Raw genomic sequence first — 144,179 nt, 5'->3', positions numbered from 1 at the left:
ACCCACTGACATGGGGAGCAGAGCAACCTGGAATGGGACCTTTCTCTTTAGGGACCCTATGATGTCATGTGACCTTAAAGAGACAGACTTTTTTTTAAAGTAGAGTCTGTGTTACGTGCCCTAATAACACTAGTATACATAAGATATACCAGTGCCAATAAACTGCCCTTTACATTCGTCAGTAGTACGAGAATAATAAGGGTTAATCGGGCGCAACATCTTCCTTTAGGGGAATTGTGGGCAATTCCTATTATACGTGGAAAATTCCTAAGGTTTTTGTATGAATGGCTTCCTTATAAAGGAAGGATATTGGGGGTTTTTTATTGTTTTTTTTTCTACATCTGGTTACTGGATAGATCCTCATGTAAGCACAACATCTCCTCCAATGCACTACAGCAGAGCATGCTCCGTAAAGACACTGAGCAAGCAGTGGATGCAATTATGTGAGATCTTGCCATCATTAGAGAATTTGCAGAATTCTGAATGCCGCTTTGGATGTGACTGGAGTATAAGCCCCTGCTTTAAAGCCAGGCTACACAGCAATATTTGATTGTGTAACTTGTAGTAAAATGACGTGTTTACCGCGAACCGACCATCATGATTCTCATGAGGTTGCAGGTAACTTTGTGATGTGTTTTTATCCTGAACTTGCTGGTTAAGAAAAAAAAGACAATTTAGCAGCCAGAGAAATTGGTAACGTCGAAGCAGCAGAACAATGCAGATATACATGCCAACCAGGGTGTGTAGGAATTTGGGTGCTGACCCCAGAACTGCTTTGATCCATAAGTGACCGAGATCACACAAAATTGTAAAAGATTTAATTCAAGGAAGACAATAATGTGTCGCTATCGAGTCTTACATCCTCACCACTGATTGGACATGGTAGAGATCGTCCACAATGAGAAGGGGAATGCCAATATCTAGTTGTCAAATTATTCATGCATTTCCAGGAGGAATAATAGAGGAAAGGCATAACAAATAGTGGTAAGAAAAGATGCTCCAGAATTGTTTTTTCACAGGGAGAAAGGAGAGCTGTCAGGAGAGCTGAGAAATCCTCTATACTACACCACACAGGAGAACTGACAGCTCCTCTATACTACACCACACAGGAGAGCTGACAGATCATCTATACTACACCACACAGGAGAGCTGACAGCTCCTCTATACTACACCACACAGGAAAGCTGACAGATCCTCTATACTACACCACACAGGAGAGCTGACAGATCCTCTATACTACACCACACAGGAGAGCTGACCGCTCCTCTAGACTACACCACACAGGAGAGCTGACAGCTCCTCTATACTACACCACACAGGAGAGCTGACAGCTCCTCTATACTACACCACACATGAGAGCTGACAGATCCTCTATACTACACCACACAGGAGAGCTGACCGCTCCTCTATACTACACCACACAGGAGAGCTGACAGATCCTTTATACTACACCACACAGGAGAGCTGGCAGATCTTCTATACTACACCACACAGGAGAGCTGGCAGATCTTCTATACTACACCACACAGGAGAGCTGACAGATCCTCTATACTACACCACACAGGAGAACTGACAGATCCTCTATACTACACCACACAGGAGAGCTGGCAGATCTTCTATACTACACCACACAGGAGAGCTGGCAGATCTTCTATACTACACCACACAGGAGAGCTGACAGATCCTCTATACTACACCACACAGGAGAACTGACAGATCCTCTATACTACACCACACAGGAGAGCTGACAGATCCTCTATACTACACCACACCACACCACACCACACAGGAGAGCTGGCAGATCCTCTATACTACACCACACAGGAGAGCTGACAGCTCCTCTATACTACACCACACAGGAGAGCTGACAGCTCCTCTATACTACACCACACAGGAGAGCTGACAGCTCCTCTATACTACACCACACAGGAGAGCTGACAGCTCCTCTATACTACACCACACAGGAGAGCTGACAGCTCCTCTATACTACACCACACAGGAGAGCTGACAGATCCTCTATACTACACCACACAGGAGAGCTGACAGCTCCTCTATACTACACCACACAGGAGAGCTGACAGCTCCTCTATACTACACCACACAGGAGAGCTGACAGATCCTCTATACTACACCACACAGGAGAGCTGACAGATCCTCTATACTACACAACACAGGAGAGCTGACAGATCCTCTATACTACACCACACAGGAGAGCTGACAGCTCCTCTATACTACACCACACAGGAGAGCTGACAGCTCCTCTATACTACACCACACAGGAGAGCTGACAGATCCTCTACTACACCACACAGGAGAGCTGACAGCTCCTCTATACTACACCACACAGGAGAACTGACAGCTCCTCTATACTACACCACACAGGAGAGCTGACAGATCCTTTATACTACACCACACAGGAGAGCTGACAGCTCCTCTATACTACACCACACAGGAGAGCTGACAGATCCTCTATACTACAAAACACAGGAGAGCTGACAGATCCTCTATACTACACCACACAGGAGAGCTGACAGATCCTCTATACTACACCACACAGGAGAGCTGACAGATCCTCTATACTACACCACACAGGAGAGCTGACAGCTCCACTATACTACACCACACAGGAGAGCTGACAGATCCTCTATACTACACCACACAGGAGAACTGACAGCTCCTCTATACTACACCACACAGCAGAGCTGACAGTTCCTCTATACTACACCACGCAGGAGAGCTGCACAGCTCCTCTATACTACACCACGCAGGAGAGCTGACAGATCATCTATACTACACCACACAGGAGAGCTGACAGATCCTCTATACTACACCACACAGGAGAGCTGACCGCTCCTCTAGACTACACCACACAGGAGAGCTGACCGCTCCTCTATACTACACCACACAGGAGAGCTGACAGATCCTCTATACTACACCACACAGGAGAGCTGACCGCTCCTCTATACTACACCACGCAGGAGAGCCGACAGATCCTCTATACTACACCAAGCAGGAGAGCTGACAGATCCTCTATACTACACCACACAGGAGAGCTGACAGATCCTTTATACTACACCACACAGGAGAACTGACAGCTCCTCTATACTACACCACGCAGGAGAACTGACAGCTCCTCTATACTATACCACACAGGAGAACTGACAGCTCCTCTATACTATACCACACAGGAGAGCTGACAGATCCTCTATACTACACCACACAGGAGAGCTGGCAGCTCCTCTGTACTACACCACACAGGAGAGCTGACAGATCCTCTATACTACACCACACAGGAGAGCTGGCAGCTCCTCTATACTACACCACACAGGAGAGCTGACAGCTCCTCTATACTACACCACACAGGAGATCTGACAGCTCCTCTATACTACACCACACAGGAGAGCTGGCAGCTCCTCTATACTATACCACACAGGAGATCTGACAGCTCCTCTATACTACACCACACAGGAGAGCTGGCAGCTCCTCTATACTACACCACACAGGAGAGCTGACAGCTCCTCTATACTACACCACACAGGAGATCTGACAGCTCCTCTTTACTACACCACACAGGAGAGCTGACAGCTCCTCTATACTACACCACACAGGAGAGCTGACAGATCCTCTATACTACACCACACAGGAGAGCTGACAGATCCTCTATACTACACCACACAGGAGAGCTGACAGCTCCTCTATACTACACCACACAGGAGAGCTGACAGCTCCTCTATACTACACCACACAGGAGATCTGACAGCTCCTCTATACTACACCACGCAGGAGAGCTGACAGCTCCTCTATACTACACCACACAGGAGAGCTGACAGATCCTCTATACTACTCCACACAGGAGAGCTGACAGCTCCTCTATACTACACCACACAGGAGAGCTGACAGATCCTCTATACTACACCACACAGGAGAACGGACAGTTCCTCTATACTACACCACACAGGAGAACTGACAGATCCTCTATACTACACCACACAGAAGAACTGACAGATCTGCTATACTACACCACACAGGAGAAATGACAGATCTGCTATACTACACCACACAGGAGAGCTGACAGCTCCTCTATACTACACCACACAGGAGAACTGACATATCCTCTATACTACACCACACAGGAGAGCTGACAGCTCCTCTATACTACACCACACAGGAAAACTGACAGCTCCTCTATACTACACCACACAGGAGAGCTGACAGATCCTCTATACTGCACCACACAGGAGAGTTGACAGCTCCTCTATACTACACCACACAAGAGAGCTGACAGCTCCTCTATACTACACCACACAGGAGAGCTGACAGATCCTATATATTACACCACACAGGAGAGCTGACAGATCCTCTATACTACAACACACAGGAGAGCTGACAGACCCTCTATACTACACCACACAGGAGAGCTGACAGATCCTCTATACTACACCACACAGGAGAACGGACAGCTCCTCTATACTACACCACACCACACAGGAGAGCTGACAGATCCTCTATACTGCACCACACAGGAGAGTTGACAGCTCCTCTATACTACACCACACAAGAGAGCTGACAGCTCCTCTATACTACACCACACAGGAGAGCTGACAGATCCTATATATTACACCACACAGGAGAGCTGACAGATCCTCTATACTACAACACACAGGAGAGCTGACAGACCCTCTATACTACACCACACAGGAGAGCTGACAGATCCTCTATACTACACCACACAGGAGAGCTGACAGATCCTCTATACTACACCACACAGGAGAGCTGACAGCCCCTCTATACTACACCACACAGGAGAGCCGACAGCTCCCCTATACTACACCACACAGGAGAGCTGACAGCTCCTCTATACTACACCACACAGGAGAGCTGACAGATCCTCTATACTACACCACACAGGAGAGCTGACAGATCCTCTATACTACACCACACAGGAGAGCTGACAGCTCCTCTATACTACACCACACAGGAGAGCTCACAGCTCCTCTATACTACACCACACAGGAGAGCTGACAGCTGCTCTATACTACACCACACAGGAGAGCTGACAGCTCCTCTATACTACACCACACAGGAGAACTGATAGATCCTCTATACTACACCACACAGGAGAGCTGACAGCTCCTCTATACTACACCACACAGGAGAACTGACAGCTCCTCTATACTACACCACACAGGAGAGCTGACAGCTGCTCTATACTACACCACACAGGAGAGCTGACAGCTCCTCTATACTACACCACACAGGAGAACTGATAGATCCTCTATACTACACCACACAGGAGAGCTGACAGCTCCTCTATACTACACCACACAGGAGAACTGACAGCTCCTCTATACTACACCACACAGGAGAGCTGACAGCTCCTCTATACTACACCACACAGGAGAGCTGACAGCTCCTCTATACTACACCACACAGGAGAGCGGACAGGTCTTTAGTTATTGATTAAAATGATTTTTTTGTTACTTTAAAAAAAGTTTTACCAACAAAAGTTCTAAGCCGTTAGTGCTTATTCATACTCATACTTTGGAGTCCCAAAACTGAAGCTACAAAGGATTAAATGTATGAATCCTAAAACCACCTCAGCTGCTTTATGGAGCATGCAGGGATTTCATTTTAAATTACAACAGAAAGAAACGATGCTGCCGTTTGTGCATTTCTGTTATTCTTCTCCCCCTGGGGCATTTAATGGGATCCACACTTAATATTATAACCTGAAAAATTGATTATTTTTTTCTTTTCATTATGGTGATATAATATAACTGTGCAGTAATTCAGCTATTTCTGCCTCACAGCACACAGGTTTAATTGGCGATTCTTCCAGCTTACTCCACTATTATGTGTGAACAGAAAACGATATAACCGGAATTAGACTTGAGTGCAAAAAACAATTCTGAGTCACACACAAGGCAAAAGAAAGAAAAAAGAGTGTAATGTTTTTGAAATCTTTGAATCGTATTCTTCTACTCTCCTGTATTATCAGACAGAACAGGTTATTCTGCCACAAAATGCTGCTGGCAGCCATCACTAGGGGGAGCTAGATGCATATGTATTTATATTCCTCTTATTCGCTTTTATGGGAGCTGCATACATATGAATGCAGTGAGCTCCCCCTAGTGGCGACTGGAGATAGCTAGAATGTTTGTGAGTTCCATGGCTTTGTGAATGGTGGCAGTCTGCCAGTGTTTTGTTTATGGGGGTTAATCTGCTGGCACTATTAATGGGTGGCACTCTGCTGGCAGTATTAATGGGTGGCACTCTGCTGGCAGTATTAATGGGTGGCACTCTGCTGGCAGTATTAATGGGTGGCACTCTGATGGCAGTATTAATGGGTGGCACTCTGCTGACAGTACTGTTTATCAGGGGCACTCTGCTGAGTGTTTTCATGGGGTCCCTCTGATGTCACTACTGAGGCACTCTAGTTGATGTTTTGTGGGCATGGCCTGTTTTCATGGGGTCCCTCTGATGTCACTGCTGAGGCACTCTAGTTGATGTTTTGTGGGCATGGCCTGTTTTCATGGGGTCCCTCTGATGTCACTGCTGAGGCACTCTAGTTGATGTTTTGTGGGCGTGGTCTGTTTTCATGGGCAGGGTTAAGATTGGAAAAAACGATGTGAGGAGCGACGCCTCTCAGGTTTCTTTTACATTTATCTATAAGTCGGCATGTAAAGGGGGTCTAAACTTTTTTTTATGAATAAAGCTACTTAATCATAAAATGAGAAAATAAATCAATTTGAAATCCAATCCTCATGTCTATCGCGCTCCAGTATTCTGAACGCAGTCAGCAGTGTAAACATTGGAGGGTTTCATGCTGGTTGCCATGACTCCATGTCTATACATATACCTATAGAAGGATCATTTATTTTCATGTCAATACTGTATCTACTACAGAAACCATTGATTTAGGCCAGCAGTGCCCAGAGACATTGTAGGTGTGCTCCCCACAATATTACCTAATAGTGTCCCCCACATTGGTGCATACCTTGCAGAATTTTCTCCATTAGTTCAGGAGTTTCCTAGTCATTATAGGAAAGAAAACAAGTAATGGATACCCCCATTCTATCCCCTTAACAACAGCCAGTTTCCCCATAACAGATCTAGTCATCGTTCCCCCATAACAGAACCAGCACAATGCCTTAATAACAATGACAGCCATAGTGTCAACTACAGATAGATAGATAGATAGATAGATAGATAGATAGATAGATAGATAGATAGATAGATAGATAGATAGATAGATAGATAGATAGATAGATAGATAGATAGATAGAGATATGAGGATAGATATGTAGATAGATAGAGATATGAGGATAGATAGATAGATAGATAGATAGATAGATAGATAGATAGATAGATAGATAGATAGATAGATAGATAGATAGATAGATAGATAGATAGATAGATAGATATTAGATAGATAGATAGATAGATAGATAGATAGATAGATAGATAGATAGATAGATAGATAGATAGATAGATAGATAGATAGATATGAGATAGATAGATATGAGATAGATAGATAGATAGATAGATAGATAGATAGATAGATAGATAGATAGATAGATAGATAGATAGATATGAGATAGATAGATAGATAGATAGATAGATAGATAGATAGATAGATAGATAGATAGATAGATAGATAGATAGATAGATAGATAGATAGATAGATAGATAGATATGAGATAGATAGATATGAGATAGATAGATAGATAGATAGATAGATAGATAGATAGATAGATAGATAGATAGATAGATAGATAGATAGATAGATAGATAGATAGATAGATAGATATGAGATAGATAGATATGAGATAGATAGATAGATAGATAGATAGATAGATAGATAGATAGATAGATAGATAGATAGATAGATAGATAGATAGATTTCTGCAGGGAAAATTATTTAGTATTTTTTTTAAGACTACTTTTTCTTCTATCTTTTCTTGGAATTTTCCCCACCCATAAAACATTTATTAGTAGAACAATCTCTGGTACATTATGCTTAAAACTTATCTATGAGGGAAGCATTTTGGACAATCAGAAACGTCACAGTCGGCATCTCCTTTATTGGAGGGACAATCGGGAGAAGTGATGGACAACTTTTATGTAATGAGGGTGGATGGCAGATCAAAACAGATTAGCAGAATACATAAACAGTCAGCTATATAATTGGTGCGTGAGCTATTTCCAGTGTGAGCTCTCTAGGGGCCTACTTAGAAAAATTGCAAACCCTTGTAGATGAGGAGGATGACGTCAAATTAGAAATTTCCATATCATGCACTAAAACAATCAAATAGACGCACAACTAATCCAAAATGTGACATTTCCATACATAAAATATGGCATTAAGAAAAGATGATCCGGTTAGAAATAAAGGAAAAGTTAAAATATACCATAAAACGTCAAATTTAACAAAAGACAATTTCCCCTTGAATTAGAAAAATATATATATACAAAAATATGGGAATAAATATGAGCATTGACCTCACAACCTTGGCTTCCTTCCTTCAAAAAGACCTGGATGAAGACCATCTATCCTTTCAGACTCAACATCTCAAGAGAAGCCATGCCTAAAATGGGCTAACATACCGGCTAGAGGTTAGATAAGTGGGCACCTATATTTTTCTATCGTGCTCTCGTCTGGACTGAAGTTTCCACTGTGGAAAAATAGGTCTAAAACTATTACCCATCTCCTTCCTTTTTGTTTGTGGCTCCTACCACCCAAGGTAGACCTTGGCCTCCTTGTTCTATCGTGCTCTAGTCTGGACTGAAGGTTCCACTATGACGAAAAAAAAAGTCTAAAAACTATTACCCATCTTCTTTTTTGTTCTGTGGCTGCTACCACCCAATTTAGATCTTGGCCTCCTTAATCAGATCTTTTTTGGTCTGGTAATCTAGAAGGTCCCCACTCATGGTTACTCTTCGATGTTATCTTCTGTCTCAACGATGTAACCATAAGGGAGAAACCTCATTAAAGGGTTTGTCCCATAAATACAATCCCTCTCCATAAGTCCTACTGATTAATTTATAATTTTTTATTAAAAAATTACCATCTTGGAGTTAATTTGCTTTCGAGATCTCAAGTTCCTTCCAATGAATTGGTTATTTTTGTAAATTGTATAATTGGAGTCATTTCCTACCAAGACTGATTGCATTGTAATGAATAGCACGGTACATATCAGCATAATTACTGCGCCTGTTTTCTTCATAATAGCATTTAATAGAGTCCTGCCATCCAAATTAACGAAGAGACTCCTCGATATCTATTGGAATATAACACTTCTTTGTATTTTTATTACTCCTGACAATGGGAAATTGTTATATTACTTTGTAAGCTCATGATATGTAAATTCAATTCCAGGAGGGTTTGTCTTTTGCTTACATGGATTCACGAAAAATAAATTTGGCATTTTCTTGTACGTTTTCTGACTCGAAGATCTTTTATATATGTCAATTTTCACATTTCATACTTTGTAAAAAAAAAAATAACAAAAAATGTTTTGCCTTTTTTTTAATGATCTTGTGTAAAGGATCTGCCAGACACAGCTTCTGTGTCGACGCCCATGGTTAATCAGTCTGCACCTGTTCCTAAGTCTGATAGAGTGATTCGATCTTCTACCACTCAGGCTGGTAGACTGAGGAGTGGGAGAACCTATCACAGCCTGGCCAGACGGTTCGAGCTCCCGCCCTCGGTCTATTTATACCTTCATTTGCTTCTTGTCTCTGCCTGTGATTCTTTCCTGTTTCCTGGCTCTGCTGCTCCTGCTATTATTATTGGCCTTGCTTCATTCTGACCCTGGCTTTACTGACTACTCTCCTTCTCTGCGTTTGGTACCTCATACACTCCTGGTTTGACTCGGCTCGTTCACTACTCCTGTTGCTCACGATGTTGCCATGGGCAACTGCCCCATTTCCCTTAGCTTCTGTGTACCCTTGTCTGTTTGTCTGTCGTGCACATATTGAGCGTAGGGACCGTCGCCCAGTTGTACGCCGTCGCCTAGGATGAGCCGGGCAAGTAGGCAGGGACTGAGTGGCGGGTAGATTAGGGCTCACCTGTCTGTCTCCCTACCCCGTCATTACATCTTGTATGTCAATGGCCCATCCTATTGAAATGAAAAGAGGATGAGTTTGCAAGCCTGCCCTAAACAGAGAATATGGACTGTCATGTAGGCATTCTTACCTCAGTGTAGGACTAAGCTAGGCTTTCTTTATCCTTGGGCAAAAGAATCAGCATGGTGCTCTTCCTCCAAATCCCGGTTTGCTAACTTACGGTATACAGGGATTTGTACTTAGCGATCCTATGTTCGGTCTGCCATGCCCCACCCCTGCTCTCCTTCCCCATGCAAAAATTGTATATATCCCACTTATTATTAAAACTGTATTATTAACCTTTTGCTGCTGGTGCCAGTGGCATCCCACACCAGACACTCGGGGGCCCATAGCTGCCAGCCCCCCCTTTAGCTACATCGGTGCATAAAGCACATAAGTGTGAATATAGAAGTAACATACAAGGTATAGACAGACATGGAAGGAAGAGAAGGGAAGGAGGTCAGAGGAGGTGTCTGTGTATATTTGTAGGCAGGTCGTGCGACTTGTTGACCAAAGATAGCTCTCTATAATCTCCAAAATGGCTGACTATTGTTAGCACTTCCTGTTGCCAACTTACAATATAAAGAGCAGCTCTGGAGCACAAACTGCTGCTCTAACAAGTGACAAAACTGTACTAAATTAAGGGAAGGACAGCTGCATGATTGTAACGTTAAATTCTAAGTCATACCACTAACTGTACACATTGTATATAAAATATTTTTGCTTCCTAGTCTGCATAATGTTTATGTTTTTACAGGAGCACTTCTAAAGTTTCTGTTCCTATAGTTATATGGGGACAGGTTGCTGAAACCGGAACCTGCAACCAGGTCTGGTGTCAGCACCCGCCAAACCTGGGCAAGTGCCAGGGCCCACTGCACTTGGGGGGGGGCCCACTCGGTCGCCGGGTGCTTTACGCAGCTGCAAATTCAACCTAATGATGGCGGGCGCTGCGGCGGACTGGCCCACTGGAGGACCGGAGGATCCTCCATTGGGTCCAGGAACCAAACTGCATCGGTAAGCGTCGCTTTCTAATTCAGAGCAGAGAGCCATTGGCTCCGTGGCCCGCCGTTCACGAACACAAGGGACATTGGCGCAGGTGATGCGATTATGTCACTGAGCTGGGTCACAGAAAGGAGGCACAGGAGTGACAGGACCCATCAGCTCATCGTGGGAATGCGTAAGGTTACTTTTTTTTCATTTATTTTTATTGGCGCAAAGGGGACCTCACAAATATATAGGGGCACAAAGGGGGCTTAACTTCTACATGGGGGCACAAAGGGGGCCTAACTACTATATGGGGGCATAAAGGGGGTGCGTGAGCTGCACTGCAAAGGGGCCCACTAAGGCTCTGTCGCCCGAGGGTCCACTTAAACCTGGAGCCGGCCCTGGCTGCAACCATAGTCAGCCATCTTGGAGTTATGGAGCTGCGTTTTACCGTCATCCAGTCACCAACCTACATAGAAGTATACACAGACTTTTCTCTCCACCCAACACCATATCTCTCAGTCTTGTGACTCCCATAGTTGCATCCCTGTCCCTTCTCTACCTATTGGATTAGTAGGGGCAGTGTGGCAGGAACACCCACATGACAGCCCACATGTTGCCTGGTAGCTAGTAATAGAAATTCCCGCTTTTGGTTCTTGCTTTTATTTCAATGGGCGGTACAGTCTAAAGGACAACAGCCAAGAAAAAGATATCGAGACATTTTAGTGAACCTTGAGACCCAACTCCACAAGAAACCTTGACCAAATGCTGGACTGAACCACCCATGAATCTTTCGTGGAAAATAAATTGTGCACGACTGATTTCACATTTCAATCTTCTCATGAGACTCTCAGAAGAACCTGAATGGAAACTGAAACATCAATATATATATAAATATTTTCCTTTATACAAGGTCGGCTCGTTCTTGGCACGCAGCACATTCATCAAAATACTCAATTAAGCAGCTGAATAGCAGTCGTGCCTCCATAATGGGATTCACAGAAGGTTAATTAATTGTCCATTTACCTGCGTCAAAGAGTGGCTTGTATGGAGGTCCTTTAATGTATACAAGTCAGTCATAGGCACCTCCTACAGTAGGAAGAATCCACCAAACAGGACCTAGTATCTCAGCTTTCCCATACGTAAAAGTGCAGTCGATAGAAGACTTCATTTTAATGTATAAAACTGAACAACTTAGATCTGCGGTTCGACACATAATGCATCTGAGCAAATAGTGGAAAGAGGACAAAGTAGTCAGGCTGCAGGAAGAAGACAGATCTCCGGAATGAGGCCAATGATAAGGTGCGTGGAGTGGGGTGCAGAGGCATAACTTGACCCTTTAGGGCCCCAATGCAAAACTTTTAATAAGATCACCAGCCCCAATGCAAAACTTTTAATGGGGTCCTGCCCAACAATGACTTGTCAGTGACAGTGCTGGTGTCCTCTTATGCGGCGGAGGGGCAATTGGGCCCCTGAGGCACCAGGGCCCATTTGAAACTGCAACTTCGTTATACCCTTGTTGAGGTGGGGTTTGGTCAATCCACTATTCCTGACAACACTCATTTTTTACTTTTGGAATAAGGTATCACACTATGGTATAGGGTTGCACCATATTTGCGAACAAGTGCATTTCTTGATGGCGGAGGATTGATGTTGCTCTGCACTAGTCTATCTTAGGCTTTGGGGTGCTGCTTTTCAACCGCACAAATCGTACAACTAAATGTTAATCTGTGGTCTGTCGCTTATCAATGTATGCCCCAAGCAGTCCAAACAGGGGCATACACATAAAACATTGGTCCCCGTAGCAAAACTCACAATGGGCCCCACTCTTCACTAAGAGCTCCCCTAAATAAACAATGTCTTTATTACAGGTCACGTCCACCATAACTTCATAATATATCTGTAGAGGGGAGCTCTGTGTTTATGACTTGATAAATGAAATCATTTTGGCTGCATGCACCTGCCACTAGAGGGAGCTCACACATTTCCTCTGCAGTGGCCACTACAGGAGGTATGTAGCATTACATGCTGGCTATTCAAATGATGGCTGACCTTGTAATGCATGGTTGTGCTCGATCTGCCAGAGCAGTGGGACCACTCCCTGTGACATCCATATGCCCTAATCGAACATATAGATGGGGGCTTGTGGTGAGACAACCCCTTTAAACCTAATGGGAGCTGTATAAATCTGTATAAATTGTGCTCCCCTAGTGGTGGCTGCAGTTAGCTGTTGTGTCTCATGGCAAGTAGGGTAAGCAGTTCAGTGCTGGGCTGGCTCATACCTTGTCTCTATGATAGGTATGCCAGGTGTATGCAAGGTTCGTTACAGTACAGTTATCAGAGCTGTGTCTTGTAACGAGCCATGCACCCGTGTGTCCATCACATGACCAAAACATATTTTTATCCTTTGGAAATACACAAAGGTAGGTTTCTATTGAATGCCAGCAAACAGAGATCTTTAAACCCTGAGTAATTGATACAGAAAATATAGTGGAAAGTTTTAGAATATTTTTAATATATAAAGAATATTTTTTTTTTGCTAAAACTGGAGTACCCCTTTAACGTTCTTTGATGCAGTTATGTCCCAGGGTGCAGCTCTTTTCATTTCTAATCAATCCCAAGTAGAAGGAGAAGCTAGCTACTTCCTCCCTCACAATGTAATTTAGCTACTTCCTCCCTCACGATGTAATTTAGCTACTTCCTCCCTCACGATGTAATTTAGATACTTCCTCCCTCACTATGTCATTTAGCTACTTCCTCCTTCACAATGTCATTACTATATATCCCAGCATTCCTTACCAAGAAAAACAGAAGTAAAACATTGTAGCCTTATAGATTATATTTTAGGGTGAAGCCTATCGTCTGTCTGACACATCCTAGATGGATGGACAAATAAACATTTGGTCACTGATATCAGATCAGAATAAGAAAAAATATTTGTAATTAGTTTTAATTACTTTTTTTACATACTATAATATTACAGCAGTAAAATAGACGACAGTTATAAACATCGATTATAGGCATCAATGTAAGAATCCTTCATTACACCACTGTCCTTATAGATAGCGCCACACAGACCCCTGTAGATAGCGCCACATCCCCTCCCTGTAGATAGTGTCACACCCCCTCCCTGTAGATAGTGTCACACACAGCCCCCCTTTCCCCTTATATATACTTCCACACAGCCATTCCCCCTTGTATATTACCACACAGCCCCCTCAAAAAACAAAAGATTGTACTTTCCTTGCCCCGCTCCCGCTCTACATTGCCTCTCGGGTGGGATGCATGCGCAGACCGGCATGATGATGTGACGTCATCACGCCGGCCTGCGCAGGGAGTCTTCCCGATGCCTTGTAGGCTGCAGGTCTAACGTGGCCTGCAGCCTATAGTATTCATTTGTATCTACGTCCTGAGGACGAACATACAAGTGAATGTGGCTGCTGCTAGCATCGGAGCCCCCTGCAGTGCTAGCGACGCCACTGCATCCGCCCGCTGCCCGTGACAGTGCGCAGGCTTTAAACTTTAGTGAGCGGGCGGACTGTGGAAGGTGCGCGGACGCGCAGTCGCGCACCTTATAAGGAACACTGATTGGAGGTACACTTCAATCTAACTTTGGTCCTTTCTTGACATGTTCATTAAGACGTCACTGTTAACAACCTGTAACATATATTTTAGGATGTTTGTTTACCGGGGAGCGAAAAATTATTCTTCTCCTTCCAATTTCTTAATGGCTTGTATCTATAAACAAAATGTAATCTAGACGAAGGAAACCTGAATAAACACATAAAGTTCATTAGAGGTGAGCCAAGTAGAAAATTCAGCTCTGCTACATTTGTAAATGTTTTTGTCGACAGCCCAATACAAAAAAATAAAATTTTAGCTACCTTTTTATTGTCACCAGAACTTTTCCCCAAACTCAGAAAGTCAAGCACTACAGCGAGAGGGTTTACGGGGACATCGTGCTCCAGATATCAGCTCATAAATATGGACACGGATGGACTCAATTTTATTCACTTAAAACCTCTTTGAAAAGCCCCCGGATGACTTTAATCCATAACAATGTGGCCCGGGCTCTTGATAAGATGTAATTGCACTGGTTTTGGTTTACAATGAACTTCAGTAGGCTGCTCATTTATACATAATAAAGTAGATAGGTATCAGATTGGGGGATTTATTTGTGGTGTTTGGTACATTGTGATCCGGGAGCAAAGATACATTGATTCCCTGCCTTAATGATCTCGTGAAAAACCACCGGCTTTGCAAATGCATCACTATGGCCGTTATCCTCACAATCCCAGGATGCACTCATAAAACCTACTGCACTTATCAGGGAGTGATGTTCTGCAGCAGATACAAGTCCGACCTATAACACAATTTTAGCTCCATTGTATTTAAGGAATATTCCAGAAAAAATAGATTTGAGTATCACTAAAATGGCTGTCATATTTTTAAAGAAAATTCAGCCGTTGCCTTAATAAACTACATATCAAATCATTAAGACACTAGGAATAATTACGCTAATACTGCCTCCTATGTACAAGTAGATACCTACTATAATACTGTCCCCTATATACAAGAATATAACTACTATAATACTGACCCCTATATACAAGAATATAACTACTATAATACTGTCCCCTATATACAAGAATATAACTACTATAATACTGCCCCCTATATACAAGAATATAACTACTATAATACTGCCCCTATATACAAGAATATAACTACTATAATACTGCTCCTATATACAAGAATATAACTACTATAATACTACCCCCATATACAAGAATATAACTACTATAATACTGACCCCTATATACAAGAATATAACTACTATAATACTGCTCCTATATACAAGAATATAACTACTATAATACTGCTCCATTATACAAGAATATAACTACTATAATACTGCCCCTATATACAAGAATATAACTACTATAATACTGCTCCTATATACAAGAATATAACTACTATAATACTGTCTCTATATACAAGAATATAACTACTATAATACTGCTCCTATATACAAGAATATAACTACTATAATACTGCCTCTATATACAAGAATATAACTACTATAATACTGCCCCTATATACAAGAATATAACTACTATAATACTGTCCCCTATATACAAGAATATAACTACTATAATACTGCCTCCTATATACAAGAATATAACTACTATAATACTGCCCCTATATACAAGAATATAACTACTATAGTACTGCTCCCTATATACAAGAATATAACTACTATAATACTGCTCCTATATACAAGAATATAACTACTATAATACTGACCCCTATATACAAGAATATAACTACTATAATACTGCCCCTCTATACAAGAATATAACTACTATAATACTGCCCCTATATACAAGAATATAACTACTATAATACTGCTCCTATATACAAGAATATAACTACTATAATACAGCCCCCTATGTACAAGAATATAACTACTATAATACTGCCCCTATATACAAGAATATAAGTACTATAATACTGCCCCCTATATACAAGAATATAACTACTATAATACTGCCCCCTATATACAAGAATATAACTACTATAATACTGCTCCTATATACAAGAATATAACTACTATAATACTGCCCCTATATACAAGAATATAACTACTATAATACTGCTCCTATATACAAGAATATAACTACTATAATACTGCCCCCTATATACAAGAATATAACTACTATACTACTGTCCCTATATACAAGAATATAACTACTATAATACTACCCCTATGTACAAGAATATAACTACTATAATACTGCCCCTATATACAAGAATATAACTACTATAATACTGCCTCCTATATACAAGAATATAACTACTATAATACTGCCCCCTATATACAAGAATATAACTACTATACTACTGTCCCCTATATACAAGAATATAACTACTATAATACTGCCCCTATATACAAGAATATAACTACTATAATACTGCACCTATATACAAGAATATAACTACTATAATACTACCCCTATGTACAAGAATATAACTACTATAATACTGCCCCTATATACAAGAATATAACTACTATAATACTGCCTCCTATATACAAGAATATAACTACTATAATACTGCCCCCTATATACAAGAATATAACTACTATACTACTGTCCCTATATACAAGAATATAACTACTATAATACTACCCCTATGTACAAGAATATAACTACTATAATACTGCCCCCTATATACAAGAATAAAACTACTATAATACTGCCTCCTATATACAAGAATATAACTACTATAATACTGCCCCTATATACAAGAATATAACTACTATAATACTACCCCTATATACAAGAATATAACTACTATAATACTACCCCTATATACAAGAATATAACTACTATAATACTGCCCCCTATATACAAGAATATGACTACTATAATACTGCCACCTATATACAAGAATATAACTAATATAATACTGCCCCTATATACAAGAATATAACTACTATAATACTACCCCTATATACAAGAATATAACTACTATAATACTGCCCCCTATATACAAGAATATGACTACTATAATACTGCCTCCTATGTACAAGTAGATACCTACTATAATACTGTCCCCTATATACAAGAATATAACTACTATAATACTGTCCCCTATATACAAGAATATAACTACTATAATACTGACCCCTATATACAAGAATATAACTACTATAATACTGCCCCTATATACAAGAATATAACTACTATAATACTGCTCCATTATACAAGAATATAACTACTATAATACTGCCCCTTATATACAAGAATATAACTACTATAATACTGACCCCTATATACAAGAATATAACTACTATAATACTGCCCCTATATACAAGAATATAACTACTATAATACTGCTCCATTATACAAGAATATATCTACTATAATACTGCCCCTATATACAAGAATATAACTACTATAATACTGCTCCTATATACAAGAATATAACTACTATAATACTGTCTCTATATACAAGAATATAACTACTATAATACTGCTCCTATATACAAGAATATAACTACTATAATACTGCCTCTATATACAAGAATATAACTACTATAATACTGCCCCTATATACAAGAATATAACTACTATAATACTGTCCCCTATATACAAGAATATAACTACTATAATACTGCCTCCTATATACAAGAATATAACTACTATAATACTGCCCCTATATACAAGAATATAACTACTATAGTACTGCTCCCTATATACAAGAATATAACTACTATAATACTGCTCCTATATACAAGAATATAACTACTATAATACTGCCCCCTATATACAAGAATATAACTACTATAATACTGCCCCTCTATACAAGAATATAACTACTATAATACTGCCCCTATATACAAGAATATAACTACTATAATACTGCTCCTATATACAAGAATATAACTACTATAATACAGCCCCCTATGTACAAGAATATAACTACTATAATACTGCCCCTATATACAAGAATATAAGTACTATAATACTGCCCCCTATATACAAGAATATAACTACTATAATACTGCCCCCTATATACAAGAATATAACTACTATAATACTGCTCCTATATACAAGAATATAACTACTATAATACTGCCCCTATATACAAGAATATAACTACTATAATACTGCTCCTATATACAAGAATATAACTACTATAATACTGCCCCCTATATACAAGAATATAACTACTATACTACTGTCCCTATATACAAGAATATAACTACTATAATACTACCCCTATGTACAAGAATATAACTACTATAATACTGCCCCTATATACAAGAATATAAGTACTATAATACTGCCCCCTATATACAAGAATATAACTACTATAATACTGCCCCCTATATACAAGAATATAACTACTATAATACTGCTCCTATATACAAGAATATAACTACTATAATACTGCCCCTATATACAAGAATATAACTACTATAATACTGCTCCTATATACAAGAATATAACTACTATAATACTGCCCCCTATATACAAGAATATAACTACTATACTACTGTCCCTATATACAAGAATATAACTACTATAATACTACCCCTATGTACAAGAATATAACTACTATAATACTGCCCCTATATACAAGAATATAACTACTATAATACTGCCTCCTATATACAAGAATATAACTGCTATAATACTGCCCCCTATATACAAGAATATAACTACTATACTACTGTCCCTATATACAAGAATATAACTACTATAATACTACCCCTAAGTACAAGAATATAACTACTAGAATACTGCCCCTATATACAAGAATATAACTACTATAATACTGCCTCCTATATACAAGAATATAACTACTATAATACTGCCCCCTATATACAAGAATATAACTACTATACTACTGTCCCTATATACAAGAATATAACTACTATAATACTACCCCTATGTACAAGAATATAACTACTATAATACTGCCCCCTATATACAAGAATAAAACTACTATAATACTGCCTCCTATATACAAGAATATAACTACTATAATACTGCCCCTCTATACAAGAATATAACTACTATAATACTGCCCCTATATACAAGAATATAACTACTATAATACTGCCCCTATATACAAGAATATAACTACTATAATACAGCCCCCTATGTACAAGAATATAACTACTATAATACTGCCCCTATATACAAGAATATAAGTACTATAATACTGCCCCCTATATACAAGAATATAACTACTATAATACTGCCCCCTATATACAAGAATATAACTACTATAATACTGTCCCTATATACAAGAATATAACTACTATAATACTGCTCCTATATACAAGAATATAACTACTATAATACTGCCTCCTATATACAAGAATATAACTACTATAATACTGCCCCCTATATACAAGAATATAACTACTATAATACTGCCCCCTATATACAAGAATAAAACTACTATAATACTGCCTCCTATATACAAGAATATAACTACTATAATACTGCCCCTATATACACGAATATAACTACTATAATACTGCCCCTATATACAAGAATATAACTACTATAATACTGCCTCCTATATACAAGAATATAACTACTATAATACTGCCCCCTATATACAAGAATATAACTACTATAATACTGCCCCCTATGTACAAGAATATAACTACTATAATACTGCCCCCTATATACAAGAATATAACTACTATAATACTGCCCCTATATACAGGAATATAACTACTATAATACTGCTCCCTATATACAAGAATATAACTACTATAATACTGCTCCTATATACAAGAATATAACTACTATAATACTGCCCTCTATATACAAGAATATAACTACTATAATACTGTCCCTATATACAAGAATCTAACTACTATAATACTGCCCCCTATATACAAGAATATAACTACTATAATACTGCCTCCTATGTACAATAAATCCTATATACAGGGCATGCATGCTGCATCATCTGGCAAAATATATATGTATATTCCCTTATGACTTGCGACTGTACTCCCAAAATATATTAAACCGAGCAAAGAAAGAACCAAGGAGTCTTTAAGTCAAAAAATACATGTAGTCTTTTTATTAAACAGTATTACACTATTTATACAATATGAATTTCTAAAAATGAATCACAAATAAAAGCATGGCCGCCACATGAGTCAAATATTGGTCAAAATATACTCATGTGAGTAGGTATACACCTCAAGACAAAAATGTAAACTAACATAATGAAAATGAGGTGAGATGTACAAGCTACAGGTAATGTGTTAAACTGCTTAAAAAGTGGGTGAAAGGGATGTAACTCACAAACATGCAAAGTACAATTGAGACAGGACTAATACACCAAATCATATAGTGTCCACAAAAGACTGATGCATGTATGAATACTGGGATGATACCCATATGCGTATTAGAACCCAGACAGCAACCAGCAGCAAGTAGTAAAAGACGAAGTACTAACAGAGTACTAACCCATGTAGCTAAGACTCTACGAATGGAGGCCGGCCCCAACGCGTTTCGGCTTCCGCCTTCGTCCGGGGGTGGCATCTACAAGTATAACACTCCTATTAATCTAAGATGTACAAGTAGATACCTACTATAATACTGTCCCCTATATACAAGAATATAACTACTATAATACTGACCCCTATATACAAGAATATAACTACTATAATACTGCCCCCTATATACAAGAATATAACTACTATAATACTGCCCCCTATATACAAGAATATAACTACTATAATACTGCTCTTATATACAAGAATATAACTACTATAATACTGCCCCTATATACAAGAATATAACTACTATAATACTGCCACTATATACAAGAATATAACTACTATAATACTGCCACTATATACAAGAATATAACTACTATAATACTGCCCCCTATATACAAGAATATAAATACTATAAGGGCGGGTTCACACATGGCGGAATTTCACTTAAATTCCGCTGCGGACACTCCGCAGCGTTATTCCGCAGCGGAGCCGTTTCTCCATTGACTTTCACTTTAAATTAGCAGTGTTCGTTTACACGATGCGTACAATTCCGCTGCGGAGCATAGGCTGCGGAGCGGAATTTGGTGTCCGCAGCATGCTCTGTCTGTTGCGGAGCAGTGGCGGACTCATGGCGGAATTTCTCCATTGACTTCAATGGAGATTCAAAGTTCCGCAATGAAGTCCGCAGCTGTCATGCACATGTCATGTGTGCTGCGGATGCGTCTTGCTTTTTTAACTTGACATTTCTTCATTCTGGCTGGACCTATGTATTTCTAGGTCTACAGCCAGACTGAGGAAGTCAATGGGGCTCCCGTAATGACGGGAGCGTTGCTAGGAGACGTCAGTAAATAGTCACTGTCCAGGGTGCTGAAAGAGTTAAGCGATCGGCAGTAACTGTTTCTGCACCCGGGACAGTGACTACCGATCCCAATATACATGTATCTGTAAAAAAAAATGAAGTTCGTACTTACCGAGAACTCCCTGCTTCTGTCTCCAGTCCGGCCTCCCAGGATGACGTTTCAGTGTAAGTGACGGCTGCAGCCAATCACAGGCCAAGCACAGGCTGCAGCGGTCACATGGACTGGCGCGTCATCCAGGGAGGTCGGGCTGGATGCCGAAGGAGGGACGCGTCATAAAGACAACGGGCGGTAAGTATGAATTTCTTTTACTATCACTAGGGAAAGTGCTGTCCCTTCTCTCTATCCTGCACTGATAGGGAGAAGGGAAGCACTTTTCCCGCAGTCCGCAGCAGCTAGTCCGCATCAATTTTCTGCACATTTTGTGCAGATCCGCAGCCGTAATCCGCAACCCGGATTAGGTGCGGCATTGATGCGGACAGTTGCGGAGGAATTCCGCCATGTGTGGTCATGCCCTAATACTGCCCCTATATACAAGAATATAACTACTATAATACTGCTCATACATACAAGAATATAACTACTATAATACTGCCCCTATATACAAGAATATATCACTACTATAATACTGCTCCTATATACAAGAATATAACTACTATAATACTGCCCCTATATACACGAATATAACTACTATAATACTGCCCCTATATACAAGAATATAACTACTATAATACTGCCCCTATATACAAGAATATAACTACTATAATACTGCCCCTATATACAAGAATATAACTACTATAATACTGCCTCCTATATACAAGAATATAACTACTATAATACTGCTCCTATATACAAGAATATAACTACTATAATACTGCCTCCTATATACAAGAATATAGCTACTATAATACTGCCCCTATATACAAGAATATAACTACTATAATACTGCCCCCTATATACAAGAATATAACTACTATAATACTGCCCCTATATACAAGAATATAACTACTATAATACTGACCCCTATATACAAGAATATAACTACTATAATACTGCCCCCTATATACAAGAATATAACTACTATAATACTGACCCCTATGTCCAGGAATATGTAATGACTTGTTTTTAGGGACTTCTTATCTTACAGTTTAGTTCTTATTAATGATACTGTTTCCTCTAACGCTCAGTCCCCTGTGGATGGATTTGGTATAAAATCAATAGATTGTAAAGCTGCAGAGTAAAAAAATAAAACAGAGCACATTTTAAAGAAAACAAAAGTGTGTGCGCCCCTGGAGGTTTCCGTGTTTACTTTTCCATATTCCGTGTCTTTGGGTTTGATGTAAGATTTATAAGGATGGGTTTGGGGTCAGGGGTGGTGGACACTGGGATTTGGGAATCAGTCGTGTTCTGTCTTAAATAACATTGTAGAAGCAAACAGAAAATTAATTGTCTCTATCGGAAGTCGCACCCAAGGAGAGCAGGAAAGTGACGGGAATTTCCACATAAACCCCCAGTCACATTATACAAAGAATAACCCCCCCCCCCCCCCTGTCAATTCTAAAAATATTCTGTGTTCTTGGCCATATAAAATCATGACCATTCAAACAGGACACAAACCCTGCTGTTTATCATGATGTTTTGCAGCAGCTGAGGCGTATATTATAATGTTCTGCAGCAGCTGAGGTATATATTATAATGTTCTGCAGTAGCTGAGGTGTATATTATGATGTTCTGCAGCAGCTGAGATATATATTATGATATTCTGCAGCAGCTGAGGTATATATTATGATGTTCTGCAGCAGCTGAGGTGTATATTATGATGTTCTGCAGCAGCTGAGATGTGTATTATGATGTTCTGCAGCAGCTGAGGTGTATATTATGATGTTCTGCAGCAGCTGAGGTGTATATTATGATGTTCTGCAGCAGCTGAGATGTGTATTATGATGTTCTGCAGCAGCTGAGGTGTATATTATGATGTTCTGCAGCAGCTGAGGTGTATATTATGATGTTCTGCAGCAGCTGAGGTGTATATTATGATGTTCTGCAGCAGCTGAGGTTTGTATTGTGATGTTCTGCAGCAGCTGTGATGTGTATTATGATGTTCTGCAGCAGCTGAGGTATATATTATGATATTCTGCAGCAGCTGAGGTGTGTATTATGATATTCTGCAGCAGCTGAGGTATATATTATGATATTCTGCAGCAGCTGAGGTATATATTATGATGTTCTGCAGTAGTTGAGATGTGTATTATGATGTTCTGCAGCAGCTGAGGTATATATTATGAAGTTCTGCAGCAGCTGAGGTGTGTATTATGATGTTCTGCAGCAGCTGAGGTATATATTATGATGTTTTGCAGCCGCTGAGCTATATATTATGATGTTCTGCATCAGCTGAGTTATATATTATGATGTTCTGCAGCAGCTGAGGTGAATATTATAATGTTCTGCAGTAGCTGAGATGTGTATTATGATGTTCTGCAGCAGCTGAGGTATATATTATGATGTTCTGCAGCAGCTGAGGTATATATTATGATGTTCTGCAGCAGCTGAGGTATATATTATGATGTTCTGCATCAGCTGAGTTATATATTATGATGTTCTGCAGCAGCTGAGGTGAATATTATAATGTTCTGCAGTAGCTGAGATGTGTATTATGATGTTCTGCAGCAGCTGAGGTATATATTATGATGTTCTGCAGCAGCTGAGGTATATATTATGATGATCTGCAGCAGCTGAGGTATATATTATGATGTTCTGCAGCAGCTGAGTTATATATTATGATGTTTTGCAGCAGCTGAGGTATATATTATGACGTTCTGCAGCAGCTGAGGTGTGTATTATGATGTTCTGCAGCAGCTGAGGTGTATATTATGATGTTCTGCAGCAGCTGAGGTGTATATTATGATGTTCTGCAGCAGCTGAGGTATATATTATGATGTTCTGCAGCAGCTGAGGTGTGTATTATGATGTTCTGCAGCAGCTGAGGTGTATATTATGATGTTCTGCAGCAGCTGAGGTGTATATTATGATGTTCTGCAGCAGCTGAGTTATATATTATGATGTTCTGCAGCAGCTGACGTGTATATATTATGATGTTCTGCAGCAGCTGAGATGTGTATTATGATGTTCTGCAGCAGCTGAGTTATATATTATGATGTTTTGCAGCAGCTGAGGTATATATTATGATGTTCTGCAGTAGTTGAGATGTGTATTATGATGTTCTGCAGCAGCTGAGGTATATATTATGAAGTTCTGCAGCAGCTGAGGTGTGTATTATGATGTTCTGCAGCAGCTGAGGTATATATTATGATGTTCTGCAGCAGCTGAGATATATATTATGATATTCTGCAGCAGCTGAGGTATATATTATGATGTTCTGCAGTAGTTGAGATGTGTATTATGATGTTCTGCAGCAGCTGAGGTATATATTATGAAGTTCTGCAGCAGCTGAGGTGTGTATTATGATGTTCTGCAGCAGCTGAGGTATATATTATGATGTTCTGCAGCAGCTGTGGTATATATTATGATGTTTTGCAGCCGCTGAGCTATATATTATGATGTTCTGCATCAGCTGAGTTATATATTATGATGTTCTGCAGCAGCTGAGGTGAATATTATAATGTTCTGCAGTAGCTGAGATGTGTATTATGATGTTCTGCAGCAGCTGAGGTATATATTATGATGTTCTGCAGCAGCTGAGGTATATATTATGATGTTCTGCAGCAGCTGAGGTATATATTATGATGTTCTGCATCAGCTGAGTTATATATTATGATGTTCTGCAGCAGCTGAGGTGAATATTATAATGTTCTGCAGTAGCTGAGATGTGTATTATGATGTTCTGCAGCAGCTGAGGTATATATTATGATGTTCTGCAGCAGCTGAGGTATATATTATGATGATCTGCAGCAGCTGAGGTATATATTATGATGTTCTGCAGCAGCTGAGTTATATATTATGATGTTTTGCAGCAGCTGAGGTATATATTATGACGTTCTGCAGCAGCTGAGGTGTGTATTATGATGTTCTGCAGCAGCTGAGGTGTATATTATGATGTTCTGCAGCAGCTGAGGTGTATATTATGATGTTCTGCAGCAGCTGAGGTATATATTATGATGTTCTGCAGCAGCTGAGGTGTGTATTATGATGTTCTGCAGCAGCTGAGGTGTATATTATGATGTTCTGCAGCAGCTGAGGTGTATATTATGATGTTCTGCAGCAGCTGAGTTATATATTATGATGTTCTGCAGCAGCTGACGTGTATATATTATGATGTTCTGCAGCAGCTGAGATGTGTATTATGATGTTCTGCAGCAGCTGAGATGTATATTATGATGTTCTGCAGCAGCTGAGGTGTATATTATGATGTTCTGCAGCAGCTGACATGTATATATTATGATGTTCTGCAGCAGCTGAGGTATATATCTTATAATGTTCTGCAGCATGTCTAGTGTGACCCTGTTACAGACTGCTTTTGCAGGAAGAGATAAGCAGTGCCTATGTAAACACCGCTTATCATTATTAGGTGTCTTTTTTTTTATCCTTGGTCTCCAACCTGCAGTCTTCCAACTGTAGCAAAACTACAACTCTCAGCCACAAGCTGGGAGCTGTAGTTTTGCTACGGCTTGAGAGGCACCAGTCAGATCTATAGAATCAGACAGACAGAGAGTACCCCAATGCCAGCAGGGTGCAGCCGCTTACATTTAAATCAATTGATTCTGCGCCCCTCCCCCGAGAGCGACACATTCGCTGCACAGCAGAACAGTTTTTCACCTTAACTGCCTTGTCGTGCAATTTCTTTTTTCCAACATGATTCACACCACGCAAATAACATGCACGATAAATGAATCCGTACAAAGAAATATCATTTTGGCCCCTGCAGCGTTTCGTGAATTACCAGCCAGGAGGGGAGCGGGGGAAGGGAGAGACCTGCAAGTCTTGGTCAATTGGAAAACCAGCATTGAGGGCCGGGTATAGGAGATGTAAAAGGTTAAAGTAATTCAATTTCTTCATCCGAATCCCACCAGGAAGTGTTGACCGCTGTTAACCCCTGAGATGCCGGATAGCCACTAATTCATGGAGAGATAGTAAGATGAAATGTTAATGTATTAAACTCCAGAGCGATTTATAGGAATTGTTATCCACCAATTAAAGGGGTTTTCCCGATTAATAACTGCGATCAATGGGAGTCCGACTACTGGGACCCTCACTTGAGAATGGGCGGACCCTAGTCCTGAAATGTGGACGGACCCCCAAAACCCTGTCCGATTAACATGCAATGAAAGTTTGTGGAAAAATTCAGTTAAAAGTGCTCCTAAGTTTCATTCAGCATTCTGCAACCTTCAGAGAGGAAATCAGCCAGCACCACCTGCTTGTTCAGTGTCTGCTGGTTCAGTGTCTGCTGGTTCAGTGTCTGCTTGTTCTGGTGATTTGAATACTGGGAAGTGTAGTCCTCACACCAGGCACTGGACAGCAATATGATGTAGGAACAACTAACTGCCCCTGCAGTATAGATTGGTCCTGGCCCGATGATCAGACGATCACTGAAGGTCCAGTTTCCCACACCCATTGTGATCAACTGTTATCACTGGGGGAAGCGGCAACTGGCCATACACTCACACAAGTCACTATTACATATCAAATTAATAGGCAACCTAATATATAGACGGGCCAGGCGCACCAGGGTGAGCTTCTCTGGCTAATGTAAGTGTGTCCCGAGCATGGGGATTTCCATCTATGGCATCCACATCAAAAAGGGGTTACCTACATGAGGCAACCCATTTAGTGTTTCCATGTAGGTAGTAATAATAAGAATTGTTAACAATTGGGCCATGATGGCAAGGCCAAGATTTTCTTGGATGTTACTGATAGAAAGTAATTTCCATTTTTCTTTATCCTTTCATGTATGGCCCTTTGAAGACCAGCCATGGGTGGCCCTAAGTTATAGGAGGACCTTAATCATAGGAGGACCTAAGCCATAGAAAGACCTCAGTCATAGGAGGACCTAAGTCATAGGAGGACCTAAGCCATAGAAAGACCTAAGTCATAGGAGGACCTAAGCCATAGAAAGACCTAAGTCATAGGAGGACCCAAGCCATAGAAATACCTAAGTCAAAGAAGGACCTTAGTCATATAAGTACATAAGTAAGAGGAGGATCAAAGTCATAGGTGGACCTAAGTTATAGAAGGACCTAAATCATATAAGGCTCTAAGTCATAGGAGTACCCAAGAAATAGAAGACTTAAGTCAGTGGAGGACCTTAGTTACAGGAGAACCCAAGTAATTTGAGGACCTCAGTCATAGGGGGACATAAGTCATACAAGGACCTACTGAAAGTCATACGGGTATCTAAGTCATGGGTGGACATAAGTCTTAAAAGGACCTGATTCATTAGACCTTTAGAAGAAGTGATGTGAAATCTTCATAGAAGGGACATCTAGTGCATTTCTCCTTTTTAGCAATTATTGTGTGTCAGGCTATAACTGGTGAGATACTTTCCTATGGTGTGGCAAAAGGCGTCATTGACTTGTAAAGTGCCATACAAATGTGCAAGATCCTATCATTTAAGATAATACCGGGGGATGGGTGATATCTGAATATTAACATGTTGTTGAATTAATTATTTACGTGTCACTCGTCTTTTTACCTCATTTTGTTGATTACATTCCACTAATAACAATTCTCAGTATAACTTTGTTTGCGTTCTGGACATCACTTCTCGTCTACTGAACCTAAATACAAATACTCCATCCATACTGCATGTTCTTGTTTAACATCTCAACCCAAAACCAACGATGTTACCAGTGTCGGACTGGGGCTCCTTGGGTCCCCCTGAGAAGATGATCCTGAGGTCCACCCTCCATCTATACAGTATATAGCATGACCTCTTCTAATTGCATCTTATTCATTTCGCACACAGGACATATGAATGTGTCCGCTCTAAATGTAGTTGACTTCTGCTGGACCTTTGGGGACCATTATTGTATTGGCCCACCTGGTACTCTGTTGGGCCAGTCTGATCATGAACATTGAAGTTGGTTCCACCTTCGCTGCTATAACAGCCTCCATTCTTCTAGGAAAGATTTTTAACTAGACTTTTGAAGACGATGGTTGAGATTCATGTCTATCCGGCTGCCAGATCACTAGTGAGTACCGGCACTGATGTTGGGTGATAAGACCTGGCTCGTGATTATCATAGGTTGGGGCCGGAGCTCTATGCAGTCGAGTTTGGCATTTTTTTAAGACCTCCCTTTGCGTCCAGGGACATTGTCTGTTGAAACAGGCAAAGGACTTCACCAAACTGTTGCCAAAAAGTTGAAAGCCCTCAAGTATCTTGAATTTCATTGCATACTGGAACATTATTTTTCTCTTTACTGGAAATGAGAGGTCCAAACCATGAAAACAACCAGTAGACGTAACAGTTGGCACTACATACGTGGTCAAGATGTGTCCTCCTGGCATCTTCCGTTGCCCAGAATTTGAACCCGATCTCGATTAAAAGTCGGAAAATGGTGGTCAAGGGGCAGTAGATATTCTCTTTAAAGTTCTAATATGATTATAATAATCAGATGACGTTTGCTATACCAGTCATCTAAGAGTAACTTTCACAGACCGTACTAGCGTAGAACTTGACCAGGCCGATGAGTTGGTTGGTTCCTCGAAAATTAACAAAAACAAGAAGTATTTTCACCGTGACAAAATCCCATCAATTTGACTCATTTAGCTCCCGTATTATTAACCCTCTAACCCCTCGGTAGCTTTCCATCGAATTAACCAGCAGCCCAGGACTTCAGTTGCTCTTCAGGCATTGGGTAGTGAAGCAGTTAACGGACGTCGCTCTACAACATCTGTCTTACACTGATTTTCTCATAGCCCAGTTGCACGATCGCGTATAAAAATTCTATTCCCTGTCTGTATGCCTCTGCTTTTCATTTGATTCTCTCAGCGGAAATGTTTTATGATGGAATTACTGGCAGCGTGCCGGAGTGACTGCATTGTCAGGGTGCCAAATGAAACAGGCAGCCGAATGAGAGCCGGAGGAAAGATGCACCGAAGAACACACAAAAGACTAAAACCTAATAACTATAACCCCGTCAATACAACCAGCGGGTACAAAAAAAGACAACACATCAATCCCCAGGAAATAAACCTTGGAAGTCAAGGTCAAGTGCGCACAGGGTCTTTGTAGGTGACTTTGTGGACCAGATTTAGCCTAAAGGTGTGGTCGGCTGAAGACAACCCCTGTCCATAGGGCATATGGACATCTTGGAGCAGGTTCCCCTGCTCAGGACCCTCCACTATGAGCCATAACGGAAAACCACTCTGCAAGAGTGGCTCCCATTCTGGAGGACTAAAGCCGTCCATCTATTACATGGACGGCCATTCATCCTCCATGTATTACTACATTTCTGGACAGAGAAGGCTTCCCCCGCAAAATCCGCGCCGCTTCAGTATGAAAGATGTTGTGTTTGTGGAGACAGCTCCTTTAAATGGTTTTATGAGATTTTCCCCCAAACAGCGCCACTCTCGTCTGTGGGTTGTATCTGGTATTACAGCTCAACCCAACTTATTTAAATGCAGCTGTGATTCAATACCGAGCACAGCTCATAGACAAGAGTGGCGCTGTTTCTCAAAAAAAACAAAAAAAAAACACAGAGCTTTGATCCAATCTGATGCAACCCCTTGAAGTTGCCCATTCATGGCTCAACAAACCAATGGGACAAATATCGGACATATGGTGGAGAGGAGGATATCGAGCATCTTAAATGATATTGTGCATGAGGGTTTTGAAATAGTTGGAGACCCTCTACACCAGGGGTCACTAATCTGTGGCTCTCCAGATCATACGCCAGAATCGAGTTTTCCTTATTAAGCATAGATGAGAAAACGGAAGAAGAGATTTCATCGGTTGCTATGAGTTTCTATTTCGTAAGAATAACGGAGTAGCCAGAGCTCAGGGGCAGGAAGTGTTATCATGGGGAATCAGGCTGCAAAGTTCTTCTAACAGGAGACATATCACTTTAACCAAAGACAATTCAACCGGACAATTCAAGGACAGTCGGCCTATTCGGCAAAGGGCCGCCAAGAGGAAATATTCATGTGGCGCAATCTTATGATCACAATTGGTAAATTCAGCACAACCACAATGTAAATTACCATTAGGTCTCATGGCAGAGCCATTCACGAGGAGCCTGGAGGCACATGGAGTCCGCACACTGGCACTCTGTGCCACCCACTTTATGCCGCATTTGTACCGCGCCCAATTCTCCCCTAGAATATCTTTATCATACAGCATCTAATGGAACATGGGCCTCACAGATGAAATCTGAGACATATAGAGGTAGAGGCAGCCTCATAGACTTCTATGGGCGCCATATTACGGCTCGACAAAACAGTCGTGTGCATGAGCCCTAAGGGTATGTTCACACATTATTTATTGTCTCGACTACGGGAACATAGTCTGTATACAGGTGTCAAATAGTCTGTCAATACTCCAGCGTAAGGCCGGATTCACGCGAGCGTGTGCGTTTTGCGCACGCAAAAAACGCTGCGTTTTGCGTGCAAAATGTCCACAAAAGCTCCATGTGTCATGAGCATATGATGCGAGGCTGCGTGATTTTCGCGCAGCCGCCATCATTATGACACTCTGTTTGTATGTTTGTAGCACGTGGTGCTTTTCTGTTTTCATTCATAGTTTTTCAATGGGTGCGTGGAGCGCGAAACACGGCCAAATATAGGACATGTCATGAGTTTCACGCAGCGGACACACGCTGCGTGAAATTCACTGACAGTCTGAACGGCCCCATTCATTAACATAGGTCCGTGCGAAGCGCGTGAAAATCATACGCGTAGCACGGACGTTTTATACGTTCGTCTGAATAAGCCCTAAGGTTGTGACGGTCAGACAAGGCAAGGAACAAACCTAAGGAGCAAACGTCCTAAGGTGCAGCCATCGATATCTATAGAATTCCTCGCGTCTAGTGGGGCTTGTCCTTGCTTGCCCTTGTCTGTCTGTACTAGACTTGACGGTTTCAGGCTAAATGCCAAGTCTTGTATGTAATAGGGTGATCTGGTGTTGACATGCAGTTGTGTTATAAACCACTAAATAAGTAGGTGCTCCGTAAAAGAAAGGCTTAAAGGAACACTCCGGGCAAAACTGATACACGGGGGGGATTTACTAAGCTAAATGCACCAGAATTTTGGCTCAATTTGCACCAGATGTGTTAGACACTTTTTACGCTTCGATATACAGTTTCGAAAAGTGTCTATAAAAGGGATGTGGTTTATCAAAAATGGGGAGTGGCTTAAATGTGCCTAAGTGCTGCAAAATTGCCGCGAGAGTTTGGGGCAAGATATTGGACTAAAGCAAGCCAACCAAGAGGAGGCGTAAGGAAGAGAACATGTCTAGCAAAACGCGCCCAACTTTTTATACATGTGATAAATTTGGCGCATCTTCTGCCTCAAAGTGTTACGCCCAGTGCAGGGCCTAAGGGGGCAATATATCACCATCAGATGATCACTGGGATTTCTAGTCTCTTTAAACAGGGTCATATGCCCCCCTTGGAGCTAATCTCTTAAAGAGTCCTAGACCTACAAAGTCTAGAGCGCTCTCCAGAGACGAGACTTGAAGCTCCGGGGCCCCCCATGGGAACAAAGAGGGGTACCCTTCTATGTGTTAGATGGGCGCCTCAAGAATAAAGGTTTTGCACCCCTACAGTTACACCTCCGGTACCCTCTTTAATGATGTGGTTTGCCCTCTTAGATGCCCAACTGATGCACATTTTTGAACCTTGGAAGAGCCTACCATCTTGGCGTTGTAATCTATGTGCTTCCCATATTAACATACCAGTGTGGGGTGCCGTAAAATCATTTCTTTTTGCAATCAAATATTTTTAGACTTTAGAACCTACAAAAATGTCTCCAGTTCTTGACGATCGCATCTTGGCTGCGCAGCTTTCCGTCCCTTCCACCAGAGTTTCTCCTCTGAATGTTAAAGGGTTCGTCCTATTATCTTAGCTATTTATATCAGGACAATTACTGGAGGAGCAGCCGGACGTCCCAAGTGACCTCGTGTGAAGATACCGCCCCCGGCCAGCCCTGCCATGTAATGCTCCATCCACATTTTTGGGGATTAAGGAATCGTGCTCCAGCTGCCTGTGGGAACAAGGCCTGAAAATCTGCTCCAGGTGAGTCCAACCGCACAATGCACACAGTAATGCGTAAAGGTCTACGCCGAATTAGACGCTCGTCACATACAATTTTTAGAAACTTTTGCTTTCTCAGGGCGTGTAAATATTTGCAAAAGTCATCATCCAAATCCAATAATATTCCACTCTGATAGCAAGATATGTTTTGTAGATTATTGAGATATTACTATCCCTAAAACTATGGTGTAAAGATGGTAGTTGAAGGGAGTTGTTAAAAAGGCGCGTTTTACATCAATGGGAAAACGCATTGTAGTGCATATGACGCATTTTTTTTTACACTTGCATGTTTAATAAACGCGTCGTGTAAATAAAGAAGCGTCTGCTGAATTCTTGGCACGTAAAACGCACTGAAAATTAACTGAAAACGTGCCTAATTCCCATAGTCAATGGGAGTCCGAATTACGTGCTTTGCAAAAACTCTAGCGTTTTTTACGCATTTATACGTCGTTTTTTTTTAGCGTTAAGTGAACATGTCCTTAATGTCGAGCATTTTCACCTGTCTAACAGTCAGGACATAAAATCTACGCTTGCCAAATTTGCACCATTTCCACCTATTATACTTAAGGGTAAGGCCACACGGAGCGGCCCTGACAAGATCTCGACGCGGCCAACAACCACGCCGGCACCATGTTCGCTGTCAAATACCCTGTTAATTGCCGCGTGTTATTGCAGGTAAATCGTCCCCCTACCTGCAAAATCATGCAGCCCTATATTAATACATCCTTTATGGTGCCGGCGCGGTAGTTGGCCGTGTTGCGACCATGTTAGGGCCACTCCGTTTGGCCTTACCCTTATAAATCTAGCCTAAACTATGTCTCCATGATACCACACGCACTTTCCAAATTTTCTAGTTCCAAGAATTCTCGCAAATTTTTTCACAAAATTTTTGCACGTCATCATTTGTGACATTTTAGAGGTGCAGTTTACGCCAAAAACAGGCGTAAATGTGGGACGTTCACTCTTCGAATGGATTTGTACGTCTTCCAGCCTACAGTTTCGTACTGAGGTATGGTTAGATAATGACTTGTGCTGCCTGATGTGAAGCGGCTTGGAGAGGACCCTAATATCCGAAAACTCTGTGTACGGGCACTAGAAGGCGGCAACATAGGCAGAGGGTAGAGCCCTAAACATTGTACCGTCCAACAGTCCATGGGTGATGTAGCAGATGGAGGAAGTTATTTCTTCTCCAGTTTTAGACTCCATTCCTCCTCTTCCTGCACACAGGTTGAATTTGCTGCTGAAATCTCTGCAGCAAACCTAACCCAGATACCGCATGGTATTCCAACCGAAAGTCCGCACCAAATCGAGTTTGAACTAGTGCGGACTTTCGGACGGAAAATCTGCAGCAATTACGCTTGGGGCTTAAAGGTTTGTACAGGATTAGGAAAACATGGCTGCTTTCTTGCAGAAACAGCGCCACTCCTGTCCATGGGTTGTGTCTGGTATTGCAGCTCAGCTCCACTAAAGAGCGGCAAAACCACACACAACCTGTGGACAGCTGTGGCGCTGTTTTTGGAAGAAAGCAGCCATGTTTTTCTAATCCTGTACAAACTTTAGGGACTTTTTATGACTATAATCGGCATGCAGTGACGAGTGTGTGGGGGGTGTATGTAATATATGTGGTGGCGGCCGTGCCCTTGGCACCAGGTTCACCTGTGAGTAGTTTGTGTCAGGGTTTATATCTGTGTCTCTGTTCTTGTCCTCAGGCCAGTAGGGAATGGGACGATGCTCGAAGAAGTTGCAAATTCACACGTGAAAGCCAAATGTAACACTTGTTATTTAACCTCTCCAGGAGGACTCGGCGATGTGTCTGAAGGAATCTCCGGCAGCCAAATCCTGAGTTCCTGGAGAAGCCTCAGACCAAGAAGCAGCGGGCAAAGAACGGGGGAAGATCCCTGAAATACCCTGCAGGGAAGTAAGAGGTAAGAGCAGGAGACCACAGGGTGGGGACGTCATCGTGGCCAATGCATGAAGTAACCACCAAGGGTGGAGTCCTTAAATCTGACAATGTCTTTTGTTAGGAACTACGAAAACTGCAAACACCACACGGATCAGTTCATGAAAACAACGGGGACTTCCAAACCGTAAGTTGTAACTATTATCATCAGCTTGTAAAGTTGTGATCCAGACATTTGTACTGAACCCTTCAGCCTCTTGTATTTCTTCATTGACACTTTATATCATTGTGGAATGTTTGTGCCTTGTTGTATTTTATACGTTTTTGTTGGGTTTTTTTTTTGTTTCTTAAAGCAGCAGTTGTAGGAAATGTCCCTTAAAGGGTAACTAAACGTTTGACAAACTTCTGACATGTCATAGTGACATGTCCGAAGTTTTGATTGGTGGGGGTCCGAACACTGAGACCCCCACCAATCGCTCAAACGAAGCGGCAGAAGCGCTCAGCCGATTCGTTTCTGTTCGGCTTTTTCTGGAAAGCCGATGTATCGGAGTACGGGCTCCTAGACTTTCTATTGAGTCCGTTCTCCGATACATTGATTTCCGGGAAAAGCCGAACAGACACGAAACGGCTGAGCGCTCACACGTTTGTCAATCGTTTAGTTACCCATTTCCAAAATGGCATCCCACCAATCACGAGAATGGTGGTCCCAAACCCCCTGTTCGTCCCCACTGCTCGACCACCGCTCCATTCAAACTCCTCCTCACTGGAGTCGATCAGTGAGGAGGGACAGGAAGTTCGGGACCACCATTCTCCCGATCGGTGGGGATACCAGTAGTGGGGCTCCCAGCGATCAGACAATTATCACCTATCCTGTGGATTTTTGGATCAACCCCTTTAAGGCTAACGCTATTGAAGTCACTGTAGCCGGCCAGCGATTGGCTGCTGAGGTTATGTGTTGAGATGACGTCATTAGTGTAGCAGAGTAAACAAATTCTTGCAGGAACCGGATGGCAGAGGTTTTGTAAGAAGACACCCCTTTATCTACCAATCGGGGGTGGGATGGTCTTCTCCTCTCTGGGTAAAACTTATTTTATGGGAAAATTGTCGCAAATTTTTTTCTTAGCCACGCAACTTCAATGCATCTTTTTTCAAATCTGTTATATGTGTCGCAAAACAAAGCGCATGTCTTTTTGAAATATAGTGCCACGTCACTCGCGTTCTTTTTCTAACGCCGCTTTTACGTCTTTACGTTAATGGCCAGCTTTAGTTTTCCTCTGGCACTCCTTGGCATTCTAGGGTTAATTCACAGCTTCGCAGTCTGTTTTATATTCAAGATTTCAGCAAGTTATACGCAGCAGTAGCAGAACTCTTTAAAGGACGTCGACAAGGAATTTTTTTCCTGCCTCTGCTGAGAGCGTTTTGTCTTGGAATATAAAGAGCGGTGAGTGGCGACCGGCCGCGGTGCATATGGTTGCCGGCTATAGATTAGTAGCTGTTGTTAAACTACAACTCCCAGCATACCCTGACAGCTTGCTTTAGCAAAAGCTGTGTTCCTTCAAGGAAAGGTTTAGGAACTCCTTCACACAGGGCTTTTTTTCTGGCATTTTTTGGAGAAAAACGTCACATCCAGAGTGTGCTGCGGTTTATAAAACCGTCACTGAACACAAAAAGACCACGAAAATGGCGCAAAACAAATCGCTTTGTATGTAGAGTTTTCTATATTTCACGATAGACTTTAAATTAAGATCTGACTGCAGTGTTTTTTTCCCTGAAATAAAAATACAGTGAAAATTGCCAACGAAACCGCCACGAAAAACGCACCAAAGTGCTGTGTGTGAATCCGGCCTTCAGCTGGCTTAACACAAGGGGTTGTCCAGCACTAGAAAAATATGGCATCTTACTTTTGAAAATAGCGCCACACCTGTGCACTGGTTGTGTTTGGTATTGCAACCCAGCCCCATTAACTTCAATGGAGCTGAGCTGCAATACCAGACACAACCATAAGCAGAAGCGTAACTTAAAGCTCCTGGGCCCCCCCCATGAAAAATCTGTAACAACCCCCACCCCTACTATCACATGTCACATGTAGCCCTATTGTATTCATGTATTAGATGGCCCGCTGGGCCCCCTATGGCACCGGGGCTGAAGTGCCACTGCAACCACTGAAGTTTGGCTGCTGTTAATAAACCTGATGGCGATATCTATTAAACATGTCTAAATACAGACTGCCAGCTGCCATTTGTAGCTGCCTGTAGCTTTAGCTGGTAATGGCCACTGACTACAGACTGCCATAAAATTGTCAATGTCAGTATTTAGTGGGGAATGGGGGGAAATTTTGAATGCAGGTTCAATTTAATCCTTTTGTCACACTCAGGGCTGATGCCAACGGCTATGCCCTGTACGGTTGCATGGTATTTTTGACCCTTAGGCACTTCTCATGCCGTTGTATGGTGCCTCTATGAGAATAACACCTAAATTTGACGTGCGGTAGAGCATGCCACTTTTTTTTCAGGCGGATAATCAAATTTGAAATATAGAATTTTATGGACACCACCCGGATCCATAATACGACCTTCTGTATGAGGCCTAACATAGAAAGACTGAAGCATCAGATACAGTTCTCTATGGAACATCCTTCAGACCACTTTGTTCTCCTTGGCATTGTAGTAGGAACGTTCTTTTTGTCTTGCTAAACATCCTAAAAATTTAAAATTCCCACATCATTTCCTGCCTAGAGCAGTTGTATATGGTAGTAAGAAAATAGGTGAGTAGGTGATCGGTGGTCAGAGGTAGATAAGCCACAACTCTCGTGCCGTCATTATCAAGATGTTCTTACTAAACCCTTTGTAGGAACAACAGTTAAAGGGGTTTTCCAGTAAGGTCCTTCATGACTGGAGTTACCACTGGACACGACAGCAAACATTGGCCACACATGAGCAGCCCTCAGCTCTTATCATGAACTTCTGGTCTTCTAGTCACGTTCGACAGGTTGGACTTCAACTTGACTGATCCTATTGTTTTCCCAGAGATAAGTAAAAGCCAATGTGTCGTACCTACTCATCTCCCTCCACTCGACTAAGAGTCAAGTCACCACAATAACGTTGGTTGAAGACATTACAATAATATTTCCACCGCCTAGCTAACTTTCTATGGTCATGTCATCTCTATGGTCATGGAACTAGATGCCAACCCTACCATCCCTCTTCCACCACCACCATGGACCTCGTAGTAGTGGCATGGCCTACCACTATCACATACCTCAAGATCTACATCTAAATGCCATCGATATTTGACCTAAAGTAGGCAAGGAACTCAACAAGGAAATATCAGATAAACCACCTTTCTCTACTAGCCCCGGAGTCATCTTCTGTCTGGGTCCTCAGAGATGATCTTTCCTTCCAAGATCTTAATTAGACCATGATTGATCTTGAACGCTCCATCTCATCTGGATGACTGCTTATATCTGACTGTTATTGTAGCCAGGGGATTATTTCCACATGACTACAGCTAGTTACGAGAGCTGGACTAGGAGCTGTGAACATGCTTGGAGACATTTGAAGGTGTCGATGCATTCATGCTTGATAAGCCTTCCATCTGGTATTCCACTCAGACAATTTCATTTTCTCCGGCTATGTTTTCAATTCCCCAAAATCATTGTCTAGTCCCTTTGTATGTTCTTGGGGAGCAGAATACTCAACACCTTCAAAAAAATCCCATTGTTGGAATTTCCAAAAATGTTATTCTGGGTCTGGTTGTATGAAGTCTGTTGATTATTTTTTTATTTGATTTTATCTTCTGTACATAGAGGCTCAGAGTAACATAACCAGAGGCCTTTGAGCTCAAGGTGCGAGTGCTAGACCTGGACTACATTCCCGGCTATACTGCCCCAACCATTTAAGAAGCCCACTGTCAACTGGTATAGGAAAATAAACCGGACTTAGCTCATAACAAAAGGAAGATATGTAGTGTTCATTCTCAGATAGTCAACGGCCGGTGGTCAACACCAAAGGGGCGGGGGGCATAACAAATCTTAATGCTAAAGGGGATAGAACCAACCACGTATTGGCCCCTCCTCCGAGGGGCCCATAGCAGCCACATGGTCTGCCTTGTCAGTGGCACATTCAGCTTGTGGAAGAGTAATTGTCGCATATTTGATTGTTTAATGGGATTATTTATGACCTGATTTGTGGTGGTCCAAAGGTGAAAACCATAGCACGATCCATGATTGTTTTCTGGCTTTCCAGTGGGAAAAATAACGTCTAGCAGTGGCTCCCTGGTGGTCCAGTGGTAGTCCTGGGGGTTGTTTATTAAGTGTCTGTCTATTGTCATTGATATTACTAGTGTTGTTTCCTGAGATCACTGCTATGAATTTGGGATATTAAACCGAAGACCTCCAATAATCTGTGAACACTGTTGCGGCTGCGGTCACGGACCACAACCACCTCTTACCTGCCTCCCGTAGGTCCTCCTCGTCCTGCCGACGTCTCCCTCCCCGGAGATGGCGGCACATGCGTCCCCTCTGTCCCGCAGTGGTCACTAGAGGGTGCGTGCGCACTGGTTCTCGGCCTTAAATGCCCAGCGCGCATATGTAATGAATGAATTATGCTCTGAGCACCTTAAACTATAAAAAGGGCCCTGTCCTTTCGATCCTTGCCTGTGCGTTGTTTGTAATTCCCATGTTAGTCTTGCAAATGGTCCCTTAGTATTACCCTGCTCCCTGTGTTCCCGTGCCCTGCTACCTGTATCCTGTATCCCGTGCTGTGTTATTGTGCCTGAGCCTGTTTAATAATTGGAGTCGTGTCCTGCTGCTCCTGCTGTCATCTGCCACGTCTGGCACAAACTACTGCTCCTGCTGTCATCCGCCACGTCTGGTGCAAACTGCTGCACCTGCTGTCATCCGCCACGTCTGGCGCAAACTGCTGCACCTGCTGTCATCCGCCACGTCTGGCGCAACCTGCCACATCCACCTCCATCCGTGCTAAAGCCCCTGCCAATTGTCTGGACTATCTCAGGTGCTTTTGTGCTACGTACTTCTTGTATAGACTTGTGCATTGACTGTGACTTGGCCAGCTGCCTCTCCGCTACGGCGGAGCGGCCTAGTGGGTCCAGAAACCCCTAGATCGTGACAAACCCGCTCAGGCCTGTCCTTACTATATAACTACATACATAAATTTATGCACCTAGGGCAAAATATAAAGGTTCTTATACACAGGCCACTGGGAGTAATAAGTAAAATAAAGTGACTTTCAAGAGAGGTGTGAGGACAATTAGTAGCAATCGGCACCTCTGTGTTTCCTAATTCTTCCTATTTCCTCTGTCTCTAGCAGCTGCAAATGAAATGGACAGATCAAAATACTATCAGAACAGGCATTATAAAACTGAAATGATGGGGGCAAAACCCCCAGAAAATCTATAAAAATATTAACATATTCTGCATGGAGACATTTTCTACTCCACAAGATGCAGTTGTTGGTAGTCAAGGAGCCAGTACGTCAAGTGACATTGCTTCGAGACGTGACAACACACCTGATGATCGAAGCTATCTCACCCTCAATATGGTGGAGAAGTTGTAGCCAACATGTAGGTCAGGTGGCACTTGTGTAATACCAGTTTACAGACTGTTGGGATGTCCTGTTGCTATATGCTAAATGGGACCATGCAGTCAATACCTTAGAAGATGAGACCACCTCCAACTGTACTCATATGTGTGTGCTTAATGTCTTCATCTAATGGGCCTACATAAAGAGAGGTCCATGTAAACATCTTATGAGGTTCATGTCCATATGTGGTGGCAACATCCCACCTATTCATGAGTCCTCCTAACCATAAAGTTTGACCCTGATTGACCCTCTTCCCTTGACCTTAGACCCTAGACATTTTTGGGGCTGTATAGAGAAGTCCCGTGGCCTGCCATAGTCAAAACTAAATCTCCACACTCTTGTGGAGATCCAATGTTGTCACCAGAGGAGTAACATGAAGTTCCTGGGCCCAAATACAAACTTTATTACTGGGCCGCCCACCCACCATGTGCCATTTATAATACTGGTGTCTTGTTATGTGACAGATGTGTCTTAGGGTCTCCTCAGGCATCAGGGCCCGGAAGTGACTTCTACCACGGCACCCCCTATAGCTACGCTCCTGGATTGTCATTCTCATAGAACACAATTATTACACACTACCAGAACTTTCGGACCTGGCTATCAGAGAGAAGATGATGACGTCCGGGACTATCATGGCTGCAGAATTGGAAGTGACCATGGAAAAACCAGCATCCCATCCCATCCCACTACCAGGTTCCCTTTAAAACTACTTTTGTGAATACACTTTTGTAGCATAACATTGACTGATTGATCTTAATCAATTTCAATACAGAAGATGATGGTTGTGAAATCTTGGCACCACTTGACACGTCTCAAGGGCATATTTTGGGTGGATCATACAAGTTAATAAATAAGCACAATCTAATGTTCGGAAGTATTGTGCAAACAACGTAGATGATCGTGTCTTGTTCAAACATCTTCTAGGCAGAAGGTACAATGTTGTTATTCCTTGAACCGGACATTTAGTAGAGCCCCGGTTTAGTAGCTAGACCGGAGAGATGGTGCAAAGAACGTCTCTTGTTCTGGGGGACTTGGAGCGAACCCTTTAAATGGGTGAAGCCATTTATAACTTTCTCTGGTCATCTGTCCTCCAGTCGAAACAACGCCATCAAATTGACTCAACATTACAATCTGGTTGTGCAAAAATCTATATGGAGATCTACCAGGCTTGGGTATCCAGACATGAACAGCTGAATGGTTACTTTGCTACCCTGTGGTCCTAGGGTGACATCTGCTTGGGGTTGTCCAGGACTATTAAAACATGGCAGCTTTCTTCCAAAACAACCCCACGCCTGCCTACAGGATGTGTTTGGTATTGCAGCTCAGCCTCATTCACTTTAATAGAGCGGAGCTGCGATACCAGGCACAACCCATGGATAGCTGTGCTGCCGTTTCTGGAAGAAAGCTGCCATGTTTTTCTAATCCTGGACAACCCCTTTAAAATCCTTTTCCCTGCGCAAAGATTTTGTTTGCTACCCTAGCCCTGTATCTAATTCCCTGGCCAAGGCAGCGTGGCTTTTTTGGCACCTTCCAGAACCCAGGCCACATGCCCCACCAGCGCCCCTCTAGCTTCTTGAATGGGGTAATGAGCGATAAAAATGTTTAGCGTGGAGATAACTTCAGAATTGATGAGGTTGAGGTCCTCCAGAGGTTCTGGGATAGGGCCCAGACATGGGAAATTTGGCAAGAAACGCATCGTATGTCATATAATATATGCAAACAAACTCACCCTTCAATAATATGTGATCCTTTTATCACTAGACTGGATGGGACGGTTCTTAAGTGGAATTTGAAGGTCACAGAAAGGAGGCAGCTCCGGCCACGTAGGAAGAATTTTGCCGTACAGCAAAACAAATCTAAGCAAAAATGTGAAGTCCTTGACCTTGGGTTTAGAAAACAAGATCTGATCCTCGTGTTTCTATGTAATTAACTGTCTGTAAACTTCATCATCTCAGCCGCATGTAAATATGTCTGTTCCCATCCTACACTTTATTATTCGTAAATGTTTTTGCTATTTAAAGGCGTTCTCCAGTTTGGGAAATCCCTTCTTGTTAGAACGGTCCCTTGATGATCAGCTGATCATAGGATGGCCTGTTGGTGTAACCTGTGGAAGAACCTGGTGGTAAGCGTTCAATTCCCCTGCAGCGCCACCACAGGAGAAATAGAGCATTACACAATTTCAATTGAAATCAATGAACTGTCCATGTATTGCGTAGACATTCCAGGTCCTCCAGAGCAAGAGATGTTCCTTTTAGTTGTTCTTGCCTGGATTTCCAGGCCACTTTTATAATTTTTGGAAGAACAACAGCACTTCAAACAGAGAATGAGCATATGCTCTACTAAATGTCCTAATTGTACCTGTGACAAACATGGTGGGGATCAGAGGACCTGGACCTCTTTTGCCGGTAGAAGGTCTTACGGACTGGTATATGTCTCAATGTCTGGATTTGCTGTCCCTTTAAGCAGTTTTTGCATTATTCTAGTCTTCTCCAGTAATTTCAGACAAAATAAAAATGTCTTCTGTCTATGAACATGTATTATAAATTCAGCAAACAGAAGAACGGAACAGCGGGAACAAGGAACAACCTGTTCATCATCTTCTGCTTTGTTTTATTCACATACAGCCAGCATGTGTGCAGCAAGCGGAAATGGGACTCAGAGGGTTATTTTCTAAAATTCCTTCTCTCGGAAAACTCAAACTTTTCTTGTGATAAGTTTGAACAGGAGGAACACACCTGCCATACGAAAGCGGAGAGGATTATCTCCTGGACTGCCATGGCGCTAATGCCTTAAAGCGAACCGCAAGCACCGACTGTTTTCAAAAGCTCAATCAATAACAGATGGGATCTGAGGGAAATTGTCCCGCAGCTAGGTTTGGAAGTTTTTTGAGTCTACACAAACTGCTCCTGGGGGGCAAAAGTGGTTTATAGAAACTGAGGGATCCTAATATGAAAGGGCATCCTTATCCAAGGCGGGTGGTATGCTAAATATTTATCTGCTGGATACCAGGGCGTTTATTGGCGAACGTCTTGTAATGGATGGAGATCACCTGAAAAATATCACTTCTTAATGAACGCAACTGGGCTCTGCTACATCCGCATTAGATGCAGCAAAGGAAGAATGAAAGGCTCTGTTCACATCTGCATTGTTGCTTTCTGTTGCAGTTTTCTGCACCTTTGACTGCAATTGTAGTCCAGCTTGCAGCTCTATTCTAATGGTATGTTCACACGCACGTAAACGCCCCCCCCCCCAAAAACGGCTGAATAAACGGAAGCAGGACGCCTCCAAACATCTGCCCATTGATTTGACGGGACGTTTTTTTTTTTTTAAAAACACCCCGTAAAAAAAAGTTCTTGTCACTTCTTGAGCAGTTTTTGGAGCCGTTTTTCATTGAGTCAATAAAAAATGCCTCAAAAAACGTTTGTGGTTTAAAAAACGGCTGAAAATCAGAGGATGTTTTCCCTTGAAAACAGCTCCGTATTTTACTGTCGTTTTTCGTTTTGTGTGTGAACATACCCTTACTGGTAAACCAAGATAACCCTGATGGAACCGCTCCCATCTAGACTTGTTTGACATCTCTTGAAAGAGAACAGTGGATCAGGCGGGAGGCATCAGAGATGTTAATAAGGCCTAGACGGGAGGAGTTGCCTGCAGAAGAAATGCCCAGCGGACACTTTGAGAGTAATTTGCATATGACTCAGGAGTTGTTAAAACTTTTTTTGAGGTTTAGGGTCGTCAAAACTGATGACCGGTTCCGTTTAGAGGACGTGTCACTAGGTCATATAAGCTGAACTGGTTTACTGACCTGAATAGTGCTGTCTCCCTGATTCTAGCTTTTTTTTCTCCTGGACCACCCCATTCCAGAGATATGGCCTACTATTATGTTGGCTCCCTATAGGCTAATTTTCTGTAGTTAGCCAAAGGGGTGGAGCTAGCTTTACTGCCTGTTATGCTGACGAATCAGCGCGAGGCAGCTTGAAGGTAGTTCACGCCTTGTTGGCTAACTACAGCAAATTAGCATATAGTGAGCCACCAAAACTTTGGCCATATCTCTGGACTGGGGCGGGGGGACCAGAGGAAAAAAAAACGCACTGGAATCAGGGAGGCAGCGCTATTCAGATCAGTAAACCAATTCAACTAATATCACCTAGGGACAGGTTCTCTTTAATGCAATGATAATATAATGCTGATATATAGACCATATATATCGAGAGTTGTATGGAGGGATACTTTTTAGTTCTCCTCCCATCATGTATCTATCCCTGGCTTTGACCTAAAGTGGTCTTCATTTATGGTCTATAGTAGTGGTTGGCAACTGCGGGGTGATCACTCTGCGACCTCTGTAGTCACTCTCCATAGTGAACTGAAGATCATTGCTCCTGTTCCTCTCAGAGACTATGATGGAGAGTGTCTCTGCATGGGTGGTCTTCTCTTCGCTGCAAACGGGGAACATGAGAATGTCATTTTGGATCCACGGATGGAGTCAAGAGCTACGAAGCCCCTATAATGTGATGACCACCTCTGGTCTTTTGGATTTTGTAAGGTTAAACTCAAACAAGTTCTCCACAACTTAAAAAATTACATGTGGTCACAGTTTATAATGTATTATGTGATGCTGTTTGGTCCTCTAGAGCCTTCCTTATCTGTGGTCGCTTTCATGGTTACATACGTGGAAAAATTTACAAGTCCATCAAGTTTATCCTTAAGAAACAATCACAGCCTTGCGCTTAAGAAATATGGGCCAAATTACTTCTATGGGTGCTATGTTATGACTCTGAGTTGCTGCATGGGCCAATAGACTTCTATGGGTGCCGTATTATGGCTGAGTTACAGAATGGGCCAATAGACTTCTATGGGTGCTATATTATGACTCAGTTACGGTATAGGCCAATAGACTTCTATGGGTGCTATATTAAGACTCAGAGTTATGGTATAGGCCAATAGACTTCTATGGGAGCTATATTATGGCTCTAAAGTACAATATGGGCCAATAGATTTCTATGGGTGCTGTAGGAATCCTGGCATGTACAGAGTTGTATTATGGCCTTCTGCATTAGACCTAAAGGTGATTTCAGTGGAGTTCCCCTTTGAGTGTTTGGTGGTCTCCAATTGGTAATTGGTCGGAGTAGCCAATGTGCGGCCAGAATACCCAATCTACAACAGTTGTCAATTTACAATGAGAACTTATGGCTTGAAAACGGAATCTTTTTTTAACCTCGACATAAACAAAAAGAACAAAAAAAAAGTGTAATTCGACATCTGGACTTGTGTTCTTCAAATAGAGCAGTCACGTCTACACTAAATATTTGTAGGAATGTTTTCTGAATTTTCTTTTTTATGTCAAAGTAGTATGAGATATTGCAGAAAAGAGGGGGCCCATAGCAAAGATTAAACTGCGTCCTCCATTATAGTGCCAGGTATTGCCACCCAGAACAGAAGTTTCTTTACCCCCTTTACGTCCTTTTCATGACCCTTGGGCCCCTGCTAACAATGTAGCTCCTCTAGAGAGGGGAGTCCTGTACAGGTTTTCCCCACCTAATCGTAAAGGGGATGTGACCAAACAGCTATATATGGCTACTATTGACCTGAAAAAGACTTGCATACAAATCAGCCCTCTAGTGGTGGCAGAAGGGAGCTGAAATTTTTACAATTATGTAATGTTCTGTTCTCGATATAAAACAATATATTCACTATTACTATTATTATTTCAGCAAAGCCAAAAAGTCCTGTGATGCATTTCCCGGTGGTCGTCATCTTTGCAACTCTTATGTCTGTTGATGCTGCTGCACCAAGAACATTTCTATGGCAAGAAGTTGGAAACCCCTCATGTGTCCGCTGCTGCGGAGCCTCAGAGGAGCCAGCAGAGCCCCTAAAGAAGAGCCGAGTGAAGGAATATGTTGTCTACCCAATGCCAAGAGTCCAGCCTCGTATAGAGATGACTATTCTCAAAGGTGAAGCACTTCATGGCTTGTATGCTCATAGAGAGTCTCATACCTGAGTCATATCATGGCTAGATTGACGTTAAATCCCTTACAGTGCTAAGTAGTGACTAGATCATGGAGTGACAACCATATCAACCAGATGACCCAGGAGACCCCTATAAATTGTAGTTACAGAGTCAACATAGGGGTTGTTTTATCAAGATAACTCCTTTTTGAAAAACAGAAGGATGGTGACACAGGTCTTGCATTTTTGTTGTTTTTGGAGGGTGCCCTAACCGGTCAGGATTATTTAGATTACCATGTCCAAAAAATTCACAAAAAGTTGCTCACATGTCCTAACCGTCTATTATCATTTGTCATGTCGTGTCCTAAAGAAGAACTGTCAGTAAATAATTGCATTCCCTATAAAATAACAATTCTGGATCATATTTTCTCATAACTCTGCATTGTGCTGTTTTTTTGTTATTCCTCCTTAAAGTTTATGAATAAATTAAAAAAAATTGGGTGTCACCAGTTAGGGGTGTGTCCCTACACAGACTGACACTGTCCAATCAGTGCTGACAGAGTGAAACTGTAGGGACACGCCCCTTTGACAAGGGTAATTGGTAACACCCAGTTTTCAATTTATTCATAAATTTCTAGGTGGAATAACAGAGGAACGGCACAAAGCAGAGTTATAAGAAAATATGTTCCAGAATCTTGATTTCATGGGGAATACAAGGATTGACTAATATAGACATGTCAGGAGACAGGTCCTCTAAGAAAACTAAATTTGATGCATTTGAAACCATTTTCCAGGTGACCAGGGAGAAATGGGTGACAAAGGGCCTCCGGGAATCTCAGGAAAAGAAGGTGAACGAGGACCACTAGGAACATCAGGGATGAAGGGTCAAAAGGGCCAAACAGGTCCACCAGGGAACTCCTGCAAGATCCAATATGCAGCGTTTTCCGTGGCTCGTCGTAAATCCATACACAGTATCGAATATTTCCAGACTGTTGTATTTGACACTGAGTTTGTGAACCTGTATGAACACTTCAACATGTTCTCAGGAACCTTCGTCTGCTACATTCCTGGGATCTACTTCTTTAACCTCAATGTACACACGTGGAACTTAAAGGAGACCTATCTACATATAATGAAGAACAGTGAAGAGATCGCCATATTGTACGCACAGCCGAGTGACCGCAGTATCATGCAGAGTCAGAGTCTTATGCTCCAGCTGAAGGAGAAGGATGAGGTTTGGGTGAGAATGTTCAAGAGAGAACGAGAGAACGCGTTATACAACGATGAGACCGATGTCTATATTATCTTCAATGGCTACCTGGTCAAGGCAATGGATGACTGAGTATTTATATTACCCAAAAAGCATCATTGACCACCATGTTGGGCTAGAGTCAGACCAAAATTTGTACCCAAAGTCTACTGCTTCAGTACAATTATCATCAGAATGAATCTTCTCATTGATACATTGTACATAATAAATATTATTTTATTATGATTATTCACATACGATAGATTTATCATTTCAGGTAAACAGATATAACAGCTTTTGGTTACATTTTTATTTTGGTCATAAAGGGCAGTGGTAGTTATATTCTTGTATATAGGGGCAGTATTATAGTAGTTATATTCTTGTATATAGGGGCAGTATTATAGTAGTTATATTCGTGTATATAGGAGCAGTATTATAGTAGTGATATATTCTTGTATATAGGGGCAGTATTATAGTAGTTATATTCTTGTATATAGGAGCAGTATTATAGTAGTTATATTCTTGTATATAGGGGCAGAATTATAGTAGTTATTCTTGTATATAGGGGCAGTATTATAGTAGTTATATTCTTGTATATAGGAGCAGTATTAGGGCATGACCACACATGGCGGAATTCCTCCGCAACTGTCCGCATCAATGCCGCACAGAATCTGCGTTGCAGATTCTGCAGCGGATCTGCACAAAATGTGCAGAAAATTGATGCGGACTGGCCGCTGCGGACTGCAGGAAAAGTGCTTCTCTTCTCCCTATTCAGTGCAGGATAGAGAGAAGGGACAGCACTTTCCCTAGTGAAAGTAAAAGAAATTCATACTTACCGCCCGTTGTCTTGGTGACGCGTCCCTCTTTCGGCATCCGGCCCGACCTCCCTGGATGACGCTCCAGTCCATGTGACCGCTGCAGCCTGTGCTTGGCCTGTGATTGGCTGCAGCCGTCACTTACACTGAAACGTCATCCTGGGAGGCCGGACTGGAGACAGACGCAGGGAGTTCTCGGTAAGTATGAACTTATATTTTTTTTTACAGATACATGTATATTGAGATCGGTAGTCACTGTCCCGGGTGCAGAAACAGTTACTGCCGATCGCGTAACTCTTTCAGCACCCTGGACAGTGACTATTTACAGACGTCTCCTAGCAACGCTCCCGTCATTACGGGAGCCCCATTGACTTCCTCAGTCTGGCTGTAGACCTAGAAATACATAGGTCCAGCCAGAATGAAGAAATGTCATGGTAGTAAAACGAATACGCTCCGCAGCACACATAAGATCTGCGGACTTCATTGCGGAATTTTGACTCTCCATTGAAGTCAATGGAGAAATTCCGCCATGAGTCCGCCACTGCTCCGCAACAGACAGAGCATGCTGCGGACACCAAATTCCGCTCCGCAGCCTATGCTCCGCAGCGGAATTGTACGCATCGTGTAAACGAACACTGCTAAATTAAAGTGAAAGTCAATGGAGAAACGGCTCCGCTGCGGATTAACGCTGCGGAGTGTCCGCAGCGGAATTTAAGTGAAATTCCGCTATGTGTGAACCCGCCCAAATAGTAGTTATATTCTTGTATATAGGGGGCAGTATTATAGTAGTTATATTCTTGTATATTGGAGCAGTATTATAGTAGTTATATTCTTGTATATAGGGGGCAGTATTATAGTAGTTATATTCTTGTATATAGGGGGCAGTATTATAGTAGTTATATGCTTGTATATAGGGGGCAGTATTATAGTAGTTATATTCTTGTATATAGGGGCAGTATTATAGTAGTTATATTCTTGTACATAGGGGGCAGTATTATAGTAGTTATATTCTTGTATATAGGGGCAGTATTATAGTAGTTATATTCTTGTACATAGGGGGCAGTATTATAGTAGTTATATTCTTGTATATAGGAGCAGTATTATAGTAGTTATATTCTTGTATATAGGGGGCAGTATTATAGTAGTTATATTCTTGTATATAGGGGGCAGTATTATAGTAGTTATATTCTTGTATATAGGGGCAGTATTATAGTAGTTATATTCTTGTACATAGGGGGCAGTATTATAGTAGTTATATTCTTGTATATAGGGGGCAGTATTATAGTAGTTATATTCTTGTATATAGGGGCAGTATTATAGTAGTTATATTCTTGTATATAGGGGCAGTATTATAGTAGTTATATTCTTGTATATAGGGGCAGTATTATAGTAGTTATATTCTTGTATATAGGGGGCAGTATTATAGTAGTTATATTCTTGTATATAGGGGGCAGTATTATAGTAGTTATATTCTTGTACATAGGGGGCAGTATTATAGTAGATATATTCTTGTACATAGGGGGCAGTATTATAGTAGTTATATTCTTGTATATAGGGGGCAGTATTATAGTAGTTATATTATTGTATATAGGGGGCAGTATTATAGTAGTTATATTCTTGTATATAGGGGGCAGTATTATAGTAGTTATATTCTTGTATATAGGGGCAGTATTATAGTAGTTATATTCTTGTAAATAGAGGGCAGTATTATAGTAGTTATATTCTTGTATATAGGGGCAGTATTATAGTAGTTATATTCTTCTATATAGGGGTAGTATTATAGTAGTTATATTCTTGTATATAAGGGCAGTATTATAGTAGTTATATTCTTGTATATATGAGGCAGTATTATAGTAGGTATATTCTTGTACATAGGAGGCAGTATTACAGTAGTTACATTCTTGTACATAGGGGGCAGTATTATAATATTTATATTCTTGTATATAGGGGCAGTATTATAGTAGTTATATTCTTGTACATAGGGGGCAGTGTTATAGTAGTTATATTTTTGTATATAGGAGCAGTATTATAGTAGTTATATTCTTGTATATAGGGGCAGTATTATAGTAGTTATATTCTTGTATATAGGGGCAGTATTATAGTAGTTATATTGTTGTACGTAGGGGGCAGTATTATAGTAGTTATATTCTTGTATATAGGGGGCAGTATTATAGTAGTTATATTCTTGTATATAGGCTCAGTATTATAGTAGTTATATTCCTGTATATAGGGGCAGTATTATAGTAGTTATATTCTTGTATATAGGAGGCAGTATTATAGTAGTTATATTCTTGTACATAGGGGGGCAGTATTATAGTAGTTATATTCTTGTACATACGGGGCAGTGTTATAGTAGTTATATTCTTGTACATAGGGGGCAGTATTATAGGAGTTATATTCTTGTACATAGGGGGCAGTATTATAGTAGTTATATTCTTATATATAGGGGCAGTATTATAGTAGTTATATTCTTGTATATAGGGGGCAGTATTAGTAGTTATATTCTTGTATATAGGGGGCAGTATTATAGTAGTTATATTCTTGTATATAGGGGCAGTATTATAGTAGTTATATTCTTGTATATAGGGGGCATTATTATAGTAGTTATATTCTTGTATATAGGAGCAGTATTATAGTAGTTATATTCTTGTATATAGGGGCAGTATTATAGTAGTTATATTCTTGTATATAGGGGGCATTATTATAGTAGTTATATTCTTGTATATAGGAGCAGTATTATAGTAGTTATATTCTTGTATATAAGGAGCAGTATTATAGTAGTTATATTCTTGTATATAGGAGCAGTATTATAATAGTTATATTCTTGTATATGGGGGCAGTATTATAGTAGTTATATTCTTGTATATAGGGGGCATTATTATAGTAGTTATATTCTTGTATATAGGAGCAGTATTATAGTAGTTATATTCTTGTATATAAGGAGCAGTATTATAGTAGTTATATTCTTGTATATAGGAGCAGTATTATAATAGTTATATTCTTGTATATGGGGGCAGTATTATAGTAGTTATATTCTTGTATATAGGGGGCATTATTATAGTAGTTATATTCTTGTATATAGGAGGAGTATTATAGTAGTTATATTCTTGTATATAGGGGGCAGTATTATAGTAGTTATATTCTTGTATATAGGGGCAGTATTATAGTAGTTATATTCTTGTAAATAGAGGGCAGTATTATAGTAGTTATATTCTTGTATATAGGGGCAGTATTATAGTAGTTATATTCTTCTATATAGGGGTAGTATTATAGTAGTTATATTCTTGTATATAAGGGCAGTATTATAGTAGTTATATTCTTGTATATATGAGGCAGTATTATAGTAGGTATATTCTTGTACATAGGAGGCAGTATTACAGTAGTTACATTCTTGTACATAGGGGGCAGTATTATAATATTTATATTCTTGTATATAGGGGCAGTATTATAGTAGTTATATTCTTGTACATAGGGGGCAGTGTTATAGTAGTTATATTTTTGTATATAGGAGCAGTATTATAGTAGTTATATTCTTGTATATAGGGGCAGTATTATAGTAGTTATATTCTTGTATATAGGGGCAGTATTATAGTAGTTATATTCTTGTACGTAGGGGGCAGTATTATAGTAGTTATATTCTTGTATATAGGGGGCAGTATTATAGTAGTTATATTCTTGTATATAGGCTCAGTATTATAGTAGTTATATTCCTGTATATAGGGGCAGTATTATAGTAGTTATATTCTTGTATATAGGAGGCAGTATTATAGTAGTTATATTCTTGTACATAGGGGGGCAGTATTATAGTAGTTATATTCTTGTACATACGGGGCAGTGTTATAGTAGTTATATTCTTATATATAGGGGCAGTATTATAGTAGTTATATTCTTGTATATAGGGGGCAGTATTAGTAGGTATATTCTTGTATATAGGGGGCAGTATTATAGTAGTTATATTCTTGTATATAGGGGCAGTATTATAGTAGTTATATTCTTGTATATAGGGGGCATTATTATAGTAGTTATATTCTTGTATATAGGAGCAGTATTATAGTAGTTATATTCTTGTATATAGGGGCAGTATTATAGTAGTTATATTCTTGTATATAGGGGGCATTATTATAGTAGTTATATTCTTGTATATAGGAGCAGTATTATAGTAGTTATATTCTTGTATATAAGGAGCAGTATTATAGTAGTTATATTCTTGTATATAGGGGCAGTATTATAGTAGTTATATTCTTGTATATAGGGGGCATTATTATAGTAGTTATATTCTTGTATATAGGAGCAGTATTATAGTAGTTATATTCTTGTATATAAGGAGCAGTATTATAGTAGTTATATTCTTGTATATAGGAGCAGTATTATAATAGTTATATTCTTGTATATGGGGGCAGTATTATAGTAGTTATATTCTTGTATATAGGGGGCATTATTATAGTAGTTATATTCTTGTATATAGGAGGAGTATTATAGTAGTTATATTCTTGTATATAGGGAGCAGTATTATAGTAGTTATATTCTTGTATATAGGAGCAGTATTATAGTAGTTATATTCTTGTATATAGGGAGCAGTATTATAGTAGTTATATTCTTGTATATAGGAGCAGTATTATAGTAGTTATATTCTTGTGCATAGGGGGCAGTATTATAGTTGTTATATTCTTGTATATAGGGGGCAGTATTATAGTAGTTATATTCTTCTCCATAGGGGGCAGTATTATAGTAGTTATATTCTTGTATATAGGGAGCAGTATTATAGTAGTTATATTCTTGTATATAGGCGCAGTATTATAGTAGTTATAGTCTTGTTTATAGGGGAAAGTATTATAGTAGTTATATGCTTGTATATAGGAGAAGTATTATAGTAGTTATATTCTTGTATATAGGGGGCAGTATTATAGTAGTTATATTCTTGTATATAGGAGGTAGTATTATAGTAGTTATATTCTTGTATATAGGGGGCAGTATTATAGTAGTTATGTTCTTGTGTATATAGGGGGCAGTATTATAGTAGTTATGTTCTTGTATATAGGGGGCAGTATTATAGTAGTTATATTAATGTATATAGTGGGCAGTATAATACTAGTTATATTCTTGTATATAGGAGCAGTATTATAGTAGTTATATTCTTGTATATAGGGGACAGTATTATAGTAGTTATATTCTTGTATATAGGGGACAGTATTATAGTAGTTATATTCTTGTATATAGGAGCAGTATTATAGTAGTTATATTCTTGTATATAGGGGGCAGTATTATAGTAGTTATATTCTTGTATATAGGGGCAGTATTATAGTAGTTATGTTCTTGTATATAGGGGGCAGTATTATAGTAGTTATGTTTCTGCATATAGGGGGCAGTATTATAGTAGTTATATTCTTATATATAGGGGCAGTATTATAGTAGTTATATTCTTGTATATAGGAGGCAGTATTATAGTAGTTATATTCTTGTATATAGGGGGCAGTATTATAGTAGTTATGTTTCTGTATATAGGCGGCAGTATTATAGTAGTTATATTCTTATATATAGGGGGCAGTATTATAGTAGTTATGTTTCTGTATATAGGGGGCCGTATTATAGTAGTTATATTCTTATATATAGGGGCAGTATTATAGTAGTTATATTCTTGTATATAGGAGGCAGTATTATAGTAGTTATATTCTTGTATATAGGGGGCAGTATTATAGTAGTTATATTCTTGTATATAGGGGCAGTATTATAGTAGTTATGTTCTTGTATATAGGGGCAGTATTATAGTAGTTATGTTTCTGTATATAGGGGGCAGTATTATAGTAGTTATATTCTTATATATAGGGGCAGTATTATAGTAGTTATATTCTTGTATATAGGGGGCAGTATTATAGTAGTTATATTCTTATATATAGAGGGCAGTATTATAGTAGTTCTATTCTTGTATATAGGGGCAGTATTATAGTAGTTATATTCTTGTATATAGGGGCAGTATTATAGTAGTTATATTCTTGTATATCGGGGCAGTATTATAGTAGTTATATTCTTGTATATAGGGGCAGTATTATAGTAGTTATATTCCTGTATATAGAAGCAGTATAATAGTAGTTATATTCTTGTATATAGGAGGCAGTATTATAGTAGTTATATTCTTGTATATAGGGGGAAGTATTATAGTAGTTATATTCTTGTATATAGGAGCAGTATTATAGTAGTTATATTAGTTATATTCTTGTATATAGGAGCAGTATTATATTAGTTATATTCTTGTATATAGGAGCAGTATTATAGTAGTTATATTCTTGTATATAGGGGCAGTATTATAGTAATTATATTCTTGTATATAGGAGGCAGTATTATAGTAGTTATATTCTTGTATATAGGGACAGTATTATAGTAGTTATATTCTTATATATGGGGGGCAGTATTATAGTAGTTATATTCTTGTATATAGGAGGCAGTATTATAGTAGTTATATTCTTGTATATAGAGGCAGTATTATAGTAGTTATATTCTTGTATATAGGGGCAGTATTATAGTAGTTATATTCTTGTATATAGGAGCAGTATTATAGTAGTTATATTCTTGTATATAGGGGGCAGTATTATAGTAGTTATATTCTTGTATATAGGGGGCAGTATTATAGTAGTTATGTTTCTGTATATAGGGGGCAGTATTATAGTAGTTATATTCTTGTATATAGGAGCAGTATTATAGTAGTTATATTCTTGTATATAGGGGACAGTATTATAGTAGTTATATTCTTGTATATAGGGGACAGTATTATAGTAGTTATATTCTTGTATATAGGAGCAGTATTATAGTAGTTATATTCTTGTATATAGGGGGCAGTATTATAGTAGTTATGTTCTTGTATATAGGGGGCAGTATTATAGTAGTTATGTTTCTGCATATAGGGGGCAGTATTATAGTAGTTATATTCTTATATATAGGGGCAGTATTATAGTAGTTATATTCTTGTATATAGGAGGCAGTATTATAGTAGTTATATTCTTGTATATAGGGGGCAGTATTATAGTAGTTATGTTTCTGTATATAGGCGGCAGTATTATAGTAGTTATATTCTTATATATAGGGGGCAGTATTATAGTAGTTATGTTTCTGTATATAGGGGGCAGTATTATAGTAGTTATATTCTTATATATAGGGGCAGTATTATAGTAGTTATATTCTTGTATATAGGAGGCAGTATTATAGTAGTTATATTCTTGTATATAGGGGGCAGTATTATAGTAGTTATATTCTTGTATATAGGGGCAGTATTATAGTAGTTATGTTCTTGTATATAGGGGCAGTATTATAGTAGTTATGTTTCTGTATATAGGGGGCAGTATTATAGTAGTTATATTCTTATATATAGGGGCAGTATTATAGTAGTTATATTCTTGTATATAGGGGGCAGTATTATAGTAGTTATATTCTTATATATAGAGGGCAGTATTATAGTAGTTATATTCTTGTATATAGGGGCAGTATTATAGTAGTTATATTCTTGTATATAGGGGCAGTATTATAGTAGTTATATTCTTGTATATAGGGGCAGTATTATAGTAGTTATATTCTTGTTTATAGGGGCAGTATTATAGTAGTTATATTCCTGTATATAGAAGCAGTATAATAGTAGTTATATTCTTGTATATAGGAGGCAGTATTATAGTAGTTATATTCTTGTATATAGGGGGCAGTATTATAGTAGTTATATTCTTGTATATAGGAGCAGTATTATAGTAGTTATATTAGTTATATTCTTGTATATAGGAGCAGTATTATATTAGTTATATTCTTGTATATAGGAGCAGTATTATAGTAGTTATATTCTTGTATATAGGGGCAGTATTATAGTAGTTATATTCTTGTATATAGGAGGCAGTATTATAGTAGTTATATTCTTGTATATAGGGACAGTATTATAGTAGTTATATTCTTATATATAGGGGGCAGTATTATAGTAGTTATATTCTTGTATATAGGAGGCAGTATTATAGTAGTTATATTCTTGTATATAGAGGCAGTATTATAGTAGTTATATTATTGTATATAGGGGCAGTATTATAGTAGTTATATTCTTGTATATAGGAGCAGTATTATAGTAGTTATATTCTTGTATATAGGGGCAGTATTATAGTAGTTATATTCTTGTATATAGGGGGCAGTATTATAGTAGTTATGTTTCTGTATATAGGGGGCAGTATTATAGTAGTTATATTCTTGTATATAGGAGCAGTATTATAGTAGTTATATTCTTTATGGGCATGTTATTGTCTTACGAGGGGCATTAACTAATGCATACCGACACCTTCTGTGGGTAACAAATAACAAGAATCCGTATAAGAGTCAACAAGTGCGCTGAGACAAGTACTGACATCTGGCTAAATAATCAGTTCTTGATATAATCCATATATACAGATCTATACATGGGCTGAAACAAACATATTGAGATTTGACTTCAATTTCTCTTCATTTGTTTTAATATTAAATATTCTATTTATTTGTAATGAACTTTGCAAATAGTCTTCATTTAAAAATCACCTACCGTTTTGTGTCTACAGCTCCTATGCAGACTTAGGAGGCTCCATGGTATAAACAAACTCTTTAAATGGAACCTTGTCCCTTATTTTTTAATTAATAACATACAGCAGTGTAATATTTCTTTACATCCACAGTGTTATTTCAGTGCTTATAACAATTATACAATGGGCGCCGCCATATTGATTATATTACCAGTGGGCAAACTTTATAGAAACACTTTGGATTCTTCTCTAGTGAACTCCCGGTCGGTGCCAATTGGGAAATAATGTAATGATAGACAACCAACAATGAAGTGTGCCTGGCTGTGGGCACTTTAAGTCTCCAGTTTATCACAAGGATTTGAGGGGGCTATTTTGGGGGCCGTGTTTGTTTTTTTAGATTGAGTGAAAAATAATATAAAGATTTTATTAGAAATGTATAGGACACAATAACTTAAATCCCAACTGTTCTAAGAGCCCCGATTGGCTAATCCTGCACAATAAGACAGAAGGCTACATCAATGTAGACGTTCAATGACAGAGGTGACAAACCAGAGGGATCTGAGGAGCGTCCTGCATGATGTTTCATGATTGAGTTCCATGTATAGATCCAGTTACTGATATTATCTGGTTCCGGGTCCTCTGCCAGTCTTTAACCCCCGACTTGTCCAACTTTGCCTCAATCATACACTTTTGCACCACATACCAGCTTATTGGTTTGGTCTTGGTTCTTTTGAACAACTCTTTAGGGCTAAACCCTAGGTCCTGTCTGGACCTTCTTACCTTTCCGAGCCGATCGGCTTTAGTTTTGGTGTTCGGTGAACCTGAGATTTTTAGACTGAGAGCTGCACCAAACCAAGGCTTATCCTCATTGAGGAAACCTATGGTGACCACTGGCCAAGCATTCGAGACATATTGTAATAAGACTAGATACCTCCAAATTGTAGTAAAACTTGAAGACTGCCATACAAAACCAAATAATACTTTAACCCCTTTAGGACAAAGCCATTTTTTGTTTTTTCATTTTCGGTTTTCAATCTGCTTCATTCCAAGAGCCATAACTTTTTAATTTTTCCGTCAATAGAGCAGTGTGAGTGTTTATTTTTTGCGGGAGGAGTTTTATTTTCGTTTGGCACCATTTATAGTTCCATATAATGTACTGGGAAACTGAAAAAAAATTATTTGCGGGCTGAAGTTGGCAAAAACTGCGATTTCTCAATGTTTTTTTTGGTTTAGTTTTTATGGCTTTCACCGTGCGGTAAAAACGACAACTTAGCGTATTGCAGTATATCGTCATTTTTACAGGCAGGGCTTAACAGAGCCAGAGTGAAGGAGCCCTGGGGGGCTTCATTAGGCCCCTGGGCTGCCATAAGAACCATCGTCACCCCCCGATCTCACTTCAGGGGGGTCGATGAGCTGTCAGTGGGAGCCGCCCCCCTCTTTTCAACGCCTCAGATGCTGCGGTCGCGATTAAACACAGCATTTAAGGGGTCAAACAGCCAGGAACAGCACGATCGCTGTTCCTGGCTGTTACTCCCGGGTGTCCGCTGTAAAATACAGCCGACACCCACGGCATGTGGAGCGCGCTCAGCACGTGAGCACGCTCCCAACATCACCCCCCTGCACCCGGACATAATAGTATGTCCGGGTGAGCGAAGGGGTTAATACAATACCTAAATAATACCTCCATACAGTATCCAAATAATACTACCTTATATTGTCCATTTAACAGTCCTGAAGGACCACCAGTCCAGTCCTCAAGGGCCAAGTTTGCTACCTCCTAAAACTTGCCCTGATCACTGACAATTATGAGCGATGCACAGATGATATTAAGTGTGGAGCAGTGGAGTAGAAGTTGATGTATTTCCATTGTTGCTATTTTTTAGGATCCGACTGGTTCCTTCATCAAGTTTCCATCCAAAAACATCTTGAGCTTACAGGTGCTCTCTTCAGTCCAAAAAGATGGTTGATAAGTTCATTGGCCAAGAAGATGTCACCGTCCAGCAGAAGATGGTTGATAAGTTCATCGTCCAACATCATGTGACGTCATCACACCTGCATGATGACATCACTAATCCTCTTGGATTGTTCTGCATAAAGAGAATCATTAGGACATAAAAGGAACACGATTATAAGACATGATATTCTTCTTAGTGGACCCATTTTCTGATTGTTCATTACTTATATATAAGGTTTGTTCTTAGACAAAAAAAAGTCAGATACAATACAATTCTAAGTGACAATACACCCCAAGGTCAGTCCCTTTACAGAACATCCACGTCTTTTTGAGAAATAGATTTACTAGTACATAAAAACATGTAGGGAAGGCAGCCAGATACAAGGGTAAAGGGATAAATTAATATACACGATGGCTGTTTTAAAGAAACATAAGCGTTTATAGATGCTTTAATTTAAGGAGGATCTGTCCTAGTGATGGATGTAAAGTAACACCCCTAAAGGTGGCCATACACATTAGTGGGTGGTGTCTTAGCGGGAGGTGCATGACACCAAAGTAAAAAGAGAATATCTGTGTCATGCTCCGCCCCCTCAGTGCTTGCACTAGAAATAACACAGTGCATTAGTTTCTTCTGGAGCGTTCCTTGAATAAACAATGCAGGAGGCAGTAGATATTGTGAGACCCGACATACCATATAAATCAGGGCGCAGTTTAGCAGAGATTTCCTATTGTCGCCATTCACGGATTAATGTCGGATTATTACTGGGTCACCTGTAGACCTCCTTATGAATAGAAATCGAAGCATTCTCTTATACCAATAACATCCTAGAAATTTCCATTTACAAACCTGTCACCCCGTGCTGAGTCCGCAGATTGTGAACTATACAGCTACAGATAAGGCGTGTGCTCCTTTACATTTCTTGTAGGTCTAAAATTGATGACATTTATATCCCAGCTCTATATTTTCTCTATAAGAAAACATATCCGACCTCTTCCTTTTATTTATTTTTTGTCCGTTAGCCCAATGGTTTAGAACATACATTAAAATTCCTTTAAGAACATGTCCAATAATCAAGAGTTCTATACCCTTTTCTATGACCATCTGATAATCCAGCATTTATCAGGTACCATTGATGCCAGATTAAAGGTTACTCTAGTGGTTTTCTTGATATGACTGCTAATCCCATACAATAAAATTCATATAATAAAGCACCATTGGAGGAGGCCTTCCTATCATACTCGAAAGACTAGAAGATTTACAATAATGCTGTGAGCATGCTTTTGGATTATGGATTATCAGATCATTGGGGTCCGTTGAAGGGTTTTAAGGTCTGTTGAAGGATGCTGTTGTCTGATGGGGTCTGTTGGAGGGCAGTATGTAATTTTGGGGTCTGTTGGAAGGTGGTGTGTTATTTTGGGGTCTGTTGGAGGGTGGTGTGTTATTTTGGGGTCTGTTGGAAGGTGGTGTGTTATTTTGGGGTCTGTTGGAGGGTGGTGTGTTATTTTGTGGTCTGTGGGAGGGTGGTTTTGTCTGCTAGGGTCTGTTGAAAGGTGATGGGGTCTCATGGGATATGTTAAAAGGTGCCGGAGTCTCAATGGATCTGTTTAACGGTTTTGGGGTCTATTGAAGTGTTCTGGAGTCTGTTAAAGGGTTATTGGGTCTGTTTGGGGTCTGTTATAGAGTGCATGGGTCCTTTAAATGGTTTTGGGGTCTTTTTAAGTGTTCTTGGGTCTGTTGAAAGGAGCTGGTGTCTGTTAGGGGCCATAGAAGGGTATTAGGGTGTGTTGAATGGTACTGGTATCTGTGAAAGAGTGCCGGAATCTGTTGGGGACCTTTGGTGGGTTTTGAGGTCTCTTGAAGGTTCTTGGGTCTGTTGGGGTCTGGTAAAGAGTTTTTGGGTTTGTTGGGTCCTTTGAAATGTATTGCGGTCTGTTGAAGGTTTTGGGGAGCCTTTTGAGGTGTTTTTTTTAAAGGGTGCTTGGGTCTGTTGAAGGGTTTGTGGGTCTGCTTAGGTGTTCTTGGGTCTGTTGAAGGAAGCTCCGGTATGTTGCAGTCCTTAGAAGGGTTCTGGGTTCTGTTGGGAACCTTTGGTGGGTTTTAAGGTCTGTTGAAGGTTCTTGGGACAGTTTGGGGTCTATTAAAGGGTTTTGGAGTCTGTTGTAGTCCTTTGAAATGTGTTGCAGTCTTTTGAAGGGTTATTGGTTCTGTTGGGGGTTCTTTCAAGGGTCCTTTGGTCCATTAAAGGGTTCTGGGGTCTGTTAGGGGGTCTGATAAAGGGTGAGGGGTGTCACTTCTTTTAAAACTGTGTGCTTTGGAAATGATAGTGTTAAAAATTGCAAACTCTGCAGACAGGTAGAATTTTTATTGGGTCCAGACTTAGAAATGTCATTATAAAAGTCAGACAGATCTATATTTATAAATGTTATCTGACTATTCTAACACTTAGTCAATTAGGAGGAAAAAAATAAGTACATTTGGCAGCCGGTTTTCTCACCCTATTGACACACTCAACCTCCACATAAATCATTGATGGGCCTGCTCCACTCTCTATCATATCATATTCATGTTAATAATGCACATCGTGGCTGAGAACACGTTAGATATATTGTAGACCTGTCCCCGAGAACACAGAAGACCTGGAGGAGCAGCACGGAGTGTCCAAGCGCAACCAAAAAGTTCAACTATCTGTAAAACTTCCGAGAGTTCATGAAGTTCAGAGAACTATTGACTTGTGTTCTGTCAATCATATGGATGCATTGATTCCTTAGCAAATTGAATTTAAGTACCATCAATATTTTAGACCTGTGTTCGCTTAGCACATGGGCAGAGGAATGTGTCAGCCATCTTTGTTTTGGCGCTCTCCAGCTAAATATGGAGCATAGAGCTCCCTTCCGTGGACAGAAATGCAGCAATGAGGGATCAGAGACTGCAGCCCCTATGTCTGGGACCCTAATTGTTTCTCTGCCCCATTAGAGAACATTGGAGATAAATGTTTCTCACCTCGTCCCGATCCAGCGCCGCTCCTTCTCACACTTGGGTCTAATTGGGAACCGGCCTGCTAAGATGAAGTCACTCCTGGCAGCAGATATAAAAGAAGATTCTGTTATGGACCACTGCTTCTATGGTACGGTACATGTCTTTACTACTAGCCTCTGTCTGTTCCGCATTTTGACCCTTAACTTGACCTTCGCATCACCTCTGGATTTACGCCACTGTCTTGCTCCCTCTGGTTCAGTCTCCTGATTTGTCCGATCTCCTGGTTATTGATCATTTGACCTTGGTTATGTCTCGGTCTTCTAATCTGGATTGTTGCCGCATTGTAACTCCCAGTATCGACTTCTTCGTTTCTGACTTCTATACCTCATCTGCTCCCGATGCTGCTTTGTCAATCAGTGACTACTCTGAAAACCGCAACCTGGAAATTTGACCGGTAAAGACCATACACGCATTTTGGGGAGATTTCTTAGGCTCCGCACCTCAGTTTAGCCAGCACCAAACCAATTGTGGTACAAGGGTCCTTGTCTCTGTTGAGAGTCGTAACATTAAATTTGTCCTTTACTATTGTTATTAAGTCTCTGCAGTAGGTCGACTTGCAATACTATGAAAAACTAAAAAACAAACACAAAAATAATAATAAGTAAAATCATCAAGTTATATCAAATGTAAACTCAGCTCTGCTACGTATAAATCAGGCTAAATGCACAATTATGGGATCGGGGTACAAGGATCTATCACACTACAAACAAGTATTGTAGGTGTTAAGGATCTGCCAGGCACAGCTTCTGTATCCACGCCCATAGGTAATCAGTCTGCACCTGCTTCTATGTCTGTGAGACTGACTCCATCTTCCACCACTCAGGATGGCAGGCTTAGGAGTGGGAGAGCCTATCACAGCCTGGCCAGACGGAGCTAGTTCCCACCCTCTGTCTATTTATACCTGCCTTTCCTGTTCCTCCTTTGCTTGTGATTTTTCTCTGTTGGTTTCCTGGCCCTGCTGCAGCTTCTGTACTATTTGACCCTGCTTCATATGACCCTGGCTTACTGACTACTCTTCTGCTCTGCGTTTGGTACCTCGTACACTCCTGGTTTGACTCGGCTCGTTCACCACTCTTGTTGCTCACGGTGTTGCCGTGGGCAACTGCCCCGTTTCCCTTTGTTCTGTGTTTCCTTGTCTGGTTGTCTGTCGTGCACTTACTGAGTGTAGGGACCATCGCCCAGTTGTACCCCGTCGCCTAGGACGGGTCGTTGCAAGTAGGCAGGGACTGAGTGGCGGGTAGATTAGGGCTCACTTGTCTGTTTCCCTATCCCTGTCATTACAGTAGGTTTATGATCCTATACGGTATGATGTCATCATATACACCATAGCATATCACCTCATTGGTAGTTGCATGGTAGAGTCCAGCTTAAGATTTCGCACCTGGGCTTAGGAGTTTGGATGAGAAGGATGGTCCTACCTATCTCCAACCATTGGCTTAACTGGTGGTGGTATTCTCTCCATTATGTTTTTCCCCCTGCTATCAGTTGTTTCAATGTACTGAGGCCTACTGGGAAAGAAGAACCAAAACATGGGCCCTCTTAGAATAAGAGAAAAGTTCCATCGATATCTTCTTACTCCTTGCTCATGACTTTGGGTTGACCATTCTGTAGAAGGATGTTCAGAGTTCCTTTTTTATAGAGAGTACTGCATTAAGATGATGAGTATGATAAAAATGAGTGTGGGAAGGAAAGCGATTGTCCTCCTGCCTATCTGGACTCATTGTCACTTGGTTGACTGGACTATCCCTCACTTCTTCCTCCAGTGATTTTGGCTTCCATATTGAGTTTCCTATTGGTAAAAAGGAATAACCAAGTCAGTGACCTCTTGAGACCTTTTCGACCTGCATAATTGGAGTATACTCTTTTTGTCAACTCTTTGTGTTCGACTGGTGGGCTATAGTTACCCTACTGAAGCCCCCAAGCATTGTGTCCTGGCCGCATTGGAACCCACATTGTTACAGATTCTCAATTAGATGGGAATGTTAATCCCCTGAATGGTTGTTACCAAATACACAACCAATTTCTGGATTGCTTTCCATCCTGGTGTGATTCAACAGTCAGATTCATGAGGTCTTCTGCCTGAGCTATGGATCGTGAAGACTCCTAAGAACATCTACCAGGTTCACACACTTTTGTGGTCCTCATCTGGAAATAGATCCTTTAACAGTAATTTATTTGACTCTAGCTAAACCAAGGTGTGGAGTTTAAGCAATTTCCTAATTTTTCATCCTAGAACAACACCAAGTTTTTTTTTCCCGGTTGGAGTCCCAGGTTGTGGCCCCAGAGTAGTCACCAATTGGCGGCTTTTGAGCTGTAGGATTCTTAGGAGTGATGTGAAATCAGAATCCAGAGGTTGTCACCAGGAGAGTGGTCAGGATGCGGCAAACCAGAGGAGAAGCCCAAAATGGAACAAGAAGATAGGCCAGTGGTTGAAACCAGGAGGTTCGAACTACACGTACCAAGCGATAAAATCTGAAGGAGCATGAGAAAGGCGTAATCCAAAGGCAAAGCTAAGGTCAGGGTCAAAATACAGGTAACCTTATGAAATATTCCGCTGTGTGACATCATCAGAGTGGTTCATGGAAACCCGAAGTGGCCCGTCACTGTCGGTGGCCGCGAGCAGGACAGCGGCACTGGATCGAGCCGAGAAAACCCAGACATGTACTTGGATTTTGACAATCTTTGGATTTGTACGCCATCTCTTACCCTCCCTTATACTTTTTAATCTCCTATTTGTTTCCATATGTTCTATGATGTCCCCAAAGTATCACAACCTGTGCTCGCCAGAAGACTCGAGAGCAATTACCAGAAAATAATACAACGTGATATTTTATTTCCAGCTTGTATCATTTAACACAAGGCAGAAAAGCTGCTGCATTGTAAAGCAGAAGGTCATAGCCGTGCTTACAGATTTCTCTTGTATGTAAAACAAAGAGTGATTTCAATGGTACCATCATAAAATACTCTGCGGGAATAGTGGTGACTACTCCAGTGTATTATGAGCTTGTCATACAGAAACAAAAAGCATTGAATGCAGGTCAAGCAGCGCCGAGAGTCAATATGCAGACAAGACCTTCCAAGTTTCCATCAAGCTCAAGTGGACAAAAGCTTTTCTTCTACCAGAAGGATGAATTCAGACACATTGTCATCCAGCTGTCTATGTGGTGGAGGCCCGACCAGCTGGTGGCTCAGGGAGATGTGTCTCCAAATGAATTGAGAAGAGATCGTCTAAGTGATTGTGATTGCGTTATATGGCTCTTCAGCCATTGCAAAACAACAACTCCCAGCAAGCTCCTTCAGCCGCAGATTACAGGAATGCTTACAGGATGATCAAATCACATCAACTGTCTTCAGGATAGGCATATCTACCATATACTGTATATATGTATCCCATATACTACCGCAGCTAGAGATTACTCCATACACAGTGCCACAGTCAGACAATGCCCCCATAAATAGTACCCTAACCAGAGAGTGCCCCCATATACAGTGCTCCAGCCAAAGAGTAATCTCATAGAGAGTGCCCCAGCTAGAGATTCCCCCCATAAATAGTACCTCAACCAGAGAGTTCCCCCATATACAGTGCTCCAGCCAAAGAGTAATCTCATAGAGAGTGCCCCAGCTAGAGATTCCCCCCATAAATAGTGCCCCAGGAGGAGAGTGCCCCTATAAATAGTGCCCCAACTAAAGAGTGTGCCTATAAATAGTGCCCCAGGTAGAGTGTCCCCATATACAGTGCTCCAGCCAGAGTGTGATCTCATGCAGAGTACCCCAGCCAGAGATTGTCCCCCATTAATAGTGCCCCAGGAGGAGAGTGCCCCTATAAATAGTGCCCCAGCCAGAGAGTGTCCCCATATACAATGCTCCAGCCCTAGTGTCCCCATATACAGTGCTCCAGCCAGAGAGTGATCTCATATAGAGTACCCCAGCGAGAGATTACCCCCATAAATAGCGCCCCAAGAGGAGAGTTCCCCTATACATAGTGCCCCAACCAACGAGTGCGCCTATAAATAGTGCCTCAGCCAGAGAGTGACCCCATAAATAGTGCCCCAACCAGACACTGATACAAGAAATAATGTACCAGCAAGAGAGTGCCCTCATAAATAGTGTCCCAGCCAAAAAGTGCCCACATAAATAGTGCCCTAGTCAGAGTACCTGCCGGTAAGTATTTTCAGGCACAGGTGCCAGCCAGAAAGACCCCCCATACACAATGGCCTAACCAGAGGGTGCCTCCATAAATAGTGCCCCAACCAGAGAGCTCCCCCATATACTGTGCCCCAGCCACAGAGGGAAAAATACACATACCATCTCCCCGCTCCAGCGCTGAGTATGTAAACCGCTCATGACCTAAGATTTTGAAGGAGACTTGAATGCCCGGCTGGAAGAGGGTAGGCAAGTATGTCGAAAAGAGTTAGGAATAGAAAAACAATATTGCTTTCTTCCAGAAACAGCGCCACGCCTGTCTGAGTCTGGTATACAAGTATATATGACTGAGCTGCAATACCAGGCAAAACTCAAAGACGAAAGTGGCGCTGTTTCTGGAAGAAAGCAGCCATGTTTTCCTAATCTCATTCAATCCCTTTAAAACCTAAAAATTATTAGTTTATGGTAATCCGGCATCTGTTTGGGAAATTTACTATATTTGAACTATTTTACCGGCTCATGCCGTAAAAATATCATCGAAATAAATAGATAACAATGACCTACTGTGATCGCTCGGATTAGTCAGGTTCACCCTGCTGGGCATTTTAATTTGTTTCTGTATATTTTTTTATTTTTGCCTTGTGTATGTGTCACGGAATAAATGAAGGCTCCTTGTGACCCCGTCAGTGCAGAAAACTCTGTTCTCACTCCCACTAGTGGAGGAAGTTGCACATCGTGGCCCCCGCGCTCTCCATCCCACAACATGTAAACATATCATTTGCACGTTAATGAGATAAAATAATCTGTTATTTCATATGCTTCTTGTTGAATCCTGACCTGATCCAAGAACAATGAGCTGACGTTTTGGTAGCGACAAGATCACAGATTCTTCTACTTATTCAGTGGCTTTCATAGGGGATGAGGGGCTCTAAAGCAATGATAAAAATTAGGCCCCCTTTAAGCAGCTGCCTGACACCACCACATTCTTCAAGTCAGGGATTCAAAATAACAGATCAGATCGCCCCCTACGCTGTCATTTATTGAATCACAATGTAGCTGCTAAATTATTCCAGTCTTAACCCTTTATCAGCCAGTCTGAAAATCCATAATCACTTTGAATGATAAGACTTGCATTTCGGAAACGCTCAGTTTTTTCTTTGGAGATCTATTCAGTTCCTTGCAGACTATTCATTTGAGAAAACACAATTTATTTCTCTATGGTAACAAGGCTGAATTATGGTTAAGCCTCAAGTAAGGCTGATAAGAGTCCATTGGAGTTTTTCGTACCTACGAGTTGAGTCATGCTGTCCTACCTCCTAATCAGTCCTAAGTATCTGATGGAGGAAATTGGGTGATTTGTCACCTTAGTAAACATTGGTAATGGAAGTCATAGGTATTACGAAGGAGGCAACTTTTTGAGTAATAGTTTTTTTGTGTGCTTTACATAGAAACATTAAATCTTGATGGCAGAAACAAAAGAAACAAGAAGTCAATCTAATTTGCCCCCTTTTTGTATTTTTTTTTACATTTATAATTTTTACATTTGTATTGTTCATTTCTTTTTTTGTTTCTTAACAATATTTTTTATATGTTTTTTATTATATTTATATTTATTTTTGTTATTTTTGTTTTATTATTATTTTATTTATTTGCTCCTCTATAATTTTTAGCTACTGTTTTTCTACATGTATATTTTTTTATTTTAGTTTGTTTTCTCTGAATTCTTTTTATTTCCTTTACTTTTTTTAACCTTTGTGCTGTTTATTTAGGGTTTTCATCCTTGTTTTAGGAGAGGTTTACATCTACTGTATCTAGCCCCTTCATTTTTGTACACCATTCACTATATTCAACCAGGCAGGAAGACATTTGTGCTCATGGGTGCAAATAAATTGCTTTCCTACAATACAACGACTTATGAGTTTGCCCATTTATAAAATGTCATCATTAAAAACCCATAGGACATATTTTTGACAAGTTCCATTTTTTATTTACCCTTGTGCCTTGCAGACATCAACTGTTCAGAGTGGTACTTAATTAAAAAAAATTAATGTAATGGTCTGGCAAATCATTCTAGTCATTATGGGTCGGGGACAGGCTGGGTATTTTTGGGGCCATGAAATCCTATTTACACATTGGAGCAGATTTACTATTCAAATTGAGCTAGAATTTTGGCGTACATGCCGTGCCCCACATTAACTGTTTTAGACACTTCTATCGACACACTCGACAAGGGGTATGGCTTAGCAGGGTGTAGTCTAGTCGAAATAGGACGCGGCTTAAAACGCGTCACCGTACACCAACTAAGCCAAAATCAAAAGCTGGCATAAGGAAGAGTCTAGCATGTCTAGCTAGGTGCACCCAAATTTATCATACAGCATGCCCCACTTTGGTTTACACTGTCTAAAACTTAGACAGTATTAGTAAATCTACCCCATTGCATTGCATTTTTTTTTCTGCCAAGATTTCTATTAGATTTGGAACCCAGTGCTGTTTTTGAAACTGGCGTAGCATTTTTGGGTCTTTTTCCCGAGTCACCACCATATAATCTGCTCAAGGGTGTAACTTCCAGGTTATCAGGGGTCTATGGGGTTCCCACAGGTAAAGGAGGCCCAACACAACGAGCAGCAATGTATTTCCACAAATGAGAAAGGGTAAAGATCTTGATGATGGAGGAGGAGAAAAGGGCAGTAGATAAGTAAATGCAGAGGACAAGACCAAAAAGAGCCGATAATCAATGAAGTTTAATAGGCTATTTTTTTTAATAATAACCCCATAAAAAATAGACCCTAGCAGCAAGTGATTGTCTTCCAAGTCAGTTGCAAACGGGATGGTCTTTGGGAGAGATCATAGTTGTCAGAGCGTGGGCCCACCAGAGAATCCCGTGGTAATCTGGTGGGCCAATCCTACCCTAGGTGTGGCGGCCTGCTGGCCATTGTACAACCTCATTGCTTCTCTGATATAAGCCAATATTCATAAAAATGCATTCTACGTGTCAAGGTCTACAGCTCGTAGAGAAGCCAAAAGAGAGGCCAAGTTTGTCTTGTGTTTTTGGAAACTTCTTGTAGAAGATCAAAGTCAACACGATCTCCTCTCCACTGGATATTATGTCTACATCCAAAATTTCGAAGATGAGAGATGTTCTCCGTACTATCACACCCATAAAGAATTTTCTACAAGAACATCGATATACAGTCTTTACTTGCTCCATAACTAAGGAGCCTTGAAGGCCACTTGAGAACAGGATGATGAGTTCTTATTCTTCTTCTTCTGAGCAATACAGAATTTAATCTGATGCTGGAGAAGGAATTAGTCATGTGAAGTCACCGATCCAACTACAATATATAGAAGACATATATGGTGAGAGGGTAGATATGCCTGGTATGTGTCAATAATAACAGGAGATTTCGGAATTTCATTCTGCCACTTTATTTGTAATTAGCAATCAATACTAATTAGGCTTTGATGTGATGATGTCATTCATAAACTGCTACAATGGCTGTAATTAATCACTCCAATTAATGTGCATTTTTCCGAAACAGAAAGGCAACATTTACTGTATAGTGTGTGACTCTTGGCGCCAGTTATAGCCCTATAAGATAACCAACCTACAATCACATTATGACCACCGTCTAAATTAGTTTGAAGATTTCCTTTCTCGTGCCCCCTCTTATTTTGGTGAAAGGATTTATTCTTATCGGTTTTTTCTTGCTTAATAAATTCTTGTCACTCGGCGTCATGTATAAGCCAGACAATCACTTTAATTTTCTATGCTTAGTATATGACTAGATTCTATATGGAAGAACCTTCTGTAATTGGGGATGGTGTGGGGGCCTAAACATGTACAAGAAGGGATTCCTAGTCTGATTTTTGCTGTGCATTCCCCTCTTACTTGTACACCCTTGATGAAAGATATATGTGGTGTTCAAAAGACTATATTAGAAATATAATATAGGTATAGGTATGGCTGTGTTAGCTCCAGCGTGGATATGCTTCACTAGGACCAGTGGTATACTCTACCAGTAGTAGAATGTATCCGTCATTTAGAAAAAATGGGGAGAAACCTCCAGCTCACCAAATCCTGCGTCCCAGCCTGACACCTCGCACGGATCTCCGAGACGGCCCACGGTGGAAGTTGCAAGAAAAAAGGAGAAATGATCCAGCGCTGTGTCGGGATAAAAAGGATACGTGGATCCCACTTTTATTGGCAATAGAAGATATAAAATGTAGAACGAGACGCAGTCCCAGGATGGTTGATGGTGCGGGCGTGTGCCGGAGCCTACGCGTTTCAAGCACCGACCGTGCTCTTAGTCATTTAGTTTCTTCCCTACACAATGTAAAAGGTAATACCAGTTGAGTGTAAATTTTTTACTACCTGATCAGATCCTGTATTTTTTTGTCCCTAGGGGGCAGTAGTATACTATGCACTATGCAGTTCTGGCAAACATTAATCTTAGCTGAATGTGAGTAACAACCATTTTTCTGAGCTAGAAATGTGCTCAGTGCAGTTGTCACATCCCTTCCCTTGTTCCTCTGGGCAGTTTAGATTAATTTAATTTCTCAGAGATATTACGCACAGAAGAAAGTTTCTATCAAGAAAAAAGGCAAATTAATGCAGTTAATGTGTCTTACACTAGGTGGTGCTTTACTGTACTGTACTTCCGACCAGAAGAAAAATTTCTTAGTGCTTCCTGTTGTTCATAGACATGTGTCCCCTGAACAGCACATCCTGTGGATGGGCATGGTATTGCATGTAAAACGTATTAATAGTTTTAATGAGAAACTGTCATTAGTCTTAGCTCTCCTGATGAATAAACAACACAAAGTGAGAGTCCCAAAGTAAAGCTTATCAATCTCATTCATGTCATACCTATATTTACAGTTGTGAGAGGAATCCACTGATCCCTTAGTTGGATATAGACATAGGAAAATGGTTGGCTAACAGTTCTAAATAAAAATGTTGCCGTGGCTGAACATGCATGTTATCTCAATGTATGGGATAAGCAACCACTCTTGCACCACTTATCTCTGGTAGTAACAAATCAGGTCGAACAGAAACTATTCATCTCTATGAGTTCATTTCAGCTTCTGGGTGCCAATGTAGACATTAGATTTTTGATGGACCTGGACCTGCTAACTAAAATCCAATGTTTATGGTCAGCTTTGCACTGGATCAGATTTAATTTTCCAGCTACATGATCACTTTACACATTTGTTTATTTACATGACACTCAAGGCAAAATGTATACACTGTATCATGCCAAGTGCCGGGCCTGAGGGGGTGGAGCATGACACAGGGATTCAAAATACCCCAGAGAGAGAAATCTTTAGTAATGCTCCGCCCCCTCAGGCCCTGCACTAGGAATGGCAGTGTATCAATTTTTCCTGGAGTGTTCCTTTAATTCATGCAATAGTTGGCATTTTGTATTACTATAGAACACACAAAAGAGCAGATTAAAATGTTTCTTTCCCCGTGTAGGGATTTTATCCTGTTACACACATCATGTGACACGTTACATCCATGTAATATCCATGATGTTCCGCAGTTTTTACACATCTCAGTACCAGAATAGCAAGACTATAAATAACTATAAGAAGCACAGTCTCTGTATAGAACCTGTAGCCTTGAGCTGAGGATCACATCACGATTCTCTGTACCAGTCCCACGCAAACCTCATCCAGATAGACTGGAGAAAAAATTTATGCTATAAAAAACAGCTTAAATCAAGTCTTTCATTCAGTCTGAAAAGAAAAAGCGCTTTTCAATTTATTCTATCTTCGCCGCCTCTCTTCATGTTGGAGATTACTTCAGAATCTGATGTTGTAATAGATATGGAGTACGTATATGACAGAATGTTACCTTGTTACACTAAGAGAGAGAGTTTTTTTCTTTAAGGGTTAGGAGTCAACACTTGATCCTGCTCGATGGTTTCTCATTCTAGAAAAACAAGGAAAAAATAACATAGAGATAATAAATAGATAGATAGAAATAGAAAGATAGATATGAGATAGATACATAATTATAAAGACAGATATGAGAGAGATAAATAGAAAGATATGAGATAGATAGTTAGATAGATAGATAGTTAGATAGATTAGATAGATAGATAGATAGATAGATAGATAGATAGATAGATAGATAGATAGATAGATAGATAGATAGATAGATAGATAGACAATATCTGCAGATATAGATATAAAAGGAACAGTAATGGGGGTCAGATGTACCCCATTCAGTCTCAGTGGTAAAATTTTAACTTTTCAACATTTATGCTATAAAAAACAGCTTAAATCGAGTCTTTCATTCAGTTTGAAAAGAAAATTTGCTGTTCAATTTATTCTATCTTAACCGCCTCTCATCATTTTGTTTGAGATTACTTCAGAATCTGATGTTGTAATAGATATGGAGTATATGACAGAAGGTTACCTTGTTCCGCTAAGAGGAAGAGTTTCTTTCTTTAAGGGTTAGGAGTCAACAACTGATCCAGCTCGATAGTTTCTTATTCTAGAAAAAACAGGGAAAAATAACAATGATGATAGACAGATTGGATTGAGAGAGAAATATAGATAGATATGAGATAGATAGATAGATAGATAGATAGATAGATAGGGAATGTTTGCAAATATATATTTACAAGGAACAGTAATGGGGGCCAAATGTACCCCATTCAGTCTCAGTGGTAAAAATTGAACTTCGTAGAGAAATTAAGTGACAAATAATTTGATCGTTTTTTTCATATCAAAAGAAATAGTCTTGTTGTTTGTTGTAATAGATTTACTACTTGTAACATAGAATAGTAGTCCTGAAGTCATGAACACTGTGCCACAAATGAGCGCTGGGTCCTTTTCTTATGGCAGGGAATACAATTTTCAGTTCTTTGGATTGGGTGGCGACTGTGTAATCAGAATCTAGATAACAGTCACATAACCACCCACGTGAATATAGGGAAAGGAAGCTTCAATGCTGAGGTGTTGTTGCAGTGGGGTTTATGGACTGAAGGGGTTAAATCCTACAAAATTGGGTTTATAGGTTAGGTCCCAATGGTCCCAGACATATGTTAGGGTGTGTGTGGTGAGTTCAATAAGTAGATGGGTGAATAAACACCCACATTGGTCCAGCACCTCGTATAAAAACAGATGTAATTCAGAAACTAGAACATTAAGATAAAAGGATCAGAGAGTTGACTTCTGTAAAAGCAAAGATACCACGCACAAAGCCAAGATGAAGATGTCATCACCAAACAACAAAGCACCGAGCAGAATGTAAACTCTGGCAAATATTTACCTGGAGCTTCTGGAAATGTGTAGGACAGATCATTGTACCATTGAGACAATGCTGGAAACATACAGTAATGGGCGAATACGTAATCTGATAGTGGCTGAAATATAACGAGCCTAACAAAGAAACCCTGTGACATCAGTCAGTTCAACTATTAATAATATAACCAGATAGTAGGTAGGAAATTGTATCTGTAGGTTAAAGGAACACTAAACCTATAAATTAAAGGGGTTGTCCAGGATTATAAAAACATGCCTGCTTTCTTCCAAAAACAGCGCCACACCTGTCCTCAGGTTGTGTATGGAATTGAAGATCATCCTCTTTCACTTCAGTGGAACTGAAGTGCAATACTAGACACCACCAAGGATAGGTGTGGCGCTGTTTTTGGAGGAAAGCAGCAATGTTTAACTAATCCTGGACAACACCTTTAATAAAAGAAGTAAATAAGAGACAAAAAATAGTGCTTGTCAGTCTGCACTCCCTTCTACTTATGCCATTGGTCCCCTCCAAACTTCCACTCCAACATCTTACAGTAAGCCTCTAGATTGACTAAGCAACATCATTCTCCACAATAGTCGATAACAATGAATATCTTCTTTGACACCTCTCATTCACTCAAGGATTTTATCCTCAATGTTCTTTTTAGATTCGTCAGCTCTGCTGTGTGGTGTAGTATAGAGGATCTGTCAGCTCTCCTGTGTGGTGTAGTATAGAGGATCTGTCAGCTCTCCTGCGTGGTGTAGTATAGAGGATCTGTCAGCTCTCCTGTGTGGTGTAGTATAGAGGAGCTGTCAGCTCTCCTGTGTAGTGTAGTATAGAGGATCTGTCAGCTCTCCTGTGTGGTGTACTATAGAGGATCTGTCAGCTCTCCTGTGTGGTGTAGTATAGAGGAGCTGTCAGCTCTCCTGCGTGGTGTAGTATAGAGGATCTGTCAGCTCTCCTGTGTGGTGTAGTATAAAGGAGCTGTCAGTTCTCCTGTGTGGTTTAGTATAAAGGATCTGTCAGTTCTCCTGTGTTGTGTAGTATAGAGGATATGTCAGTTCTCCTGTGTGGTGCAATATAGAGGATTTCTTAGCTCTACTGTGGGGTGTAATATAGAGGAGCGGTCTGCTCTCCTGTGTGGTGTAGTATAGAGGATCTGTCAGCTCTCCGGTGTGGTGAGATATAGAGGTTCCGTCGGCTCCCCGGTGTGGTGTAGTATAGAGGAGCTGGCGGCTCTCCTGTGTGGTGTAGTATTGAGGATCTATAAGCTCTCCTGTGTGGTATACTATAGAGGATCTGTCAGCTCTCCTGTGTGGTGTAGTTTAGAGGATCTGTTAGATCTCCTGTGTGTTGTAGTATAGAGGAGCTGTCAGCTCTCCTGTGTGGTGTAGTATAGAGGAGCTGTCAGCTCTCATGTGTGGTGTAGTATAGAGGATCTGTCAGTTCTCCTGTGAGGTGTAGTATAGAGGATCTGTCAGCTCTCCTGTGTGGAGTTGTATAGAGGATGTGTCAGCTCTCCTGTGTGGTGTAGTATAGAGGATCTGTCAGCTCTCCTGTGTGGTGTAGTATAGTTGGGCTGTCTGCTCTCATGTGTGGTGTTGTATAGAGGATCTGTCAGCTCTCCTGTGTGGTGTAGTATAGAGGATCTGTCAGCTCTCCTGTGTGGTGTAGTATAGAGGAGCTGTCTGCTCTCATGTGTGGTGTTGTATAGAGGATCTGTCAGCTCTCCTGTGTGGTGTAGTATAGAGGAGCTGGCGGCTCTCCTGTGTGGTGTAGTATTGAGGATCTATCAGCTCTCCTGTGTGGTGTACTATAGAGGATCTGTCAGCTCTCCTGTGTGGTGTAGTTTAGAGGATCTGTTAGATCTCCTGTGTGTTGTAGTATAGAGGAGCTGTCAGCTCTCCTGTGTGGTGTAGTATAGAGGAACTGTCAGCTCTCATGTGTGGTGTAGTATACAGGATCTGTCAGTTCTCCTGTGAGGTGTAGTATAGAGGATCTGTCAGCTCTCCTGTGTGGAGTTGTATAGAGGATGTGTCAGCTCTCCTGTGTGGTGTAGTATAGAGGATCTGTCAGCTCTCCTGTGTGGTGTAGTATAGAGGAGCTGTCTGCTCTCATGTGTGGTGTTGTATAGAGGATCTGTCAGCTCTCCTGTGTGGTGTAGTATAGAGGATCTGTCAGCTCTCCTGTGTGGTGTAGTATAGAGGAGCTGTCTGCTCTCATGTGTGGTGTAGTATAGAGGATCTGTCAGCTCTCCTGTGTGGTGTAGTATGGAGGAGCTGTCAGCACTTCTGTGTGGTATAGTATAGAGGATCTGTCAGTTCTCCTATGTGGTGTAGTATAGAGGATCTGTCAGCTCTTCTGTGTGGTGTAGTATAGAGGATCTGTCAGCTCTTCTGTGTGGTGTAGTATAGAGGATCTGTCAGTACTCCTGTGTGGTTTAGTATAGAGGATCTGTCAGTTCTCCTATGTGGTGTAGTATAGAGGATCTGTCAGTTCTCCTGTGTGGTGTAGTATAGAGGATCTGTCAGCTCTCCTGTATGGTGTAGTATAGAGGAGCTGTCAGCTCTCCTGTGTGGTGTAGTATAGAGGATCTGTCAGTTCTCCTGTGAGGTGTAGTATAGAGGATCTGTCAGCTCTCCTGTGTGGAGTTGTATAGAGGATGTGTCAGCTCTCCTGTGTGGTGTAGTATAGAGGATCTGTCAGCTCTCCTGTGTGGTGTAGTATAGAGGAGCTGTCTGCTCTCATGTGTGGTGTTGTATAGAGGATCTGTCAGCTCTCCTGTGTGGTGTAGTATAGAGGATCTGTCAACTCTCCTGTGTGGTGTAGTATAGAGGAGCTGTCTGCTCTCATGTGTGGTGTAGTATAGAGGATCTGTCAGCTCTCCTGTGTGGTGTAGTATGGAGGAGCTGTCAGCTCTTCTGTGTGGTATAGTATAGAGGATCTGTCAGTTCTCCTATGTGGTGTAGTATAGAGGATCTGTCAGCTCTCCTGTGTGGTGTAGTATAGAGGATCTGTCAGCTCTTCTGTGTGGTGTAGTATAGAGGATCTGTCAGTACTCCTGTGTGGTTTAGTATAGAGGATCTGTCAGTTCTCCTATGTGGTGTAGTATAGAGGATCTGTCAGTTCTCCTATGTGGTGTAGTATAGAGGATCTGTCAGTTCTCCTGTGTGGTGTAGTATAGAGTAGCTGTCAGCTCTCATGTGTGGTGTAGTATAGAGGATCTGTCAGTTCTCCTGTGAGGTGTAGTATAGAGGATCTGTCAGCTCTCCTGTGTGGAGTTGTATAGAGGATGTGTCAGCTCTCCTGTGTGATGTAGTATAGAGGATCTGTCAGCTCTCCTGTGTGGTGTAGTATAGTTGAGCTGTCTGCTCTCATGTGTGGTGTTGTATAGAGGATCTGTCAGCTCTCCTGTGTGGTGTAGTATAGAGGATTTGTCAGCTCTCCTGTGTGGTGTAGTATAGAGGAGCTGTCTGCTCTCATGTGTGGTGTTGTATAGAGGATCTGTCAGCTCTCCTGTGTGGTGTAGTATAGAGGAGCTGGCGGCTCTCCTGTGTGGTGTAGTATTGAGGATCTATCAGCTCTCCTGTGTGGTGTACTATAGAGGATCTGCCAGCTCTCCTGTGTGGTGTAGTTTAGAGGATCTGTTAGATCTCCTGTGTGTTGTAGTATAGAGGAGCTGTCAGCTCTCCTGTGTGGTGTAGTATAGAGGAGCTGTCAGCTCTCATGTGTGGTGTAGTATACAGGATCTGTCAGTTCTCCTGTGAGGTGTAGTATAGAGGATCTGTCAGCTCTCCTGTGTGGAGTTGTATAGAGGATGTGTCAGCTCTCCTGTGTGGTGTAGTATAGAGGATCTGTCAGCTCTCCTGTGTGGTGTAGTATAGAGGAGCTGTCTGCTCTCATGTGTGGTGTTGTATAGAGGATCTGTCAGCTCTCCTGTGTGGTGTAGTATAGAGGATCTGTCAGCTCTCCTGTGTGGTGTAGTATAGAGGAGCTGTCTGCTCTCATGTGTGGTGTAGTATAGAGGATCTGTCAGCTCTCCTGTGTGGTGTAGTATGGAGGAGCTGTCAGCTCTTCTGTGTGGTATAGTATAGAGGATCTGTCAGTTCTCCTATGTGGTGTAGTATAGAGGATCTGTCAGCTCTTCTGTGTGGTGTAGTATAGAGGATCTGTCAGCTCTTCTGTGTGGTGTAGTATAGAGGATCTGTCAGTACTCCTGTGTGGTTTAGTATAGAGGATCTGTCAGTTCTCCTATGTGGTGTAGTATAGAGGATCTGTCAGTTCTCCTGTGTGGTGTAGTATAGAGGATCTGTCAGCTCTCCTGTATGGTGTAGTATAGAGGAGCTGTCAGCTCTCCTGTGTGGTGTAGTATAGAGGATCTGTCAGTTCTCCTGTGAGGTGTAGTATAGAGGATCTGTCAGCTCTCCTGTGTGGAGTTGTATAGAGGATGTGTCAGCTCTCCTGTGTGGTGTAGTATAGAGGATCTGTCAGCTCTCCTGTGTGATGTAGTATAGAGGAGCTGTCTGCTCTCATGTGTGGTGTTGTATAGAGGATCTGTCAGCTCTCCTGTGTGGTGTAGTATAGAGGATCTGTCAGCTCTCCTGTGTGGTGTAGTATAGAGGAGCTGTCTGCTCTCATGTGTGGTGTAGTATAGAGGATCTGTCAGCTCTCCTGTGTGGTGTAGTATGGAGGAGCTGTCAGCTCTTCTGTGTGGTATAGTATAGAGGATCTGTCAGTTCTCCTATGTGGTGTAGTATAGAGGATCTGTCAGCTCTTCTGTGTGGTGTAGTATAGAGGATCTGTCAGCTCTTCTGTGTGGTGTAGTATAGAGGATCTGTCAGTACTCCTGTGTGGTTTAGTATAGAGGATCTGTCAGTTCTCCTATGTGGTGTAGTATAGAGGATCTGTCAGTTCTCCTGTGTGGTGTAGTATAGAGGATCTGTCAGCTCTCCTGTATGGTGTAGTATAGAGGAGCTGTCAGCTCTCCTGTGTGGTATAGTATAGAGGATCTGTCAGTTCTCCGGTGTGGTGTAGTATAGAGGAGCTGTCAGCTCTTCTGTGTGGTGTAGTATAGAGGAGCTGTCAGCTCTTCTGTGTGGTGTAGTATAGAGGAGCTGTCAGTTCTCCTGTGTGTTGTAGTATATAGGATCTTTCAGTTCCCTTGTGTGGTGTAGTATAGAGGAGCTGTCCACTCTCTTGTGTGGTGTTGTATAGAGGATCTGTCAGCTCTCCTGTGGATGTAGTATTGAGGATCTGTCAGTTCTCCTGTATGGAGTAGTATAGAAGATCTGTCAGCTCTCCTGTGTGGTGTTGTATAGAGGATCTGTCAGCTCTCCTATGTGGTGTAGTATAGAGGAGCTGTCAGCTCTCCTGTGTGGTGTTGTATAGAGGATCCGTCAGCTCTCCTGTGTGGTGTAGTATAGAGGATCTGTCAGTTCTCCTATGTGGTGTAGTATAGAGGAGCTGTCAGCTCTTCTGTGTGGTGTAGTATAGAGGAGCTGTCAGTTCTCCTGTGTGGTGTAGTATATAGGATCTGTCAGTACTCGTGTGGTGTAGTATAGAGGAGCTGTCCGCTCTCTTGTGTGGTGTTGTATAGAGGATCTGTCAGCTCTCCTGTGTGATGTAGTATTGAGGATCTGTCAGTTCTCCTGTGTAGTGTAGTATAGAAGATCTGTCAGCTCTCCTGTGTGGTGTAGTATAGAGGAGCTGTCAGCTCTCTTGTGTGGTGTAGTATAGAGGAGCTGTCAGTTCTCCTGTGTGGTTTAGTATAGAGAAGCTGTCAGCTCTACTGTGTGGCGTAGTATAGAGGATCTGTCAGCTCTCCTGTGTGGTGTAGTATAGAGGATCTGTCAGATCTCCTGTGTGGTGTAGTATAGAGGATCTGTCAGCTCTCCTGTGTGGTGTAGTATAGAGGATCTGTCAGCTCTCCTGTGTGGTGTAGTATAGAGGATCTGTCAGCTCTCCTGTGTGGTGTAGTATAGAGGATCTGTCAGCTCTCCTGTGTGGTGTAGTATAGAGGAGCTGTCAGCTCTCCTGTGTGGCGTAGTATAGAGGATCTGTCAGCTCTCCTGTGTGGTGTAGTATAGAGGATCTGTCAGTTCTCCTGTGTGGTGTAGTATAGAGGATCTGTCAGCTCTCCTGTGTGGTGTAGTGTAGAGGATCTGTCAGCTCTCCTGTGTGGTGTAGTATGGAGGATCTGTCAGTTCTCCTGTGTGGTGTAGTATAGATGATCTGCCAGCTCTCCTGTGTAGTGTAGTATAGAGGATCTGTCAGCTCTCCTGTGTAGTGTAGTATAGAGGATCTGTCAGCTCTCCTGTGTGGTGTAGTATAGAGGATCTGTCAGCTCTCCTGTGTGGTGTAGTATAGAGGATCTGTCAGCTCTCCTGTGTGGTGTAGTATAGAGGATCTGTCAGCTCTATACTACACCAGCAATAATTTGACATCTCGGCATCAGCATTCCCTTGCTATTACGGTATGTCTCTACACACTCTCACACTGTGTGCACTGTTTGGATGGTGTCGGGTTGTATAGAGACACTATGAGTCTTATAATTTTGATATCTAACTTTTTTTCGGTTCATTTTCCTATAAATGTATCTGCCTGGTGTTTGTCTCTGCTTGACAGGAGAAATGCGGCTCCTCTCTATAATAATAGCTGGGAGCGGAGGGAAGCTGTTATATACAAGTTTGCTCCATCTGGCTTTGCTTTGTTTGTTTTGTTCTGTAGCACGCAGCAGGTTGTATTACACAGCCTGGTTTTCTGACAACCCCATACTTTACAGGTAGATGTATAAATTGAGCTCCGAGCTTACCTTCACCCTGCGGCAGGAAAGAGACATATTGTATGTAGATAATAGCAGGTGGTTGCACAGAATAAATGTGATGTGTTTGTGTCATTGTGTTTATTACTAGTTAGAACCTCAGTACAACTCTTAAGAAAGATTTTCTCTGTTCTGAATTCTCTGAGGGTCACAAAACTTTTCTGCAGTGGCTAATAACGGAAAAGTATCTGCCCCATGCCCATAGTCTTATAAGGCAGATATGGCAGATAACACAACACCGATAAAACAAGACCACTACCAACACCACCATCTCAACCACAACATCATAGCAACACCACCACAAAAATAGAACAACAACACTACAATAATACCACAACAACAATAACACATCAACAACAATTAAAACTGAACAACACCACAACAGCGCGTAAGCGGGAGGAAACACATTACTCATGGACTTTTATTGCGACATGATTTGATTCTATAAGAATTAAGGAATAATAAAGTAGCTGTTTTAATATAAGTGCTGGATTACCACGTCTCTGCTGGTACTGCTGCAACACTACTTATCAGTCCTGTGTTTAACATGACTGTGTGTATTACTCCTGTACTGTGAAATTACTGTGTGCATTATCCCTGTACTCTGACATAACTGTGTGCATTATCCCTGTACTCTGACATAACTGTGTGCATTATCCCTGTATTGTCACATCACTGTGTGCATTTATCTTGTAGTGACATGACTATGTGCATTATCCCTGTATTGTGACATCACTGTGTGCATTAATCTTGCATTGTGAAATCATTGTGTGCATTATCCCTGTACTGTGACATAACTGTGTGCATTATCCCCTGTATTGTGACATCACTGTGTGCATTAATCTTGCACTGTGGCATCACTGTGTGCATTACTCCTATACTGTGACATCACTTTGTGCATTATCCCCTGTATTGTGACATCACTGTGTGCATTAATCTTGCACTGTGGCATCACTGTGTGCATTACTCCTATACTGTGACATCACTTTGTGCATTATCCCCTGTATTGTGACATCACTGTGTGCATTAATCTTGCACTGTGGCATCACTGTGTGCATTACTCCTATACTGTGACATCACTTTGTGCATTATCCCTGTTCCCATCTGGAAATAAACAAGGCAGCACCTTCAGGTTAGAACATGAAAAGTATATGATCATTTTTGTTATGGTAAAGTAGGGCCCCATTCCACGTTTTGACTAGGGCCCTATAGCTACTTGTTACACCCCTGGCTATATTAATTATCTAACCAGTAAGTGTCATTCTGCTTCCTACCCATATAGGAGACATGGCTATTGAAAGATTTCAGACACGTGGATGACTCAGGGGTTAATTTTTCTCGTGTTTCCGCTATACTTCATCATGACATATTTTTGGATACATTTTGTATTTCACAAGACTCACAAAAAGTGAAACATCCGGCATAATGTAAAAAAGAGCGCCCAAATATATCCGTATTATCTCTGGCGCTGCCTACTTAGCAGATGCCTCACACACCTACTGTACAATTCAGTTCCCAAATTGCTCCGCAGGATTACATTTAGGCTACATTCACACGAGCGTATCAGATTCACGCGCGTGAAAAACGCACGTGAATCTGGTCCGTTATGCATCAGCGTGCTTTGCGAGGGTCATGCGTTATTCACGCACTCGCAAATCACATCTTTTTTTTTTTATTATTATTTTCAATCGAATTGATGCGCAAATAACGCACTGCACGCGGATATGCATGCGTGTGCAGTGCGTGGTTTTCACGCACCCATTGACTTCAATGGGCGCGTATGTGCGTGATCACACACCAATATAGGACATGCAGTGAGTTTTTACGCAACGGACTCTCGCTGCGTGAAAACTCCTGCATGTCTGAACGGCCCCATTAAAAGCAACGGCTCTGTGTGCTGCGCGTGATTTCCCGGCGCAGCACACGGACGTCATTCACGTTCGTCTGAATGAGCCCTTAGAGCCCTCAGTTATCCTTAGGAATATGAGACAAGATGCCATCAGGGCTGAGATTCCCATCCCCCTCCAGTTATATTTACATTTTCATATATGGTAACCAGAAGAAATGGGCAGTAATTACATTATGGCAGCGCGGCCTTCGTGGGATTAATTTAGAGCAAAGGATTTTATTTCCTATAAGGCAGTGTTAAAGAAAACCTCTAGCAAATCAAAACGCAAATTAACCTGGGCGTCCAATCACAACCCCCAAACCCTCACAATCCTATACACTCCAGGGGCAGCTGGGACAAGCACCTAAGGGGGCATTTAGGGCGGCCTCTTAAGGGAACTCTTCAGATAAGCACGAAAGGGGGCTCTTGGGTCAAGCACTGATGGGTCACCTGTGATAGACACTAGAGGGAGTACATGTAGCAAACACTAAAGGGAATCTTGGGGCAATGAAGGGTCAATTGTTATAGGCACTAAAGGGGTAACGTGGGGCTGGCACAGAACGGAGTACATCTACCGCCATTGAAAGTAGATATTATAGAAAACTTGATTCATTTGCTCTTGGTAGTGGCACTCTGCTCTGGTTAATAGGGGTTTCCGGAGTGGTGAACTTCGTATAGTAACTTCATCAATCCTAATAAAGCATCTTTATGTAAAAAAAAGAGGACAAACCCTTTAAATGGCTTGTATGCTTTAAACAATATATTTTAGATTAAAAAAAACAAAAAACCTCTCACAGCGATCAGCTGTATCCTGGGTGGGAACTTAGCAGAAAGCTTTACATTTTCCTTTAGCGCCTCCGCAGGAGAAATGAAGAATTACACAACTCTCAATTAAATAAATGGATTGTCCTGGTAATGTACAGACATACTGGGTCCTCCAGAATGAAAGATGGGGCTATTCACACCTTTGTGGTTTTTCACGCAGCGGGTGTCCGTGGCGTGAAACTCACCGCATGTTCCATTTTGGTCCATTTTTGCGGACCGTGTCGTCCATTGAAGTCAATGGGTGCATGAAAAACACGTACAGCCCATGGATGACATCTGTGCGCTGTCCGTGTTTTTCACCAGTTGCTAAAAAAAATGATGAGAAAAAAAAAAAAAGGAACACTGATACCCCACGGAACTCAAACGTATGAAATATGGTTGGTTTTTATCATAATCATCTAAACTCAGGCCTAAGGCTACATTCAGATGAGCGTGTCCGATTTGCGTGCGTAATAAAACGCAGCGTTATTCCTACATTTCTTGTCCCTGTGCGTTGCGTATTGGCATTTCCTCTAAGGTACTGTCTGAACCCCAGAAAATGCTTCTGAATAAGGGACTTTCATTTTGCCCTTCCTCGTTGACGGTCCTGGTTACAGATCGAGACCGATTTATTTCGGTTCTTTAGAGCGATTAAATTGAAGTTTTGGTTTTCAGATAAAACTGCACCTACACGTAATGTCGAATCTGAATTAAGTCTTAGACAATTGGGTCTTTCTAAAGGGAGTAAGTTTGTACCTCCAGTCAATATGGCGGTTATTGAGGCTTTCATCGCGGCAGTTAAGGGTGAAATTGAGTTGATTAAAACGGAGTGCATGCAAGGTGTTAAGTTTAAACGCCCTAATTTAACGTTGACAGAGTCTAGAGCACTGAAGGAATTAGCCAGGGACACTAGCATTACTGTAATGATGGGGGTAGGGAAACAGACAAGTGAGCCCTAATCTACCCGCCACTCAGTCCCTGCCTACTTGCAACGACCCGCCCTAGGCGACGGGGTATAACTGGGCGACGGTCCCTACGCTCAGTAAGTGCACGACAGACAAACAGACAAGGGTACACAAAGCTAAGGGAAATGGGGCAGTTGCCCACGGCAACACCGTGAGCAACAAGAGAGGTGAACGAGCCGAGTCAAACCAGGAGTGTACGAGGTACCAAACGCAGAGCAGGAGAGTAGTCAGTAAGCCGGGGTCAATATGAAGCAGGGTCAAATAGTTCAGAAGCTGCAGCAGGGCCAGGAAACCAACAGAGAAGAATCACAAGCAAGGAGGAACAGGAAAGGCAGGTATAAATAGACAGAGGGCGGGAGCTAGCTCCGTCTGGCCAGGCTGTGATAGGCTCTCCCACTCCTAAGCCTGCCATCCTGAGTGGTGGAAGATGGAGTCAGTCTCACAGACATAGAAGCAGGTGCAGACTGATTACCTATGGGCGTATACACAGAAGCTGTGCCTGGCAGATCCTTTACAATTACCATCAAACCTGCCGATAAAGGTGGAGCAGTGGTGGTAATGGATACTTCATCGTATCTTAGGGAAATCAGGAGGCAACTCGATGACACGGAGATATACAAATGTATTAATTATGACCCTAAATTTGATATTGGTAGGGAGATTAAAAGCATTCTGGTTAAAGCCACGACTGGTGGCATTATTGATGATAATCTGGCCGAGTATTTGTATGTAGAGCAACCTAGAACACCGGTCCTGTACACCCTTCCAAAAATACACAAGTCCCTTGTGGACCCGCCTGGGCGTCCTATCGTCTCAGAAACGGATTCAATTTTTTGCCATATTGCGGTTTTCTTGGATAAGGTTTTGCGCTCCTATGCTACAGAGGCCTCTTCATACATAAGGGATACATCAGATTTCCTCACTAAACTTAGTGGGGGTCACCATAACACCAGATAAAAATATCATATTGGTGTCATTTGATGTCATTAATTTGTATACAGTTATTGAACATACTAAGGGTATACAGGCTGTTAAACAGTTTCTCGATATTTCTGATTTTTAACCGGAATGTTGCGATTTTCTCTTACAATTACTGTCCATTATCCTGAGAAGAAACGACTTTCTGTTTGGAGACAATTTTTATCTCCAATTACAAGGCACAGCGATGGGGTCTAACATTGCTCCCACTTATGCCAACATAGATAGATAGATAGATAGATAGATAGATAGATAGATAGATAGATAGATAGATAGATAGATAGATAGATAGATAGATAGATAGATAGATAGATAGATAGATGATAGATAGATAGATAGATAGATAGATAGATAGATAGATAGATAGATAGATAGATAGATAGATAGATAGATAGATATGAGATAGATAGATAGATAGATATGAGATAGAAGTGTTGAGGGGTGAATAGTGAATTCGCTGGTCTGTGTATGTGTATCTGTATCTCTCTCTTTCACCCGCTGGCCAGTAAACCTTTGTCTCTGTCCACTATTGTTTCTACAGACAAACTGATTCCGCATTCCCCAATAACACAGCATTACCTCCATCTTACCTGCATGTGATCAAACCTGAATGGAGGGGGCGCTGGGTTTATATAGGAGGCACTTGATTAGTGGCAGGTGAGGCAGAGCTGCAGCCACACAAAGTAGATGTATTTTTCTTTTGTATGGTTTGGTTTTGTATAGAGATTGTAAGCTCCTGTTCATTTTAAATGGAGACCGGAAGTATGGAATATGTGTAATATGTGGTTTATGTATAATATGTATGTGTTTGAAATTTAAACACATGTGTGTGTGTGTCCCTTTAAGACTGTAGAATTCTGGGAAATAGAATATTGTGCATTTAAGTGCACCCAGAGGAGGGTGGGATGTGTTCAGTTCAGAGCATATGAGCTGAGGATTGGGGCGCTGCTCGATACGAAGGCAGTTGCAATTCAACTCCTGATATACCTGCGAGACATCAGGAGAGCCGCACTCACATGACACTGCGCCCCCTGCTGGCACGTTTTGTTACTGTCAGCTGTGTTACGTTACATTGTTTTCATTGGTTTTGTTTACTCACTTTGCTGATTCTATCCTTTGTTTCCTATGAGTATCGAAAACAATGATCTGTAGCAGTTGTGTACAGAGGGACCCCCGCAGCGAAGATCAAAGTGAACCCTCATTATGATTATGGTGCTGAGTTTTGTTGCCCAGGATAGAAGAGCCCGCTGTTTTTTACCCCTGCACCTCCTCTTAATGACCTTTGCGTCAATTCCGCATCCACTTGTCTGCTATTACTCTAGAGAAGAGAGTCCTGAACAGGTTCTTAGTATCCAGTAGTAAAGGGGATGGGATTAACCAGGGCTGGGCCCCCTCTCCAAGGGCCCCATAGAAGCCACATGGCCTGCCTGTATGGTACTTACACCCTTGTACCTCTGTCCTTCAACATCATCCACAAAGTATCTCCCCAATTACATGATCTGCAGAAGTCCATTGACCATCTATCTCCACCAGTACCCCTCTTTGGATCTACTGTACGTAGCATACAATTGCCTAAATTACAATTCCTTAATAAAATATTATTGTTTTAATCAGTTCCCCAAATCCCCCAAAAAGTTATCCAAATCTAACATAGAGATGCCAGAAATATTTATTTCCCCATGGTCCTACTATGTGCCAGCACTTAGAATAGACAATCAATGTGCGATCTGTGGGGGAGGGGAGATTCCCAGGACACCCAACAATGGGTCCGTTGACATTGCTATAGCTTCCTGGCTCCTTCACTGCAGTAATGGATGGTGGCCGTCCATGTCCATGTGTCTACTGTAGATCAGCCTTATTCAAGTCTATGAAGTTGAGCTGCAATACCAGATATAGCCTCATGGATGAGAGTGGTGCTGTGTTGGGTTCTGCCGATCGGTGAGGACCCTCACTGTTCACACATTGATGGCCCCTCGTTTCTGCTCATCTATAAGGCTACTTGTGTAAGACCCAACTGTTGGGTTGGTGACGACCCCCACTGTTCGCACATTGATTACCTCTCCTTTCTGCTCATCAATAGGGTAAGACCCAACCAATGACACATTGATGGCCCCTTCTTTGTTCTCAATGGAGGGGCCATCGGGGTTAGGACCTCCACCCATCACACATTGATGGTCTGCGCTAAGGATAGACCAGCAATGTTAAACTTCAAGAAATTCCCCTTCTAATGATTTGGGTTATTAACCGCGCAGATATGATAGATCAGGCGATAGTCACGAGGTCTACGCTTCAGACAGCCAATAGGACATGATGAACGGAATTCTCTTTCTCACGATGTAATTTGTGTGAGATGAGTTCAGAAGAAGCAAAGTCTCGGGATGCTCTCAGTACACGGTTCCATCTTCGTGCCAGATCATATCAACGCAACGTTATCCATTTCCACCGTCATGCAGAGATGCGGCTTGAACATTCTCAATGAATTGGTCGCGCAGTATAACAGCTTGAGACGAAAATCTAGGTCATGTTGTCTTCGCAGTCTATAAATTCCAACGCTTCTCTTCATAAATATCATTCTTTCGAATCACAGCAAGGCTCCTCCACACAAAGGCTTCGCTATCATGAGCCAAGGAAACTGATTTCTTTGGATTTGCCGAGAGCCGCAAGATATTTTTGTAAAAAATTGACGTTGTCTTTTAACGTGACAATGTTCTCTTGCATCTGTTGAGTACTCAATGATATTTCAAGAGTCAGCACCAACACAGTCCACCGCACTATGCTCAATGGTCCCTCACATCAGTCCACATCCCCCCCCATATACATACACTGGGGACAATTTTCAAAAGAACCCATCAGTATGTTTTTGAAGTGGTGGAAGAAACCTGGAGGAAACTCCTTCAAGTAGGAGGAGAACATATAAACTCCAAGATGATGTTGCTGCTGGTCGGATTTGAACCTAGAACCCTAGTGCTGAACCTAAGATGGTCAAGAAGTGATCAAAACTCCAGATTGTAACACACAAAGGAAGATGGTTGAAGGGTGAGCTTGAAGATGTAGTATTAAGCCTCAAGTACGTTTGATAGGTAGACTTCCGCTATACTGGAGGTAAGGATGGCAGCTTTGGGGCCCCTGGAGACAGGGAATGCCCATCTTAAGTTGAGTTAAATACGGGAACCTGTGCATAATCACTCCTCTTTACAAATACCGAAACATCAGAATAGTAGGGAATAAGGAACTGGCCTGATGGTCATGTTGATCCTTCACTCTTTTAGGCGATGGAAGATGGGTCACCTTTCCCAAGATGGCGAACAAGCCATCAAAGGGAACCCTTTATCCATGTCCCTGACTAAAGGTGCTCAATATGTAGGTCAGTTACCTGACCAGTTGCCCTTTTGTCCTGCAAGGGATGGAATTAGGGGCAAACCATTAGCTGGACCTTGTTGCCCAAGATGGGGAGTTGGCAATAGTAGCGGGTCCTCATGTATGCCACTGACGATTAGATTGCAAAAGGGGTCTAAGTGTCTACTTTTGAGCATTTTTCTAAGCTGTGCCACCTAATGGCACGGGTCTGATATATGTAATAATAAATCCTGCCCTTCTCCAATTATTCAATTTTAGAAAGAGCATAAGAAGAGAAGGATTGACCCATTGGAGAATGGGTACTATAGAGAGGAGCTTCTATTTCATATATATATATACACATAATGTATTTTACAAAACAAAATGTGAAAAATTATTAAAAATATTCAAATTATGCTTGTTTCATTTTTGTTCATTATCTCCTCTACGACCAAGCTTCTCTAAAATATCAATTTTTTTTTAAAAAAAGCACAGTTTAATGGAATGCCTTTTTTGTCATTCAAATCGGAATTTATTTTCCATTAAGGCTAAAACATTTATTGCATCCAGAAAAATCTTCTGTATGAAGAATAGATCAATTAGTAAAAGCATGTTAGCAAATAGTGTGCAAAATACACAACAGTCAGATTTGTTCTGCCACGCTTCTATTATTACTATTAATATTATTATGATTATGATTATTACTATTAGGCTGTGTTCACGCAGAGTTTTTTTACGAGGTTTTTGACGTGGAAACCGCACCGCAAAACTCGTCAAAAACGGCCCGAAAATGCCTCCCATTGATTTCAATGGCCGCGGGCAAAAAACGCCGCAAAGATCGGCGTGCAGGGAGAGGAAAATCTGCCTCAAACTTCCAAACGGAATTTTGAGGCAGAAATTCTGTGTGAACATTATTACTCTTACTACTACTATTATTATTATTTCTATTATTATTATTATTATTACTATTATTATTATTATTATTATTATTATTATTATTATTATTATTATTACTTTTACTATTATTATTATTATTATTATTATTATTATTATTATTATTTCTATTATTATTATTATTATTATTACTATTACTATTATTATTATTATTATTACTATTATTATTACTTTTACTATTATTATTATTATTATTACTATTATTATTACTTTTACTATTATTATTATTATTATTATTATTATTACTATTATTATTTATATTATTATTATTACTTTTACTATTATTATTTCTATTACTATTATTATTATTGTTATTATTATTGTTATTATTATTATTATTACTTTTACTAATATTATTATTATTATTATTTTTTATTGTATCTTATAGTTGTAAATGAGTTTGGCTAAACAAACACCTTAAAAGAGAAAATACAAAAAATTGCTATTCTATGATAACAGGAAGACTGAAAAGAGAGGGCTTCAGATAATGACATTATAATATATCCACTAATATTATCTATAACTAGGACAGTGTATATGGCAAATTGGAAAAAATTTTCTTATTGCAACCGAACCCCTGGGGTTCCACTGAACTAAACTTAAGCTGTCCATACATATTAGATGTATGTCACCTGAATCCGCCGATTCCTACAGGACCGGACGACCATTTAATATGTACGGCGGCGTCCCATCTCTCCCCATTGGCAGATGTCGGGGACGAGAAGGGTCGTGCATGTTGAATTTCTACATGCCCGATGCTTTTGTTTATTAGTAGATAAGCCGTCGCCAGAGGAGGAGTCTGGCAGCGGCTTTCTCCCTTTTCCCCAATGAAAACACATGCACGCTCGGCTCAAATGGGGGAGCCGGAAGGAAAAGCTGTAGGCCGAACGATCTATCTTAAGTGTATGGCCAGCTTCAGATCACCATAGAACCCTATAATGTTATAAATTCAGTTCAGCGCAACCGTGGAAGTCAACAGACACTAAAATGCAGCCATATTCCAAAATTGTGAAACTGGCCTAATGGTATAAATGACTCCTGCCCACTATACTACACAAATTACATTGTACAATTCAATTGATGTGCCTCTTTACCACTACCTGCTGGTTATAAGTGGTATTACTCTTTATTATTTTTTATTTTTTTTGGCTGGGGGGATGGTTACTACTAGAGATGAGCGAACCGGGACAACCGAACCCGGTTTCGGTCCGAACTTCCGGTAAAGTTCGGTTCGCAGCGAATCCGAACTTCACCGGGTTCGGCCGAACCCGTTTTGACCGAACCCGGTCAAAAACATTATACAAATCGGCAGCCACTTATCTCTATCAATCACTGATAGAGAAAAGAGGCTGCTGATTAAAAATAAAATAAAAAGCATTTCATACGTACCCGGTCGTTGTCTTGTTGACGAGTCCCTCTTCTTCCTCCAGTCCGACCTTTTCTGACGCGGCAGCCTGTGATTGGCTGCAGAGGCCTCTGCAGCCTGTGATTGGCTGCAGAGGCCGCGGCAGCCTGTGATTGGCTGCAGCGCTCACAAGGCTGCATCGTCATCAAGGAATGTCGGGCCGGATGTCGAGAGGGACGCGTCACCAAGGCAACGGCCAGGAGACCGGACTGGAGGAAGCAGAAAGTTCTCGGTAAGTATGAACGTCTTTTTTTTTACAGGTACTGTGATCGGTAGTCACTGTCCATGGTACTGAAACAGTTACTGCCGATCAGTTAACTCTTTCAGCACCCTGAACAGTGACTATTTAGTGTATGTGCACACACACTAATTACGTCCGTAAATGACGGACGTATTTCGGCCGCAAGTACCGGACCGAACACAGTGCAGGGAGCCGGGCTCCTAGCATCATACTTATGTACGATGCTAGGAGTCCCTGCCTCTCTGCAGGACAACTGTCCCGTACTGTAATCATGTTTTCAGTACAGGACAGTAGTTCCACGGAGAGGCAGGGACTCCTAGCATCGTACATAAGTATGATGCTAGGAGCCCGGCTCCCTGCAGGGTGTTCGGTCCGGTACTTGCGGCCGAAATACGTCCGTCAATTACGGACGTAATTAGTGTGTGTGCACATACCCTTACTGACGTCGCCTAGCAACGCTGCCGTAATGACGGGTGCACACATGTAGCCACCCGTCATTACGGGGCCTCATGCACACGACCATAAAAACACCCGTTATCACGGGTCGTAATTACGACCCGAAATAGCGGGCCCATAGACTTCTGTTAGCCACGGGTACCTTCCCGTTTTCTCACGGGAAGGTGCCCGTGCCGTTAAAAAGATAGAACATGTTCTATTTTTTTATTTTACGGGCCGTGCTCGTAATTACGACTCGTAAGTACGAGCACGGCCGGCCGGCCACGGGCAGCCGGCCGCTTTTGCGAACCGTGCTGTCATTATAATTATAGCAGCACGGCCCGTAAAATAGAAAAATAGAACATGTTCTATTTTTTTAACGGCACGGGCACCTTCCCGTGAGAATACGGAAAGGTACCCGTGGGTAACAGAAGTCTATGAGCCCGTTATTGCGGGTCGTAATTACGACCCGCAATAACGGGTGTTTTTACGGTCGTGTGCATGATGGGAGCACGGCTCGGAAAAACGAACGGCTGCCCGTGCTCATCTCCTGAAATAATCTGTGCTGCCTTAAACTCTGTGGACAGGTCAGGATCCTGTTTCTTTTAAATGCTGCTAGGGAACCCGCTCGATCCACTATATAAGGCTACGCTACAGTGCAGCATTTAAAAGAAACAGGATCCTGACCTGTCCACAGAGTTTAAGGCAGCACAGAGTATTTCAGGAGATGAGCGTGCAGATTCAGTGCTGTTGTGAACTCTGCTCTTACCATTACGTAGCTCTCAGTCTGTTATCTCTCCTCCACTCCTGTCCTCAAGAACACCTTCACATGATTGGCAAGTCACCACGTAATGGTAAGAGCAGAGTTCACAGCAGCACAGAGTATTTCAGGAGATGAGCGTGCGGATCTTGTGCGTGGTGGTGACTTGCCAATCATGTGAACGTGTTATAGAGGACAGGAGTGGAGGAGATGTAACAGACTGAGCTACGTAATGGTAAGAACAGAGTTCACAGCAGCACAGAGTATTTCAGGAGAGGAGCGTGCAGATTCAGTGCTGCTGTGAACTCTGCTCTTACCATTACGTAGCTCAGTCTGTTACCTCTCCTCCACTCCTGTCCTCAATAACACCTTCACGTGATTGGCAAGTCACCACCCCGCACAAGATCCGCACGCTCATCTCCTGAAATACTCTGTGCTGCTGTGAACTCTGCTCTTACCATTACGTGGTGACTTGCCAATCATGTGAAGGTGTTCTGGAGGACAGGAGTGGAGGAGAGGTAACAGACTGAGAGCTACGTAATGGTAAGAGCAGAGTTCGCAGCAGCACTGAATCTGCACGCTCATCTCCTGAAATACTCTGTGCTGCCTTAAACTCTATGGACAGGTCAGGATCCTGTTTCTTTTAAATGCTGCACTGTAGCGCAGCCGTATATAGTGGATCGAGCGGGTTCCCCAGCAGCATTTAAAAGAAACCGTGTTTGTGTATGTGTGTGTTTGTGTATATATGTGTGTTTGGGTATGTGACTTTGTCTGTTTTTGTTTTTATATGTGTGTGTGTGTATATATGGGTGTGTTTGTGTATATGTGTTTTGTGTATATGTTTGTGTATATATGGGTGTATTTGTGTATATGTTTGTGTGTAGATGTTTGTGTGTGTTTTTGTATGTGTATATGGGTGTGTGTTTGTGTGTATATATGGGTGTGTTTGTGTATATGTGTTTGTGTATATGTGTTCGTGTATGTGTGTATAACTGTGTGTGTGTGTGTTTGGATATGTGTGTTTTTGTTTGTATATGTGTGAGTTTGTGTATATGTGCGTGTTTGTCTGTTTATGTGTGTGTGTATATCTTGTTGTGTTTGTGTATATATGTGTGTGTCTGTGTATGGTTGTTTGTTTGTGTGTGCGTGTATATATGTGTGTAGGTGAGTAGAAGTATTGGTATTGTTCACATTGATAACTGTTTTTTTATGTTGTTGCAGATTTTGATGTACCGATTGGACTACATCTACGATTCGTTGGACTACTGCGTAGATCTGCGTTTTTTCAAATTTTAATAAAATGGTTAACGAGGGTTTTGTTGGGGATTTCTTATTTCAATAAAAAAGAATTGTCTTTGTGTTTTTTTTTTCAAACTTTATTAGTGCCTAGATAATGGCAGTTGGCTGATTGACAGCGTCCATTATTAAGGCGGTACTTAGTGTTAGCCGGTGCAGAGGCTAGCACTAACCACCCATTATTACCCCGGTACCCACCACCACCAGGGGTGCCGGGAAGAGCTTGGTACGATCCAGTACCCGACCATCTGTTGTGATGGTCGGGTACTGGGGCGGCCGTAGGCTGGTATTATGAGGCTGGGAAGGGCCAAAATCAGTGGACCTTCCCACCCTTGTAATGCTAGGCTGCTGCTGCTGTGTTGTATCGGGCTGGTTATAAAAATGGGGGGGACCCCCACGTCGTTTTTTTTTTGGAATTTAACAAATTTAGCAATAGACGGGTCCCCCACATTTTTAATAACCAGCCATATACAAGGCTGCAGCAGTCTGGCATTACATGGGTGGGAAGGGCCACTGGTTTTGTCCATTCCCAGGCTAATAACACTGTGTTGTATGTGGCTGGTTATGATAAATTGGGTGGAACCCCATGTCTTTTTTAAAAAAAAAATGTAAATAAATAAATAATTTAAAAAAATGACGTGGGGTCCCCCCCACTTTTATAACCAGCCAGATACAACACAGCAGCAGCAGCCTAGCATTACAAGGGTGGGAAGGTCCACTGTTTTTGGCCCTTCCCAGCCTCATAATACCAGCCTGCGGCCGCCCCAGGGCCCGACCATCACAACAGATGGTCGGGTACTGGATCGTACCTGGCTCTTCCCGGCACCCCTGGTGGTTTTGGGTACCGGGGTAATAATGGTGGTTAGTGTTAGCCTCTGCACCGGCTAACACTAAGCCTCGCATTAGTAATGGATGTTGTCACTCAGACAGCGGCCATTACTAAAGTGGTAATAATAAAATTTGAAAAGAAAAAGACAAAGATATAGATAAAATATTTTATTGAAATAAAGCACCCCCAACACAACCCTCATTAACCATTTTATTGTAGAAAAAAAACCGTCATCGAAGTAGTCCTCGAAACCGACGTAGTCCAAACACCAAACCTGTAAAAAAATAAAATAATGAAATAAAACATGTCGTAGGCTTAGATTCAGTTTAATGTGTGATACTGACTGTTATACCATGTATAGAAGCCTGCCGCAAAGTTGACTTAGATACAGGGCGCCAGCAGACAGTATCATACATGGCCATACATACATATATACAAATATACATACATATATACAAACATACATACATACAAGCATGCACATATATACATGCAAATATACATACATGCAAACATACACACATATATACATGCAAACTATCATACATACATGCATACATACACACATGAAAACATACATACATACAAACAAACATGCAAAGATACATACATACATATATACAAGCATGCACAAATATACATGCAAACATAAATACATGCAAACATAATTACATACATGCACATATATATAAACATACATGCAAACATACATGCAAAAATAAAAACATGCAAACATACATACATGCACATATATACATACATACATGACAACATACATACAAACATACATGACAACATACATACATGCAAACATACATACATGCAAACATACATACACACATGCAAACATATATACATGCAAATATACATACAAACATGCACATGTATACATACATGCCAACATACATGCAAACATACATGCACATATATACATACATACATGACAACATACATACATGCAAATATACATACATACACACATGCACATATATACATACATGCCAACATACATGCACATATATACATACATGACAACATACATGCACATATATACATACATGACAACATACATACATATATATATATACACACATGCAAATATACATACATTCATGCAAACATACATGCAAACATACATACATACATACAAATATACATACACACATGCACATATATACATACATGACAACATACATACATACATACATACATGACAACATACATGCAAAAATACATACATGCAAACATACATACATGCAAATATATACATGCAAATATACATACAAACATGCACATATATACATACATGCCAACATACATGCAAACATACATGCACAGATATACATACATACATACATGCCAACATACATACATGCCAAAAAATAATAATAATACGTTCATACTTACTTTCCTCCTGTCCGGCCTCCAGCGATGACGTTTCATTCATGTCGCCGCTGCAGCCTGTGATTGGCTGCAGAGGCGGTCACGTGGGATGAAGCGTCATCCTGACGTGCGTGACCGCCACTACAGCCTGTGATTGGCTGCATCGGCGAAAGGGATGAAACGTCATCGCTGGAGGCCGGACAGGAGGAAAGTAAGTACGAACGTATAATTTTTATTTTTTTATTACATTTAAATGGTATTTTCCGCGCGCCGAGCATGTACTGTGAAGGTTGCTGAAAGAGTTAGTGCAGCCCATTAACTCTATCAGCACCCTGGACAGTAGCATGCTCGGCGCACGTAAGTGACAGGTTCGGTCAGAACTAGTTCGGTCCGAACCGAACTTTTTTGTGAAATTCGGCGAACTAGCCGAACCGAACTTTTGATAAGTTCGCTCATCTCTAGTTACTACCTACAATAATACTCAAATGGCATTGTACATCATTGTAAGTCACAAATTGTATGGCTCTCTATCACTACCTACTGGTTATGTCTAGTACTGTATTTTTTAATTTATTTTTTTAAATACTGTGTTTGTATCCGACGCTGGTACAGGCTTACTTACTACTATTATAAAGACTATGGCGTAGTATGGGTGCATGGATAAATATATGACTATGGATGTGCTTGGGAGTATGAAGTAGGGGGGAGTTCTCATGTGACATTCTTGTTATGGTATAGAATAAATGACTATGGAAATAACAGGGTATTACAGGGATTTCTAACACATAATCAGCAAAGACACCAGTTAATTAACGGAATTACAGCGCCAATCTTATAGATTACAAGCTTACACCACAAGCGTCTTGTCTATTCTCCAGAGAGAGACAGTCACTTACATTAATTAAGAGGGAAAAATAAAGTTGTGACTGTCTGTAAACAAGAGCCGTACGGAATTAGCTGTGAACACTTCATTAGATGTTTCCTTAGATGGGGACAATTTTCCACCAAGTAAAGCTAAGGTATATATTGGCCGCACACTCGTCCTGCCGACAGATATTCCGCCCGCGAAGCTATTTTTCAATTGATCATCAACACATTTAGAAAATTCCCTTTAAACATCATGGGGGGTATCCTGGGACATAGGTACCCTGTAATATAAGCATGAAACTGGACACTCTAAACAGTAAGAACCACTTTTATCATATGAAAAGTAGACGTGTACAAAAATGTAAAAAAATTACAGAGATTAGAAATGCCCCTGAGATGCCCCTGGTTAAAACTAGTCAGAGATGTGATGATCAAAGATTACAATGTGACCGTTCGATGATCCTTAAAGGGAACCGGTCACCAGCATTTTACCTACTCAACCATCAATACCTGGTGGTAGTGAAAAATAATTTTATGTAACTTATAATTCTCTTCTAAGTCGTCTCTGTACATTTAGTATTCAGTTTTTTTGTGTTCCCGCGCCGAATGCTAATGAGCATAAGAGTCATATCTTCATTCCTCAAGCCTTTCCGAGTTGACCCCGCCTCCTTACTTTTGATTGACAGCTCCTCCCCCCTCCCAGCACATATGAAATCCCGCCCTTGCGCATCAATGTCCTGTTCTGGTGCGTGCGCACAACGTGACACCATAGGGGCGCATGCGCAGTAACTAGATTTGATGCCTGGATGAAGCAGGGAAGGGTGTCGGACCATACATGACAGGCGCATGCGTGCTGTCTCAGATGAGATTTTGGCATTCAGGACAGGCCAGCTTTTGGCGGTGGGAGGGCATAAGAAGAGGAACGAACGAGACTGCCGGATTATTAGCATAAAGGGCGCAAAATGTTTGCAGGCCGTTATTTACGGTCAAAGGAGGAGTTTAGGAGCGGGGATAACGGTAATGAACTTTTGACAGCAGCGGCCAGCGAGGGGTGAGGAGAGTTTAATAGGTAAAAAGCTGGTGACAGGTTCCCTTTAACAATTATCTTTATGTTTTCATCGGTCATAACAATTTTCTCGGTCCATATTGGTTGAAAGACTACCATTATAACATTTTGTCAAGTGAGAAATGAAAAAGTACTCTTATCATTGAGGATACTTTGTCTGACCAAATCCTAATAAAAAAATATCAGAACTCTGGTTAGATTGGGGGTAAATTATTATATTTATGGTGAGCTTAAATGGGTTATCCCCAAAAAAATTAAAACAACTGCAAATGTGATAAAAAATAAATAAAAATAATCGGTACTCACCTCTTCTTTCCTCCGGCGATCCAGCATAAGGATCTGTCAGTCCTCCTGGTCCTTGTGTACAAGCGGTCAACATGTGACTGCTGCAGCCAATCAGAGGGCTCAGCGGTGCTACTGGGAGTACAAATACCGAGCTGTCTGATTGGTTGCAGAAGTCGCATGTTGACTGCATGTAAAAAAAAAAAGCCCGGGAGCACCGGCGGAGCATCTGTGTCGGATCGCCATGGAAGAGGTGTGTACTGATTGTTTTTTTGTTTATCACATTTGCGGGTGTTTTTTTAAAAAAACATTCACAAGTCGGATAACCCCTTTAAGGTGCACTTACCTTCCTTGTATAAGTGATCTGGCAGGAGCTATCATGTCTGATCATTAAAAATAGAAGGTTGTCATCTCAGGAGGCTAAAAGTGGCCAAACACTTGAATTCGGCCAACAGTTATTTTTCTTGACTCCTCCATGAACATTGACATTCAGCTCGGCCGGGCATGCTTATTTTAATGGGTTGAGTGGAATATGCCGCTGCCAGACCCCTTTGCAGTAGCATATTTTCCACGGAAACAAAGGATTGGTTAATTTGAAATCCAACATGGCAAATTCTACTTTCCCTCAACTCCTGGTGTCAGTGGGCTGTCGAAAGACCTCATACACATTAGATCATTGATCGATCCATGGCAAATTGATGATTTTCGGGCCAACTTTGATCTAATCTGTATGGCCAACTTAGTCTAGGTAAAGACACAAAGCTGTTGGATCCAAAGACATTGACTATTAACTTGTGGGTCTTCAGGAGCTGGGCGCTAAATCTTTAGATCAGTAGGGGCTTGGTCCTTAGCCATTGGGTCACCAGGGACTAGTGCTACCAGATAATCAAGATTTGACACTGCAGCAAGTGGCGTAGTCATATGGTTGTGGGTTGTAGATCGTTGATTGAATAAATAGAAACCCAAGTAGACTTAATTGTTCTAGATCATTTATGGATTTTATCCACTCCAAAGCCGTGAGCCTAGGATCATGATAGTCATCCCCTAGTGGTCATGGTAAATGTATGTGTAACGTCCGTGGTCGCTGACCACGAACCCTTCCATCCAGTCGATGCCCTTCTCTCCAGAGATGTCTGGACATACGGCCATCCTGTTCCACAGTGACCACCAGGGTGCGCTCGCGAGCTCAGTCCAGACTTAAGAAGCCAAAGCGCACGCATGTAGGAGATTGAGCTGATTGCTCCCAGAACACACTGGGGCTAAAAGAAGGACCCAGGCCCATCCTCCCATGCCTGAGCGTTGTTGTCGTATCCTAAGTTTGTATTGCAAATGGTCCCCTAGTGTTTCCTGCTCCTAGTGTTCCCTGTTCCTGTATCCTGTAACCTGTATCCTGATCTAGTGCCATGCTGAACTGTAGCCATGCTGTGCTGTATAGCATGCCTATCCTGCTACTTCACGCCTGACATCTACCTGCTGCCTAGTCCTAGCCAAGCCTGCCTTGCTACTGTCCGGGCTGCCACAGGTACCCTATATGAACTATAGACTCTGACCTGCGCCCTGTTGGCCAGCTGCCATACCGCCAAGACGGTACGGCCCTGTGGGTCCACGAACCCTACGTGACAGTATGGCTGCCATTGTCCATAAGTTGCCTCCTATGCTATAGATGATTTGGAGAGCAAGGCCTAAATTATATCAATAAATTATTTTATATATAAAAGCTCTAGGACAGAAGACATACCACAAAACCTTACCAAATAAAAACTATATCTGACATCAACATCAGACATTAGTAGCCAACATCTGACCAAGGTTCAAAGCCAGAGCAGAACAAGGCAAGAAGAAAATATGATAAAGTAATAGTTTATTGGTTTCAGGCAATGCTCCATAGGGGAATTCTAAAAGGATCAGAAGTAAAGAAAGAAGCCCTTAAAGAGATAAAAGGGCAAAAATTAAATAAGACCCCAAGGTTATAAAATCCCGAAGAAAAGGATGATTCTTTTTTATCCACCGTAAAACCAAAAAACATAGGTAATCCTTTGTAAGAAGAGCCCTCGGCAGATCTCAGTGTGAGTGATTCCCTGTATGTCCTCTTCTGATGTCTTCATAACCACGGCCAACGTGTGGAGACTTTATAAATACAGTTAACAGGAACACAACATGAGGACCAACATAGAAGAAAACAGCCACTTGTCCTCATCCTTAGCCTATGTATCTTTTTGAAGAAGTAGCATTGGGATTAAGCAGGTATCTTTATAAAGTTCACAGCAATGCGGAGTGGAGCTATAGAATATATAAGGCAGGTTCATATAAAGAAGAGAATGGATGAGGCCCCATTGTGGTGCCGGCTCATGCCACCCTAAACCGTTCCATCTCAGGAAAGGAGGGCTCAACCCTTGTTCCTCATCTTCTTGTTCCTTGAAGGAGGGGTGCAGTATGACCTTTAGGCCTTTTCTCCCTTCTGGACATCCCACTCCTAGCCTCCATCACAGTTTCTGTCAAATTTGGTGAGAAAAATAGTGGACACCTCATCGGAACCTGACGCACTCCATTGTAAGTCCATAGGATCCATTGGGCACCGCTAGTATCCGTTGAGTGCAAGTGGGAACAGAGCCTTAGATTGATGCTTTTCAGAATCTGGTCTTATTCGATGGCTCTCCACTTTCGCTAACAGGGGGAGGTGAATGTCCATAGACCCTAATTGAGCATAGGGACAGGGGTTGATAGGGAATTCTAAGTTAATAGAAGGGGTCCCATGTTCAGAATCCTCAACTCTTAGACGGAGAGCGATTACAAATAGGACCTGTCCTGCTTTAAACAGACAACCCGTTGATACGAATGGGCACTGGGTAATGCTTTATTTCCCCTGTGGTGGCGCTGCAGGGAAACTGAACACTTACTGCCAGGTTTCCCAACAGATCACAGCTGATTACTGGAGGACCTAGCATGGGGGCACTTTGTAATATGCTTATTGTCAAGAGACCAATCTCGCAAGTAGGGATTGTCCAAAGCGGAGAACCCCTTTAAATGAGGCCTGTCAATGCCTACTATTATTTTTTTAACTAGTATAAAATTACGGTAACATTGCACCATCTTGTTTTAATCCTGTTTTGTGTGGCCTCCAACACGGTAAGGCTTTGTTGCAATATAACTCCTATATTTATGCTTTTGAGTACTGCTGGCTACAGTGTACAATAAATATTCGAGCATAGAAAAAAAAATGTGACAATTTTGAGCAATTTCTAGCAAATATATAAGAATGTTTTGTGATTAGGCCCCACATTTTTTTTTTAATTATATTTTTTTTTTGCGTCCTATTCGGTCCCGTATTTAATGCCTACCTGACCATGTGACCCCGGAAAAGGCGGTATGGAAAATTTTTTGGTTTGTGGTTTGACAGATAAAACTAATTAGAAGTGACGTTAGATTTGATTTTTCTTTTCTTTTTTTTTTTGCATTATCCGCTATTATTCTATAAGATAGACATATTGACATTAAATATTGACTCACTGATACATAGTCACTTGTTAAATTGCCGGGCGCTTTTACCTTATCTGAGCTATAGTGTATCATAGAAACATTGACTATGTATTAACCCCTAAGATGTCGCTAGGTTTCGAACGTCTTATATACTTTCCTTAAAGAGATGATACAAAGCCAGAGGTATTAGGGGTAGCTGCTATGGGAACACATTTACTAGGAACGGGAAGATCTCTTGGTTAACCTCTTAAGTGCGCAAATGGATAAAATTCACACTCAGCAACTAAGCGGTTAACAGACGTGTTTGATCCATGTAAAAACCAAACTCACGGATAAACAGATCAAATAGGCAGGAGAGCAGATAAGCTGACAGGAAAGCTGCTAACCTGCCTGGACCTTGCAGTGCACAGATGCAGTGATACCGAGGATTAGTCGTTAAGTATTTCGAAAAAAAAAAAAAAGAAAGTTAAACAAAAGTGCGCGGGTGGTTATTGGTACCGGTCGTACTTAGCAACAAAGTGCCATTTATTACAGATTCAGGAGAAAAGGAAAATATACTCTCACAAAGAAAAAAAATCATCATAGAAAACAGTAAGTCTATTTTGTATTCAGTTATATTTGTTTCTTCCCATTAATTTCATCCCTTGAAATGAATGCCACCACTGCAGTTTCCCTCTGAGATTCATTTTTCGAATACAGAGATCCAAATTTCCTATATAGAGTTAGATTCCAAATTCTGGCTGCCTGCAGGCACCACTAGAGGGCGCTTATGAGCTCCCTACATACTGTTTATACATAGAACTCAATGATCACACAGTATGTTGTAAACTCCTGAGCTCCCTCTAGTGGTGACTGCAGGCAGCCATACATTTATCATGTAACTATGTTTCTACAGGGGATTTGGAGCTCTGTATCAGAAAAAGGGAACCCTGATCCCAGTAAAGAAAAAGTAATTAATCAGCAATGAATTTTTGATCACTTTAGATTCTAAACATAATATGGTGTTCAATAGTGGACATTCACTTTAAAGGTCATTTTGGAGACATCTGTGACCGGGCTCTATACAGGCAGGAATGGCATAATTAGAGCACACAATCAATTTCTATACATGTGCAACAGACAGGGCCGGCTCCAGGTTTATGTGAGCGCTTGGGCGACACAGACTTAGTGGGCCCCTTTGTGGGGGAACTCACGGCGGCAGTAAAATGGCAGAAAACATCACTTTGTGCCCCCATAAAGAAGTTAGGCCCTGTTTATGCCCCCATATAGTAGTCAGGTCCCAGTTTGACGTCATCACGCTGGCCTGTGCAGGGATGCCGTCTCTGCGCCTGATAGGCTGCTGGCTGAACGTGGCCTTTAGCCTAGTAAATGGCAGAGCAGCGAGATATCTCCCTGCTCTGTCATAGTGTTCAATAGTATCTGGATCCTAAGGACGCAGATGCTATAGAATATGATGTCGCTACCGCTGTAGCAGCCATAGCGGCTGCTAGCGGTGCCACCGGCCATGGGGGGGCTATGACAGCGAGCAGCGTGGGCCCTCTCATGCCGCGGGCCCATTAGCAGCCACTACGGCTGCTATAGCGTTAGTTACGCCGCATTCTAAATAGGGGCTCGCTCTAGAAGCAGAATTCCCGGCAAGAGTATCGACAACGTTCTGGCCAGGGATTCCACTCCTGGAGGAGCCATGACAGCAACGTCAGCGCTGAGTTGGCCCACCCAAGGGTAGTGGAACCCGGCACTTGCCCGTCGCCGGGCACTGACGCCGGCCCTGGGACAAAACACCCACTGGACCACCAATAATCAAGTACCCGCTATACCATCAGGAATCAAGTCCTTACTGGACCAGCATGGGTCAAGCCATTGAATGCACAGAACAATGATCCCTGATTATTTTACTGACCCATCCAGGATCTGTGTGATTGCAGTGACCAGGAATCACTCTTTCCTCCTCTATGGCAAATCCCTCTCTGCTATTCAGGAGGAGTTTTTGGCTACTTCTGAAATAACTTTTTGCACTTGATGGATGTATTTATTTTTTCAACCCTTTTATGCCCTTTTTCACGGGTTTTACATTTACAGTATGCACCAGGAGAGCTCCTAGCGTATACGTTAAACATATCCATATGCCCTTTATTCTCCTAATGGGGGGCAAAAGAGTGTCCTTATGGCCTCCATCGGGCTGGTATACATCGGTAAACCTTCTGTTCTGTTGTGGTAGACTGCACTAATCCTTTTTTTAATGAAAGCCTATGGACAACGTATGTCTGTGTATGCCTATATAGTAGCATACTGTACGTCGGAGGTATACGTTGTGAGTATCTCCCAACGTATAGCTCCAATGGACACTCCAGTGTGAAAAGGGTCTTACTATGTACAAACACCAAATGTAATGCTGAAGATCATTCTCAATATCTTCAGGTCGTTGCTTGGATGGGATTATATGATGTCCTCCCTGTCCTCACATGAATGGTGTCTATAGTTACTATAGACATATACAGAGTTATTTTTGGTGTTGCAGGGTGTAATAGTCGTGGTTGGTTAGGGGAGGGGGTCCATGTTAGACCTGTTGAGATCCAGAAGCTTCCATTTGGACTGGAAGGGCGTTTGGGGCAAAATCCCTCCAGGGTCAGATTGTCCCACCATAGTCCCAGCTGATCCTCTAGTGGGCCAAGGCTCTCCTCTTATACAATATTGGGCTGCAAATACAACAGAGGCCCAAAGGTCTAGCATAAGACAATCATATTTGGAGTAGAGCCAATAATAATGGGCCCCTAATACAACAGGATCCCAAAAGTCCAGCAGTAGAGCGCCCCATTTGGAGCTGAATTTGGAGCCAATCACTTACTCCTCGGGTCTATTTCTTATGGATTGATCGACAAATCCCTTAGTAGATCTTATGAATGATATGCCCTGCGTGCACAATGATAATAAGTTTACGATGCCATTAAAATTGGACAAGTTTTGCATAAATGTAGGAGGCCCAAGGAACCCCACACCCACCCTGGCTCCATCCTATTCCGTTACTTTATATCTGTTCTCTTTATCTATCTTGTATATTTTTTTTGTGAATTTTTGTATTCATCCCCTTAATATTACATTGTACAACTCCACGGAAAATGGCGCTATGTAAATAGACAATAAAATTAACTTCCAACCAAAAGGGTTAAGTGTTTGTTTCGCCCTAGCGCTCATTTGTAGCTGTTAGTAAATAATTCCTATAATCTCCAGCAAGAACCCAGCATGTGATATTTATCCGAGCCTCCTAATTAAAGAGCTGTAAAGAAAAAATGACACGGACGCGGAGGTAGAGAACGTGCGAAGAACGAGCAGCAAATCACAGGCCGCCCAGATGGGTAACGACCCACGAATCAAAGATCAACCCCTCACCCGCTGCACAGAATACAACGTAATGAAAACTCCATATAACATTCTTCTTTGCTCTTTTTGAGATGACACAAAGTATCTTCTTAGTGCAGAGGACGATAACAAAATTAGATTTCTTACTAATTCTTTTGGAAAAAAAAGTTTTTGAACTTAGTTGCGTGGAGTTAATGGGTTAACACAGCGTGTTTTATCGTTCTTTTTTACGTTAACAGCCCAAATATTACACACAAAGGGTCCCCAAGGCACAACAGCTACATGGTCTGGTGAAAAAAGCAAAAAATTACTTCTCCAAAAATGTTACTTTTAGAATATTGGTCTTTGTATTATAATTTTTGAAATATTTTGTGACCTGGGTTCACATGGGGCAAATGCAGGATTTTTAAAGCATGTTGGTGTCCATGGTGGAGGTCGCAAAATGTTACTCCCCCCAATTATACGGACTGTCTCGGAATGTAGGGAAAATTGGTAACTCTGGTTTACACCTAATATTATATGTATTGGGATGGTAGATAATATAAAGCAGGTAAATGTACCTAGAATTACATTTAATTTAATTGAAATAGGTTCATAATTCCTTAAAGTGGTCAAACATTTAGGTCTAGTGTCCCTTTAAGAAATAATACTATAAATCACATCATTGATGTCAATCTAAAAACGTTCTATAAGTTCTGTTCTAATGTGTTGCCAAAAAAAACCCATCTGTAACACTCTTCATTAACAGCTCATGGCCTTACTGTTTCTTCCCGTGTCTTCCGATCCAACCTGCTCAGCATTTTTCAGCTTTCCACAATCCCCCCTGACACATTTTCTGAGCCGAAACATCTGAAACGTAATAAAAAAAATGCATGTGTCCATTTGTAGGATGTTGATTTCCTTGATTTGTTTGAATTAACACAATCGTTATATGTTCACATGCATTTCTAAAAAGGTCAGCGCAGCGGGTATCTTATCAAAAGTGTCAAGAACTAGGAATTAGGTAAAAATCACCTATAATTAGTCTCCCCTCATTCGCTCCAGCATTGCTTGTCTATCATCAGTGCTCAGTCTAGGATAGCCAAATACTCGTAAAATAAACCATTGGGAATCAAGTGGTAGCTCCAGAAAGGCACAAGGTTGAATTCATAAGTATGAAGCTGCAAATATACTATAATAATTAAACTACTATAATACTGCCCCCTATATACAAGAATATAACTACTATAATACTGCTCCTATATACAAGAATATAACTACTATAATACTGCTCCTATATACAAGAATATAACTACTATAATACTGCTCCTATATACAAGAATATAACTACTATAATACTGCCCTTATATACAAGAATATAACTACTATAATACTGCTCCTATATACAAGAATATAACTACTATAATACTGCCCCCTATATACAAGAATATAACTACTATAATACTGCCTCCTATATACAAGAATATAACTACTATAATACTGCCCCCTATATACAAGAATATAACTACTATAATACTGCCCCTATATACAAGAATATAACTACTATAATACTGCCCCTATATACAAGAATATAACTACTATAATACTGCCCCCCTATATACAAGAATATAACTACTATAATACTGCCCCCCTATATACAAGAATATAACTACTATAATACTGCCCCTATATACAAGAATATAACTACTATAATACTGCCCCCCTATATACAAGAATATAACTACTATAATACTGCCCCCCTATATACAAGAATATAACTACTATAATACTGCCTCCTATATACAAGAATATAACTACTATAATACTGCCCCCTATATACAAGAATATAACTACTATAATACTGCTCCTATATACAAGAATATAACTACTATAATACTGCCCCCTATATACAAGAATATAACTACTATAATACTGCTCCTATATACAAGAATATAACTACTATAATACTGCCTCCTATATACAAGAATATAACTTCTATAATACTGCCTCCTATATACAAGAATATAACTACTATAATACTGCCCCTATATACAAGAATATAACTACTATAATACTGGCCCTATATACAAGAATATAACTACTACAATACTACCTCCTATATACAAGAATATAACTACTATAATACTGGCCCTATATACAAGAATATAACTACTATAATACTGGCCCTATATACAAGAATATAACTACTATAATACTGCCCGCTATATACAAGAATATAACTACTATAATACTGCCCCCTATATACAAGAATATAACTACTATAATACTGTCCCCTATATACAAGAATATAACTACTATAATACTGCCCCTATATACAAGAATATAACTACTATAATACTGCCCCCTATATACAAGAATATAACTACTATAATACTGCTCCTATATACAAGAATATAACTACTGTAATACTGCCCCCTATGTACAAGAATATAAAAACTATAATACTGCCCCCTATATACAAGAATATAACTACTCTAATACTGCCCCTATATACAAGAATATAACTACTATAATACTGCTACTATATACAAGTATATAACTACTATAATAGTACCCCCTATATACAAGAATATAACTACTGTAATACTGCGCCCTATATACAAGAATATAACTACTATAATACTGTCCCCTATATACAAGAATATAACTACTATAATACTGCCCCTATATACAAGAATATAACTACTATAATACTGCCCCCTATATACAAGAATATAACTACTATAATACAGCTCCTATATACAAGAATATAACTACTATAATACAGACCCTATATACAAGAATATAACTACTATAATACTGCCTCCTATATACAAGAATATAACGACTATAATACTGCCCCTATATACAAGAATATAACTACTATAATACTGCCCCCTATATACAAGAATATAACTACTATAATACTGCCCCTTATATACAAGAAAAGAACTACTATAATACTGCCCCCTATATACAAGAATATAACTAATATAATACTGCCCCCCTATATACAAGATTATAACTACTGTAATATTGCCCCTATATACAAGAATATAACTACTATAATACTGCCCCCTATGTACAAGAACATAACTACTATAATACTGCCCCCTATATACAAGAATATAACTACTATAATACTGCTCCTATATACAAGAATATAACTACTATAATACTGCCCCTATATACAAGAATATAACTACTATAATACTGCCCCTATATACAAGAATATAACTACTATAATGCTGCCCCCTATATACAAGAATATAACTACTATAATACTGCCCCCTATATACAAGAATATAACTACTATAATACTGCTCCTATATACAAGAATATAACTACTATAATACTGCCCCTATATACAAGAATATAACTACTATAATACTGCCCCTATATACAAGAATATAACTACTATAATACTGCCCCCTATATACAAGAATATAACTACTATAATACTGCCGCTATATACAAGAATATAATTACTATAATACTGCCTCCTATACACAAGAATATAACTACTATAATACTGCCCCTATATACAAGAATATAACTACGATAATACTGCCCCTATATACAAGAATATAACTACTATAATACTGCCCCCTATATACAAGAATATAACTACTATAATACTGCCCCCTATATACAAGAATATAACTACTATAATACTGCCCCCTATATACAAGAATATAACTACTATAATACTGCTCCCTATATACAAGAATATAACTACTATAATACTGCTCCCTATATACAAGAATATAACTAATATAATACTACTCCTATATACAAGAATATAACTACTATAATACTGCCCCCTATATACAAGAATATAACTACTATAATACTGCCCCCTATATACAAGAATATAACTACTATAAGGGCATGCCCCCACGTGGCAGAATTCCTCCGCAACTGTCCGCATCAATGCCGCACCTAATCCGGGTTGCGGATTACGGCTGCGGATCTGCCCAAATGTGCAGTAAATTGATGCGGACTAGCTGCTGCGGACTGCGGGAAAAGTGCTTCCCTTCTCTCTATTAGTGCAGGATAGAGAGAAGGGACAGCACTTTCCCTAGTGAAAGTAAACGAATTTCATACTTACCGGCCGTTGTCTTGGTGACGCGTCCCTCTTTCGGCATCCAGCCCTACCTCCCTGGATGACGCGGCAGTCCATGTGACCGCTGCAGCCTGTGATTGGCTGCAGCCGTCACTAAGACTGAAACGTCATCCTGGGAAGCCGGACTGGAGACAGAAGCAGGGAGTTCTCGGTAAGTATGAACTTCTATTTTTTTTACAGGTTGCTGTATATTGGGATCGGTAGTCACTGTCCAGGGTGCAGAAACAGTTACTGTCGATCGCTTAACTCTTTCAGCACCCTGGACAGTGACTATTTACTGACGTCTCCTAGCAACGCTCCCGTAATTACGGGAGCCCCATTGACTTCCTCAGTCTGGCTGTAGACCTAGAAATACATGGGTCCAGCCAGAATGAAGAAATGTCATGGCAAAAAAGCAAGACGCATCCGCAGCACACATAACATGTGCATGACAGCTGCGGACTTCATTGCGGAATTTAGAATCTCCATTGAAGTCAATGGAGAAATTCCGCCATGAGTCCGCAACCAGTCCGCCACTGCTCCGCAACAGACAGAGCATGCTGCGGACACCAAATTCCGCTCCGCAGCCTATGCTCCGCAGCGGAATTTTACGCCTCGTCTAAACGAACACTTCTAAATAGAAGTGGAAGGCAATGGAGAAACGGCTCCGCTGAGGATTAACGCTGCGGAGTGTCCGCAGCAGAATTTAAGTGAAATTCCGCCACGTGTGAACCCAGCCTTATACTGCTCCTATATACAAGAATATAACTACTATAATACTGCCCCCTATATACAAGAATATAACTACTATAATACTGCCCCCTATATACAAGAATATAACTACTATAATACTGCTCCTATATACAAGAATATAACTACTATACTACTGCCCCTATATACAAGAATATAACTACTATAATACTGCCCCTATATACAAGAATATAACTATTATAATACTGCTCCTATATACAAGAATATAACTACTATAATACTGCCCCCTATATACAAGAATATAACTACTATAATACTGCCCCTATATACAAGAATATAACTACTATAATACTGCCCCTATATACAAGAATATAACTATTATAATACTGCTCCTATATACAAGAATATAACTTCTATAATACTGCTCCTATATACAAGAATATAACTACTATAATACTGCTCCCCTATATACAAGAATATAATTACTATAATACTGCCCCTATATACAAGAATATAACTACTATAATACTGCCCCTATATACAAGAATATAACTACTATAATACTGCCCCTATATACAAGAATATAACTATTATAATACTGCTCCTATATACAAGAATATAACTTCTATAATACTGCTCCTATATCTACTATAATACTGCTCCTATATACAAGAATATAACTACTATAATACTGCCCCCTATATACAAGAATATAACTACTATAATACTGCCCCTATATACAAGAATATAACTACTATAATACTGCTCCTATATACAAGAATATAACTACTATAATACTGCCTCCTATATACAAGAATATAACTACTATAATACTGCTCCTATATACAAGAATATAACTACTATAATACTGCCTCCTATATACAAGAATATAACTACTATAATACTGCTCCCTATATACAAGAATATAACTACTATAATACTGCCCCCTATATACAAGAATATAACTACTATAATACTGCTCCTATATACAAGAATATAACTACTATAATACTGCCCCTATATACAAGAATATAACTACTATAATACTGCCCCTATATACAAGAATATAACTACTATAATACTGCCCCCTATATACAAGAATATAACTACTATAATACTGCTCCTATATACAAGAATATAACTACTATAATACTGCTCCTATATACAAGAATATAACTACTATAATACTGCCCTCTATATACAAGAATATAACTACTATAATACTGCCCTCTATATACAAGAATATAACTACTATAATACTGCTCCTATATACAAGAATATAACTACTATAATACTGCTCCTATATACAAGAATATAACTACTATAATACTGCCTCCTATATACAAGAATATAACTACTATAAGGGTATGTTCACACGGCCTATTTACGGACGTAATTCGGGCATTTTTGCCCCGAATTACGCCCGAAAATAGCGCCTCAATAGCGCTGACAAACATCTGCCCATTGAAAGCAATGGGCAGACGTTTGTCTGTTCACACGAGGCGTATATTTACGCGCCGCTGTCAAATGACGGCGCGGAAATAGACGCCCGCGTCAAAGAAGTGACCTGTCACTTCTTTGGCCGTAATTGGAGCCGTTCTTCATTCACTCCAATGAATAGCAGCGCCAATTACGGCCGTAATTGACGCGGCGTTCAAGCGCCTGCACATGCCGGTACGGCTGAAATTACGGGGATGTTTTCAGGCTGAAACATCCCCGTAATTTCAGCCGTTACGGACGCCCTCGTGTGAACATACCCTCAGGGTATGTGCACACGTAGTGACCAAAAACATCTGAAAATCCAGAGCTGTTTTCAAGGGAAAACAGACCCTGCTTTTCAGACGTTTTTTGACCAACTCGCATTTTTCGTGGCGTTTTTCGCGCCGTTTTCGCACCGTTTTTACGTCCGTTTTTGGAGCTGTTTTTATTGGAGTCTATGAGAAAACAGCTCCAAAAACGTCCAAAGAAGTGTCCTGCACTTCTTTTGACGAGGCTGTATTTTTACGCGTCGTCGTTTGACAGCTGTTTGACCTTGAAATGACTTCCATATCTATATGGTGTACTGTTTTATTGATCCTCCTTATTTTCTGTCTCTCCTTTCTACAGTTATCATCCACATTTGATCTCCTGTAAAGGCCCAGATGTCATCTCATTGTCCCGCTCTGATCCCCTCCTTATAAAGTGGCAGATCTGGCTTTGTTGGAAGTGCCAGGCATGGCATGTGCCAAGACATATTGCTAAGATTTTACGCTCGGGAGGCAGGAGAATCACAATTGACTTTTTGGGCTAGTTACACATGAAGCTGAAGGCTCACGGCTCATAATGAGGAATCATTTACATAAAGCGTTCACTATAAACAGCTGTCAGGGGATCATCATCATCATCATGTGCCCGGGTGAGTGGCCTTCCTTATGGTTTTACTGTCCGGCACATAGGATTATGTTACTGTGGCAGCGCGGGCACAAATGCTAAATCTCTTAAAAGCAATTCCATCATTTTACGTAAAGCCGGTGTATCACCAGGCACATTATCTCTGATTGTTAACTCTGCTAATATTTATATTATGATACAAATCACACATGGCGTGCCAACGTGCCAGGCCGGAATATCGGCAACAACTGATTGATACTCTGACAAGTCTGGACTATTTTTATAGATAGATAGATAGATAGATAGATAGATAGATAGATAGATAGATAGATAGATAGATAGATAGATAGATAGATAGATAGATAGATAGATTTGCAAAAATGCTCACTTTTTTTATATTTTAGCACAAGTTCCCAGCATAACAACATGCCCAAGTTATACCAGCTGTACATATATAATTATATACAGAAGATACCCAGGTTATACCAGCTGTACATATATAATTATATACAGGAGATACCCAGGTTATACCAGCATGCTCCATATCACTATATACAGGAAGATGTATAACTTATACCAGCTGTACATATATAATTATATACAGAAGATACCCAGGTTATACCAGCATTCTCCATATCACTATATACAGGAAGATGTATAACTTATACCAGCTGCACATATATAATTATATACAGAAGATACCCAGGTTATACCAGCATGCTCCATATCACTATATACAAGAAGATGTATAATTTATACCAGCTGTACATATATAATTATATACAGAAGATATCCAGGTTATACCAGCATTCTCCATATCACTATATACAGGAAGATGTATAACTTATACCAGCTGCACATATATAATTATATACAGAAGATACCCAGGTTATACCAGCATGCTCCATATCACTATATACAGGAAGATGTATAACTTATACCAGCCGCACATATATAATTATATACAGAAGATACCCAGGTTATACCAGCATGCTTCATATCACTATATACAGGAAGATGTATAATTTATTAGCTGTACATATATAATTATATACAGAAGATACCCAGGTTATACCAGAATGCTCCATATCACTATATACTAGAAGATGTATAACTTATACCAGCTGCACATATATAATTATATACAGAAGATACCCAGGTTATAACAGCATTCTCCATATCACTATATACAAGAAGATGTATAACTTATACCAGCTGTACATATATAATTATATAAAGAAGATACCCAGGTTATACCAGCATGCTCCATATCACTATATACAGGAAGATCTATAACTTATACCAGCTGTACATATATAATTATATACAGAAGATACCCAGGTTATACCAGCATGCTCCATATCACTATATACAAGAAGATGTATAACTTATACCAGCTGTACATATATAATTATATACAGAAGATACCCAGGTTATACCAGCTGTACATATATAATTATATACAGGAGATACCCAGGTTATACCAGCATGCTCCATATCACTATATACAGGAAGATGTATAACTTATACCAGCAGTACATATATAATTACATACAGAAGATGCCCAGGTTATACCAGCATGCACCATATCACTATATACAGGAAGATGTATAACTTATACCAGCTGTACATATATAATTATATACAGAAGATACCCAAGTTATACCAGCATGCTCCATATCACTATATACAGGAAGATGTATAACTTATACCAGCTGTACATATATAATTATATACAGAAGATACCCAGGTTATACCAGCATGCTCCATATCACTATATACAAGAAGATGTATAACTTATACCAGCTGTACATATATAATTATATACAGAAGATACCCAGGTTATACCAGCATGCTCCATATCACTATATACAAGAAGATGTATAGTTTATACCAGCTGTACATATATAATTATATACAGAAGATATCCAGGTTATACCAGCATTCTCCATATCACTATATACAGGAAGATGTATAACTTATACCAGCTGCACATATATAATTATATACAGAAGATACCCAGGTTATACCAGCATGCTCCATATCACTATATACAGGAAGATGTATAACTTATACCAGCCGCACATATATAATTATATACAGAAGATACCCAGGTTATACCAGCATGCTTCATATCACTATATACAGGAAGATGTATAATTTATTAGCTGTACATATATAATTATATACAGAAGATACCCAGGTTATACCAGCATGCTCCATATCACTATATACTAGAAGATGTATAACTTATACCAGCTGCACATATATAATTATATACAGAAGATACCCAGGTTATAACAGCATTCTCCATATCACTATATACAAGAAGATGTATAACTTATACCAGCTGTACATATATAATTATATAAAGAAGATACCCAGGTTATACCAGCATGCTCCATATCACTATATACAGGAAGATCTATAACTTATACCAGCTGTACATATATAATTATATACAGAAGATACCCAGGTTATACCAGCATGCTCCATATCACTATATACAAGAAGATGTATAACTTATACCAGCTGTACATATATAATTATATACAGAAGATACCCAGGTTATACCAGCATGCTCCATATCACTATATACAGGAAGATGTATAACTTATACCAGCTGCACATATATAATTATATACAGAAGATACCCAGGTTATACCAGCATTCTCCATATCACTATATACAAGAAGATGTATAATTTATACCAGCTGTACATATATAATTATATAAAGAAGATACCCAGGTTATACCAGCATGCTCCATATCACTATATACAAGAAGATGTATAATTTATACCAGCTGTACATGTATAATTATATACAGAAGACACCCAGATTATCCCAGCATGCTCCATATCACTATATACAGGAAGATGTATAACTTATACCAGCTGTACATATATAATCATATACAGAAGATATCCAGGTTATACCAGCATTCTCCATATCACTATATACAGGAAGATGTATAACTTATACCAGCTGCACATATATAATTATATACAGAAGATACCCAGGTTATACCAGCATGCTCCATATCACTATATACAAGAAGATGTATAATTTATACCAGCTGTACATATATAATTATATACAGAAGATACCCAGGTTATACCAGCATGCTCTATATCACTATATACAAGAAGATGTATAACTTATACCAGCTGTACATATATAATTATATACAGAAGATACCCAGGTTATACCATCATGCTCCATATCACTATATACAAGAAGATGTATAACTTATACCAGCTGTACATATATAATTATATACAGAAGATGCCCAGGTTATACCATCATGCTCCATATCACTATATACAAGATGATGTATAACTTATACCAGCTGTACATATATAATTATATACCGGATACCCAGGTTATACCAGCAAACTCCATATCACTATATACAAGAAGATGTATAACTTATACCAGCTGTACATATATAATTATATACAGAAGATACCCAGGTTATACCAGTATGCTCCATATCACTATATACAAGAAGATGTATAACTTATACCAGCTGTACATATATAATTATATACAGGAGATACCCAGGTTATACCAGCATTCTCCATATCACTATATACAAGAAGATGTATAACTTATACCAGCTGTACATATATAATTATATACAGAAGATACCCAGGTTATACCAGCATGCTCCATATCACTATATACAAGAAGATGTATAACTTATACCAGCTGTACATATATAATTATATAAAGAAGATGCCCAGGTTATACCAGCATGCTCCATATTACTATATACAAGAAGATGTATAACTTATACCAGCTGTACATATATAATTATATACAGAAGATACCCAGGTTATACCAGCATGCTCCATATCACTATATACAAGAAGATGTATAACTTATACCAGCTATACATATATAATTATATACAGAAGATACCCAGGTTATACCAGCTGTACATATATAATTATATACAGAAGATACCCAGGTTATAGCAGCATGCTCCATATCACTATATACAAGAAGATGTATAACTTATCCCAGCTATACATATATAATTATATACAGAAGATACCCAGGTTATACCAGCTGTACATATATAATTATATACAGAAGATACCCAGGTTATACCAGCATGCTCCATATCACTATATACAAGAAGATGTATAACTTATACCAGCTGTACATATATAATTATATACAGAAGATACCCAGGTTATACCAGCATGCTCCATATCACTATATACAAGAAGATGTATAACTTATACCAGCTGTACATATATAATTATATACAGAAGATACCCAGGTTATACCAGCATGCTCCATATCACTATATACAGGAAGATGTAGAACTTATACCAGCTGTACATATATAATTATATACAGAAGATATCCAGGTTATTCCAGCATGCTCCATATCACTATATACAGGAAGATGTATAACTTATACCAGCTGTACATATATAATTATATACAGAAGATACCCAGGTTATACCAGCATGCTCCATATCACTATATACAGGAAGATGTATAACTTATACCAGCTGTACATATATAATTATATACAGAAGATACCCAGGTTATACCAGCATGCTCCATATCACTATATACAAAAAGATGTATAACTTATACCTGCTGTACATATATAATTATATACAGGAGATACCCAGGTTATACCAGCATGCTCCATATCACTATATACAGGAAGATGTATAACTTATACCAGCTGTACATATATAATTATATACAGAAGATACCCAGGTTATACCAGCGTGCTCCATATCACTATATACAGGAAGATGTATAACTTATACCAGCTGTACATATATAATTATATACAGGAGATACCCAGGTTATACCAGCATGCTCCATATCACTATATACAGGAAGATGTATAACTTATACCAGCTGTACATATATAATTATATACAGAAGATGCCCAGGTTATACCATCATGCTCCATATCACTATATACAAGATGATGTATAACTTATACCAGCTGTACATATATAATTATATACCGGATACCCAGGTTATACCAGCAAACTCCATATCACTATATACAAGAAGATGTATAACTTATACCAGCTGTACATATATAATTATATACAGAAGATACCCAGGTTATACCAGTATGCTCCATATCACTATATACAAGAAGATGTATAACTTATACCAGCTGTACATATATAATTATATACAGGAGATACCCAGGTTATACCAGCATTCTCCATATCACTATATACAAGAAGATGTATAACTTATACCAGCTGTACATATATAATTATATACAGAAGATACCCAGGTTATACCAGCATGCTCCATATCACTATATACAAGAAGATGTATAACTTATACCAGCTGTACATATATAATTATATAAAGAAGATGCCCAGGTTATACCAGCATGCTCCATATTACTATATACAAGAAGATGTATAACTTATACCAGCTGTACATATATAATTATATACAGAAGATACCCAGGTTATACCAGCATGCTCCATATCACTATATACAAGAAGATGTATAACTTATACCAGCTATACATATATAATTATATACAGAAGATACCCAGGTTATACCAGCTGTACATATATAATTATATACAGAAGATACCCAGGTTATAGCAGCATGCTCCATATCACTATATACAAGAAGATGTATAACTTATACCAGCTGTACATATATAATTATATACAGAAGATACCCAGGTTATACCAGCATGCTCCATATCACTATATACAAGAAGATGTATAACTTATACCAGCTATACATATATAATTATATACAGAAGATACCCAGGTTATACCAGCTGTACATATATAATTATATACAGAAGATACCCAGGTTATACCAGCATGCTCCATATCACTATATACAAGAAGATGTATAACTTATACCAGCTGTACATATATAATTATATACAGAAGATACCCAGGTTATACCAGCATGCTCCATATCACTATATACAAGAAGATGTATAACTTATACCAGCTGTACATATATAATTATATACAGAAGATACCCAGGTTATACCAGCATGCTCCATATCACTATATACAGGAAGATGTATAACTTATACCAGCTGTACATATATAATTATATACAGAAGATATCCAGGTTATTCCAGCATGCTCCATATCACTATATACAGGAAGATGTATAACTTATACCAGCTGTACATATATAATTATATACAGAAGATACCCAGGTTATACCAGCATGCTCCATATCACTATATACAGGAAGATGTATAACTTATACCAGCTGTACATATATAATTATATACAGAAGATACCCAGGTTATACCAGCATGCTCCATATCACTATATACAAAAAGATGTATAACTTATACCTGCTGTACATATATAATTATATACAGGAGATACCCAGGTTATACCAGCATGCTCCATATCACTATATACAGGAAGATGTATAACTTATACCAGCTGTACATATATAATTATATACAGAAGATACCCAGGTTATACCAGCGTGCTCCATATCACTATATACAGGAAGATGTATAACTTATACCAGCTGTACATATATAATTATATACAGGAGATACCCAGGTTATACCAGCATGCTCCATATCACTATATACAGGAAGATGTATAACTTATACCAGCTGTACATATATAATTATATACAGAAGATACCCAGGTTATACCAGCATGCTCCATATCACTATATACAAGAAGATGTATAACTTATACCAGCTGTACATATATAATTATATATAGGAGATACCCAGGTTATACCAGCATGCTCCATATCACTATATACAGGAAGATGTATAACTTATACCAGCTGTACATATATAATTATATACAGAAGATACCCAGGTTATACCAGCATGCTCCACATCACTATATACAAGAAGATGTATAACTTATACCAGCTGTACATATATAATTATATACAGGAGATACCCAGGTTATACCAGCATTCTCCACATCACTATATACAAGAAGATGTATAACTTATACCAGCTGTACATATATAATTATATACAGAAGATACCCAGGTTATACCAGCATGCTTCATATCACTATATACAAGAAGATGTATAACTTATACCAGCTGTACATATATAATTATATACAGAAGATACCCAGGTTATACCAGCATGCTCCATATCACTATATACAAGAAGATGTATAACTTATACCAGCTGTACATATATAATTATATACAGCAGATACCCAGGTTATACCAGCATGCTCCATATCACTATATACAAGAAGATGTATAACTTATAACAGCTGTACATATATAATTATATACAGGATATCCCCAGGTTATACCAGCATGTTCCATATCACTATATACAAGAAGATGTATAACTTATACCAGCTGTACATATATAATTATATACAGAAGATACTCAGGTTATACCACCATGCTCCATATCACTATATACAAGAAGATGTATAACTTATACCAGCTGTACATATATAATTATATACAGAAGATACCCAGGTTATACCAGCATGCTCCATATCACTATATACAAGAAGATGTATAACTTATACCAGCTGTACATATATAATTATATACAGAAGATACCCAGATTATACCAGCATGCTCCATATCACTATATACAAGAAGATGTATAACTTATACCAGCTGTACATATATAATTATATACAGAAGATACCCAGGTTATACCAGCATGCTCCATATCACTATATACAAGAAGATGTATAACTTATACCAGCTGTACATATATAATTATATACAGAAGATACCCAGGTTATACCAGCATGCTCCATATCACTATATACAAGAAGATGTATAACATATACCAGCCGTACATATATAATTATATACAGAAGATACCCAGGTTATATCAGCATGCTCCATATCACTATATGCAGGAAGATGTATAACTTATACCAGCCGTACATATATAATTATATACAGAAGATACCCAGGTTATACCAGCATGCTCCATATCACTATATACAAGAAGATATATAACTTATACCAGCTGTACATATATAATTATATACAGAAGATACCCAGGTTATACCAGCATGCTCCATATCACTATATACAAGAAGATGTATAACTTATACCAGCTGTACATATATAATTATATACAGAAGATACCCAGATTATACCAGCATGCTCCATATCACTATATACAAGAAGATGTATAACTTATACCAGCTGTACATATATAATTATATACAGAAGATACCCAGGTTATACCAGCATGCTCCATATCACTATATACAAGAAGATGTATAACTTATACCAGCTGTACATATATAATTATATACAGAAGATACCCAGGTTATACCAGCATGCTCCATATCACTATATACAAGAAGATGTATAACATATACCAGCCGTACATATATAATTATATACAGAAGATACCCAGGTTATATCAGCATGCTCCATATCACTATATACAGGAAGATGTATAACTTATACCAGCCGTACATATATAATTATATACAGAAGATACCCAGGTTATACCAGCATGCTCCATATCACTATATACAAGAAGATATATAACTTATACCAGCTGTACATATATAATTATATACAGAAGATACCCAGGTTATACCAGCATGCTCCATATCACTATATACAAGAAGATGTATAACTTATACCAGCTGTACATATATAATTATATACAGAAGATACACAGGTTATACCAGCATGCTCCATATCACTATATACAAGAAGATGTATAACTTATACCAGCTGTACATATATAATTATATACAGGAGATACCCAGGTTATACCAGCATGCTCCATATCACTATATACAAGAAGATGTATAACTTATACCAGCTGTACATATATAATTATATACAGAAGATACCCAGGTTATACCAGCACGCTCCATATCACTATATACAAGAAGATATATAACTTATACCAGCTGTACATATATAATTATATACAGAAGATACCCAGGTTATACCAGCATGCTCCATATCACTATATACAAGAAGATGTATAACTTATACCAGCTGTACATATATAATTATATACAGAAGATACCCAGGTTATACCAGCATGCTCCATATCACTATATGCAAGAAGATGTACAACTTATACCAGCTGTACATATATAATTATATACCAGGATATGAACCTACATGAATTACAACCTACCAATTCAGAATAAACGAGTGATATAGCTAAGTGTGAGGTACCCGGTGCCTCAGGACTCAATGATAGTTCTAATTATTAGTCATGCTTTAGGCCCCATGCACACGACCGTAAAAACGCCCGTGATTACGGGCAGTAATTACGGCACGTTATTACAGGCCCATGAACTTCTATTGGCCACGGGTACCTCCCCGTATATGCTTACGGGAAGGTGCCCGTGCCGTTGAAAAATATAGAACATGTCCTATTTCAGGCCGTAATTACGGCACGGGCAGGCCCATAGAAGTCAATGGGGCTCCCTAATTAGGGGTGACTATGTGTGTGCACCCGTTATTACGGGAGCGTTGCTAGGCGACGTCAGTAAATAGTCACTGTCCAGGGTGCTGAAAGAGTTAATCGATCGGCAGTGACTGTTTCTGCACCCTGGACAGTGACTACCGATCCCAATATACAGCTACCTGTAAAAAAAAAAAGATGTTCCTACTTACCCAGAACTCCCTGCTTCTGTCTCCAGTCCGGCTTCCCAGGATGACGTTTCAGTCTAAGTGACGGCTGCAGCCAATCACAGGCCAATCACAGGCTGCAGCCAATCACAGGCCAATCACAGGCTGCAGCGGTCACATGGACTGCTGCGTCATCCAGGGAGGTCGGGCTGGATGTCAAGAGAGGGACGCGTCACCAAGACAACAGCCGGGTAAGTATGAATTTATTTTACTTTTTCTGCGCAAAGGGCTGCCCCTTCTCTCTATCCTGCACTGATAGAGAGAAGGGGCTGCCGATTACTGCAGTGTAATTTTGCAGCGAAAACGTGCCTGTAAATACGGGTGGAAAACGGGTGACATCGGACCCTTATTTACGGGAGGACAAAAATAAGTTTGTGTGCATGAGGCCTTAGTCTGTACATTGGTTGAGCCCCCAAGAATAACTGGGTCCATCACGGTAGGTAATTTTATACATTTTGAATAAAGTCTCAGCGGCTCCTTTTTCAATATCTTGTAAGAAAATTCCATTTTAAAATTTGGCTAATGATTTATTTCCACTTCTTTTATATTTTCTAGATCAAAAGCAAATCAGACATTCAAGAACAAAAGCTGTAATGTACTACAGTAATATAAGTTATTAAAGAAATTATCAAAGCCCAGGCTTCAGCTGTCACGTTGGAGCCAAGCGGTCCTGTGAAGTGTAACTAGATGATTAAATTACTGGAATGTACAGAACATGTATTTTAATGACTGGTTCTTTTGTCGGTGAAGTCCCATTGAACTTTTATCTTAATCCCACACATTTTTTTGCATATTTAACTATCCATTTACATGAACAATAATGAAATATGTCAAATGAAATACTTTGTTGCTGTGGATAAACACTTAAAGGGATTGTCCAGTTTAGAAAACTCATTTATATACCCTATTAGGGATTCTGAGTTAATAGAGGGGGGTCCTCGTTCAGGATCCCCATCTCTTGGCCAGAGTGGAGAGTCGTTATAAAGAGTGTCTCTCCCTCCGCAGGACCTGTCCTGTCCTGCATTACACAGACAACACATTGATATTAATGGGAACGGTGCAATACTTAATTTCCCCTGTGGTGGCACTGCAGGAATATTGAACACTTACTGCCAGATTTCCCCAATAGATTACAGATGATCGCTGGGGATCCCTGGAACTTCGAAGAAAATACATAAGACCTAAAACAAAAAACCTTACCAGCAAAAACTTTAAGAAAGTGAAGAAGATACCGAAGTTCAGTCTAACTATATACAGTTACCCTCCAAACCCCACTGCATTTACACATATATAAAAATATTGGTGCCATACAGTTGTCAAATAATACTTCGTTCTAGGGTCTACTTGATATCTTTACATATTATTGTCATATCCTTAATAATTAATATAGTGCCCAAATAAAAGTGCCATATAGTATATAAATAATATTACTATACAGTACTCAATATTCCCACACAGTGTCTATAGAATTCTGCTATCTAGTGCCCATGTATTTCAGATATTTTCCAGATAATAAAATGCTTTAATTATACTCCCATACATTTACCCGTTTACATTGTTAATACTAGAGCCATCCAGTACTCACATAATGCTGCCCATGTAATCATGCTGTGTTGCACCTAAATAATAATACCACCCAATGCCCAAATACTACATGCCCACAGTGTACTACAATAGAGTTGTACTACAAATAATAATGTTGTACGGTGATTAAATAAGATCACCATACAGTGCCAAATAATACAGCCATATAGTGCAAAAGTAATAGTGCCATATAGTAATATGCTGTAATAATTCTGCCATAAAATATTTAAAGGGATTGTCTGATTTAGAAAACCCATCTTCAAAAATTCGAGGGTTACAATGAGTGTCTCTCGCTCTGGAAGACCCAAGACATCCGTGCATTACATGGACAGCAGATTTTTTTATTTTTTTTTGTGTGTAATGCTGGATTTCCCCTGTGGTGGTGCTGCTGGGAAATTGAACACTTGTTGACAGGCTCTCCCAGAGATTACAGCTGATCATTGGAGGTTCCAGACGTAGGACATATTTTTATTAGTTTATTGTTGAGGGGCTCGTCTAGCAAGAAGGAATTGTCCAAAGTGGACAATCCCTTTAATTAATAGTGCCTTCGAGCACCAGTTTGACAACTTTTAGGCCTCATGCACACGACCGTGTTTTTGCGGCCGCAATTCCCCCGAAAATCCACGGGAGAATTGCGGCCCCATTCTTTTCTATGGGGCCGTGCACACGACCGTAGTTTTTGCGGTCCGTGCACGGCCCGGGAGCCCGGACCGCAGAAAGAACGGGCATGTCTTATTACGGACGGCCTGCGGCTGACAGTCCGCTGACAGTCCGCAGCCGGCCGACCCGAAAATCACGGCCGTGCACACGGCTACGGTCGTGTGCATGAGGCCTTATGAAGAAATCTTAATACCCTTAGGCACTAGCCCATTTGGATCAATATATCTGAAAACCATAATAGACCAACTTTTCTCCACCTTATTAGCTGTGATCTTGCAGTGTTGAATTATCAATATAATAACGGGTCAACTTCCAGGTAATTATAATGAGCTGCACACAGAATTGAGTTGATAATAAAAGAATTTAATTAAAAAAATAATTACATTTCATTTTCTTCTGCCTTCCGGTAGAGAATTCTGACTACGCTTTATTACAGATTCTCTATAATGGTGTTGAAGTATTTTCCTTGTGTGGCAATTGCAAAAAAGGGACAAATCTATCTTCCTGAGTTGTCCCATCAGGACAACCCGTAATCATATGCTGTATGTATTATTATGAATGGCCTCATGTAATACTACATTTCTCCACTAGCGGCCACTGCAGAAGATATGAGCAGCTCACAGCAACTTCCTTCTGGCAAAATTAGCTATTTCTTGAGGGTCTCGGGGGTCTGTGATGAGACGCCTTTAAGCGATTCTTCATCGCCCCGCTACTACATTACTTTGGACAAATGAATTTGACAAATTTGTGATTAGATTTTGGTGAAAAAAACAAGAACATTTGTGAATCATTTTGGCCTTTTCAAGGGTTGACCAAGAGGATTGACTTATCACCACGAACCTAAAAAGGAAGATAAACAATAGTTAAATCTTATATTACGGTCCCCTAAATGGTGTTATTATGAAAGGAAGCTGAAATATGGGGAGCTGGTTGGCAATATTCTGACTCTGAAAAGGTGGTGGTCAAACTTCCTCAGTCCCGCTAAAAATTCAAGTAGAATAGAAAAGTAATTAGAAGACAGTGAAAAGGGGGTAGGAGGGGGATGCAGCTGTAGTGTTTAAAGGAGTTGTTCCACAAAACACATGTATCTTCTATCCACATGATAGGGGATACATGTGTGATCGCAGTGGGTCTGACCACTGGGACCCCGAGCAATAATGAGAAAGGGGGACCCAAAGTCCCCTGAAGTGCTTCATGAGACGCATGGGACTTCCAGGGTCCTGGTCTGGCTTGCGTGTCTGGAAGCTCCATAGAAATGGATGGAGCGCCAGGCGTGTTTGTGCGCATGCGTGACCGGCGCTCCATTCATTTCTATGGAGCTTTCGGACACAAAAGCCAGACACAGAACCCCGTAAGTCCCATGCCTCTCTTGGGGGACTTTCGGTTCCCCGTTCTCCTTATTGCTGGGGTCCCTGTGGATAGGGGATACATGTGTTTTGTGGGACAACACCTTTAAGTGAAAAAGCTAGAGGGAGAGAAGAGAGGCGGAGCAGCAAGTGGGAAACATCTGATTGGCTCAGGGCACACATAACAGCTCTTACATCACATCAGAAAGAGCCCGCCCCCTCATCAAGCATGTAGAGAGACGGTGTACAGGAACTAATATGGGGGGGCACATAATATACAGGTTACATGCAACATTGTTATTTTTATTGTATTTTTTGTAACCCTAGATAAATAAAAAGGGAGTGGTGTTTTTTTTTAGGAAAGAAAATCTCTGGTGCCCTCCTCCTTTGCTGTATGAGATGATCCCCCTCCATACAGCTCCTTATATCTCAGCTTCCTAGAGTGATCTTCAGGGTGAATGATATATTTTGTTTATTGCATTCACACCCGAATTGTTACAATTTAAATGGAGTTTCATAATGCAGACTGTGCCCAGACATTTCATATCTCCTGGCCAACGTCCGCCGATCGTGCAGGGTTTGCCAGTCGCAATGTTGGCATCTGCGTTAGTGACGCCTTGGCACATTTGTGGGCTGCTGTAGTTGCATCATTCTTGATGGAAATCCGGCATCCTGTGACAATAATGACAATCTCGGCAGGCACTTTCCATAGTTCATCTCTGGATTCTGTTTATCAAGCACCACCGGCTTCTTCCTCCTCGGCTTTTAGTCAGTGATGCTGTAAAATCACCGATCTCTGGTGCCAAAAAGCTGCATTATCAAAATCCAAAAGGAACTGTCAATATTAATGTAATGAGCGCAGAGCAGCGTGGAAATCAATTATAGAGTGTGGAGCTTAATGTGCAATAGGGAATAAAACATAAGTTACTGCAATGCACCACCCACAACCTTATGATCAACTCTACGCCAGGAGGCCTGAGGTTCAACACAGGGCGGCCCACCACTTCTGAGCGGGGAAAGAAACCTTCCGTGTATTCTGCTTCCGAATTCAGGTCTATATTGGAAGCCATCATCTACTTTTTGAGACAGAAATGTATGCATTGGTACTTCGGAAAAAAATGCTCAGTAGGGGGCGGCAGTGAGCACAGCAAAAAAAAACACCTCCCAAGGTAAGCTGAATATGAAATCTGTGCTCCACCCTGATGCATAATAGGAGGGAAAAAATAAAAAGGAAAACCTAATTGAATTCGCCATGTTCCGAAGCTCCCCCTAGTGGTGGCTGCAGGTGAACATAATTCTGGCATATACAGTGGAGGAAATAAGTATTTGATCCCTTGCTGATTTTGTAAGTTTGCCCACTGTCAAATACATGAACAGTCTAGAATCTTTAGGCTAGGTTAATTTTACCAGTGAGAGATAGATTATATTTTAAAAAAACAGAAAATCACATTGTCAAAATGATATATATTTATTTGCATTCTGCACAGAGAAATAAGTATTTGATCCCTTTGGCAAACAAGTCTTAATACTTGGTGGCAAAACCCTTGTTGGCAAGCACAGCAGTCAGACGTTTTTAGTAGTTGATGATGAGGTTTGCACACGTTAGATGGAATTTTGGCCCACTCCTCTTTGCAGATCATCTGTAAATCATTAAGATTTCGAGGCTGTCGCTTGGCAACTCGGATCTTCAGCTCCCTCCATAAGTTTTCGATGGGATTAAGGTCTGGAGACTGGCTAGGCCACTCCATGACCTTAATGTGCTTCTTTTTGAGCCACTCCTTTGTTGCCTTGGCTGTATGTTTTGGGTCATTGTCGTGCTGGAAGACCCAGCCACGAGCCATTTTTAATGTCCTGGTGGAGGGAAGGAGGTTGTCACTCAGGATTTGACGGTACATGGCTCCATCCATTCTCCCATTGATGCGGTGAAGTAGTCCTGTGCCCTTAGCAGAGAAACACCCCCAAAACATAATGTTTCCACCTCCATGCTTGACAGTGGGGACGGTGTTCTTTGGGTCATAGGCAGCATTTCTCTTCCTCCAAACACGGCGAGTTGAGTTAATGCCAAAGAGCTCAATTTTAGTCTCATCTGACCACAGCACCTTCTCCCAATCACTCTCAGAATCATCCAGATGTTCATTTGCAAACTTCAGACGGGCCTGTACATGTGCCTTCTTGAGCAGAGGGACCTTGCGCGCACTGCAGGATTTTAATCCATTACGGCGTAATGTGTTACCAATGGTTTTCTTGGTGACTGTGGTCCCAGCTGCCTTGAGATCATTAACAAGTTCCCCCCCGTGTAGTTTTCGGCTGAGCTCTCACCTTCCTCAGGATCAAGGATACCCCACGAGGTGAGATTTTGCATGGAGCCCCAGATCGATGTCGATTGACAGTCATTTTGTATGTCTTCCATTTTCTTACTATTGCACCAACAGTTGTCTCCTTCTCGCCCAGCGTCTTACTTATGGTTTTGTAGCCCATTCCAGCCTTGTTCAGGTCTATGATCTTGTCCCTGACATCCTTAGAAAGCTCTTTGGTCTTGCCCATGTTGTAGAGGTTAGAGTCAGACTGATTCATTGAGTCTGTGGACAGGAGTCTTTTATACAGGTGACCATGTAAGATCTGTCTATAATGCAGGCACCAAGTTGATTTGGAGCAGTAAATGGTCTGGAGGAGGCTGAACTCTTAATGGTTGGTAGGGGGTCACATACTTATTTCTCTGTGCACAATGCAAATAAATATATATAATGTTGACAATGTGATTTTCTGTATTTTTTTTTATATAATCTATCTCTCACTGGTAAAATTAACCTAGCCTAAAAATTCTAGACTGTTCATGTCTTTGGGCAAACTTACAAAATCAGCAAGGGATCAAATACTTATTTCCTTCACTGTAACTCTATGTTTTTACAGAGGATTTGGAGCTCTTTACTCTGACTGCTGTAAAAATATATTGAGCAATGAGGCAGAACAGAATTTTGGACATATTAAGATTAAAAAACAAAATGGTGCTCAAGGGTGGAGATTCACTTTAAGTTGGGCCTCCAGTTATACCCCCAAGATACTGAATTAAAATGTCTTCTCTGATATATACAGGCTGTAATATATAAGGCACTGTATCGAAATTTGTGTAAAACATAAGGATGGCAGAGACAGAGGAGAAAGGAGGAAAGAGCAGGGTCTATGCATTCCTATGTAGCCTGGGTGACTCTGTGACTATATTATAACTCCATAGGTGCTCAAAATGGCTGCTGTAAGAAATATTATTATATAGGAAGTAAAATTTACTTTACATTGGCTCTACAGCCAGTAAGCATAAAATCTAATATCTTTGTAACATATCTCCAATAATTGTTTTGCTATTTTCACCTATTTTTTATTTTATTTTTATTCTTTATCTCCTTTAAATACCCAGAAATGTCACAAAGCTGCTGTTGTCAGATCTTATCTTTATATTTTGTGGTCTCTGGGTTCTCAGGGAGTTACCGTTCTGCATTTGTTATGGGTCTGATTGACCCAATGATCTGTGATGTCTGGGATATTCACACAAGACATCATTAAGGCCAAATGGTGCCATAATAAGATCCGTCATCAGGTAACCTGCTTGTTGATGGTTTCCAGACTGCGTTTGTAATTTTTTTACACAAATAGAAACAATGGTAATAAAGAGACCGTAGATTTTACATTTGTGGACTATAGGCCAAATGTTATAAAGAGGTGGAGTGCCACTTAATTTTAGGTGCTTGGTACTAGCAAATGTAGCAATCATCATAGTAAACAGGATTAAATTGTCTTTTCCATCCATAACATCTTATTACTGAGCCAAGTGTGAGTCACAGTGTGATTAGGGAGACAGGTCAAGCCAAAGCGTATTTTTCTGGTGTCGGCGTGATATTTGGATTTGAGGTCAGGCCGCTGATTCTTAGGATTTCAAATAAAGTATCTGACCCCGTGTACTGGGAGGAAGCTCAAAGACGGCAATTCCGGCTGCGGCGTCTTGATTAATGCCCTGTTATTGTCTTTATTCAGCATTATTCTTACATATTATTGTAATAATACAAGAAATCACTCCAGAGAGCCAGCTGTAGAGCAGGGCAGCCGTAACCGAATCACCAGCAATTACACTTCTGTCTACCAGGTGCGGCATTCAACATTTCACAAAAATAAAGGTTTTCTAAACTACCAAGATGGAATTTAAAGGGGACACACAGTGGAGCTGTGCTCAAATATTTATAAGGCATTGTTGACTACCTGGTCCAGGATGAGAAGCTTCCCATCCAGCCTAGAAGACCTTGTTGTGATGCCACCACTAATGGAATTGCCAAGAACTGATGAATAAACAGAAGGAAGCGGCTGTCAAACAATAGCCGTTCCTTCCAGGAAGAGAAGCTTCCTATCCAGCCTAGAAGACCTTGTTGTGATGCCACCACTAATGGAATTGCCAAGAACTGATGAATAGACAGAAGGAAACGGCTGTCAAACAACAGCCCCTCCTTCCAGGATGAGAAGCTTCCCATCCAGCCTAGAAGACCTTGTTGTGATGCCACCACTAATGGAATTGCCAAGAACTGATGAATAGACCGAAGGAAACGGCTGTCAACAACAGCCGCTCCTTCATTTAACAGGAAATGGAACAGCTGTCAAGTAAGAGCTGCTCCATGATCCTTCTATGATACAAAGACTTGTACAAGAATAGGGAGCTTCTGGCCTTCAGTCATTGAGCTGATTGACTGAAGTTGAAGAGTAAGAGCCCAAACACCAGGACACAAGGGACTGGGGCACTAAACCACTTAGCACTAGGGACACCAGGGGCTAAAAATTAAGCCACTGAGCACCAGGGGCTAGGGAATTTAACCACTAGATAACAGGGTTTGGGGAGGTAAACTTCTGGACTCTGGGACTGAAGAGTAGGTACTATGTACTTGGAAGGAACCAATGAATTTGCCCCATTTGGAGGACGTGGCAAACTTTGCCAACTTTGTCCTGGCTTAACAAATAGGAGATCAAAGCGAGGATGGAACAAGACAATCTCCATTGAAGACAGGCCCTTAAAAATATTGTGGATGCAATTATTGAGGACAAACTGCTCTGATCAGACCTTCCTCCTAAAAATTAAAATGGGAAAGTCTTGGCTGGATCGGGCATGACTTGGCTGGATCGGGAAGAACCTTCTATATTGTATATTAAGCCTTGTCGTGATCTGGAAAGCATTAGCCAAAGCCATGAGATCAGGGGTATAGCTATAAAGGGTGCAGAAGTATCAGTGGAACCCGGACTGGCCCCTGCGGTGGCCAAAAGGCCCCTCTGCCACATAAGAAGACACCAATATTATAAACAGCACTTGGTAGGTAAGTTTCCCTGTTCCATATTTAGCATTGTGGTCCCGGAGCTTCAGGTTTCACCTCTGCATGAGATCTGGAATTTTCTTGTCCATTTTCCAAAAATTTAATTTTGCCACAAGTTTGTCATCACTAAAAATTTCAAAAAAAAATGCAAAATTTGGCACTCGATGGTTTCTAGATCTGACGGACGTGCTTGCGTCATGATCAACTCCATATCTACTCTACCTGTCAATTTTATAGTGGTGAATGTATATAAGACCATTGTAGTGCACTCCAGCTGCAAACTGTCCCAATTGTAATGGCCAAAAATATGATTGTGGTGAGTGCCCACGGCTGACTCCCCGGTGTACCGCTGCTTAGTAAATCTCTCCTTCGCTTTAACTTTTCACGTCATGCATTTGGACTATTCTGAGAACATATTGAGAAATGTATCTGGAGTATTTCTAGTAATTAATTTAATGTCTCCTAATTATGCCAAACATGTAGCCGGATTTCTTTCCCTTCGAGTGCCCGCAGCTTCTCTTGCTCGGCTTAGTGAGACACACCGCCTTGGTGAGACACACCGCCTTGGTGAGACACACCGCCTTGGTGAGACACACCACCTTTGTGAGACCGTCAGAAAAGAGTCTGATGTCCAATTAGCCTGAATACTGTTTCTATACGGCTTGAAAGGCGGTTTTACTCTGTGAGAGTGCTAGAAAAAAGCTCCCAAATAACTGTCAGCTGGATGGGGCGCGTGTTTTGTTTCACCACCGATCCTCTATAAAGCAGTAACCTTTCGATGTCTCCAGTCCATATATTCTGCCGACAGCTTTATTCTTCACTTATTTCTACTAAAATTCCAGTGATGTCATCAGTAGAAACCTCTCATGCAACACTGCCCCTAGTGGACAATTGTTTGTATGCAGATAATTATTAATTTTTATATCTCTTTGGTAACCGACTATATTCAGGGGCATTACTAAAGAGTACCACAAATTTGAATCCCACCCCCCAAGAATACAACCCCTCCCAAGTATGTGACCATCAGAACCGACCCCAGATCAGACAACATATCAGGACCTTGTATGTGAAGCCGTACAGACCTTGTGTGCCATGGCTTGTTGTGAGATCCTGCGATCGCCATCTTGATGCCGCAGACTATATTTAAGATGTTGTTTTTACGTCCTTAGAATGAAGCTGCCCCAGTGATCAACTGGTATTGCCAAAGGAAGCTCCGTGTGGTCACTCATTGCATTGCGATATTGCATGGCGCCCAAATAAATAGTAGACCATGCAATAGTTGTACAATGCCATGCCGCAATATAGTTGTTGGATGGACAATCATTCATTTAATTGTTCCCTGTTGCAGCCCCCTCTCCCTCAATGGCCGCCCTAGGCGACTGCCTACTCTGCCTACTACTCGTCCTGCCAACACTCATTTCAAAAGCTCTGCACTCTGTGTCAAAAAAGAGGGTCCCAAGCAGAACACCCGCCCTCTATAAACACCCTAATAGAGCATATAAAGATGGGATATCCAGACGAAACAAGGGTGTGCTAGAAGTGGAAACTCTGATACACTGCATCAAGCTGTGCATCGTGTTTCCGTTCACTGACCGCAAACAGAGATCTTGGAAATGGTGAAGAAGTGAAACACAAAGTATATTAGAAAGTGGTAGAACTTTTCATTATACACTGACTATCGATCCCCTATAAACCAGAAAACCCCATTGAAGCGTCTGTACTCAGTCTGAACATACATACAGCCCATGGAATTTTTCTTAAAGGGGTTGTATTGGATTAGAAAAAAAAATGGTCTGTTTTTGTAGCTCAGCCCGATTTAAGTGAATATAAGCTGCAATACCAGTCATGACCTGTGGACATGAGTGGCGCTGTATCTGGGAAAAAACAACTCATAAAGCAATATATAATCCCTCTAAGGATTGCCCACCCAACCAATTATATTCCTACCAGTTACATTTTGCACCCATCCCTCCGTAATATTTGCTTTTTACGCCACGTGATGGTGTTTTACATGTTAAATTACTATTGTGATGCTGGAACGCAGGGACTTGTCTGCACTCGCTGCAGCTGTGGAATCTCACTTATCCATTCAGGATCAACCAGCAGACAAAATAAAAGTTCTGCAGGCTTCAAAGGTGACAACCCCACAGCAGGCAAGTCACAGAGCGCAGCCGGCATGGCTCATTAATAATATTGACAGGCGGATCTGAAGAGTCACACTGTGCCTCAAGTGCCCATCTCCTCATATCTGTCACAACTTCCGTAAACACTTTCTGCAGAATGTAAACTGGAACAAAGCCGACGACTGAGCCGAAGGGCAGGTGATAATATCTTCTCCGAAGAAAGCTGGATGATAACCAATAAAGCCTCCATGATAGCTCCTAGATGGCCTGTTACCCAAATTTCCCAAATCTCAGCTGACTGTTGCCACCACTAGGGGGCGATGGCTCCTATTCAGGTCAATGAGAGGCATATACAGATTGAGTGGTGGCAACAGATAGCCAAGATAAGGTCGTATATTTTACCCAGCCCCTGCAGAACCTCATACTACTTACCTCAGCCGCTACAGAACATGCAGGGCTAGATCCATGTTATTCAATTAGTGATTGACATGATACCTGTCCTTATGTTAAAAGAAGAAGTTCTACAGCAGCTTGGGTGTGTTTTTTAAATTACAATGATCCCGCCCCTGCAGAACCTCAAACTTGTTCAGCTTCTGCAGAACCTGTGCCTTATATTTAAAAAGAGGTTGTGCAGCAGCTGAAGCGGTGTATGATAAAGTATATTGCCTAAGTCCCTGGAAATCCCCTTAACACACCCTAGCTGCTGCAGAACCTCTTTGAAAGGAGATAGTCAGGACAATCGGTTTGTGACATGATGCTTTGCCTTCTATCAAAAAGAGATTCTGCAGCGGCCAGGTTGTGTATTTTAAGACATACTTTAAGGAAATTGTCTCCATCTGTGACTCTCCAGCTATTCGGAAACTACAACTCCCGGTCCCTGAAAGGTGAAGGCTGTCAGTGCATGCTGGGAGTTGTAGTTTTGTAAAAGCTGGAGAGCTGCATGTTTGAAACCATTTAAAGGGGTTGTCAAGTATTAGAAAAAGATGGCTTCTCTCTTCCAAAAACAGCGCCACACCTGTCCACAGGTTGTGTGTGGTATTGCAGCTCAGCTCCATTCACTTTAATAGAACTGAGCTGCAATACCAGACACAACCCAAAGATAAGATTGGCGCTGTTTTCAGTAGAAAGTCGCCACGTTTTTCTAATCTTGGACAAAACCCTTTAACCCCTTTACGTTCACCTACGGGGAATGTACATCATAGACCGGTTATATGAAGCCTTGCCAGAGGGCTTTATAGGAGCCAGTAAAAATCACGATATATTGCAATATCTTAGTATTGCAATATACCGTGCAATCAGTCTAATGATCGCTGGTTCGAGACCCCTAGGGGACTAATAAAAAACAGTTAATAGAGTTTTTTATATACAAAAAAAGAAATATTAAAAGTTAAAAAAAAAACTTTTTCCATTTTCTCCAAAACTTATGTAAAAAACAAAAACATAATTTGGTATTGCTACGCCGTAAAAGTTTTAAAAATTAGAAGGTCGAAAAAGGGAAAAACAAAAATGAAAAAAGAAAAAAATAGCCTGGTCACTAAAGGGTTAAGGTGTAATTTACTCCCTAAGGGGTTTTTTTTTGGGGGGGGGGGGGGTTTATTACATAGTGAGATTTAGACGCGTGAGGTCATTGCTAATTAACTTTTATTTTGAAGGGATTACTTGGAAGACTTTTAATTCATTTTCAAATATCTGCGCTAATTTGACAGGACGAAGGTTTATTCTTCACGTAGGATTTTATTTGCTTTTTTTGTCTTTCAAATTAGTTTCTAACTACAAGTTTGGATATTATTAATTTGTTAATTATTAGGTTTTTTTTACATTTATTTGACTTAAAAGTTCATTTGTTTATTTTCAATTAATTCCATAACTTGATTTTAAGCGGCTTTGGTTACGAGAATGAATAAATCGTCCTTGGTCACCGAGAGACCGACAAACCAGAAGATGAGCAGATATAGTAATAATAGTCCCAATTTTCAGAGGACTGACCTACGATCCAGACCACAAGAGGGGCGGGGTTTATGTTGATTTGCATTTAAAGGGACCATTCTGTGCAATTTGTGGGTAAGCGGGGGCGGGGCTAAAATGGCATATAATTTCGGATTGAAATCTTGGTAATTATGTAGTCATATAAATAATAATGTTATGCACTGCGCTCCAATAAATGGACTCATTAAACACTAAACCGTCTGTTGCTTTAAATGTTCTCGTATTTGTTATTACAGACGTCCTAAGGAAAGAGACAAAGTGTTAATTAACATTTCAAAGACATTCTAATCACATTTCACACTTATGGGTAAAACCGTCATTCGGCCATTTTTTTTTAATTGTGAATATAATTGGTATTAAAGGATGACACATTATCAAACCTCATTTTACCAAAACAGTAGATTACCCTGAATAATTGGTTATTATGGAAACAATATACCTGGACCTTTCATCATTTACATATAGGGAAAACGAACAATTTCTGGGCTCGAGAAAATCCATTTTTTAAAGGGACACTGCACGTTAGTTTATGATTCAATCATATGTATGGATAGGTTTCTGGAGATATATGACATAAAGTGTTCTTTTAAAGTGAATTTTTTTTTTTACATATTTCCAAATTTATGTGCTGATTAATTTCCTAATGTATCTTTATAGCGATCGGAGTTCAGTTTTCCTGCTACAGAGCTCCAAATCCCCTGTATAACCATAGAAGTAAGTGATAAAATTCTGGCTACCTGCAGTCACCACTAGGTGGAGCTTAGGGGCTTACTGCATACTGTTTATACATAGAACTCTATAATAACACAGTATGCGGTAAGCTCCTGAGCTCCCTCTTGTGGTGACTGCAAGTAGCCAGAATTTTATAATGTACCTCTATGTCTCTGCAGAGGATTTGGAGCTCAATGGAGGGGGATCCCTCGCTCAAGATCCCCCTTTATGAGCTAGACCCTCTATAACGTGGACAGCAATTCATCTGCAGGAGAAGTGTCTGCCTGGCCATGGCTCCCCTCGACAAAATCAACTTTGCTTGGGGTCTCGGGAAATGGATCAGCTAATCCCCATGGAGGCCGCCATATTAGAAGGATTTTATGTGATAAGATAACTCAATTAACTAATGCCAATGCACGGAGGTCAAAAAATCATGAGCAACTGTGCAAACCAACAATGTCAGATCTGCTTCATCTGAATATACTGTACATTGACTGATAGAATCCTTATTGGGTCTACACATAAGCCATGCGTGTTTTCCTCTATAACTGAACTCAATTACCCTTTTCGTTATGTCAGGTGGTATCAAAGGGGATTAAATGAAGGTTCAGTTTTATTTGTTTCTTTAAAGGCCGATCTAACACTTTGGTGTTTCCTGTCACCCTCAGCTGAGCAACAATAATAAACGTTTGGTGACCTTCACACTTATGAGAACATTGGTTATGGTCTATAGTCGTCTCATGTGCAGTGAACTGTCCCACGCCAACAGCAGGAAGCATCAGGGCAGACGATGAGGTCAGTAGTCCCATCCTACAAGGAGGTCTCAGTATTTTGTGTCCTGCTGTAATGGATGGTGAACTTCCAGTGATCTAGAACAGAGGTCAACATCATGGTTCAGAAGACCCCTTCAACATTAGGAAGCATCAGAGCAGACGATGAGGACAGTAGTCCCATACTACAAGGGGGCCTCAGTACGTTGTGTCTTGCTCTTATGGATGGTGCACTTCCAGTGATCTAGAACAGAGGTCAACACCAAGGTTCAGAAGAGCCCCCAACAGTAGGAAGCATCAGAGCAGACAATGAGGTCAGTAGTCCCATACTACAAGGAGGCCTCAGTACGTTGTGTCTTGCTTTTATGGATGGTGCACTTCCAGTGATCTAGAACAGGGGTCAACATCATGGTTCAGAAGACCCCCCAACAGTAGCCAGTCCATAACTTTTATCATTTAGACACAGAGAGATGGAAAGGCTCCAATGGTTGAAGATTAGCAGATCACATGAGGTGTGAACATCCTAAAAACTGATGACTCTGCTTTCGAAAGTCTTTTTGAAACATGCTTGTAATTTAGAGATTTCGAGTATCTGTAATGGAGGACACTGAGCAGTTGGGAAATTGGAAATAACCCTAAGGATATAGTAGCTGAAAAGGTGTTAAAGGGGCTGTCCACTTTGGACAGACCCTGTGTGTTAGATTTGTCCCTTGGAGATATGCTGATTACAGGTTGTCCGGCTGCTGGGGCCCGCAGCAATTAGCTGTGGTCTGTGGGGGAACCCAACTGCAAGTATTAGTTTTCCTTGCAGCGCCACCACAGGAGAAATGAAGCATTACACAGTTCCTAATGAAACCAATGTGCTGTCTGTGCAATGCATGGACATGTATGGTCCTTTTTGCTTTGGCTAATAGATGAGGTTCCTAAACAGAAGATCCCCATCTGGTTATTCAGATTTCCCTAATAGTATATTTGTAAATATATATTTTCTAAACCTGACAACCCCTTTAAGGGTTCCTAACCTCCCCTGGAAGACCACAGTGCCCCATGGTGGAACTAGCCTCACAAAAACCATCTGAAGTTGGATTACACCAACATGTTAATGATGAGATCATGGGATATTTGGCTGAGCATCGTACATAACTAGACCCCCATAGTGTCAGCTCATGACCTCAAGACACTTGATCAACCCTTGATTTGTACTATATTAAAATTTTGCTCCTTGAATATTTTTGGTTTACTGATTTTCACTCTACATGTGGACAATCAACCTGTGGTCTGCGTGAGGGGTCCGGCTTCGGGCCATGACCCATCTAAGTCGCACTTTTGTAAAAGGTTGTAAACATTATTGAGTTTTTAATCGGTTCTATATGAAGTAGTCGACTTTGATCAATCACCATTGGACACGTAACTATTGGACTCCGCAATGTTCTACGGACTGTAGAACTTATAAAAACATGGATGAAAGATGGAGACCGGGTCAGATTATCATGAGGGTCAAAAGATCAACTGGCCTCCATCCCCTTGGCGCTTCCACCTCACAGTTCTCACCAGTGTGAGACATGGGATCAATCTTGATCGTAGAGACAACAATGATCGGATTTGAATTGATCAGGTAATGATCGGACTTTAACCGGTTCCGGACCAGACACCGTTTAGCCATTTTTATCACGTGTTAGTTAAGCGGTTATAACTTTTTTATTTGTTGGGCTAGTGACTTAATTTTTGCAAATGTTTTTTTAATCAATGCAGGCTTCTGTTTTTTTGGGTGATAATATAGTGTTACCCTAAAATAGACTTTTTATTTGTGATTCGTCATTGTCTACCGTATATTTGTATATGTTACATGTCTATTTTAAGATAAATGGGTCAGGGCAAAGGTTACGACAATGATTGGTGGGGGGAGCATTATTTTGGTGGGGTGTTTTATGTGTCATTTTTATTTGATTTATTTTTGGGTTATTTTACCTTTATTATTGTGGCCTGTCCCGTAAAGGTCAGAAAAGACTATTGGGGGACTTTATGATTAAATTTTTTACACCACACTTTGTTATAGTGACTATTCTCACTGATACGGCTGTGCTGGGTCTAGTTAGAACCAGCAGTAACCTCCTACTAGCGGCATCCCGGCGATCATGTGATCAGTCACATGATCACCGGGACTAATAATTGCTGCTGCCTCTTTTCTATACACAGCGCTGTGTACGTGAGTACAGAGAAGACACGCGAGCAGTGAAACCACTTCTGTTTTCTCTCCGGGGTCACTCGCAGGGTCACTCTGACTGTCGGGCACCCAACATTCAGATGCCCAATCGCTTGGGATGCAAACATAAACCGTATATATACCGGTTAAGGACCCAGTCATGATAATACTCAACATAGTGATTATGGGTAGAATACAACAATCCGGATCTGTTCCTTATAAGCCCCCAGCCCCACTGACATAGAAGGAAGATAGCTTTGGTTTTTTTTGGGTCATCCCCTCCTTCCAGCAAAAATAAAACAATCTGGTTTACAGCTGTGATTTTAACCTCTGTCTCTGTTTTTTCTTATTCGGAGCCTCTCACACACATAAACTTCTCAGATTAGTAAATATTCTGTCATCCTTATGATAAGATTTATGCGTTGTAAACTTTGAGTCTTTTAACGTGTGTTTGTCTTGGAAAATATGGAGGTAATATAAGATGCATAATCATAAAGCAGTGGTCTCTAACTTGTGGCTCTCCATCCGTTGCAAAACTACAACTCCCAGCATGCTTGGAGTTGTAATTTTGCAAAAGTTGGAAAAACACAGGTTGGAGACCATAGACATAGAGTCGGTCTAAACCCACTGCATTAACTATATACACATAGATATTTTCTTTATTTCTCCCGTTAAATGTATTCTGCAGGATTACAGAGTACAGACTGCCCGGTAACCACTTCTCTCCCTGTCTGGATCACCACCAATAAGTACATATAATTGGGTCGTACTGACCTGGTCACATTATGTTATATCTGCTGTAGAAGAGACTGCCTCTCCTGTTACACAGGCTTGTCTAGGTCCCTCCCACTCAGATACCATTAAAGGGGTTGTCCAGGATTACAAAAACATGGCTGCTTTCTTTAAAAAAAAAAAAGTGCCATACCTGTCCACAGGTTGTGTGTGGTATTGCAGCTCTGCTCCATTGAAGTTAAAAAAAAAGACTGAGCTGCAGTACTACACACAACCTTTGGCCGGTGTGGCGCTGTTTTTGGAAGAAAGTAGTCATGATTTTCTAATCCTGGGCTATTTCAAGATGAAAACATGCAGCACAAGGAAGAAAATACGACGACAAGAATGCGAGAGAGGGTTCAGAAGGGAAATAATGTGTAAGTTATAATATTCTCTTGACTTTTCTTTGAAAGGACTATTACAGTACAAGTCTGAATTTCTCAACAATACACAGAGAATCTGTTCAATAACCTGGCCCTGTCCGTAGTGAGGCGCCCTATCTCTTCCCTTCTATTTGCCAGGCCAGATTATCATAGTCAGGAGCTCCTGGCATCTCTACATTTCAAGGATGCCCATTCAATTCCTTGCATTCCTTCATTCTCCTTCCAGCAATGCATGGCAAGTGGTCACCGGCTGACTGATAGCCGCTGAATCCATTGGGTTCTAGGAACGGGGGCCAACTAGTTGTCTGGGGACCTACCAATGTTGTCCAAGGAACTGTTTGTACTTAGTTCCCCCCTACATGCACCACTAGATTATCAAACAACTATGGGGCACAATCTAGAAGGTCTTATCTAGGACTGACTTTAGGGCACCTGAAAGGGGCACATCATGGGGGTATTTACCTGTGTGGCTCTGCTACGTTGGCACTGTAGAGTACATTATTTTTGCAGTGTATGGTGGTGGTGGCCGTTATTTAGCCAACTGTATGAAATTATTATTTGGGCACCATATTGTGTGGTGTGTATACTTGGGCACTGTGTGGTATGGTACCATAGCTTCATAGTATCATAGTTTGTAAGGCAGAAAAAAAGACATGTCCATACAGTTCAGCCTATTATCAATGTTCATCCAGAGGAAGGCAAAAACAATTTTGGGAAAAATTCCTTCTCGACTCCAATATGGCAATCAGAATAAATCCCTGGATCAACGACCCATCCTCAGTAATCTAGCAAATACATTCAAGAAAGGCAACCAGGCTCCGTTTGAACTTTTTTAGTGAATTCACCATAACAACGTCCTCTGGCAGAGAGTTTCGTAGTCTCACTACTCTTACAGTAAAGAATCTCCTTCTATGTTTGTGTAGAAACCTTCTTTCCTCTAGATGAAGAGGATGCCCCCGTGTTAAAGTTACAGTCCTGGGTATAAATAGAGACATCTCTGTATAGACCTTTGATATATTTTTTCATAGTCATTAGGTCAACTCTTAGCCGTCTTTTTTCTAAATTTTTGGGGTATTGTTGTCCATCCATTTCATGTAGTAATTTTTCATATAATCTGTTCACCATGTGCAAACGGTAGGTAATGCACAAGACAACTTCCCAAATGAGGCCAGCCCTGGTCACATCTTCCGGTTCTCCCCTCAATGAATGGGTGTATGGTCTTGCCCCAAGATCAAGGGAATGGTGGCATGAACCAGATCAAGGACGGGGTCTCAATATTGATTTTTGTTAGACCAAAGGATCTATTGGTTACAACGGTGCCCCATGTTTTTGGCTTGGCCTCAATCCTCACTTATATTTCTAGAACAGACTGCTCTCTTCACATTCAATCACATGTCTACGTTAAGACGCTATTTTCTTTTTTTCCTTCCACAAATCCCTTTGTTTATAAAGTCATTAGACCCTTTACGCCAGTTTACATGGAAAGGAGAAGAGGATATAAGGCATATGTCTGCACATGATCACATATGACCTAACACAAGGCCTGGGAAATAAGCCAATTCCTTAGGACAACCTCTTGGTCTCACTGCAGACTCCTCCGACATTCCCACACTCGTTCTAAGGTGCTTACACAAGCCTTAGGGATCCCACTCTGGGAATCATATATGTAGGGTCTAGCCCTTTGCCCCCTCAGAGACATTATTCCTGGCACAGGCTGGATGTGGGCGAGATGATGAAACTCAGGAGACCAGCAGAGGAGTAAGAATATTCTGGGAACTTTTCCTGACCAGGAACACATCCTTGTAGAGGAATGTGGGAGAAAGATGACGCAGCAAAGTACTGATATTGTTCAGGCAGCTGCAGATTTCTTCTCGTTTATTATTCTCTATGAGTACATGACCCTCTGCTTTGGTCAAGGAGTACAGGTGGTGGAAGAGGGAGCCACCAATGTTGTTAGTGGCACTGGGCATGGTGAGAATTGTATATTTTCTACATTGGCATTGTAGAAGTATCATCAGAGATACCATGATGTCTAGGAGTAATAGCCTTTATTTATAATGGCACAGCATTTTGCAGGAAGAAATCAATTCAGACATAATTTCAAGGTCCGAAGCAGATTCGGGGTCCGTTGACTAAAATGATCTGGCAGCGGGGGTGATAATAGCAAGAGGAGTCAAGTAACAGTCTAGGTACAGTACACAGATAAGCAGCAACAGGTCGCAGCATGAGGTAGAGACGTGGTCAGGAAACAATTCAAGTTTGGTACACAGATAAGCAGCAACAGGTTGTAGCATGAGGCAGGGATGTGGTCAGGAAACAATTCAAGTTCGGTATACACATGAGAAGCAACACTTTGTACAGTAAGGCTAGACTACAGGTAGGTAGCTCAATAGTTTGACAATAGGGAAGCAAAGGGACCAGAATATTACAGCAGGCCAAAAGGGTGAGACCAAACGGGCCATCAAGGCAGGAATAGCAGATTCAGCAGTGGAGCTGTCCAGCAACATCAGTAGCTCAATGACAAGAGCTGCTGCCTGCAACTCAGTAGTTTCTGGGTTCAAAGCCTGATACAAAATAGTCTGGAAACACGTGGACCCCATATAGGCAAAAAGTCAAGGCCAACGTCTATTAACCTCCATCTTGTACCCTCTTAGGCCCATACCATACAGTTAGTGGCTCTATAGAGGAAGGGAAAAAAGACTCAGTGCAGCCTGGGCAGTTATACTTAAGTGAAATAAATGGAACCATATTTGCTCATCACTGTCTCTAAAACAGGACTCTTTTGATAGCTACCATGCAGTGACTGGTGAGTAATGGGTGAGCTTGGGACCCTTATTTGCCTAGGCCCCTAAAAGCAATACCCCTGATGGCAGCCCTGCTCAGTAAAGGACTGGCCCACCAGTGTACCAGCAGCTTGGGTTTTGACATAATGATGCAGTCCTGACACAAATAGGGCCCATGATGTTCAGCTGAAGACGATCCCATCTAAAGAGTTTAGAGTCTTTTCCTCTGTTACCTCCAATGTTGCTGGTGATCTCATGTACCCATATCTTCATACCGACCCGGACCTCAAAGAGGGTGGGTTTACAAAAATGGGTGTTTTTGGGAGGTTTTCTTGGCGTTTCAGCGTGGATCTTGGTGGGACTAAAAATGGCCCTCGAACAGGGATGTAAATGTTGGGAGGTATGCGGTTGCCTACAGCCACAGTACTGCCCAATCGTCTGGTTGTAATTTCAGGAATTGCACATCACAATTATATTTAAAGGACACATCTCCTCACTATATTTGGCAGGGGCAGTTCTTCAACAAGAAGCATATACACTTTAAAAGAGCACTCCAGGCAACGCTGATACATTGTGTTGTGCCTAGTGTAGTACCTAAGGGGGCGGAGCATGACAAAGGCATATTCTCCTTGGTGTTCTTGAATCCCTGTGCCATGCTCCACCCTCTCAGGCCTTGCATTAGGCATGACACAATGTGTCCAGTTTACTCGGAGTGTTACTTTAAATACATATACACAAGTGCTGTATTACCACTTTAGGCCTATAGGTGGTGCTGCTCAGCTCTTTCCCCCAAAAAGCCTAGATTTACCTTTAATGAGTGAGTCTTCTGTTCTCTTCCTCTTTTAGACTTGTTATATTAGTGAATCATGCAACTTTCTTGAGGCCAGGTGTAGAACTTCCACTGGCGAATCACAAAATTTTACAAAGCATACGGGAAATTTGTGCTTATCTCATATGGAGTGTGCATTATTGTGGAATTTCTCCCTATACATGAATGTCTTACATCTTATAGCAAGGAACATCTTGGAAAAACATCAGCGGGAGTTAAAAAGGAAAGCAATAAGAGTTCACAGACATCTCCCAGGCTCGGCACAAGCCCAGGTCATAGGTACATGTGAAGGGCAGCATCTGTTTATGGCATGTGTTTGCCCGGCCACTAACACCAGGTGATTGGTTACAAGGTAATTTCCCAACATCTGCAAAAGTAGGGTAGAACTCAATGCAATGCACATTATTTCCACTGCTTTGATCATTGTATTCAAGTAAAACAGCGGTGTTTCCCTTTAAATCCCAGCAAATCCAGGTCCTTGGGTTGGTCACGCAGCTTTCTCAGACCACAGAATGCCCAACTTCATAAAATGTTATGGGCAATATTTCACTTCATAACGTGGTCGGCAACCGCTGAGAAAGCTGTATTGGCAACTATATCACCCAGCTTTCCCAGAAACAGATGTAATGGTTGAATAGAATTTCTAACACATGGCAGAAAAATTCAAGCACTTATAGGATCTGACCAACCCCTTCTCTAAGTCGGGACCCACTGACGATCAAGTGATCGACGCAGATCCGCTGCTGAAACCGCACGCAGCCACTAGCTGCATCTTCTGCAGTGGCCTCTGCAGGACAATTGTGGTATTACAGAGCGCTCATTCAAATGTAATACGTGGTTGTGCTGAGTCCACCACAGTGGAGCTGCTCTTTCCACTCTGGCAAATCGAGGGGACACAATAAAGCTTTGTAAATTCTGTTACAGGGTCCCCTACCTACCATGTGCCATATATAATACTGGTATCTTCTTATGTGGCAGAGTTGCCCAGGTGCGAACTGCTACTTCTGCAAGCCCTATAGCTACACACTTATAGGGGGGTCCCAAGCAGGGGTCCTCCTTCCTTGATGTCCATATGCACTAATGAGACAAGGGATTTTTTGTTTTTGTGGACCTTTAATCAGCTACGAGATAATTATATATAT

At 40.5% G+C, this 144,179-nt stretch overlaps 1 protein-coding gene and 2 long non-coding RNA genes across 4 annotated transcripts; 2 read left to right on the top strand and 1 right to left on the bottom strand.

Annotated features, from left to right (window-relative positions):
* The first annotated feature begins 33,098 nt into the window (after nucleotides 1-33,098).
* Nucleotides 33,099-48,141, top strand: C1QTNF8 (C1q and TNF related 8). The gene is made up of 5 exons (XM_075831454.1): nucleotides 33,099-33,179; nucleotides 34,993-35,122; nucleotides 35,222-35,284; nucleotides 46,409-46,648; nucleotides 47,438-48,141. The coding sequence occupies exons 4-5, from the start codon at nucleotides 46,429-46,431 to the stop codon at nucleotides 47,983-47,985; spliced, it is 768 nt and encodes a 255-aa protein (XP_075687569.1). The 5' UTR covers nucleotides 33,099-33,179; nucleotides 34,993-35,122; nucleotides 35,222-35,284; nucleotides 46,409-46,428; the 3' UTR covers nucleotides 47,986-48,141.
* Nucleotides 48,142-69,830: 21,689 nt separating this feature from the next.
* On the bottom strand, nucleotides 69,831-105,591 carry LOC142656523 (uncharacterized). Its single transcript, XR_012849710.1, has 4 exons — nucleotides 105,511-105,591; nucleotides 72,776-72,853; nucleotides 72,209-72,286; nucleotides 69,831-70,675 (listed from the first exon to the last, which is right to left on the bottom strand). It is a non-coding gene; the product is annotated as an uncharacterized LOC142656523 (long non-coding RNA).
* Nucleotides 95,834-122,277, top strand: LOC142656521 (uncharacterized). Of its 2 annotated transcripts, none has more exons than XR_012849708.1 (3): nucleotides 95,834-95,911; nucleotides 111,651-111,939; nucleotides 122,102-122,277. It is a non-coding gene; the product is annotated as an uncharacterized LOC142656521 (long non-coding RNA). The 2 variants fall into 2 exon arrangements; XR_012849709.1 differs by lacking the exon at nucleotides 95,834-95,911 and adding an exon at nucleotides 101,927-101,983.
* The last annotated feature ends 21,902 nt before the right edge of the window (nucleotides 122,278-144,179 follow it).

This window comes from Rhinoderma darwinii, chromosome 6 (assembly GCF_050947455.1).
Source record: "Rhinoderma darwinii isolate aRhiDar2 chromosome 6, aRhiDar2.hap1, whole genome shotgun sequence".
NCBI lineage: Eukaryota > Metazoa > Chordata > Amphibia > Anura > Rhinodermatidae > Rhinoderma > Rhinoderma darwinii.
This window is presented reverse-complemented; position numbering and strand designations above follow the sequence as displayed.

Excerpts from the sequence above, each read along its gene's own strand:
- C1QTNF8 (XM_075831454.1), top strand. The coding sequence starts at position 46,429 with ATGCATTTCCCGGTGGTCGTCATCTTTGCAACTCTTATGTCTGTTGAT. Across the intron at positions 46,649-47,437 it reads AGAGATGACTATTCTCAAAG|GTGACCAGGGAGAAATGGGT; the intron begins GTGAAGCACTTC and ends ACCATTTTCCAG.